The sequence below is a fragment of the Coloeus monedula genome, assembly GCF_965178545.1.
Source record: "Coloeus monedula genome assembly, chromosome: 5".
Classification (NCBI taxonomy): Eukaryota; Metazoa; Chordata; class Aves; order Passeriformes; family Corvidae; genus Coloeus; species Coloeus monedula.
The window spans coordinates 28,423,636-28,567,220 of NC_138785.1; the positions used below are offsets into that span (position 1 = coordinate 28,423,636).

The 143,585-nt window shown below is 43.6% G+C and overlaps 4 protein-coding genes across 6 annotated transcripts; 2 read left to right on the plus strand and 2 right to left on the minus strand.

Moving 5' to 3' along the window:
- Nucleotides 1–2,789: 2,789 nt before the first annotated feature.
- SH3D19 (SH3 domain containing 19) lies at nt 2,790–87,814 on the plus strand. Of its 3 annotated transcripts, XM_082281403.1 has the most exons (21): nt 3,016–3,033; nt 22,418–22,457; nt 43,988–44,028; nt 50,086–50,126; nt 51,030–51,072; nt 52,299–52,446; nt 52,683–52,884; nt 53,505–54,500; nt 65,811–65,918; nt 69,382–69,494; nt 71,667–71,725; nt 73,772–74,036; nt 75,280–75,348; nt 76,620–76,692; nt 77,006–77,136; nt 79,460–79,518; nt 81,105–81,292; nt 81,557–81,609; nt 82,106–82,292; nt 83,264–83,361; nt 84,659–87,814. In XM_082281403.1, exons 4-21 carry the CDS (start codon nt 50,111–50,113, stop codon nt 84,773–84,775), a joined length of 2,925 nt encoding a protein of 974 aa, XP_082137529.1. In that variant the 5' UTR covers nt 3,016–3,033; nt 22,418–22,457; nt 43,988–44,028; nt 50,086–50,110; the 3' UTR covers nt 84,776–87,814. The 3 variants fall into 3 exon arrangements, with proteins under 3 accessions (XP_082137527.1, XP_082137528.1, XP_082137529.1); XM_082281401.1 differs by lacking the exon at nt 50,086–50,126 and having other exon boundaries at nt 2,790–3,033; XM_082281402.1 differs by lacking the exon at nt 50,086–50,126 and having other exon boundaries at nt 2,790–3,033; nt 53,508–54,500.
- Nucleotides 87,815–89,806: 1,992 nt separating this feature from the next.
- Nucleotides 89,807–93,371, minus strand: RPS3A (ribosomal protein S3A). The gene is made up of 6 exons (XM_082282696.1): nt 93,275–93,371; nt 92,915–93,018; nt 91,599–91,786; nt 91,217–91,425; nt 90,551–90,660; nt 89,807–89,970 (listed from the first exon to the last, which is right to left on the minus strand). The coding sequence occupies exons 1-6, from the start codon at nt 93,334–93,336 to the stop codon at nt 89,849–89,851; spliced, it is 795 nt and encodes a 264-aa protein (XP_082138822.1). The 5' UTR covers nt 93,337–93,371; the 3' UTR covers nt 89,807–89,848.
- A 2,519-nt stretch (nt 93,372–95,890) lies between these two features.
- LOC309573588 (ribonuclease CL2-like) lies at nt 95,891–96,322 on the plus strand (the record flags this gene model as incomplete). Its single annotated transcript, XM_082282656.1, has 1 exon — nt 95,891–96,322. One exon carries the CDS (start codon nt 95,891–95,893, stop codon nt 96,320–96,322), a length of 432 nt encoding a protein of 143 aa, XP_082138782.1.
- Nucleotides 96,323–102,484: 6,162 nt separating this feature from the next.
- On the minus strand, nt 102,485–121,895 carry PRAG1 (PEAK1 related, kinase-activating pseudokinase 1; the record flags this gene model as incomplete). The annotated part of the gene is made up of 5 exons (XM_082281320.1): nt 102,485–103,522; nt 106,869–107,602; nt 110,903–111,060; nt 118,559–120,387; nt 121,539–121,895. 5 exons carry the CDS (start codon nt 121,893–121,895, stop codon nt 102,485–102,487), a joined length of 4,116 nt encoding a protein of 1,371 aa, XP_082137446.1.
- Between the last annotated feature and the right edge of the window lie 21,690 nt (nt 121,896–143,585).

Genomic DNA, 143,585 nt, shown 5'->3' on the forward strand with positions numbered 1-143,585 from the left:
CAACCCAAACTGTTCTTTGGTTCTATTACTGGTACACTGGCAATGTGAGCATGCCTACCCTTAAGAATTCTATACACTAATAATCAGCCTCCTTTTGGAGGGATTGAGTATTATTGAATATTTTTTGCAACAAAAATTTCAGAAATATGATTCAAGTATTTCATTGAATGCTGCCTTGCATTTTAATTTTGTTTAAATGTTGTGAAATTTTCTTGTTTCCAGTAGTATTGGTTGGAAATTATTTCCAGTACTGTTTACAGTAATATGTTGGTTATTGCTACCTGAATGTTGTATCCACATAGGAATTGTATCTTAGTTTGATCTCTTCCTTTCTGGTGAAATCCATCTTCAAGCAGTTACAGGCATTTATTGAATGGCTCCTCTAGCCCTAAATACAGTCACCGTCCCGTGTGCATTTCCAGCTGGCAGAGCTTGGTACATGGTCAAGCAGTTACTTCAGGGACTTCATCACTTTCTGTAATTTGGTTATTGCACTTCCATTTTTAAATTGGACTTCTCCGATGATCACTAAGGAACTCTTGATGATCATCAACATTAAACACCCATGATCGCTCTATACTGTATTATGTGATATCTGGGGAATGTTTTCTTAGTCATAGCTGGAGGTACTCTGTTCAGCATGATTTTCTTAGGCCTAAGATCTGTCCAAATGGATTTTTCAATTCTATATGCTTGGAAGCCTCTGTGTCAATTTCATCAACAGCAACAAAAGAAGGTTTAATCCAGTTTTTGAGGGCTCTTTGAATTTGTGTTATGTTCTATGGTTTATTTCTGGTTTTTCCTTCCTTAGTAATTTTACATGAGACCAAGTTTCCTTTCTTTCCTCCAAACAGCAGTGCAACACATAGCATAAAAAGGAGATATTCAGGAAGTGGAAAATGGATGGTCCTTGTCATTCTTTGTGGTTAGTGGAGTTTAGGAGCTGAATAGAGGTGCTGCATTTTGGCTTCACAGTAGAGAACCAGAATACAAACAACACATAGTTTGTTTAACACGGGAGAGTCTCTTTTGTCTCTCACACATGCACATACCAACAGCATGTACCTGTGACACCAGTGCTTCACTGAAGAGTTTTGTACCTGCTCTAGATCATGTGCAAGGCATGTTGATCTTACACTGAAATTTGTAAGGTGATTTCCTTGGACTACCACGAAATCTATCCATGCAGAGGTCATCCAAAGCATGAGGCCTTTGAGAACACATACCTGTAGTGGAAGGTTTCATTTGTCTGTTATACAGTACTGCTGTACATTCAGTTTTATTCCTGGCCTTACATCTTTTTACAGTATAAAGCCTTATGTCCTTCAAAGGATAACTATTATACCACTTGAACACTAAGAGCTCCAGTGGAAAAAAGCCTCTCTTAAGGAACAATGATTGTAAAGTCAACCACTGAAACACTAAGAAATGCACAAGCAATCATTTGTATTCATGTATTAGATATTTTTCAGTTTTGTGATGACTTTTTTTTCAACCTGTACAATATATTTTATTCACTGTGAGCATAGAAGGTGCTCAGTGTCAGCACAGATATTGCTCAACATTAGGATTACTCACTGTTTAGTTGTATCTTCCTGCTCTAATTTGTGGTCATATACTTTATTGATTTACTGTCCCTTATTCACTTGCTCTAAAGCTGAATTTATCTTCCTTATATCCTTTTTTAGTAGTACCTACAATGGAATAATATGTAAAAACATTTATGATTTAGTTTTACAGTTACCATATGAAGTGAAGAAGCAATATAATTTCTATTTAGATACAGGCAACTCGGGCCCAGGGAACAAAAACAAACAAAAAGAAAATTAGAGGTAAAACTACACAAGTGTCTGACTTGAAACGTGGCCATATTTTTCATAACGCTTCAGTGGTGTTAAGGGTGTACCTCACTGGTTTCAAGTAGGTCCTAAGATGACTTCTTAAGTAGTTCAAACCACAGTAATGAACTCAGGCCAAGACACACATCCTCCAAGCCATGAACCACAATGGCTGCCAGTCAAAAGCCTGCCTGCCCCCAGCCCTCAGCCAAAATCGGGGCCACAATCTGCTGAACCCAAAATTCCCTCAGCTCCCGGGGCTCCCGACTTTCTGGCCCCCCACAGTAACCGCCCTTCTCACCTCACAGAATCACATAATTGTTAGGAGGTCATCTGGTCCAACCCCCCTGCCAAGGCAGGGTCACCTACAGCAGGTGACACAGGACCGTGTCCAGGTGGGTTTTGAGTGTCTCCAGAGAGAGAGACTCCACGGCCTCCCTGGGCAGCCTGTTTCAGTGCTCTGCCACTCTCAACATAAAGAAGTTCTTCCTCATGCGGAGGTGGAACTTCTTGTGGTTTAGTTTATGGCCGTTGCTCCTTGTTCTGTCGCTGGGTACCACTGAAAAGAGTTCCGGCACCATCCTCCTCTTGGCATCTCCTTGCCCTCGTCATGAGGCGAGGCAGACCTCGCACCCTCTCGCCTCAAGCCCCTTCTCCCCTTTAGCAGGAGGCCGCCCGCACACCCCGCTTGCTGCCGGCGATGGCGGCCCCGGGCCTCGCTCGCCGGCCCATCCCCGCGCGGCGCCCGCGGCCGCGGAGCTGCTGCCCGGCGGAGCTGCCCGATGGAGCGCGGCTGCCCAGCGGCGGCAGCCAGGTACCTCCCCCCGCCGCCGCCTCCTCCGCCCCCTTTTGTGGCGGTGCCAGGCGGCCGCCGGGTTTCCTGCTGACGCCGGAGAGCCGCGGATGGGCAGGAAAGGCCGCCTCTCCTCCCGCCTCGCCCCGCCGGCAGGAGCGCGGAGCGGTCTCCGGGAGAAGCGCGGCGGAGAGGGCGCAGGTGCGGGGCGGGCCCGGCGGCCGCGAGGGCCGGGCGGCCGCGCCGAGAAGAGGGCGCCGGCCATGGCAGCCCCCGCTTCTTGAATGCTACAAGCCGCCCCTCCGCCGCCGATGGCCGAAGCCTGGAGGCTGGAGGAGGACGAGGAGGAGCTGCGGGAGCTCGGCAGGAGGCACCGGAGGGTCGCGCTGAGCTCGGCGGCAGGTGAGCGGTTAGGGCGCGGCGGACCGTGGCGTCGCTTCCTTTGGGCTGGCCCCGGCCCGCTCCCCGCGTCTGGATTCCTGTCGGGGGCAGGGCGGCGTTGGCGGTGCCGCCCCGAGGTGTGCCGGCCCCGACGGCCTCGCCCCGGGGCAGCTCGGTTCAGCTCAGGTGCATCCGAGCCGCAGGTGTGTGTCCGCGGGCCGCCCCCAGAGCCTGCTCGTGCTCCTAGCTGATCGTAGTCACCAGTGGTTTAAGTTAGAAGGGGACTTAAGGATCATCTGGTTCCAACCCCCCTGCCGTGGACAAGGACACCTTCAACTAGACCAGGTTGCTCGGTGTCCCGTCCAACCTGTCCTTGAGCACCTCCAGGGACAGGGCATCCACAACTTCTCTGGGCAACCTGTTCCAGTGTTTCACCACCCTGATGCTAACGTGGGCATGTGCTGACCCACCAAAGACATGTCCAGGTGTATAAGGTGACCTATGAGGAAGTTAAATGCCTGTTTTTCTTCAAAGTACCAAGGCAGAAGAACATCTGGATAGCAAGCTGTCCACATTTAGCCATTTCTGTGTAGGTATGGACAGCAGGCCCTGGTGAAGAGGCAAGAACCAGTGCATGTGAGAAGGAATGGAGGTTGGGAGTGAGCAGATTGATGTGTCTTTGTAGAGCGACCTGGATGTAACAACAAGCTTTTGTCTGAAATGATGAATTAAAGTGGACCCTGGCAGCAGTTGAAAGTATTTAATTCAGACATCATTGTTAATTGAGGGTCAACGTGTATGTCACTGTCCTGTAGTCACTGAGGTGTGAATGCAGCATTTCTTTTTCTGTCAGTGTAAAATCCCTTCCAAAATTAATCATTTTCCTAAGGTCTGTTTCCAGGTAAAATCTCAGCCATGCTGAAGTTGAATTCCAAATGTTCTGGCTTTTAATAATTATGATACAACTGTAACAATATAGCACCTTCTGCAATTCATGTGAGTTTACATCATTTCAGCAGCAAGAAATTGAGTGTCCCTTTGTAGTTGACAAAAACACAGCAACATAAGGGATCTTAGAGGAAAACTTGCAACAGGCAGGCCCTGTGGCCTTCAGTGACTCAAGTTATGTCAATGCCTATCTGGGCAGGTGCAGGTTTAGCAGGACCCTATTGAAACCACTGTGGTTTGGCATGTGTGCAGGGTTTTGCCTTGTCTTGGGTATAGTGCAAAAAACCAGTGTTGGTTCCTGTATGGTTTCCTCAGCAGTGAAATGTTCGTGCTGCTGGTTATGATGTCTGTTTTCTAAAGGCATTTCTTCTGGAGGTTTTTATTAGCGGAAAACGTAGAATTGGTTCTAGCATTTATATGTGTATATAACCTTTGCCTCCTTCTTGTGAAAAAAAGCTTGTTCCCAGAATTTGTCTTTGGTGTAATGCTACTAACCAGTAATAAAAGGTGTTTTTATTAGTAATTTTTCCTGACAGCCATCCTTTGAAATGGGCCCAGCACTGTTTGTTTACCTTACTGGTGTAAAGTATGTGTGAATGAATAGCATTCTGCTTGAGCTGTCTCACCTTCTTTCCATCTGTTTGCACGTCTCTATGGTGGAAAACAGAACAGCGCTAAGACTCCCAGCGGAGTATTAAGGCATCAGTGAAGAATATCATCCAAAGCAGATGAGTTTGCTGTTCTTCCCTTACTTGACCTTTACTTACATACTTTTATTTACAAACCTACTGAAAATGAGTGGGGTTTTTTTGCCTGTAATGTGCACTGCCAGAATGGTAATATAAATAGGTGTTAAATAAGCCTGCAAAATATTTTGTTGTAGGCTTTAAGAAATGTAGTGGCACCTTAGCAGACTGTCAATTTAAATATTTCAGTGTGTTAAACTAATTGTGAATGAAGCAACTTAAATTTCTGGTATGTTCAGCTTGTGCATGGAAGTGCCTAACGGGGTTGATCACCTTTGTCCTACTCATGCAAGGCATGTATGCAAAGTGGGAGCTGAAAGGTGAAAGTTCACAAATGCTTCTGACTCACTAAACACTCAGATGTAGTTAGCAGTGGTTTATTGGAGAAGCAGAGCACAGGAGGGTCTGGAATGAAGAAGTAGTATTTTCTCTTGAAGCCAGTCGCAGTTGTGCTGTGCCGTGTACTGCAGGATGAAGCCAGCTAAACTAAACTAACACCTTGCCGCTGCTCTAGAGGTGTGATCTCCTTTGTGGGTGTGCACTTCTGCTTTCTCTTGTGTGTCAGTTCTGCTGCTTGTCCAGCCTGTTGGTGAGTGAAGTCACTGGAGTTGTGGTTTGGTGGTAGCCTGGGCTGATGTACTGGGTGGCTGCCTCACTCAGAGCCCTTGTACTTGCTAGAACCTGCACCAACCTGTTTGGGTGCATTGTCCAAGCAGAGGGATATTTTTCTGGTTCTCTTCAGTGGGTGGGAGTCTTTTGATTCAGCTCACTGAAATGGTTTTGCACAGGTTTGGGTGAATGTTGGAGCTGGCACAAGGGAAAGAGTAGGAACATGCAGCCAGAGGGAGGTAAGAGCCTATGCCACCAGAAGTTAGTTTGGCTTAGATTGCTGTGAAACTGCAGCCTGAGATCTGTTAGACCTACTCATGGTTTTTTTTTTTTTTTAATTTGGTTCACTGAAGAGTTGATCTGTTTGGTTTTTTGCTGTGTTGGGTTGGGAGCTTTTTTGCTGGTTTAATGAGCTGAAGATGCTTGCTTTAAGCATTAGACTCCAGAGCAGATATTGAAACATGGAAACTTGGAGGACTGAGATAGGAAGAATCATCTGTGTCCAAGGGTAGTTGTAGACAGCTCAGGTGGCTTGTCTGACTGCCTGTGTCTACCACACTGCATGTCATGATTCCATGTCATGGCATTATTTTCTCTGAATTCAAGAAAGTTTTTATTTGGCATGTTCTGGAAAACCTGTGAGAAGATATTAAATAGAGCAATTTGAAACTCTTCTAGAGAAATTATTTTCCCTTTGAGAAAATGCTGATTGAATTTATATATATATATATTTTTTTATATATATATATATAGGTTTTTTAGGTTATAGGGAGGAGAGCTACAATACATTCTTTAAAAATTGAAAACAATGAAAGTAGCTGCATAGGTTCGTTAAAACTGAATCATCTGGTCACCTGCTCTGGGAAAGGAAGACACTTTTGTTGGAAAGTTTTAGGGTTTTTTACGGCAATATAAATAAGAACAATAATGTGATTGATTTTTACCTCCTTTGTTGCATATTTCTGTCACATACATTATTGTTCTGGGAAGTTATAGAGACCACAGGATCTTTACTGGATTTTTTTTGTTTAGAATGTTAGTATTTTTACTTAGTTTGTTTTTAATAAGGTGGAAACAAAAAAATTCCAAACAAACCAGAACAACCTCATTAAAATGCTATTTCTCCACAGGCTCTCTCCAGTCAGACTCTGGGCCTTAATCTGGTGTGCTTTCCTATTTTCACTACCTTTTTATTCTGTGTCTACTGACTGAAGTGGACTTGCAGGAAAGTTTATAGTAATATAGTGAATTTTAGTTATGAGCTGCATTGTTTGATTATCTGTCCTTGCTGTCACATTAGGTCTGTGTACCACAGTATTCTGATATTATCTAAAGTGCACAAGAAATTTTTAACATATTCACTATCTGCATTGTTTCACTTTGAGTTCTGGCCAGTGTTCCTTGAGAAAGAATAGCCCATTACAGATATGGTAGAACTGTCCTTACTTAAAAATAAAATGAAATTGCCAAATATGGAAGCCAATAATTAAATTATTTTGAGCTGATAATGAAGACCTATGTGATTTGTACTTGAATGTGTGGTTAAAAGTACAGGTGGTCAATAGTACAAGGGAAGGCTTTGGTTTAATTTAATACTACTCTGTTTTACTTATCACAAATGCTCGTCTGTGGTTTGTTGTCATACAATGGCTATAAATTTTGCACATGAGTTTTGCTGTGCTGACTGAAACATCTCTGGGTTGAGTTTTGTTGGGTTTTCTTCCCCCTTCCCGTATTTCTGTTTCTCCATAGTAGTTCAGATGTTTCCTGGAACTTTTTCAACTCTAGTGAGCAGTTTTAGATTTTGGGTGAAATAATCTACTTTTGATTGGTTGATTGACTGAGTGCTTTGAAGGGTTTTTTGCCAAAACAAGATTTAGTTCAGAGTTAGATCAATTCTTTACACTTCCACAACTCCCACATCAGACTGGCGCTGACTTGTTTTTGAAGCTGAGAACAATGAGCTGTGTCCAGTATAACAAATTAAGGTTGAATATTTCACTGCTCAACATGCTGAGAGGTTATAGGGGTACATTTCTGTAGTGTGTTTGATGAAGTTCGGTGAACATTAATTTGCAGGCATCATGGACTTTCTACAGATAAATGAAGAATTTCATACAACAATGCTCAGCAGTTGTTCCCATGTTAATGCAAAATTACATATTTGGCCTTAAGAAGTAAAGAATGAGATGGTCTGCAATTCTTCATTAAATTCTTGGGTCTGAGACTGTTTTGGTGGTGATGTCCTTTAGGGTTCACTGGATCATAACAAGAAGAGCTCAAGCTAAGTCCTCCCCAAGGGGTGCCAGCGACCTTGGAGCTGGGAGAAAGCATGATTAGGAAAAGGGTAATTCGAAGACTTAGCTGCTTAACTGTTCCTATATTTCAGAGCTGGAAAGATAGGCATCTTGCAGAAGAGAAGTCACCATTGTTCAGCTGGAAACTTCTCTGTCTGCATGCCTGTGTCCTTCAGTGCTGATCTGGAAATTGTTCTGCTTGTCCATACCAAGTGTAACAGTTTATCCTCTTTTATTCAGAGATAAGAAAAAAAGCCCCCATGAAGTAGATCACCTGTTTCAAATAAATTCATAAAGTGTACTATGATCCACTAGTCTGTCCGTGTGTACACAAGAAGCCCTTAAAAAGAGAACTAAGAGGAGCATTCAGGGTAGGGGAGTGTGTGCCACTATTTTATTTATTTCTTTGTTTAGTCAGTTAGCTCACAAATTCAAGAAGCAGTGGAGTTGATGGCCAGCTGAACATCGCTTCCCTCTTTTCCCTGGGATTCAGTCTGTTTTGTTTTGGTAGTCCCGATGCAGATTTAGTACCTTCAGTTTTAATAATTGCTTCAGGCACCCCAACAGTAAAACACTGAGGATCCAAAGAGCACAAATAATGTACTTTTCCTGTAATAATCTCTGACTGATGCTGGTTTGTTGTGTCTTGCAATTGTTAAGAAGGTGAGGTGATTAGGCATTTTTCATAGCCCATTGAAATTACTGCACACATTTCTACTATATTTCATAGTCTTTGTAGCTTGCTTGAGGTAAATATAAATACTAACTAAAGTTTTTTTGGAAGTTAAATAACATAGCCTATACATGGAAATTCTCCAACGTATCTTGAAATTCAAGTTAGTGGCAAGAAAAACCTGCTTGCGGTTACTTGGAGTGTACCAGGAGTGTAGACTGAACCCCAAAGAATGTTGTGCCTTCTGAAGAAACAAGGCTTCTAAAAATGAAGGCTGGTCTTAGGAAAAGAATTAAATAACTTCTGATAGTCAGTGGGGTGATTTCCTAGCCAAGGAAACTGTAGAAGGACAAATAATAATAAGTATCATTATTAAGTGATTAAATGGACCTTCTTCATTTAGGTTAGAGCCAAAGCAAGGCACAGAAGTATATAATTGCTTAGGGAGAGGTGAGTTTGTAGCCAGAGAATGACCCACAGAACTATGATTACCCAAAGACCTTGCTGTTACCGTGTTGTAAGCAGTCATTTCCTGTCAGGGCAACAAATGATAAGTCTGGGTTGTTGCATAAAGAATGGGGATAGACAGCAAAGGGTAAATGAATCATAACCTCATTGCAAGAAGCTTTTGCCGAAGTGGTTGTTGTTTACAGATGGAAAAAAGTGTAATATTTGTGAATAAATTTGTCAATATTTGCTTTTGAGAGTCTAGCCTTTGTTGTCCCGAAATGGGTTCTTTCACCCAGTGTGCAAGAGGCCAATCCACACAGAGTCAAGTTAATTGATTTATTTAGTTCAGCACAGAAAGGGGTTCTAGCTGGCAAATTCACAAAGCCAATACACCAATTATCAAAACTTTTCATAATTTATACATTTTGATAAGCAGAGGTATTAATGTTTATTTGCTATAATTTTTATAGTTCTCTTATTAATTAGTATTTTATTTGTTAGTTAAATTACTCTCTTGCTTCTTCTGCTAATCAGCCTACATGCTCAGACTTCCTTTGAGTATGTGGGTTTCTTGAGTTGGTGTCTGTGAGTCAGTAGTTGTGGTCTTCCCCTGCCAGAATTGTCTTTTACCTAGTTAGCACATTAGTTTGATGAGTTGGCTTTGTTTATTCCTCCTAATCTGGTTCCTGCTGGCCTTATCTTGGACATTCTGCCCAGTGTCCTTGCAGTCTATCAGTTCAGCATTCTGTTGTGATCCTGTTTCTCAAATTCTGTACTCTTGAAGTTGTCCCTTTTGTTTCTTTCTCTATAGCTGTAGTCACTGAGGCATGTTAAGCTGTGATTACTGAGCTGTTAAATATACTTTATCTATTTGGAAGCCATGCATCACCTTGATTTAAAATTTGGAAACTACAGAGTAGTGGTGTTGACACTCTCCATTAAAAGTTGATGTAGTTCTGTGTGTTTTGTTTCAGTAAGCATCTCATACAATATGTGCCATATGAAATTTTATTTTGATAGTGCGAAAGTAATTTGCCATGAACTTCTTTATGCTTATTGTCTATAGTTAAATACAATGCTTTAGCATGGTTCAGTTTCTTTGCTTTTATGACTTTGTGTTTGTGTTCATGGAAGTGTTGTCTGGAAGGGAGCTCTGGGGTCACCTAGTCCAACCTCCTTCTTGAAGCAGGCCTGTTGCCAAGGCTAGATCCATTTAGCTGTGTCTTGAAAAGTCTCCTGAAAGAAAGGGATTTACAGTCTCTTCAGGTAACCTATTTTAGTGCTTCACTTATTCCTAATGGAAGAACTTTTGCTAACATACAACCTGAACCTCCCAAGCTACATTTGTGACCATTGCCCCATTCAATGTTGTTCACTAACACCAAGAAGAGTTTACATCTGTGATCTTTGTTGCTACCCTGCAAGTAGCTGTGTGTTGTGGTTCAATAGCTTCTTTGCCTTCTCTTATCTGGGGTAAAGGAGTGTGGCCCCTTCAGCCTTCTCATTGCACAGTCCTGCCTTGCTTATTCAGGTTCTCAAACTGTACAAAATATGTAGTGGAAGTGTTGTTTTCATTGCTGGCCAAGGTTTTTTTACTCTGCACTTGAAAAACAGTATGCACAAAAGGCACTGAGGCATTCCAACAGCAGATTTGGGAACACAATATATCATCTGTTGATGTGTGGTTTATGCTTGGCAAGCATCCTTCCCTTTCGTGAAGGATGAAAATAAGTTTTGTGGGAAAGCATAGATTCTGGCTGATGGCACATACCAAGAAAACTTCCTGTTTTTCCCCTCAACGTTGTATAAATTTTGACAGACACAGGATCTTATGTATATCAATATTTTTTAATTGACCATGATGTAGTGCTGTTACACTAATTGCTTCAGGTGATGTTTTAAATCTGTAGAGATTTGTATGGATTTCATGTGTTTTTCTAAAAACATCAATTTGACAATTCTGACTTGAGAACTTAGAATCTTCTGACAAAAGTTAATGGTATGCTAAATAAGATGCTTCAAAGATGAACCTAATTGGTTTAGGAATTTTTGCATGTGTTATAAAACAAATCTATCCCTGTTTTCCTGCTGTCTATGGCTGTATTTGGATCCAGCCTGAAGGGCTGGATGGCAGCAAGGCTGAAAATGTTCACATTGAAGTAGAAGCTGAATGCAACAAATGTTACTGTTCATTTTTTTTCTTTTCCCTAAGCTTTTAAAGAGGTTGTAGCGTTTCTTTTGTGTGTGTGTTACTACCTCAGTCAGCTTGTTCAGGCTTTTGAAGAAGACGTGATTGGATCAGAATGTGCTAAAGATTTCAAATGATTGACGTTGTTACTCCTGTGACTGATAGTGGGCACACCATCAGCCTTTCAGAGCTGTGCTAGTAGCTCACGTGGCCCAGTGCACAAACTGAAAAAACAAATGTCTTCAGGAAAGTATGCAAGAAACACCTCCTAGGATTCAATTTTTACTTCCAAGAGAGATTCCTTGCCCTCTGCAGTCAATTTCTTAGCAACTTCTGGGAGGCTGCATATGAAAGGCCCTGCTAAATTGCTGCCAATGGATTTATCTTTCACGAATTCAATTCCTTTTTTGAACCCACTTAGACTTTTAGTCTTCAAATATTACATGATAGTAAGGAACACGATCATTCATCATATGAAATCAGTTAGTGCCTTTTACATAGTGGTTGGTATTTCTGCTTCGTTCTTGAATTATGGTGATAAAATTCTTATCTATATTCTGCGTTTTAATGTGATCTTGATTGTGGTGATTTACTTCCTTAAAAACTAAGGTAAATTTTCATGCACTGTGTTTCTACAAAAGGATTTTTGACCCATTCTCCTTCTGGACAGAATATTGTATGCATAAAAGAAGCAGTTCGACTTTTTTCTTTAGATTCTATTCATAAGAGATAAGATAAAATTAATATAATTTGTTTTCTCAAGGTGATAATTTTGTATTCATCATTAATTCCTTCTTGCATTAAAACCTGAGTGCTCAATGTCACAGATCTATACATGAAAATTGGTTCAGGTTGTGCACATCTGTGCTAAATCATTTACAAGAATTTTTGAGTGTACAGTGTGCTGTGATCTTACTGGTTATTAAAAAACTGTTGGTTCATCCTGTTGGAGAGATGGGACGTAAATGCCTGGAAACAAGCTCAGCATTTCAATAAGTTTCTCATAATTAATTCCTCTGTTGGTGTGCTGTATTCATTTTATAACTGTCTGTGCTGTAAATTTAGGGTACAAAGCTAATAGAAATGTGGGACTTGGGATCAAAATAGAAGTTTTATAAGAAGTTTCTCTGCTTCTACCAAGCACTTGAAGAACAGGTGCCACAGTTCAACAGATGGCAAATGCTGTACACTTTGTCATTTGTCTTAAGCTTGCCATTCCTTGCAAGTATGTCTGACACAATACTCAGTGAACTCCAAACTGGGATGATGAAGTTCACCTGAAAATGGAATTCTTGAGGCTGGGCACCTGTCATGTCCTACCTGACAGTCTACCATGTCCATTGTTTAAGCAGGTCAAGTCCATGCTTGGAAGAGCATCACTGCCAGTATGGAGCAGGTATCACTGAATGATGAGATGGGATAATGCTGCAGACCTCATGTATTCAGCACTTATAAGCCTAACTATGAAAAAACTGGGGTTTTTTTCTGTTCTAGTGTGCAAAGCTTGCTGAAGATTACCATTATCATGTCTGGGAAATGCATGGTAGCAGCTGCCATGACATCAGGCACATCTCATTTCTCTAATTGCTGCCCACTAGCTTGATGTTTGTGGATCCATTATCAAGAACTATTTGAAGTGTGTCATTATGGTATTCTGGCACCATAGCAATGCAGAGGTACTTATTAGTGTATTTACAGATGTTGAATGCCTCTGACAGGATCTGTAGGCCTTTTTTGGTGAGTGCACAGAATTGGGGAGGGGTCTAGGAGCACATGGGAGGGTAGTTATTTCCTCCAAGGTACCAAACAATTGGAACCATTTCTGCCAGCATTACCAGTGTCCAGAAAAGCTGTGTTTATCTGTGGTAAGCACACAGTTCTTTGTTTTGAGGGTTTCTGAATGCTTAATAGCTTTGCCATCCTTTTGCTTGGTCATTCTAAGTTGCCATATGATTTTTGAAGCCTTTCATTGAACTGTAAGCGAAACTGCTTTGTGTTACCATGAGTAGCAACTGAATGGATGAAATTTGCATTTAGAAGACTGAGAACAAGATACAGTAGCCTCATGTCAAGGGTAGAAGCAGTTAAACAATTACTTTTATAATAGCTGCTTTTTCTGCTGTGTATTTTTGAGGGACTGGGAGGAGAAGGAAGTATGATTGACAAATATTTGGAAAAAACAGGTGAGGAGGCTTTGTGAAATACTGTAATATTCTCAGAAATAAATACAGCAGTCAGCTTTGTCTATAGTACGAGGGCCACACATGAAAAATGAAAGCAGCGTGTATCTGAGTGGTTGTTCAGAAGGCATTTCTTAGAATTGTGACTTACAGCTTTCGTACACAGAGAGAACTCCAGTATTTTTATTATTATTTGTATGTTTTGTAAATTTAACCGTGTTTTCAAATTTTAAATAAAAAGTAATACACCAAACTCTGTGTTGTGGGCCATACTTACTTTTGTTGAGCATGCTTGAACTTGCTACCAAGTGGTATGAAAGCCCTGTGCTTTTATAAAACCCCAGGAAGGGTTGCCTACCTCTGTTTCGTCACAGCAGGTGGTCTTTCTATTCTGTGAGTTGCTATTTCCTTCCCTGTTTCCTGTCTTCCCTCTTTATAAAACATCATTATCATCCTCTGTTTTGGAGCTTGGGAGGGTATGTTTCACATTGGTTGGGCAAGGGAGCCTGTCTTAAGAAGGTAATGGCAGTGTCCAGCAACTGCATCTTTCTGTCCCTGTCAAAGACACTGAGCACCTGTGGGCTTCTTCAGTAATCCTCTCCTCTTTGGCACTCTTACCAATTAGTCAGGACTTCCAGTGTGTTCCCACTGTTGGAATTGATCTTCCATTTCGAATTCCTGTCTCAAGTTGTCGTAAGATCCTAATTTAGTGTTGCTCAGATAAGTCTACACACCTTCATTTTCCCATGGACACAAAAGACGTGGCTACAGAGGGATCAGTTGGACTGCATGCATGGGCCTTCTGCACAAGGTGACATCATGGTGCAAGGAATCCAGCTGTACATAGTGATTACTGGTCAGGATGGTCTTCCATCAACATGCATGCAGATTTACATGCACATGTTAGGCCAGTAATGAAGGCCTCTGAGGTACCTTAAAGGGGATTTAGTAGATATTTAACACTTACCTTGGAGCAGATGTGGAGAAATTCATTACACACCTCAGTAAAATGTCTTCAGAATGCCAGGTGACTCACTTTTTTAAAAATTGGGTGCTGATCATTTCATTATTAAATGATACGCATTAAAACATTACTTTTTTCAATAACAGCAAAGTGCTGGGCTTCCTGTTCTGTGGAATTCTGGCAGAGAGATGCACAACTTCTAAGCATGTGCTCAAAGCTGATGGACGAGGGTTATCTCAGGGTGCAACAATTTTTTCATATATGCCACCATCATTAAACAAATCCATTTTTTGCGCCTTCACATTAATCCTTTTTATGATGTGTCTAGGTCTTGTAATCTTTGTTTGATGATAAAAGTGCAAGAGACCTTTTTGGGAATAATCCGTGTAACGGTACTTCAGAAGAATCCAGTACACGTGAGAAGCAATTGTTAGATTCAGTTTCCCAGATATTTTTTATTTCTGTGTTGGGCAAAATTACCAATGTCACTGGAGGGAAAATATTTTGTTAATAGGCTAATTTCAAATGCACTTCCATAGAAAATTAGTACTTGTAACAAAATCATTGAGATTTAAGACTGTTCTCATTAGGTGAACTGGGTAAACAGCTTGGGGATTCTTTAATCATGAACAGTGACAAAGGACCACAAAATATTCCAAGAAGAAGCTATTGAGTATTTCAGTGGTATCTTAAGAGAAATAAATACTTTCATTTGCCTGGTACATTTATTATATTTTTAGAGATACTGCCTTTTTTTAATGGTTGAGTGTATTACAGTCCTTTCTTTTCATACATTATTTTCTTTCTCTCTGTGTCTTTTCATGTTCCCAGTCTCCAAATTCCTCCCACAGTGCAGACCTATGCACTTACTTGCATTCACTATCATGTCTGATATCTAAATTGGAAGCAGTGTCACCTTTATTCTGTCAGTGGCTTCACGGGATGAAATAGTCAATAAAGAAATTTTCTTGTTTGTTTTAAAGCCAAATTAGTTTTCCTAATATACAGAAGGGAGAATATCTTCTGAATTGCTATTCAGCACTTTATTGTGAGTCCATGTGTGGCCCACTTTGAATATGGCTTAGCTTCCCAGTGCTTAATGCATTACACTGGGGACTTTTGTTGCTGAGGTTTGCCATCTCAACAGTAAAAACATATTGTTTCAGATTAGCAAATTCAGAAAACTTTTAATTGTCCAATGAGACAGGGTTCTTAGTTTGGTGAGGGGGTGGGAAGGGTGAAATTTGCAGTTTTTTACATCCAAGAATAAATGATCTTACTATACAGCGTAATAGATGGAGAGTCCAGCTTTTATAACTAATAAAGATAGAGTGTGACTTCTCAAAAATTCTAAATGATTACCTGAAAAGTATACAACAAAGGCTCTTTCTACAACACCTGGTTTTGTACTGTGTAGATAAAGGGAAATCGTTTAAATGGTCAAAGTGATATCCCTTGCAGTACTAGACTTGAAGCGGCCAGAAATTTACATGTTTAGGAAATGGTTGTTCAACAGGAAAATAACCAAATCAAACAAGCTAAATGCCCTGTGGAAAACTTAAAGAAAATGGTTCCTTTTAGTATTTATAGAAAGACTTTTATCATTACCGTAGTCATTCCACAGCAGTATTTCTCTGTGCATATCTTAGGTCTCCTGGCACGGAAAGTGCCCCTAAGTTGTGTAGTAAGGAGCATGTTGTGACAGGTGAATGTACCTACACACAGGTGTTCAAAGCTGGAGGCTCTTTTGGTGCTGGATGTTCTGGTTCTCAAGCAGGGCAAACTCCTGAGGAGGAAAATAATTGAATAAACTTGGATCTTGCATATGGTGTTTGAATGTTTATAAGATGGTCTGTTAATAAAGTGTCAGAAGGACAAGTTTATCCACACGTCTAACTAGTCCATTTATTGCATGTTGTGTATCAGCACCCTGTGACAGGCAGACGTAGGTAAGACTGAGTGAGCGCTGTGGTCTAGCTGAGGAATACGCAGAACCTCTGCAGGCATGCTAAATCCCTGATTTGGAAAGAAAAAGGTAGTACAGTGCTCTTGAAAGATAATTTCCTTTTAATGGCAGTGCTAGCAACATCAGAGAATTATTTTTCAGAGATGTGGATTTAACATTTCTGAAATGCCTAGAGAGGAACATGTTTTGTGGTTATAAGTCTTCTGTTCTTTGGAATGTTGAGTCAATTGATACTTTCTGTATGAAAGTATAAAAAAAGTTCAATAGTGGGGCTCATCTAGAGTAGCTCCCGCTGTGATTCTGGTGGTGTAGTGATACCTGTCTCTAGTTGTACCTGAAGTACATAATCAGAGAATTACATTGCACTGATCAGCTGGGATGTCTTTTATGAAGATGTGGGGATTCGTACTTTCAGGAGTTGCTAATTTCTTGATAAAAGAGCTTTAGAAACAGCTGTATCCTAAATTTCCTTTATAAACAACTGTGGTAGAAGGCAAAAGTGTGGTAATATATGCATGTAATGGGTGTATTTGATTGCTTATATACTTTGTTTATCATTTATGGCTTAAGAACAAGCCCAGTTCCCAGTGCTGAGTTTGGTCTAGGTTCTTACAGCACAAACCTTTTAGAGAAATGGTGACAGCTTACAGAGTCTGTTTACTTTCTCTTTTGTTTTCTGTGTCAGCCCCCTCTTATGATGGCACATATGTTCACACTGAGGCATGCACACTTTTGCTGTTGCAGTGCAGGAGAAATTTAGGAGCAAGAATGAGGGGGTGGAGCTTCAGAGTCACAAAAACAAATCAACAGCAAATGTAGCACTGGCAAATGTAGCCTCTGCTGTCCAGTAAAATCCTTTTTTCTCTTATATGTTGTGCACTTATAAGTGCACTAAAGGCTTTAAAGGTGATTATAGTTTATTTTCAATCTTTTTAGCAAGCTAAAGATACTATAACTTAAAGTTATACTATATTAATTATAGTTTGGATAATTAATACGCTTTATGGTGGTCAGTGGGTTTCGAAGTTAAATACTTGACTGCAGAGGTTCAGTGTGTTCTCAGCTATGTGTTGGGGTCCACCCCCAGCCATCTAGAAGTCGTGTTTAAGAGTGGGGGGAAAAGCATTACTCCAGTATAAAAAACTGCAGGAATGCTTTATGCTTACAGACTCAGTAACTGTTCAGCACTAAAACTGACAGACTACTATAATTTCATTGTGGGGGGTGCTGTAATGTTGGTTTTTTCCTGGCAATGTACTGCTCTGGTTTTCAACAGCATACTGTAGAAGTTAAAGCAAGTATAAAAACTGTCTGCCTTTACAATTAAAAACTCTCAGCATGTCCTGATTTTGTGGCCTTTTGTAGTAAAGGGAAAGCTATACATCAAGTAAATTTAAGAAGTTTCTTCCAAGCCTCTCATTAATCTCTCCTTGAGCATTCTGCCTTTTAAACAACTGATAAGAGACTCTGCTGTTCAAATACTAAAATACATAAACAAATATTCAGTCTTATGGGTTTTGTTGTATAGCTGTTCCTAACAAAATTAACCAAAATTTACAGTAGATTCTACACAGTGGAATCAATTTGCGTTGTTCTGATTCCTTACCTGATGGAAGTGCTGGAAAGAAGGAAGAGTTGCTTTGAGCCACAATATGCCTTAACAGACAGAGGCAAAAAGGTGGCAGTATCAGTGGCAGTTAGTGCTTATCTCGGTGCAGATGAAGCAACTAGCATTGAAAATCCCGCACAAATGCAGATTTTTTTCCCAGAAAACGTGCATTTAGTTTGAGTGAGGGCCCCATCTACATTGACAGTTAGAAATGGAAATTTGGGGCTCTTGCTGCAGTTGGCTGATAGGGACTGCTGCACCATTTAGCTATGATCACCTAGGTCTAGATGCATGTGACTAAAATAGTGGCAGGAACCATCATATTTCTGCATGATGCCTTGTAAAGCTGCTGTATTGGTCTTAGAGTCTGGGTTTGTTAAGGCCTGGCAGCCTTCAAAGCTCGTTGGAGATTGATGCATTCAGATTAGGGCAAGTTGGATACAGCCTCTTTCAATAATTTGCCTATCTTGGAAACATACATTTTTGATGTGCCAGCACTGCTTAAAAGCCCACGGTTCCCACTGCTTGGTTTATCTGGAGGTTTGCCATTGTTGCAGGGGTGTGTCATGCTTGCTTTCCTTGTGAAACCACTGCTGGGCCATCAGGGGCTAAAAGCTATGGGGATGGAGACTGCTTAGTGCTCTAACTACGTGTCTTCCTGAAGAGTGTTGCAGTGTCCCGCCTCTTTTGCTGGCTGGTCAGTTTAACTGGCATAGTTAAGCTGGAAGATACAGTATTTCCCAGAAATGGGAATGGTATGTGCCCCCCTTTCCTCCCTTCAGCCAGTTAAACTTTTAAGAGATGAAGCTGTGGAATGGGGTTAAAAGTGGGAAGTTACCAGCCTCTGGTGATAATTCCATTGGAGGTTCCTCAGTAGCTTTGCAGTTTTGATGCGGCAAAATGTGTGTTAACTTTCCACTCATTTTTCAACAACATTTTATGTTTATACTTGAATTTTTTTCTAGTGAGAGCAAACTTTTCAGTTGAAGTCACTCTTAGCAACAAGATACTTTGAAGAAGCTTGCAAAACAAACAGAGGAAAATAATGGCTCTGCTTAGTGTGAGTTGCCTTTTTCCTTTTCTTTGCTTGTCTTCCAGAGACAAGAGTGATTGCCTTAAAAGATACTGTTTTCTGCATTGGTGTTCTTTTTGGCAAAAACTTAAGCTATTCAGGGTTTGTAGAGCCACTGAAATGATATTGACTCAGTTATTTTTCTCCTGATGGTTATGTTTATATTTTCCTTGAGAAGAAAAACTGTTCTATCATATTAAAAGCAAACAACAAAAGAAGCTAATTTTCCCATGGTTGAAGTGTAAGAGAATCACCAGTTAAAGAAACCTGACCCTTTCTGAAAGCAACTGGAACGTGGCATTTCTGTCTGCCACTCAACCTTTGAATGCTGAAAAAAAGCATAAGGTGCCCATGCTACTACTGAAATACACAGAGCACGGTCTGTAAATAAACACTAGATTTGCCAAACAGTTGTGGTATGAAGAGCAGATCTTTGTGCCCTTATGTCTTCCTTGTTTCTTCTGCTGTGCTCAGAACTGGCCAGCAGTCTTCCCAACTTCAGCCAGGAGTCTCTGACTTCTTCCATCTCCTCTTCTCCACCTGCTAGCTGCTTGGCTTCTTGCATTATATCCTGCTGCTGGATGAGGCTAATATATTTCTCCTGCATGGCTGTAATTTTTTGAGGGTAACAAAGGTTTTGTAAATAGTAGATGTGGATATGAAGTGGAGAAGATCTTAAAGTATGGTCTGCAGGAGGTTGGAACATGGTCAGTTCTTACGGATTGAGAGACTGCGGGTCTCTGGCTATGCAAACTGTGGTTTGGAGAACAGGCAGAAAGAACTTCCTTAGCTATAATATACTTAGAATCATATGGTCCACTTCTGTAGCTTGTGAGTACTAGATGCTTATGAATTCCTAGCATATTTTACTGCAGCTACATACACAGTAAGGAATTTTATTGCTTTTACCAACAGAAGGATAGGGAGGACAGTACTGGTGTCTCATGTCTGGAAGGTAGTATCTGTTACTAGAAGTGGCATTTTTTTTTGTACATTTCCCATGCCCCAGTGCAGACTGTCCTGTTTGTTCATTGTAAGTGCTAGTTCAGCAGCGTTCAACGTTTGCTCTAATCTGACACACAGTTTTGGTTTCCAGAGTTTAAAATTGAAGAATATACAGTTTTCTGCTAGAAAGATATCATGTCCTGTAATGTTTTATAGCAATTTATATCTTTGATATAGAGGAAAATCTGTAGTGCAGGATTTAATTTTCAGGTCTTTGCAACTATACGGTCTTCTTGCTTATTTCTGTTAGAAAAGATTACAAAGAGTTCTCTCTGCTGTTGAGGTAATGTGTAGAGAAAAGAGAATCAGTTGTGGGCATGCACTTTTGAGACTGAGCTTTTTTAAGCCAAGGATTTGCCTACAGAATGGAGAGATAAGATCTGTGTGTGTTTAAATGTAACATATGTGAGTGTAAATTGCCTGGGGTTTTTAGGCTTTCATATTCTAGTGTTTCTAGAGGTGTGTCATTCCTTGAATTGGTGCTTGTACCTATTGCCAAAACAGCATTTAGAATTGCAAAATTTACAGAATGACAGAATCAATTATGTTGGAAAAGACTTCTGAGATTGAGCCCACCCTATGAGCACCACCTTGTCAACCAGACCATGGCACCAAGTGCCACATGCAGTCTTTTCTTAGACACCTCCAGGGATGATGACTTCACCGCCTAATTGACTCCAAGCACCTAACTGAAAGATGGAGCTCTTTCATTACACTTAATATTCATTACACTTAATACTAAAACAAAATTAGAAGATTAAGTTCACAGCAAACTTTGAAGAGGTGCAGATTTTAGTTCTATTTTAAAATGCTGGCTCTTTACTTGTAGTATTACAATTCGTTCTTTTCAAGAAGACCAGTATGCGTGTGGATGGTGTGGTCTCAGTAAGTTTATCAGTAAATAAAATGTGCAAAACCAAATGTAATTTTGAAATATTGAAACAGGAATGAAAATAAAAGGGAAAAAGGAATCACACTGATTTCCTGAATGAGCAGGATGCAGCAGTGAGGGCGGGCTGTGGTGGATCTGTTCACTGGACATGGGCTATGTGGGAGAGCGCCCAGATGCTATGCTTACATAGGCTCTGACTTGGTTTCTTCCTTCTCACTGGTTTATTCACATGATCATTTTAGCAGTGGGAGGGCTTTGTCTGAATACTGTTAGATTGTGGCTGTGTACAGAGCAGGGGACACTGATAACAAGCAACAGATGGCAAGCAGATTTCCGTAGGAAGTCCGGTCTTGTTTTTTTCAGTGCTCACAGGTAAGGAGGAAGATACATGATAAGGATGGAAGGAGTGTGTGTTTGAAGTACTGTTGCTGCAACTCTGGTTTGAGCTATTCCAGAACTATACCATGCTGCTTCTGCTACTAGAGTTGCACACAGTGTGATGAAATGGAGATCTCTGTGAGTCAGGAAGACAATAAATTATAACTGTGTGGCTGTGACAGCTCAGTAGGAGCACCTATGGATGGAAAAAGCATTACATACTTTTAAGCACTGTTGACATGAGATAATTTTTTACCGCTTTAGTGAAAACATAATCAAATGAGCACATAAAGCTTGGAGAGCAAACTATTTCTTTTATACAGGAGATAAAACTGTGCAAACAAATGTCTGCTGTCAACAGAACAAATTTTGTTTAAAATGCAAAGCTTTAAGATTGAAAATACAATCTGTGAGTGTGAAAATTTTTTTAGGAAGACTCTTCTGTATAGACAACATTTTCAGTAAAGTGTTTATTAAGACACGAAAAATAGCTTTCTGTTTAAAATACACACAGATCAAATTAGAAGCAAAATTACCACAGTCAATGGAGATTATATGTAGCTCTAGGAATTATCTTCTGCTTGTATAGTGAATCCTTCTGCATTAAAAGATTAAACCCCCCCTCTAATTTTAGAATATATGTATTTTAGGTGGACAACAGTCTCAATTTTTCAGGTAGTTCAAAAGTCATGCAGTAAAAGCTATTCTGGACTTAAAATATGAATGATAATCCATGAATTCTAATATCATAGCACTGTGGTTATTTTGTAATGCTTGGGTGATAATCATAACTCTTGGGAGAAATATTTTATGCTTTCTTTGCATACTGGTGCTTTATGTGTAGATTTTTGTGAGTCAATTTCATTAGTCCAAATAAGCTACTTAAAATACTTACAAGATAAACAAAACCCTTTCTAAAAACACAGAAAGATTCAGTATCTGGAGCCCTCAGAAGCTGAAGAGTTAATGGTGGGACTGCACTGGATTCAGTGTATTTGCAGATGTTGCTGCAACCAACTGCTGATTTTTCTCCCATCCTGTCAGGGAACTCTGCCAGCCATGATTCATGGAATGATTTTTTTGCGCTGAGTAATCTGTGGTTTTTCTTTTTTCCTCTTCCCTCTCCCTTATTTTTACCATGAACTAAAGCCCTATTCATTTCAGCCAAAGGGAGGAGAAGCTTCCAAAGCATTAGTACAAAACATAAATACAGTCTGTTTTGAGTGGAGGAATTGTAACAAATGTTAAACTTGCAGTAATTTTACTTGGTCTTAGGCAGTCTAGTCCAGTGTGGGAAAACAGTTTTAGAAGAGAAACAGCTTTTGGTTTTGCTAGTCATATGGTTTCACAGTTCTCTTAAGACTTCTGTACTAGTATTGCTAAAGAACATCCAACTTCTGTGCTGATACTATGCCTCCTTTCTCACAGATCGCTCAGAAAGAAATAAACCAGACTGCCGCTCTTCAGGGTAAGAATTGTATTTCTCTATTTATTCTTCCCTTCTCTTTCTTTTTTTTGTCCCCTTAGTTTTTCCTTTTATTGGGTGAACTAGGAAATTGGCCAGAAAAATAAAAACGCCATTTTTCTACGCTCTGTTTTGGTAACAGTAATGTAATACCAAAATAATTTTGTTTTAAAAAGAATTGTTATTTCTTACAGGCAGAATTTTTTTCAATAAATTAATAGGACTTGCTACATTGTGATTGTGTACACTTAAACTCCAAAGGCTTGTTTATGTATCATGCACAGGGTTGTTTGGTAAAACTGTGGTTTAAAACAAGAAGCCTGTCATGACTTTTGCTGCTTTGAACTGTTTGCTTCTATAGCAAGGAAAATAATTCTTGGTTCAGTCAAAAATAGCAACGCTATTATTTATTTCATTAACTCTGATCCCATCATACATAATGTTTCACAAGATGCAAATGGAAGTGTGTTAAACAAAACATACACACACACACACGCCAGCACTTCATGTTTATTTAGAATTTCCAACAAGAGTTGTCATGAACTTCTAGGCTATTGATTTGCAAGGCCCTATTTTCCCTTAAGCTTCTGAATATTTTGTAGTTCTTCTTATCCTCTGATTTTTAAATAATCTCTTTCTCTATTGCCTCATTTCCAGACTCTCTCTCTTTCAATTCTCCCCTGGGGAATAGGATTTTGTCCCTATCACGTGGTGGATAATGGGATTTTAATGAACTAAAGTGATAGAGCAGACCAGCAAACACTGCTTCTCCCATTCCTTTGTGGAAAGTCTTTCCAAAAAATGCCCCTGGTGTTCAGTCTTTTGACATGACCTGACCTTTTCATTTGATTTTTACAGTCTACATTTTTCCTTTTTGGTACATTTTTACAGTACAGTGGACTAGCTTTTATAGTTGGAAGAACAGTGTAGCATTTTCTTACAGCACACTTGATGTGTTGTATCTATTGTGTGATGTGATGGAAGAAAGGATGTTTTTCCCTTCCCTCCCCTATCTGCCACAGCACTGTAGCTGATTCCAGCTGTGCATTTAAGTTGCAGGGGAGTATTGCCTTTGTCTTTGAGTACTTTTATCTACTTAAAAGCTCAATCACTGCATGTCCTGATTTCTTTTTATACTTAAAAATACTAAACTTTTTTTTTCTTAAAATGATGCAGTTACAGTCGTCATGTTAGAACTTTCATTAGATCATGTTGTATTATAATAATGTCAAATAAATCCAAATCATTATGAAAAAGAAAGCTAATTTTATCAAAATGTTTAGTTGAGGGTTGAAAGAGCTTCAGTCTCTTTCCCTTTCTTCTGTCTGGTCGTTCTCACCAGTATGTTTTTTTGCTCTGGAGTGTATTTTAGAAGTTTGAATTTGGAACCAAAAGCAAAGTAGAACTTCTGATTTTTTTCCATGGAATTGGAAAATCCAATTCCATTGACCAGCCTTGACAGTAAAATTCTGCCCTAAACTGTCTGGGCTACAGACTCCAAATTCTCATGTGGAAAGCACAGAGTAATTAACAGTATAATGTAGATTGCTCATAATGTTGAGAAAAATGTACCTTTCAGTAGCCTTTCATTCCTGTCAGTGGTGCATGTGCTTTCTGACCATATCTATGTCTCTTCTACGCCCTTCTTAATCTCACTGGCCATTGTGTCATGAGCTGTGAGGAAGAGAAGCCACCATTTAAAGGGTACTGTTGTTTTGTGCACGTCTCACTTTTGTTTCTAGACTGGAACAGGAGCAGCCTGCCTTACTTAAGTGATGTACTCTGCTAATTGATACTGCTACACTCAATGGTTCATCTCTCATTATAATTGGAAGCATAATTCTGTGGTGACAAATTGCTGGGCGAGATTCTTATCCTCAGTCTGGCCATACCATGCTTAGGAAAAGAGCCGCGGTTGCATCAAGGCCAGAGCCCCTTGATAGAAGACCTGAGGTAAAACTAAACAGTGAAGTATGCAAGGCTAAAATTGAAGTGCAGAGCACACTTCTCTTGTAACATGGGGAGCATTTCAGAGCTGTTTGAATTTCACTGGGGGTAGTTTTATGCCATTTTATGATGAGCTACTGTGCTTGTGACACTGCGCTCTCTGGGAGCAGTTTGTGACAAGGGAAGAAGAAAATACAGTGGTTCGGAGGCATCTTGGCTACTTATTCCTTAAACTGCTTATTGTGGGATGCATATCTTAAAAACCCAAGATACTATCTCTCTCATGATCTCAAGTGGAACAAAAATGATGGTGCAGGTCTTGGTACTTGAACTCAAGTTCTAGAAACAAGAATTTCTGCACTAGAATTACTATGAAATATTGGAGGTGGACATGGGGAGACCATCTGACAAGATGAAGGAATAAGCAGTGAGTCTTAAGAAAGGTAGATAACCTAAGATGAAATAGCAGATGTAGATGTTTCCAAGAGAGAGCCAGAGAAGTAGTTTATTGTTTTATATAAAACTCTGGTGAGATCTTGCCCAGAAGTCTGTCAAGTCTAAGTACAAATGTAGAACACTGGGATAAGAAGAGACCAGAAAAAGGCCCAGATATCCACCACCAACTCTTCCTCATGCATTGTAAGGTTAGGTTTTGGTCTGGAACATGATCATTGTATTAAAATATCACATAATATTTCTTGTGATTTCAAGGGTCTAAAGCTTGCCCTTTCCAACTTCCTATTCTTATATATTTCTCTGCCTGTGTATTTCTAGACGTATTTCAGGCTTGTGCTTGAGTCTTTGCAGTATTAGGGATGAAAAGTTTATATAGAGTGAGATAGGAACAGTTTTAAGACATAGCTTGAACATAATTCCTTTGCAATGGGAGACATATAAAAAAGCCTGTTCTAGGTAGAGCAGTATATAAATGGTCATTAATATAGTTACTTTATTATCAGGTGATGCCATTTAGAAGAATTTTTACAGCAGTATTGGGAACTCTGACAAATATTCTGGTTTGGTTATTAGCCTATTGAACGTTTAGACTGGGAGAAATGCTACAGAAGGGGGGAGCATTCTGAGGGGTGATAAGGGATCTAGCATAGCATGGGGAAGAAATCTGGAGAGTGCATGAACCAAAGACCATAGATAATGATTTAAAGGGAGGGAAACAGATATTAGGTAATGTTTACAAAATGTGCATTACATTATCTTTTGCCTCTTTTGGTAATTAGCAACCATCTGACACTCAGGAGAGTTCAGATAAAGCAAGGAGTAGCAGAACAGGGCCTGTGGGTATCTATTTCATGTACTGCTCTGCGCTGATTTTTTTGTTAAGTATAGCACATTAGTAAGATCAAAACAAATGTTCGCTGAATCCAAATAATACCTATTGCTGTGTTAAATTTTTATCAAAAGACATTTAGTTTCGTGCCTTAATAGCCATCCTTCAATTGTTACATTTCAGACAGTATTAAAATATATCTCTACTGGTAACAGTGGTCTGTAATTATAATTCTTGATTTTACTGTCAGGTCATGCTTGTACTGTTGTCTCTGATAGCTTCAGGTCATGCACTGCTGTAACACAGGTCAATTAGGTCAAAAGAAGTAGGTCTTTATTCCTCTAAATGTTTTCAAACTGAAAATTATGTGATAGTAATAGAATAGAAGATTTCAGGCATCTACGTATTTGCAGTTAATCCCTGAACATGTAAAGCTTGTAGAAGGACCTGGATTTTTTTTTTCTTCTTTTGGTTAAGGATTATGGATCAAAAAATCCTGAAACAGTCCTGTAATTTGATATAATTCATTGTAGTTGCCTTGACCTTGGAGATGAGAGCATGCAGGTAGGTAACAACTGCAACAATTTATTGAGAGATTTAGTAGGGTATCAATCAGTTGAAGTCAAGTAAGAAATCTTGATTTTTAGTGTATCAGTGTCTACTGTGAAAAATGGGGAGGGGGATTAAAATAATTAGTTCATTTCTAGAAACAGATCCTAGGTTTTACGGGCATATAGTCTGCCTGCTGATTGTAGTGTGCTTAAGTTCTTTTACAGCTGCTTGCCTTCATTTGATTGAACTAAATTGAGCTTTTTTTATTTAAAATGCATCAAGTCAACAGTACAAATAGACAAAAGTCATCTTTTGTTCCTTTATAAACAAGCACTTGAAGTGGCTGATCAAAGGGACTACTGATCCTTTTAGTGGGGCTCTGGTAAATCAAGCAATCATTTTTATGAATGGTATTTTGTATCCAACTTTGGTTTTAGTTGTTTGGGATTATTTCTAATGTAGCAGAATTCCATTAGTGAAAGCTTCCCTGTATTTCTGTTTCCTCTGCTATGTAATGTTGATTTTGTGGAATTGTGTTTAATAAATACTACAGTAACAGTCTGACTATAGCTTAAGAATGCGTTCTCCCAGATCCTCTGTGAAGCCTTAAAAGACACTCTTTAATGAAGATCTTAAGCATTTAACAGAGCATGAAGGGAATCTTAAGGCACTGGCCTGAGAATGTGGTGGAACTGTCCCCACTTTATAATTAATCTGAGGTGGTTTTACAAATCAATATGCTTTTGAGGTCTTGAGAAAACAGACAGTAACAGGTTTTTCTGTGTTGTACCCATTACAGTCAGTCATTTAATAGTATCATAGAATATCCTGAGTTGGAAGGGACCCACAAGGATCATTGAAATCCATCTCCTGGCCCTGCACAGGACACCCCAAGAGTCACATCATGTGCCTGAGAGCATTGTCCAAATGCTTCTTGAACTCTGTCAGGCTTGGTGCTGTGACCACTTCCCTGGGGAGCCTGTTCCAGTGCCCAGCCACCCTCCGGGGGAAGAACCTTTTCCTGATATCCAGCCTAAACCTCCCCTTACACAGCTTCAGGCCATTTCCTCAGGTCCTGTCACTGGGCACCACAGAGAAGAGATCAGTGCCTTCCCTCATGAGGAAGTTGTAACTGCAGTGAGGTCTCCCCTCAGTCTCCTCCAGGCTGAACAGACCAAGTGACCTCAGCTGCTCCTCACACAGCTTCCCCTCAGGGCCCTTCACCATTCTTATGGCCCTCCTCTGGACACTCTCTAACAACTTAATGTATTTTTATACTGTGGCACCCAGACCTGCCCCCAGCACTCGAGGGGAGGCTGCCCCAGAGCAGAGGAGAGCAGAGTGGGACAATCCCCTCCCCTGCCCGGCTGGCGATGCTGTGCCTGATGTCCCCCAGGGCACGCTTGGCCCTCCTGGCTGCTGGGGCACTGCTGGCTCATGTTCAGCTTGCCATGGACCAGGACCCCCAGGGCCCTTTCTGCAGCGCTGCTCTCCAGCCTCTCATTCCCCAGTCTGTATGTACATCCGAGGTTGCCCTGTCTGAGGTGTAGAATCTGGCATTTGTTTTTGTTAAACTTTGTATTGTTGGTGATTGCTCTGTCTTAGTCAGATGGGCAGTGTGGAGAGACTTCTGCTGCTTCTGTACTGAGAAATCACAGAATGGTGGGAAGGTCATGCAGGTCATGTAATCAAGCATTGTGCTCATAGTGGGAAGATGCTGGTGCTAGTTCAGGCCCATGATGTTTTTTTCTAGCCAAGATTTGAAAATCTCCCAGGAGAGGGAGATTGAGCCTACTTATTTTCAACCCACTCACAGGCTGCTTGACTGTCACTTACTAACTTTATTTCCAAGTGATACGGCTGTGGGAAACACTACCAAAAGAAGCAGTCTAAACACTGGACTACTTAATATCCAGAAGGACCAAATTCATTCACACAAACTTCCTGAAGTACAGTTTTTCATTACTGCTGTTTAAAACCCTTGTGTTGTCTACTAGCAATGTCTGGACAGCCTTGTCAATGCTTCTGTTTTACATAGGAAAATTTCGGGGTTTTCCCCGTCTAGCCAGTGTTACAGACTGTAATACAGATCTGAAGTTTGAGACTTTGAACCTTGCTGGCACTCCATCTGAATGGGAAGGGTTGCATGTAGAAGAAAGAATGAATGCTGGGGGATGTTTTACTGTGATATTCTTACTCGTTACATTTAGCTTTTGTAATTTTTATGGCTGGGGAGTTACTCAGATTACTCTTAGTCTAAGCATGCTTTTAGGCTGTGAAAATAGAAATGTCCTGCTTTTGTACATTCCCAGTAGGCCAGAAGTTGGGTTAATTCTAAAAATTATCTAGTCTCCTTCCCAAATCCTTGGGGTGCAGTTTCACAATTGCCCTGAGCTGAACTAAGCCTGTGTTGCTCCAAGAAGGAAAGGACTCATTCTCTCCTTTGGGCTGCTGTCAGTGCTCATGTGGTTAGTTGTATCAGAAGGCTGATCTCCAGGGAAAAAAATAGCTGTCTTCACAGATGAAGCAGGTTCAGCATAGGGGAGCAGAGTGATTTCTTGCAAGTTCCACAATCAGTCAATGGCAGAACTGGAAGCAGGGGCTCCGAGCTGTGGCTTTTCTTGTTATCTTAAAAGCAAGGTCACATGACTCCATATTTTTCATTCCAAGAGGTAAATTTTGGACTCATTCACTCAGTGCAATCCAACAGGTTAAATATAGATTGAAACGGGTGAAACTTGAGATTGGAATCTATTTATGTGTCTTTCTTTGTTTATCACGTGTTTCTCATCAGCATGTGCTTTCACATCAGAGCTTTTGCTTCTGGGAGTAGAATAAGCTGGAGCAATTTTGTGCAGCATGTTTCTTTGGTAGCTTCTTTGCCACAATAAATCATTATGCTTAACTTTTAATTTGCAATGTTAGTTTTCACCCTGCTCAGTTTATACTTATCTGTAAATGAGAAAAAAAAAGAATCACAGGTAGAGCAGAGGAATAAATGGCAGATGGGTTCAGTGTAGTTTTTGGCAGTTAGGGATCACAGGAGTATCTGGAGCCTGTTCCTGGGGGTGTTTGTTTTAATGTTGTCAATTCATCACTTTTGTGTTGGGTATTTTTGGCTATTCATCTCACAGATAGCAGTAAAGAGTTACTGTGAAGGGTGCATCCTAGCCAGTCTCCTAGATCCCTTATTCCTAAACAGAGAAGAGGGATTTGTTTTAATAAAAGAGTTCTCTGTGTTACTGGTTTCTGCAAAGGGAATTCTGAAGGTCTGTTTGCTCTGGTGCCCTGAACAACTCCTTCCGTTGTCTGGGCTGCTCTCCAGTGCTTATTCTAATTCATAATGGAAAATAACGCTGCAAATGAGATGGCTGTTGAAAGAATAAAGAGAAAAAGGCTCACCCTCTGTCTTCACTGAAAGAATTTCACTGCTTCTTTGGGTGTCTTGTGTACATGAGCAAGTTTCACCATCCCATCATCTTTCAGAATAGACTCCTATGGAAAGTACTGACGACCATCCAGACACATGGCCACACTCCTTGTGCGTTAGGAGAATTATCTGGGACATGAACAACCATGATAGACATTAGTTCTTAAAAAGGTGGTTTCAGGAAGGACACAATTGCACATCACTTTTTTAAAGTCAAACTAAATCAGTCATGGTTATAATTCTGCTTCTTTATGATTTTTTTTCCTCCCCTCTATGACGAACAGCAGATGATATTCATCTGGTAGCTGGGAAGGAGGGCTGGGAAAGAATTCTTTCCAAAGGTATTTGTAATACTCTCAAAGAAAACAGAAAAGGCGGAGGAGCTGCTAAGGGAAGCCTATAGGATATGTGTCAGGGCTGAGGAGGCAGACTCAGCAGGTTGTAAACTTACAATGCTGAAACAGTAATTGTTAGGTTCTCTCTGAAAGAATTTCATGTTGATATTTTAAGAGTGTTGGAGCTTTGGTTTATTTCCCTAAGGACTTATGTAGGTTTCTGTCTAGGCTCAGTATCTACATTTTCCTTTGCCTTTGGAATTTGAGTGGGAGAGCTCAGTTTGCAGTTACATTGTGTTCGTTTCCATGGCCTCTACTCTGATGTGCACAAAAGAGAAGAGGTTGTTATTTCGTTCTTTTTTTTTTTGTTCTCTTTTTCTGTACTGCTCACCTACTTTATAATTGCATTGTAAGTTATTCTTTGGTGTCTTTGTTATTTATTCTAGTATAGGGAATCAGTTACCTTAAGTAGCAGAATCTGATTTGGCAGGTTGAACATTGAAATGATTGATCAAGTACTCTTTTAAAACATGTTACAGTTGCATTCTTACTACATCACGGGGGTAAGGTATTCCTAGTGAGGCCTGTCACATTGAAAATTTCTTCCTCTTTACTGTATTTCAGTAGAAAGTACAGTATAATGTGCAGTTTGCACAGCTGTACTTCAGACTCTGATCCTGTCATTTGTGAAAGATTGCATTTCTGATTTTGCTACAAAATTTCTCTTTTCAAAAGTGGTATTTTGCTCAATGCAGGCATCACCATTTGAATTTAAGCCATGTTTACATACTGAGTTTGTCCTAGTTTTGGCCATCTGTGACAAATCACAGGCTCAACTGAGCTAGTATTAGCCCTTAGTGTAGACAAGGATGAGCTGCTTTTTCATCTGTTGCAGCTGCTTCAGCTTCAAGAAGAGAACTAATATTCAGTGACATGAAAAGTCATGTTGCCTGTTCCCTTGGAGGCTACAGCCAAGGCAGGTCACCAGCAGGTCTCTTCATACCATAGGAGGGTCCCTTGCTACAGAGGACTGAAATTAGACCATGCACCCCTAGATGTGGAAAGTATTCATAGAAGTATGGTCTTTATAAGTATGCATAGCTGCATCTTAATCTTGGGAGCATTGTTACAAGAGGCTTGTCATCTGAGTATGGTGAACTTTGCCATCTCCTGAGGCTTGAGGCAAAGGTTGACTTCTAATTAAAGAGAAGGTCCAAATCTAATCAGGGTATTCCAACCACAAGCAATAATTACTTTGTTAAATCTCTCTTTTAATCTATAGCATAATATCTGGTTGAAGCAAAAGAAGTACCTCAGTGATGTCACGTTTTTATTAGGCAATACTTTTGCTTGGAATAAATGCTTAGTAAAAAGAAACAGCTTTAGTTTTACTATTATAATTCTTCTATTTCATGTCATTGGACTTCTTCTTCCCCAATACCTCACACACCAGTATCTGGTACCTAGTATTAGAACCTGGAAGGAGGTTGTAGAAGTGAGAGGACTACAGGAAGTAGCCTTAAGCTGAGACAGGGGAGATTCAGATTAGATATTATAAAAAAAATTTTGCTGTTATGGTGGTCAGGCATTGGAATAGGTTGCCCGAGGAGCTGATAGAGTCACCATCCCTGGAGGTGGTCAAGAGATGGATCTGATGCTGGGTGATACAGTTTAATGTTTTAGTGGTTCAGGGGTTACAATGGTAGTGCTGGGTTGACAGTTGAATTTGATGATCTTAAAGGTCTTTTCCAACCTTGACGATTTTATGGTTCTATGAATACAGTATTAGTTCAAACAGTACTGATACCATTTTGTGGTTGGACCGGGTCAGGAACTTTCTTTCCTCTTCCAAAAGCACATTTTCTTTGGGCAACTGTTTTTAAAACTATTGTGTTTTATTGCCTTGTTACCACGGCCCCTTCTAAAATAACAGGTCCATGAATAGCTAAAAGCATGTAGTGCTCCTGACGGGTGAAGGTCAGACAACTAGGAAGAAAGAGAACAGTATCGTGGGACAAGTACGTTAATGACAGCTGCAGGAGAGGCTTTCTCACCACACCTTACTGGTGTATAGGACAAAAGATTATTTGCTTTACTGTTCAATCTGTCTTCTTCCTTCTAAGGCTGTTGACAAGGAAATGAGTTCTGTTAAATGAACTTTTTACAGTGTGAACTAGAAATGCTTTCTGTTAATAACAGTATTTATTTTTTCCATCAAAGACAGATCTGAAATGACAACACAGTTCTCTGGTGCAACTTGAAGCCATATTTTCTTGTCCTTTTGCTTGTTATTTGGCAGAAGAGGCAGAGCCCCACCTTGATACAACCTATTTTCATGTGGTTGTAGAGAGGAATAAGGTCTCTCATGAGCTTCTTTTTCTCCAGGCTAAACACTCCCAGCTCCCTCAGCTGCTTGTTACAAGACTTGTGCACCAGGCCCTTCACCAGTTTCGTTGCCCTTCTCTTGACACTCTCCAGCACCTCAGTGTCCATAGTGAGATGCCCAAAACTAAACACAGGATTTGAGGTGTGGCCTTACCAGTGCCATGTACAGGGGACAATTGCTGCCCTGGTCCTGCTGGCCACACTGTTTTTGGTACAAGCCAGGATGCCATTGGCCTTTTTGGCCACCTGGACGTATGCTGGCTCATGTTCAGACACTACCAACCAGCATCCCCAGGCCCTTTTCAACCAGTTTTCCAATCACTCTTGCCTCGGACTGTAGCAATGGCTGGAGTTGTTGTGACCCAGGTGAAGGACCCTGCTCAAGCAGGGCCATCCTAGAGCACATCGTGTGGATTGTGTCCAGATGGTTCTTGAGTATATCCAGCGAGGGAGACTCCACAACCTCTCTGGATAATTTGGCAAAGTCACCTGCACAGTAAAAAAGTTCTTTTTCATGTTCAGGTGGAACTTCCTGTGCATCACTTTATGCCCCTTCCCTCCTGACCCATTGCCTGGCACCACTGAGCAGTTTGGCTCCATCCTGTTGTCACCCTCCTCTCAGACACTTACTGACATTGATGAGGTCCCCACTCAGTTTTCTCGAGGCTGAACAGGCCCAACTCTCTCAGCCTGTTATTTTAAGGGAGATGCTCCAGTCTTACTATCTTCGTTGTCCTCCTCTGGACCTGCTTCTGGAGCTCCATGTCTCTCCTGTGCTAAGGAGCCCAGAACTGGACACAGCAGTCCAGCTGTGGCTGTACCAGGGCTGAGCAGAGGGGTAGGATCACCTCCCTTGCCCTGCTGGCAGTGCTCTCTGAGAGAAGTGATACTTTGTATTTACTAGCCAACAGTGGGTTTTTATTAGTTTTTATTTTAATTCATGTAGAGTTTTAGCACCTACAGTGTGTTGTGGCAAGCAGTGCCAAAGCTTAACCTCACATTGCGCGTTGAAAAGTCTCTTTGGCTCTTTTGAGCTTGGTGTTAGCTAGTTTTATATAATGTTTTCTACATTCTGTAGTGTAAGAGACTGAGCTGTCATTCCCTATAGCTTTGCTGCTTCTTGAGAAAGTTAAAATGTTGTTTTCTGCTTTTAAATAGATCATGTCAATCAATTAGGTGGTTTTAAAGAAAAGGTCACTATTACTTTTGGAGGCCCAGAGGCATGTCAGCAAGGGGAGAGAAGGTTGACTGATACGAGAAAAAGGACGGGAATGATTTACTGCCTTTGGAATTAAGGGCATCACTGAGAGTGGAGATTAGATAAATTACCTGCTTATGTTATCTGAATCCACGGCCTTTAAGTTGCACTGGAGTCCGAAAAAAAAGTACTATTTATTTTCTGTGCCTGTCCTTGTAAAGATTATAGATCATTTTCAGGTGGAACTTGAACTTTTAAAGGGTTAGAGGTCAGAGATGAAGTGGTTGTTACAAGAGAAGGGTAACCCCACTGGTTCCTGTTTTTTCCGGGTTTTTTTTTGGTTGCTGGAATAAGCTCTTCTTTGTGGCTGTTTAATTTCCTCTGCCTAATTTACCTGATGACATATGGTGCATTGGTTGAAGTGCATGGAGGAACATGTGATAGAGCTATGTGTTTGGGGGACACTTACAGGCGAGGGAAGGGCATTAATATCTGTGGCTGTGAAATGTTTTGGAGAGGTATTTCTTATGGCTGTTGCTCTGACAAGGTCCGGTTCAATCTGTTCCACAAGGTGTTTGTTTCTGAAGCTAAATTTAGTTGAGTGGCAAAAAGTGATGATAGTGATTATTTCTTCCAAGTTGTAATCATTCATTAGAGACTGCAGTATTTACTGACTTGCCATATAATTTGAGGTTTGTGATGTTGTAAGACAGCCAGGATATATGATTGAGGGTGGAGGAAGTTCTTTTTGTCTTATAGTATGTTTGCATGGTGACTTGCTCAAAGATGAGATCTCTGGAGAAATGTCCCCAGAGGTTAAAGGCCTTCTCTCGGTTGCTGAGGTAGGTATTTTGTTCTTACAGCAAATTCAGTGCTGTTCCTGCCTATCAGGATTTTGCAGTGGGATAGATGCAGGTTTTGTAGGCATCGGAATGATCTAAAAAATTTCTTTGGCTCTGTTGGTCGATGCTTCTATTTCACTCTTGGAAAATAACTTGAGTATGTGTAAACTTGAATGCTTTTCCCCAGCTTGGGCTGGCAAAGGTATTAACTTTACCTATACACTATACCTTACCAACAGTCTTGTAGATTCAGAATTAAAAGACTTGAAAAATAATCTTTGATGCATATCTTTTTGGAATGGTTGACCTTAATCTCAGAGTTCCTGGATCTCTGTGAATGTATAAAAAGGACTGAAGTTTAAGATCATGTTTAAACTCAGAGGTATAACATTGCAGACCTACAGATATGTGAATGTTTGGTTTGTTGTTGTGTAGTGCAAATTTCTAGTGAATCATTTTCTGTATTTTGTAACCAAAAGCTCTGTCAATATCTGTGGCATAGAAGAAAAGGAAGCATTTCAGTAAAGGCAAGGGAAAAGTGTTCAGGAAAATATGCCATTTTTCTGACTGAGCTGCATGCAGGGCACCTTCTGGAAAGACAGGTCCAATGAAGGGTGTGGTTATGAGATTTTATTTGACAATTTCTGTGCACTGTGCATTCTGTAAGGGCCACTGTTACAAGTTCATGGATCTCACATATTGTAGGGTGTAACTGGGTGAGTCAGCAGTACATTGCAACAAGATGTGATCATGCATGAAGATAGTTTTACTTCTGTGAGATTTTAATGTAAGAGGGTTGAAAATTAGTGTCTCTGCTGTTTGTTAAATGATTTATTTTGTTTATAAGTACAAACGGCCTGTTTGAAGCCAGTATGTTTCTTTATATGGATGACCTTGTAGTATTCTTAAACACATCTTTTGGCTGTTGGTTCACATTTGTGTTGTAGACAGGGTTTTGGGTTTTTTGTTTCTCATTTTTAAGTGCTGAGTTAAAGCTTCACTATGTTTGGTGCATATGTATTAATATTTCTGTCTTGTAGGCTGTCCCTTCACAACAAATACCTTTGCTCTCAACACACATCTATAATTAAAACAATAAGGAAATTCCCTTTGTTTCCTCACTCAGCTAAAGGTTAAACTCCAGCACATTTCTTGCTGCTTATTTGACTCGGCTGGCCTATGAAGAAGTTGAATTCAGCTGAAGGAGCACAGAAATCCTATGGCATGGGACTTGTCTAATACCTTAGCACTGGCAATTGTCATACTTTGAAATTCTCAAAGGCACTCAAGTGATTTTTTGGCACTGAGGTCACACCAGTACTGAACACTTCTCATAATCCCAGTTCTGTGGGTTAGGTTGAACTTTACATTTTAGATTCCAAACATCTGTCTTTTGTATTACAGCGCTGGAATTGGGCTGCTAATCTTTGACTAAGCAGGATCCAGATACTCTTTCAACTGCTGAGTGTAGAACCCATTTGGTAGTGTTCCTGGGCAGTGAGACTCAGTAATTCACCTGTCGGAGGCCTTAGTTGCCTCAAGATTCCCTAGGAACTCCTTCATTACACTCTAATTTCCTCTCAAAGGATGCACAGTAGTTGAAGCAAATGAGCGTATATTTTACAGATTATTTTTACAGAGGAAACAAACATATCTAGGCAAAATAAGAAACATCTGTACCTTGTTCCCTTGGTCTGATTACTGCTGTGATGTCTTTGAAGTCTGTATACTTGCAAGCACCTGAGCTTTCTCCACTGGATTTCTCACCTCCAGCATATGAATCATCTGGATGCTGCTGAGTTCTTGCCCTTGCAGTCAACATCCTTTTGTTCCTGCTTGTTCTTCTCTGGAGCAGTGCTCTTTTGTGTTTCTATTCTGAAGCTTCTCTATTTTCAAAAGTCCAGCTGAAATATACCCATCTTTTATTTTCTTTGGGTGATTTCCCCGCCCATTCTCTATTGTTTTCTCTTTGCTGATCTGCAGATAACTGATTTAGTAGGGATTTCACATACTCACTGCTATAAAAGAAGTGTTATCTATTTTGTTATAGTCATTATTAATGTTTCTAGTCAGATGAGAGCATACCCCTTTTTCCCTTTACAAAGCTTTAAAGATAACCTTACCACTATACTCGTGTGTTCTATGAAATATAGAAACTATTTGAAGAAAATCTAATATTCATACTTTATAATAGTTAAAGCCCTGTAAAGATATCTTGAATCCTGTGGATCCAGATTTACTGGTTTATTTTATGCCTTTGTCCTGCTCATCCTTCATGATTAAACCAGATTTTATTCATCTGTGATGTCAATTACAAAGGTTGTGGAGCTCATTTAGCCTCCAGGTTATATTTGATGTACGGAGATGTATGAAGCAAGCAGAATGTCCTGTCAGTGTCTAGAGAAGGCTTTGATTTACTGACTGAAATGCAACTGCAAATAGTTGAATCAAAAAACCATTCTTCAGAAATAGGCTTTGTTTTGTACTCTTTGACTGTAAAAGTAGGCCACTGTCATCTTTCCCCATGTGCAAATGCAGAAACTCTATAGACTTTAATGGTAAAGTATTTCCATCAGCAGAAGCTGCACTTTACTAAATTGTTCTGTTTGAAAGTGCTGGTTTTTCCCTTCTGTTTTTTAACTGTTACTTTTGTGTCTGAATATAATGCTGGCTGGGCCCAAGTATCCTGTCCTTATCACTGTAACAATTCAGTGATACTTTCATTTACATTTACAGTGCTACATTGCTATTATGCTATTATTAAAATTATAGGTGTTTTCTACTCCTGGAATTATTTACCACCAAGATTAAATTGCCATTAATCATAAATACTATTTACTGATTTTAATCAAAACATACTAGCAGGCTTATCATTACAGTGAGTGTGATATGTTGATAGATGGCATACCGGGGAGTCTTTTTAGCTGTTACAGGAGGGTCAAAGTCTTCTTGTAGCATACATTTTATTGGGAGCTGAAATCAGTCAATGTACAATGAAGAGTTGAGAATGACTTGAGAATGACTTGAATCATGCTCTAAGGATTTGCCTTTCTGGAATGGCTGTGTTTATACACTCATCTTGAGGTTAGGGGCAGTTCAGCTCAGGTTGCTATAGGAAATCTAGCTAGTAAGTCTGTAGCTCAGGATCAGGAAAGAATTAGTTCAGAGCGCACACAAGCCAAGTGACTCAGATTCACAAAAAATGTGGGAGTTGTTTCAGCCTCAAGGTCTAAGCTGGACATTATTAAATGTGGAAGCTTTTGTAACCTCATGACTTGTAGGCTGCTGTGAGAATTGAAGTGTGAAATGTTATCATCTGCTGCCATGATTTGCTTTGACTTCCTGCCTGTGTTCTGCCTTAAAATTGAAGGTTTAGTTGCTAAAATACAATCCCAAAGTATGACAGTGACAAGCACATGAATATGTAACAAGTGATTGAAGAAACAGCTAGAGAGCAATTCCTGAAAGGATTTCCCTATGCTGATCAACGTGAGCTGTTTCAATTAGTGGAGCAGCTGGATTTTAGCTGCTGCTTAACTACATCCTCACTCGTCCAGACAGTGGGAAGTCGTGGTTGTGGCATTCATTAAGTGATGCAGAAGTAGACATCCTCAGCATATTGATGAGGATTGAATTGTCACTGGACTTAATTACTGGTTCAGGATTTCTTGCTTTTGGAGCTGGACCCAAGAGAGAAGTAAAGTTGTGTGGGGATAAGTCTTAATTTCTAGATGATCTTATCTATACTATTGAGCATGTGATTTCTTAGATGACTAGATCTTTTTTAGCCTCCTGTCCCCGCAGGCCAGGACAATACTCCATGATCTAGCAGAGAACATGCAAGTGTTCATTTACAGAAAGACTGTGGGGACAGGCTGCTGCCAACCGTATTTTTTCTGGTGCTTGTCCGTTCTCCTAGTGAGCCAATATGGATGACCAGCACTAACAGGAAAAAAAAAAAAAAAGAAAGAGTGGATCACCTGATACTGAAGGATGAGAAGAACAGCTGATGTGAGGTATAGCCAGCATTTGGTGATTTACTGCCAGATTAGTGGCAGAGTCATGGACTTAAGGTTTGTTTTCGTGAGTGGAGGCTGAGCTGCTTACCCCAAGGACTCCTGCTGGCCTCCCCGTCTGTCTGCTCCCATCGCTTCTCTGGTGCCATCCTGAGGCTTGTGTGGCTCTGCAGCCAGCTGGAGCAGTTGGCCTGTCTGGCTGAAAATTAATCAGGGTATTTGGGATGGGATTCTTTGTTGTTAACAAAATCACATGGCTGATCCAGCAGACTTGTGGCCATGCCAGCACCAACACAAGAGAGCTGGTGGAAATGGTGAGTGTGAGGAAGGCGGGTATCTGCTTCTCTGACACTGATGGGGAAAGTGCACCTGGGTTCTACGTGATGTGTCAGCTCATTTACACTATCAGCTGGAGGACTGAGGCTCCTCAGCAATGGAGGCATTGAAGAGGCTGACCACTGTGGGTGCATTTTCTGTGTAAATTCACTTCCACAGGATTAATACAATTCTGTCCACTGCACCCACATCATGAATTTGGGATAGTTGTGAATCTTCTGTTTTAGCTTTAGGAGCTTTTTGGTAGAACAAGTAAGTCTGTCTTTGGCCTGCAGGTGGTGGTAAGTCTGATCTTTTGCACCACCCTAAATTTAGCTATAAAATTATTGACATCTTTCTGTAATTTGGTCTGCAGTGAAATAATTTAGGTGACATTTAAAACATTTAGTGCTTGGAATAGTGTCTTTTAATAAGTTTTTAGAATGTTGCACTGTAGTACACTGTTACAAAGAAGGCATGATTTCTAAAGTAACTGAGAGGAATATATGATTTTTTTAATTAAACTAGTGTTTTGCCTTACAGTAATTTCAGCATGAGCTATTTTTAAATTCTTAGTTCACATTCCAAGAAGTCAGAAGACATTAAAAATAGCAACATTTTAATTATTTTTATTCTGTGTGTGAGTATAAGGCAGGGTCAATAACCATCACAATTAGATATGCATTTAACTTTTACACAGGTATGCGAACCTAAGGACTGATACTTTATGAAAAGCTTCATATAACGTGACATAAAGGATAAATGTTGAGACTTTGGAATAGATGCTTCAGAATATTAACTTTTTAGAACAAGTGATCATTCTTTTTCATTATTTTTGTTGGTTCCTTTTTCCGTCTAGACTTTTATGTATGTCTAGAGTGATGTGTGAAAGAAGTGCAGTCAGTTTTCCTGTAGAATATTCATTGTTATGTCAGTTTAGATAAATAAACTAAAGATCCTGGTTCTGATAAAGGGAACAGGCAACGTGGAGGGCTGCTCAATTCCTGCTGAGAATTCCATGCAAGCCAGTAGGAGGGTGTAAAAGTAGATGAAGAAGAGATGCTGAGACAGGCTAGTAGCTTGGGATGTCTTTTGTATCCCAAGCAGTATCACAACCTGTAGAGCAGAAGACTGTAGATAGCTGGGGGAGACCATCCCTAGATGGCTCACAGGCAGGAGGGGGACTGTCACAAGACCGTCCTGCCTGTGATCTCCAGAGGCAGGTAAAATCCATCAATGGCTGTTTGCACTCAGCAACCAAGCTGTCTCACCGTCAGCTGACTTGTGGGAATGTGTCTGTGAGGTGCCCTCCCAGGCTGGAGGCTCTGCTGCTCCTATACCAGCTAAAGGATCAGGTGGGTGAAAAGATAGCCCAGAACCTCCAGGCCTCTTGGGTTAGGAAGCTGTCCTGCTCTGGGCAGACACAACTCCCTGCCTGCTCGTTCAGAGATGGCTGTGTGATTTGAGCTTTATTCCACTTAAACGGCACCTTCCCTCCTCTGCTCTGTGGGGACTGTCAAGGTGAGTGACGCTCACACAGGCGCTGTGTTGGGTCAGGAGTCACCCTGCAGGAGCAACCTTTTGAGAAACCTGGTAGATAGACTGAAGTTGTGCTTGAAGAGAGACAGTGCTCAGTCAAGGAAGTGTCAAAGCAGAGCCCCTAATGCGGGAGAAACCATGGTTTATGCACAGCAAGTGCACTTATTCCACGGCACAGTTTATAGCTCTTTGCCTGGTCTACCTTGTGGCAGTTTTATTTCCCTAGTGCACAGATATGCTTTTGAAGCATTTTCCTCAAGTATTTATATTTAGAAAACCTGTCCTTGAAACCCAGAGTAGAGCCTGCCAGAAAGAGTGAGTAGGTGTTTAACAACTTCAAACACACCACTCCAGGTTCTTTATCTTTCAGAAATGGTGACCCATGGGACCCTTTTCATATTGCTGCCGACTTGAAGTACCCAACTGCTTTCAGCATAGCAGGCACAGCAACTTACAGATCCCCTCTGAACTTATTGAGTGGGTTTTTCTGGGTGCAAAGAGGACCAGACAGAAGTGGGTTTTGAGGGGCTGGTAGGGGAAGCTCATCAAAGCTATTGCCTTAGCTGGAAATGAAACAAAGTTTGTGCTTTAAATTAACAGTTAGCAAGGTCTTCTAGGATAAATGTGCAGATGTCAGAGGAGTTGCTCTGGTTGTCCACTCCTGCATGCTAAATTGGGGGGGGATGGATGAATAGTTTCCATCTTTACTTACTCCATATTAGATATTACTGTGGTGTTGTTGCTAATGTTTATAAGATTCTTTAATACTTTGAAACTTCCTGCTGTCTGCACTGTTTTCTTCCAGCAGTATGAGTTTGGACTTTGCTTGTGTACATTGCAGGGCGGCACAGGAGCTGCTGTCTCCCATCCCCGCAGCTACTTATTGTCACACTGTCCCCTCGGGTGTTCTCATGTAACTGTGGGAGGAGTTCATTTTGGATGGATTAATTTTTCCTTGGCATGTGCATTTGTGAGCATTTTCTCTGACTTCTGGTTCATTGCTGTGCCTTATGAACAGGAGGAGGAGGTGGGAAAGAGGCAAGGACCATGCAGTACAGTAATTGCTGCAGCTCCTACCTCATCAAATAGTAGAATTAAATTTGATTTGGTTATGTTAATTATTTGGATGGCTTGAGAGAAAACATGTCATTAACTGTGGAGCAGAGGAGGTTATTAGTAACCTTATCACTTCTCTCCTTGCAAGACAGAATAAAAGACCAGAAATTGCTTCCTGTGGAGGAGGGAGGGGCAGGCTCAGTATAAAGTATGGGTAAAATCACCAGCTGCCCCAAGAACAGCATCTTATTTAAATTACTGGGGTTTAGTAAAAAATAAAGTTATGAAGTTTGCCGTTCATTTACAGGGCTTCATGGGAAAAAAAAATAATGTGTCCACTCTCACTTCCATGTTTTTAAAGGGCTTAAATAATTGTAAGCTAGATGTGAATCAAACTCTCCTGGGGGTAGGAAATGTGGTGCTTGCCAAAAGGTTGTTGATGAGTGACCTGTTAAAGGAAAGTGGAAAAGAAAAACTGTCTTCTAACAGTTTGTTTTGCCTGTAAGCTCATAAATTTTCGGATAGAACCATGTTATCCTGCGTTCAAGATTACAGATAGTTGTATATTTGAGCTGCCTTGCTGCCCTTGATATAGCCATACTTCAACTTCACTCGGATGGTTTCATGAGAGGTTTTACTTTTTGTTCTTTGCATTTTGATTTTAAAAATGTTTTTTATATATCCTTTTGGTTCTCATGCCATATGGAAAGTTTGTGTCTACATGATGACTCCTATGATTTCTAGCCAAAAATACTTGCTTTTATGTGGAAGTGCTTCTCAGATTCTGAGGCAAATTGCAATGGGTCAAAGGGCTTTTGCCAGTGGAAGAAAGAAATTGTTCATTTTTGTTCTTACTGATACTTGAATATGCATACTTCATGGATTTCCTAATTTCTGCCTATAAAACTTAAGTAAATCCTGAATTCTTGGTATAGAAAGTTATGGCTGCTCCAGAAGATTTCAGATTCATGTTCCTAGACTTCGGTCTCCTTCCTGTCTGATAATAAATATGATTAAAACCCTAAAGATTGTAGTTATTCACAGAAATGAGAGCGAAAGAATAAAGTTTCAAAAGTGAAAATCCAAAAGAAAGAGACTTGAGATACAAGGAACTAAGAAAAGAGTCTGGAGTACATCTGTGAGGAACACACAACTAGAATTGTTTCTTAAAGATAAGGCTGTATTATGATGGGACACTTTGAAGGAAAATTAGAACCCTTTTCTGCTAAAAATGCACAGTGAAATATGACTGATAGAAATGTTTTCTAAAGCAGCTTTGCAAGCAGTGTGGATTGGGGCCAAGCCACGTTTGAACTGTTTCTGAAACCAGACAAATAGGCATTGTTTATCCTAGACTAGCCAGACTGTTTCAGATAACAGTTCCGTCAGAGCAACATTCATTTCTAGTCTTAATTAGTTTCCAGAATGATTGTAGAGAGAGGACGTTTTTCATCCACATCCTTTCTGACTCTCTCTTTCTTCTCTCCTCCGAATCCCCCTACTCTTCATCACACTGGAGTAATTGCAGCCATCATGTGCATGTGGAGCTAAACTGAGCCCTGGAAGAGTTGGTGTGCTGCACACCAGCAGAGCAAGGGCAGACTTAAAATGCTAATGCACTCCCTGTACTAACACTCCTGCTGTTCTACTGCTGATGAAGTCTGGTGCTGGAAGGTTTCTGGAAAAGGCTTGATAGTATACCTTTGTCTTGTTGTTAAGATACCGTATTAATTTGAACCAGATACAGTTTATTTCGGCCTTTAAAATGTCTATTCAGCACTTCCAGAGGCTTCTCACCAATAGATATTCTTTATTTCTGGCGTTTAAAGGAGAAAAAAGAGAAAAACCCCTTCTTATCTGAACTGATTGGTTGTTTTGTTTGTTTGTGTTGTCTTAATTCCTCTGTATCTTAGCACAAAGTGGAAGATTATTAATACCATGTTTTTCAAGTTGCAGCATTTCTAAAAGTGATAATCCCAAATTAGATTTGATTTTTACCTGCAAAAATAGTAGGGGCTGCTGTATGTGTTAAATAAGGCATTCAGAAGAGAGGCATCAGAAACCTTAGTCTTACTAAGAAAACAGATGAGTTGGCAAAAAGAAACATTTTTCTGTCCTGTGTATCAACAAATATTTGGTCATGTTGTCTTCCTAACCCCACCCACCAAGTTATTACTGAAAAATGTTATCTCAACTGGAAGGGAAGACAAGTTGTTAAGTAATTGTTAACAATATTTAGCAAAAGGGTTGTAAGTTTTTACTTCACTGTGTTAAGTTTTATTTATTTACGAGAATGTTAAGTCTTTAAATGCTTATAATCTGCAAATATGCACACCCACATGAGACAGAATGTGAACTTCAAGACAGGATTGAGAGAAATAATGAATTTAATAATTGGTTTTCTATCTTTGCAGAGTCTTGAAGCCAAGCTGTAGCCTGGTTTTCATTAGAAGGGGTTGGGTATGGTTGTATAGTCCAGGAGTTTTGCACAAATTTCTGTACGATAACAACGTAAGGGAAAAAACTGGGCTTGGCAAACCCTTTACAATATATGGGGAATTTTTGCATTATGTTACTTAATTGTTTTCTCTTTGAGACATTAACCACGTTTTAATATTTTTTTCTTCAATAAGCCAAGGACCGTTGTCATCCATAAGAGCAGCAATCAAGAGATGTAAGTTTACTTTTCCTTTTTGAGAACTGTAATATTGTAATATTGCTACATCTTTATTTTTAGTAACTGTTTAACTTGGTATGTGAAAACAAAGTAGCTGTAAGTAAGCAGAAAGCGGAGGGGCTGTAATTTCTCTCTTTTCGTTTTAGACCAGCTTTTTGTTCCTTCTGTCCAGTTACTAACACTTTCTTACTTATGCATTAATGCATCTGTGCACAGATGTGATCCACCTCTGAAGAGCTTGGGTTAGACATGCCCAATTTTTAGTTCATTTGACAAAATAGAAGATTGTTTTATTTTAGTAGAAATCTGCAGCAACTGGTTTTTCACTGTACTGGGAACAGAATTAGACTCATATACTGGGCTTGTTTTGGGAAATAAAAGATTGTTTATTAATCTTGAATGAAAGTCCAAACTCTTCTTCCCTGATTTCAGCTTTCAAGCCCTTTTCCCCTTTCCCTGCTCATGATGTTTCCAGGCAGAGAATTTCTTCAGATGCATCTTTCAAAGTATTTTATGCTGTCACTTTCTTCCATTTTTCAGTTTTATTTCCTTTCTGCCCATGACTTTAATTTCATATTAATGAAACAACCCTCAGGATTCTGCTATGGGGAAAAATAAATTAGTGTGTGTAGTACTGATTTGTTTTTCCTGGACCTATTAGTCAGGGACTCATTAGTGTGGATTAGATTGGAGGTAGTGAAAGGGCGTCATGAAAGCTTTACTCAGAGCAAGTCTGCATGATACAGTAGTTAAAATGCAACACTTCATTTGTGCTGTTGCTGCCACAGATGGAAACTGGAAAACAGAGAGCACCAGATCACAGAGGGCCTTTTGTGGTGGAGTCAGAATTGATTTACACTGCCTAAGCCTCAGTACCTTGCCAAACTGAGAAATCATCTAAGAGATCACTAAGCATTCAACATCTGTTTTTGAAAATGTAGTAGCAAGTGATTCTTTGTTTTGAGGCATAATCATGTAAAAATCTAGTCAAGAAGCTATGGCTTATGTTATTTACTTACTAGTATTAACATGTGAATAACTATGATGAAATATAAGTACCATGTGAATTATTCAGATAATAAGCTAGCAAAATAATATCCATGTACATAGCAAGGCACTGTATATGAAACTGTAGTTCTTTGTATGCCAGTACCCAGTGCTGTTAGGATCGACCTATATTAAGATGGATGCTGAATATTCCTAACTCCCCTTGCCATTAACCTGGAAAAAGTATGGTATTCTCTGGACAAGTGTATTTCCCTAACAGAGTTAGAAACTTGTCTTTCTTAATCCCAGATTCTCTGGGCTCTTATTCTCAAATTTCCATGAAACATGGTAAGTATGTACAGGGTTTCAACTTACCCACCTGAGGACAATGCTATGTATCACTTTGTTTTGATAAGTTTCACCCTGTCTTGTGGCCAAAGAGGGTTTATTTTCCTTTGTCACCCTGACCACAACTCCGGATAGAAAGACGGTGTCATTTTCAGTTGTTTGACTGCTCCATAGGGTTCAGAAAAGTGAGCCCAATGTAACTTGAAGGAAGCAAGCATGTGAACATGAGATCTGCTCAGGAGTAATATTTTGATCTCAACTCTTAAAAAGTTACCCCAGGATCTTTAATGATGGTCTCAGGCCTGGACACATCACTCTTAGCCAGCTCCCACTGAAATCAGTGAAACTATTTCCATTGATGCCAGCACAGCAACATGCAGAAGAATGCCAAAGAAAGTAGAAAGAGGCAAGCCAGATGCTGCACCAGTGAGACAAAAGGGAACAATGTTTTTGCTCACTCCTCCACTCTTCCAGACCAGGGTATTGTTAGGGAGCGGGGCTACAGAAGCAAGTGTCTTACCCTAAAATGTTGGAAGAATGTGTGGGCTTGCTCTGTTTTCCTTCTGTCCTAAGCAAATACATGGCTGAAGGAAGGATGTGTAACAGCTTGTATACACTCTGAGGCTGTGGCTTTCCATTTGGCAGTTTTGCAGCCATTTTTGGCTGGGGGTTTTGTTTGTTTTTAATTTTGTTTGTTTTGCTTGGGGACTTCCTAGGTTCTTTTGGCTCCCACTTTTTCCCAACCAGATCAATTCCATGACCTCATTCTCTTCCCCATCTGCACAAACATTTGGGCTGGCATAATGCAGGGAATGGTGCAGAGGCAGGAACATACAGCCCAAGGAAAGGTGTAGGAAGGAGTGAAGTGCCTTCATAAATCATGATTGTCAAATTTGGTTAAAACTACAGGCTTACTCTAAGGGTGTAGTTATGAAGATCTTATTCAGCAGCAATGGCAGCCTCTGTGGTGCCTAACAGATCAGCTGTGAAAAGGGTGTAAAGGACTACCCTGGGGGTGGGAAGAGGAATCCCTGTTACCGCTCGAGGTTATTTTTTTATCAGTTCTCTCCCTGAAGTTGTACGAAGAAGCACTGGAGCCAGGAAACAGAGGCAGGAAAGAGACTGCTGTTGGGGGTGGCATGTTCCTTCCCCTGTGCTGCTGGTGGTCTGAGCCCAAGGTGAGCAGGTTCAGGGAGGTAAACTGAGACAAAAACTGTACAGACAGTGGTTATTTTTTTATCACTGTGAACTCGCTGTGGGGTCACATGAGTGCTAACGTTCATTCAAGGGGAGTCAAAAATCCATGTTTGGAAGGGGAATTGGGCATCACCATCTCTTTAGCTACATTCAAGCGTTAAATCAGCCCAGCTGTAATGTCAGACAACCTAATATTTCCCTGAAGTGCCTGGTAACAGAACCAGAAAAGGAGCAAGACCTCCCCCTTGTGCCAAGAAACAGTTTGGGAGAAAACTCTCTTACTTCAGAGATACATAAAAATTCCGAGTTAGTTTGAACCTCCACATCTACAGAAATAGTCTAATCAGATGTTGGGTGAAATCAAGGCTCTTTTTTCTGATGTTGGTTTGAGGATTATCTGATTATTTTAGTGTTCCTTGAAGAAGGACCTGTCATGTAGCACCTTTGATATTGCAAAGACCGCAATCGTGGCCTCTTTCATGGGAGCGTTCTGTCAGTTCTTCAAACTGCATCACTTTGTAGGTAAGGGAGGGAGTGTTTGCCCACCCTTGAGGCTTTTCTTGAGAACTGTAATGAATAACCTGTATTCCTAGGCATCTATATAGTGAAACAAATAACTTCTCAGTCTTAATAGTCTCCATATTTCATAGGTTTTGTAGAGTGTCTAGCCTGGTTTTAGAAAGCATTGAAAGAAGGTGTGTTTTTAAATATTAGCACATGTCCTTGTTGTAGAAAGGCTTGGCCTATTAGAGGCTATCTTTCCAATCTTTAATGCAAAATTAAACTTGCTTTTTAAACACTCTGCAACAACAAAACTGTTCAATATTTCTTACAGATTTGCTAATGGAAGCATGGAAATAGTTACGCAGTTTGTACATTGTGGAGGCCCTCAGTGCTCACAACAGAACCTTATTTATCTCTGAGCAGATCCTTGAATTATCTTCAGTTGTCTTTGTATTGCCTTAAAAGGTTGCCTGAAAGACTGTAATTTCTATCCCAGCTCTCTTCCAAAGGCTCAAATCTGTGTGTCGGACTTCTGTTGCCACCAGCTTGTCTGTAGCATCAAAGTTTATGGGTTTGTGATATAATAGTGGTTGTACTTACACAGGCATTTTGATCCCATAGCTTAAAATGCCCCCTGCACCGTAAACTGTATGTATTTCAAATACAAATAACGTATTAAGTACACTTGAAAAGTAGGACCCAGAGAAGGAACAGTAGCAGAAAAAAATTTAAACATAAGTATGCAGCACAAATAGAGTACCCTGGGCCTGTGCACATTTAAAAATAATTGGAAAAAGCCCACTAAATGATTCTTCTGAGAAATCTGTACAAAAGAGGAATCTGTAAGTCGCTGAGCTGCCTTCTAATTACAGTATTACCATTAATCCTTTATGCTATACTAGGTTAAACACATTTAGATGCCTCATTGACACTAACAGAAATAAATAGCGACAATTGTAGGAGTTGATTTGATTCCCCCCCCCCTGCCCCTCACAAGACCAATAAAGTTATAAGATTAAAAAGTGAGGGGTTTGTGCACTGAGTTTCTTCTCCTACCCCTTCTGAAGCTACTTTGCTTGTTTTACTTGAATACCCCTAAGCATAAGCTTCTGGAAATGTTAGTGATTCTCACCCTGAGCATTTCTTGTTGAAGTTGAGAAACCAACTGTTTTCAGCTGTTAGTGTATAAACTAGCACTGAAATACATTTCCATTTACTCCCATGATGGAAGACGGGTTTTTTAAATCTTAAAACTGTCATAATTTGAAATCTGAGGGAAAAATTAATAGTATGCTTTTTCAAGGCAGTCTACAAAGGGAATGAAGAATGGACTTAAAGGATCGAAAGACCACAAGGCCAGAAAAATGGCTGCAGATTTTTTTTCTTGTGTTTTTTTTTTAAGTCAGGTGTGTACTATATTTTAACAAATCATGTCTTTTTTCATGTACTTTTTAATTTAAACTCATTTATTTGAAATGGTGAAGGAATAAAAGCTGTGCAAGTCTGGGGACAAGGATTATTTAGAAAGTTTATATTCTCTTTTCCTTAGCATTTGTGGAATACCTGAGAGCAGAAGATGCAGTAGCTTTCACCTCTGTTTCTACTGTGCTCTTAAGAGCTTCCAAAACAAAATATGTTCTAAAAGTGTGGTTGTAAAAAAATGTGACAGCAAAAATAGAGGAGATGTTGACAGAAGAAGGGCAGACCTTTGTCAGTGTCATTAAAAAATAAATGTTTATATTAAATGTTTATACACATGGAAGTAACTTGATTCCATAAATGCCTGAGAGATTTTTTTTTTTTCCAGAAAAATGAGTACATCCTGAAATGTACTCATTTCATTCTGAAATGGCTTGGACATTAGTCCTTTTAAAGAGACATGTTTATATATATATCGACTGGTAAAGTTAGTTTTATATAAATACTTTAAATGTGTTGTTTTCAAGAGAGCTTATTTGTTTACTTAAACTTTGGAGCTTGATGGATTACATAGATACCTCGCTGGGGTTTTTTTTGCCTATGTTAAGAAAGGAAAAAGGTCTTTCAGGCTTTTTTTAGGTTTTTCCTGTTTGTTTTAATAACTTTGATAAATAGAAGCACATTTAGAGTCTCACAGGAGGAAATAGCTTGTAGAATTTATCTAAAAATGAAGAAATAGTGAAGTAAGGCAACAGGTTTATCGATCCAGTTTTACGTGCCTCATTAATTAGCTTTTGTTTCTCCTGCCTTTATCATTGGTATTTGGCTATAACCCAAGCAGTTGTGTTGAATACATTTACCAAGAGAACACCTTCTTCCATCGTCTTTGCAAAAGTCATCTTGGTTTTGATTGGTTTGACTCAGTTTGGGGTTTTTCTCCTCTAGCGCGTGTGTTAGATCAGTGCTGTGGTGCGATCTCTGGAGAAGAAAGTGAAGGCAAGGTGTTTATTTACTTAGTCAAACAATTTTTATGGAACTGATTTAGATGTGAAATCATGCCCAAAGCTTTGAGGTGTGCCTATTACTGGGATCAACCTGCCTGCCCATACCTCTGTGGTAGGTGAGGGTATAAATTATGGGATCCCAACTTCTTTGCACCTATATCAAGTTCTCAATGTAACTCATTATTTTTGGAAGGGAGAAAAGGCAGACCCAAATGAACCCAAATTTTAAACTAGAAAAAGCATTCAAAGAGATTTGATTTCCCTCTCCTCATTCCCATGGTGGTTCCTTGTTGAGCCATACAGTGGACACTTCCATGTTCAGTTATATTCTTCATGGTTAATTTATTGCAAGGAAGACTTCTGAACAGCCACTGTTAAAATCAGCATGTGACTGGAAATAAAATGTACTTTTATTTTAATATTTTAAGACGCTATATTGTGAATAGACATTACAGTTTTCTCCTTACAACACTGGCACATGCACTATCCTTGCATGACTAACCCATTTGATCATGGCTTCTGGCACTCTGAAGCCTTGGTTTGTTCTCCTTCACCTCCTCTTTGTCTTCTGTAACCCCTTCTTTTTTTCCTCTAGCACTCATGAATAGTGCACATCCAAAATGCCCTGTCGAAGAGGTATGTCTGACACAACACTCTGCGACTCTTCAATCAAGTATGCTTTGCTGATTTCGGCTAATGATGCTGTGATGTTGCACAATTAGATGCTACCACTTCCTTAAATTGCACTTGCTATGCAAAAAATTTTTTCCCTTGGATAATTTGTTTTTCTCTCTAAAGAAATCCAAATGGAAATACAATGTGGCCATTGAAAAAAATTATTTGAATGTAAATATGACAAAATCAGAAAAGTGAAGAGGTCAGGATTTGCTTATTTTATGTACCTTGAAACACATGGTTTGAAAAAAAAAGAAAAGAAATGTTTCTGACTCTTAATCCACAAAAGATTTAAACTTTAGCAAATATCTAGCTGGGAACATTTAATATTTTCTTTTTCCATGAAGGAGGGTGAAATATCTTTTTAGGTTCTGTGCCTTAGTACCTTTCCCTTCTATAAAACAAACAGAAAGAGACATTAAATAAGATTAAAGAGCACATCTCAGAAATCATTCATCAAAAGGAAAAGCCAGATATGTTTAACGCTTCTTTTTGTTTAATTCCTGTATCGTTTTAATGAAAGGAGAAGTAGTTTCAACTCTAGGGTCCCCACAATGCAGAATATAGGAAGGTGTGGAAACAAAGAAGACAGGGGACAGGACCATCTCTCTTGGTGGTAACTTGGACACAGAGAGACTTAAAATTATTATGAAATTGCACTCTGAATATTTTTAAAACTTCTCATATTTAATACAAATAATTTTTTTTAAACTTGGCCAGTCTTAAAATCTGGGATTAAGATCAGATACTCTATGTTCTCCATTTCATTGATAGTGGATTGGTAAGGGCTCTGCTATTATCCTCATATTGGTGTGACAGTATATTTTAACCTCTTCAAAACTTTTGTTTCTTTTCTTCAAATAGCTTCTCGGACCTCTAGCCATAGTGATCAACAGAGGGATAGAAGGTATGATGCTGCTATTTATATTGCAATTAGATGTTACTGTAAAACTTGTTGGATTGTTTCACAGTATTACTTTTTATGTCTTTCTCCTCTAATTTCTTTTTTTTCCTTCTCTCTATCCTTTGTATGTTTAAAGTAGACTTGGAAAAAAATAGAAATACTTTGATTTTTAAAGTGCAATAGGTTAAGAGTTTGAGGAATTCTCTCATCAACTTTTGTATGTGTCCTCAAAAAGGGAATGCAACCAACCATCAAACCTCTGCAGAACTGTTTTATTTTCCTGACATCTATGTACGGGATCACTTCACAATGAAAATAAGCACACTTTCAAGCCTCCTTTCAGTTTCTCAAAGGATATTGAGAAAGGAGGTCACCGACCTGGATGGCTGGTGAACTGAGTCTGCCATTATTTTAGATGTGAAGGAACTGTACCCCTCTTTTTTTAAATTGTTTTTTAAATCATTTTAGAAATTATGCTTCTGCAGCTCTATTTCTGTCAGCAGACAGAAGATTCTGTAAGCAAATGCTTTATCTACTCACAAAAGTCCCTTTTCAAAGTGTTGTGTGAGATTCTGGATGGATCTGTGGTGCTCCAGGGACCACGGCCTGGGAGCATGGGCCAGCCCTGCAGCTGATGCTCTGAAATAGCTGGCACAGTAATAAACCAGGAGTGCTACCTATGGGTCCTTCACTGTCACAGAAGTCCCTGTAGTACTGGATGATGGAAGCAAATAGGCCCTGTCCCAAAGACTTTGTGAGGCTTGTTCTGCCCCACTTTAGCACCCTGGAAGGTTTCTCATGAGGTCTGAGGATACACAGATTTTTAGGTATCCAGCCAAGAAGCAGTTTTAATTACCCTACTGCTTTCAGATTGTAGCAGGGCAAGGGCAAACACATGATTAGTTCTGTTTATCCTGTGAAGACTGACTTCTGCCATCTAATTGAGTTACACTTGTGTTTAACTACTTTAAACATGTAAATTATTTCACTGAAGACAATAAACCTACTTTTTGGCTGAGGCATTTAATTAGGTGCTTTGAATGGAAGCCTAAGTGTTTGTTAGAAAGGTCAGGTAAGTTCCTTTGAAATCATGAAAAGACACCTTTGGTTAAATCAAAAAGACCTGATCTATTTTGATTTCCCATTCTGGGAAAATCTTGAACTGTTATACTTAAAAGAACTATTTTAAAATGTTTTAGGTAATTATTCCCCTTTGCCTTCATTTCCAGGCGTCCTGAAATTACAATAGTTGCTGCTGAACCCCTCCGGCCATCCTCCTGGTTTCCAGGTGCAAGTCCTGTCACTCCTCAAGGATTAGGATTCCCTTCTGCTTCATCTCATGCTCAGTGGAGGAGAAATGAGCATCTTCCAGCTGAGGTGAGCATGAATTTACATGAGGCGTGTTTGATTTACAAAGGTAAAAAGCTCATTAGGTTAGAAAGGAACAGTTTTGGCTTGCTCAGACTTTCATCACATTGAATAGAAGGCTATGACGGTGTTCTCTTCCTTGGTATATGTTAGTTTAGTATTTCTTAATTTATATGCCACTTTTTTTTTTTTTTTTAAGTATCGTATCTGGATGTACCTGAATATTTATCTCTCTTATTTTGTAGCTTCCGCCATCGTACGAGCAGGTGATAAAAGAAATCAATCAAGTGCAAGTCAATACAACAAATAACAATAATGCTGCTGCTCCTAGACATACCACTACTTCTGCAACACAAACTGACTTTCCAGAGGAACTAATCAACGCTTTGCCAGGAAGTAATGTAAAAACTAGTGTGCCTACACACTGGGTAGCTGCAGGCTGTCGAGGTGAGGCTGTTTTGGATTTCTCCTTGATGAAAACCTTACTCTGTCTCCTGAAGATGTACTTTATTGTTGGTCTGTGCAGCATTTAATATGAATAACAGTTAAATTTCTGTGAATCACTACTACTGTAAATTTCTGTGAAAATCCTTTCTTCTGAAAAGCTATCATTGCATTCAGACTGTAAGTAAATCTTGAAAGTTTTGTTCAATTCAGCCATAATGATAATCAGAACTTTGGGGCCAGAGGAGTTCAGATATCTTACCAAAATAGCAGCATATCATACATTCAGACTGAAAAGTGTACAAACCGAGCTGGGGATGCTACTGTACTCTTCTTTGGTATGGATTCTGTTTGCATGCCCCTCAATGCTGCAAGTTAACAGAAAGCTTTGAACTCAGCTTGTAGATACCATGCATTTCAGCAATCTTCAGCTTATTCCTGAAGTTTGTATATTTTTCCATTCATCTTTTTAGATGTTCTTTTTAGGAACGGAAGTGTATTTTTACAGCCACCAGGAGAGTTCTCAATGAAAGCCATCATGTTTACCATCCTGATGGCTGTCAAAAAATAACACAAATTAAATGTTCTGGAATAGATAAGTAAAACCTTTTCTTTTCTGTTAGCAGGGCAGAGTCCTCTTAAACCTCCTAGGCCTCCTTCATCTCTTCTGAGTAAGTCTCCTGCAGAAAATGAGAATCCTTTAATAGTCTTTGAAAATCCTGAAGGTCAGAGGTGCCAAGAAAATCCCAATGCTGTGATATGTCCCGTGCCAAAGCCAAGATCAAGAAGCAATCTCAGACCTGTGGTCAAAAGTACTGAAAGTAAGATAGACAGTGAAGAAGAAGCGAACCAGTCTAGTGCAAAACAGCAACAACTTTCAATTCAGCAGTCACCTCTTCTAGATGACAGCTTACTAGACAATCACTTGGTGATGGACAGCATGAGTACAGAAAGGAGCCAAAATAGTATTGTTTCAATGATCAAAGTTTTTGAACCCCAAGGAACTAATGATACCTCAGGATTATCAAAAAAGCCAGAAATTGCCCCTCGTTCATTCGTCCCAAGATCTGTTGCTACAAAGAAGCCAATAGTTGCTCCGAAGCCAGGGGTAGGCAGAATTTCAGAAGACTGGGATGCATGGACTGAAAGCAAATCAACACCTTCCAAGGAATTGCAGCCTCAGCCTGATTTAGTTGGGAGCAATGTTGTAACCAAACCTGAACTGCCAAAGAAGCCAAAACCAGGCCTTGTTAAAAGTAGCAGTAGTGATTTTCTTGATGCAAGGAGCGGATCAGTTGCAGAAAACAGTGATGGACAAAAGAGATTTCCTGTTCCTGCTCCAAGGCCTCTTGTTCCTAAAAAGTCATGTTACCCAGAAAATCCTGCCCTTTCTTTGGCCTCACTAAAACCGGTTGTTGCTCCTCCACGGCCTTCTGTATCTGCCCAAGAAAAAGTTTTAAAGTCTCTGGGGGAATTGTCGCCTGCAACCAACTCGTCAGCACCTGCTTTGCAAAATAAACTAGATGTGGAAGGAGATCTGATCAGTTTTGATGATGATGTTTTGCCCCTAAGTCCAGCTTGTGCAGTTAAAGATAGCATCAGTTCTGAAGCAGCAACAGGTAAGAAGAAAATTTTTTAAACTGTCACTATGGTTATTCTTTGCAGGTGTATCCTGTGTAAGTTATGCCTACCTGTCTTGTCAGGGTTTATGTGTGTGTAAGAAACTTTCGGTTTTCTATTATGTCAAGATCACTGGGAAATTACATGGATTTTGAGATTCAGGAGGTTTCAAGGCTATATAAATCTCAGACCTTGTCTGCTGGATATATTACATGATTACTAAAATAATGATAAAAGACTTGATGTTATATGCTAGATGTCACCTCCAGAATGTGTTGCAGTTCTCTCTGGGGAACTCGGGACAGCTTGTGTCTCACCATATAATGTGACTAATTTATTTATAGAGTGCCTTAAGTTCTGTAGTGGAAACCTAGTCATCTGAAGAAGGAGCAGTGCTTGTGGCATGTAGGAGCACTCCTGGTCAAACATACTGGGGTAGTCTGTCCATCTCACCAATGCCTACTTATTTTCTTTGTCCCATCTTTCTGTCTTGTCTTGTCACGTGAGTGCGTGCTTGTAACACAACTTCAGCTTCAGAGTTTTTTTAATAAATGAAAATAATTATGTCGTGTGGATAGATCAATTACTAAAGCTACGTTCCTTTCATAAACCTTGCTTGAAACTATTAGGCACTTGGTGTCAGGTTTTTTTAGTACTGTTTTAAGTAGTCTAAGACACAGGTGGGTATTGGGCTGTCATTACATTTTATAGCAATCGGTTTTGGCCTCTTAATATTCAAGTATGTCCTGGTTTAGCCCCATTGGAATCCAGGGAGTGTTCTGTTTTAAAGCAGAGGGTGTGTCAAACAAAATGCTTGTTTAAGGAACTAGCTTTCATTTTTAATTTTTATTACTTTTAATTTTTTTTTTTAACCTCATCTACTGGGTTTGCATGGTTTTGGTACTGGGGGGCCTACAGGGGTGGCTTTTCTGAGAAGCTGGCAGAAGCTTCCCCCATATCTGACAGGTGGGAGGGGTCCCATGCTGAAATAGGGGAAGAGTGTGGGAAGTCCTGATGCCTTAGGTTTTAACTTTTTTATTTTTCAAATCCTGTACTGCCTAGTGTGTAACTCTGAAGTTTCGTGTGGCCTGTTAGTTGCTGTTCTCTCATGCTGCTTAGACATAACAAAGTCTGTCTAGGTTTGCTCTTCAAGGACACCTCAATTGTCCCAGGCCCCAAAATGTGTAAACTAAAAGCCTCTGAAGAGGAGGGACAAACTTGGGGTAATTACATCATTAACTGATGTAATAATTGGAGAATTGACCCTGGTATGCAAATGGACCAAACTTATAAAAGTGTGAAGAACCTGTGACCCAGGGTCCATCTTGGGTGTAGCCTTTTGACTGCCCAGGGTGTACACCTCAAGTTTGTACCCCCCCTTCTAGGCTTTAGTTTACACATTTTGGGGCCTGGTGTCCTTGAAGTGCAAACCTAGAGAGGTTTGTTATGTCTGACCAGCATGAGAGAGCAGCAGCTAACAGGCCACACGAAACTTCAGAGCTACACACTAGGCAGTACAGGATTTGAAAAATATAAGAGTCAAACCTTAAGGCATCAGTCATCCCTGGATGAGGAAGGAGCAGCAGAGACAACATGTGATGAACTGACCACAGCCCCCATTTTCATCCCCCTGTGCTGCTTCAGCGAGGAGGTGAGAAAATGGCAAGTGGAGACTGGAAAGAAGGGAGGGGTGGGAGTAAGTGTTTTAAAGATTTGGATTTATTTCTCATTACCCTTCTCTGATTTGATTGGTAATAAAGTCAAATAATGTTTCCCCAAGTCAGGTCTGTTTTGCCATGACGACAGCTGGTGAGTGATCTCTCCCTGCTCTTATCTCGAGGACCAAGAGCATTTTGTTACATTTTCTCTCCTTCTTCATTGGAGGAGTGGAGTGATAGAGTAGCTTTGGGGGGCACCTGACATCCAGCCAGGGTTAACCCGCCACACATCATTTATCATCTTAACTTTCAGAAAGGAGAAGTGTAGATGCTGTGTAGTTGTCACAGTAAATCAATATTAATGATTGTCAACAAATGCAATTTCTTCACAGTTCATGAATTACACTGTTAGATGAGGTTCCAATTTGTTATTGTTTCTCCTCTGTATTGTCATAAAAGCCCCAAGGCAGACGTAGAAAGTTCTCTTAAAGTTTTAAATTGTTAAGATTGGTACGTATAGACATGCAGTTCTCAGGGAAGCTTATAAAAGCGGTGAAAATAAGGCAACAAAAGATCCTGCAGTAGAGGTGGTTATCTCCACATGGATACAAGTCCATTTTTTCTTGGGCTGACGGATTCCAGAAACACTGCAAAAATATTACCAAGACTGAAAGGAGGCAGGAGTACAGGGTGACTGGAGAGGTGTTTTGTACTTATGTCAAGGAAATGTATGGCCGATGGTGTCGAGGTGGGAACAGAGGCATAATCATTGTGTCTGGGGACTGGAGTCATGGAACAGACACTGTACATGTGGATGGTTTTAGAAGAAAAGCCATATAGAGTAAAACTTTTGTAGTTTCAGCCATTTTATTTTGATTAATTGATGTAACAAAGAGAAGGAAAATGTACCTGTTCTAAGTAGCAGGCAAGAAAAGAGAATATTTACATTTTGAAAATGCATAAAAAGGAGAATCGTATTTTGGCTATGTACACTAAAAGACAGACTTGCCCCCAGCCTGGAAAAATTAAATAACATTAATTCTTCCATTAAATCAGAGGTTGAATGATCACAAATTAAAATCACCTGAGAAAAACAATTTCCATGCTGAAGTGAGAAGAATGTCATTCTTACTCTTTCTGGTTGGTGCCCTAGGTGTTACTCTTCATTTAATTAAGAAGAAAATGCTTTCCATTCTCATGGTTAACAGAGGAATTATTCAGATAGCAGCTTCCTGACTTCTTAAGTCACTTGTCCGTCATTTTATTCGTTCAATAAAATGTCATCTTTGCTGCCATCACTTCTTGCCTACTAAAGAGAAAAAGGTATGGCAGCATTACCACTTTATTACACTGTAAAATTAGGATTAATTCCAGATTTTTGCTGGCATTTTTAAGCTCAAGATCATATTCTGTACCCTGGATAACTAATACTGTGCAATGTCTTGACGGAGCTTCCACAAGAACAACACTGGCTCTCTGAAAATGAGGCAACACAGAGCACTAACACTAGCTATTTCTCATGTTCCCGTAGGAACAGCTTAGGATTTACAAGATGAATCCATGGTAAAATGTTTTGTGAAGGCAGGAAGAGAAGCTCTAATCTTGCTCCCAGTTCCACAGAGCTTTGCATTTCTTAAATATTTGTCATTGTCATTACTTAGCAAAATGACAGTGCTCTGCTTGTTGTTATGGCAACCCTAGGAAAGGGAGAAGGCTTTATGCAGTGGCATTGGAAACCAAGCACCAACACCTTGTTTGTCAGAGAGCAGTGTTACATCGCATATTGCAGCATTGCCAGGGCTTCCTTTTGTCTGATACGGCACCAGTGTGTTAGGCCAATGTAAACAGAACTGGGGATCAATCCCTGCTCCTGCTGACTCCTGCTGTGAAAGGAAGAAGGGAAAGTTTTCAGTGGATGATGAGGAGGGCACAGAAGGCAGAAGTTGAAGTGAGCATATGAATGAAAAGGTGAAACAGGCAAAACGAAGTTCAGAGTCTCCACAGCAATTTAATTGACTGATGAAGGACATCAGCTTCCTCTAACAGAAGGCTACGACCTCCACAGTGAAAGATATTTGAATACTGTATATATGCTGAGGTCAACAGTGATGGCAACAAACCAGTTTCGTTTCACCAGTTTAAATGTCAGTGTTTAACTGGTAGTTTAACTACCAAAACTATCTGAATGATTCTCTTTCAAGTTTACCTCAAGCAATCCCATGAGTTTTGTCAGTGTTTGACAGCATCTCCAACAGCACAGCCATTACCTAAGTGAATTTGCCCTTAGCCAAACATCAATGATTTTATCCTTGTCCAGCCTGTATGAAGAGGGGAATTGTTCTCATGCAAATAGAGACTCTGGATACTGAGATTTCTTTTAAAGCTTTCAACATCCAGTCAGAGAGTTGAAGTCTATGAGAGCTTTGGAAGCTCAACAGCTGCAAAATTCAGAGGTGAACTGTGACAGAATCTTGCAGCCAACTCATGATGCTAGCCCAAGGGAAGTGCCAGGAAGGAGAAGTCAGGAATGACAAATCTCTAGAACTGCTATGTCATCAGCCAAAACTGATGCCAGTTTTAAGCGCCATAATTTTGGACTCAAAGGCTAATGTTCAAAGCTGTTTGTATACTAATGAAATTGCTTCTATTTAAGTCAGTCATTTAGAACATGAAGGCATCTGTTTGGGACTCTACACCTTGAGGTTCTAATGCTTTGATGATTGTTGTGATATTTTGGATCATCTGGGATACTTCTGCATTTCTTTCATGATAACAGGGATTTGTGCAGTTCCTGAAGGTTAAAAGTTTTGGTAATCTATCAGGTGGGCTCAATTCTCTATTACCCATTTTTACAATGGCTTGGAAATTAAATCCTAGTGCAAGTTTGTGTAAATATCACAGCTTCAGAACACCCATGGTTTTACCTGTGACTTGTATTAGTTGCTATGTCAAAGCATGTAGTGTGCCTGTTTGCTAAATGTTGTGAGAATGTATGTTTTGGACAAAGAAAATCAGGTAATGGTGCATTCACAGCACACATTTAAATTAAAACTTGGGGGTGATCTTGCTACAGTGTTTGTATTCCTTTTTGCATGTGGGGAGCTCTTCTTCCTTCTCTCTTCTTCCTTCTCTCTGAAACAGCATATAATTCACTGCTCTGTGCCTGACATAGTAGAGCTCAATTTAAACCAGATGCTTTGAAAAGTAGTTCAGAGATTGCCTTACCTTACCAGCAGGAGACAGCTCACATTTCAATATCTTCATTACGTTCAGGTTGAACAGTAGTACGACTACTGCACTTCTTAATTGTCTTATCTATCTGTCTGTCTGTCAGACTACTTTGTCATAGTATAAAGGTTCATTTCTGTCTGTCCGCTGGGAAAAAACCCAACCAAACCAGTGCTGCTATCCATTTATGTGTATTGTTGCTTCTTATGGCGTGAATGGTGGCATTTGTGTGACATTATAGACAATTCAGAAAAACTGCTGCTTGAGTAACTGCAGATTTGTCTGCAGTGGGCATATTGCCCAGCTGCTTGATTTTAATTGCTTCCTCAGAAAAGAAAAGAAAAGGAAAAGGAGAAGAAAAAAAGAAAAGAAAAAAGGGAAGGAAAAGAGAAAAGACAGAAATACTTCTAACTGGTAGATTAGTCCAGACATATCTTCAAAATAATGCAGCTTTTCTTAAGGTTCAGCTGTGTTTCTGATGACTCTTTTTGTGGTTATTTTCAAGACACCAGTCTCCTCTTTTACCTACTGACAAATTATCACCCCCAGAAAAGAATGAGCTGTCTCATCCATTTTAATCTCCTCATTGGCATAAACCCCTGTAAAAACAGTTTTACCTGAAGACATGCTCTTGTGGAGTTTTGGAGGTTGGGGGCTGTGCTGTGTCCTGTTGTTTCTGCTGCCAGGTCGGCAGTCTCCAGCAAAAGTGATAACAAGCATCCATCCATCCAACTCTTCAGTCACTACAGATGCTTGCTTAGTGAGTATAAATTGGAGCCTTCAAGGACCTTGAAAGTTGGCCCAGGAGAGGGTCTTATACCTAGGCTCAGGAAACAAATAAGGTTTTTAAATCATAGCTACATAATAGATGAGTAGTCCTTTAGGCTGTCAAATGCAAATTAGTTTGGTTTTGAATTCCAGGTCTATAGATGCTGTGAAGTAACACACAAGTAATAATGTTCTTAATAAGATCTGTCGTCTCTGATGATTAAATCTGTTTATCTTGCAATACTTAAAACACAGATATCCTTTGTTCAGAAAGTTTGTCAAATAACAACAAAATGCTTATTTAAAAGAAAATCTTTATAGAAAAACCTTTTTTTTTCCTTTGCTGAAAGCATGTGAGATTCTTGAAAGGGAGCAGATGGTATTTTAAACAACATTATAAATTACCTTGTCCTTCATATTTTCAATTTAAAAAAAAAAGATTTTGTATATCCAACTGCTTTCCATTACCTGCTTTGGAAATTTCCAGCTTGCCTGTTTTGGGGCACTTGAATCTCTTGGCAATAAAAAGTCATTCATTCACCTGGCAAGAATGGACAAAGCCATGTTTCTTAATCTTCAGGGTAATTTGGGGGTATATTTTCTTTGTCACCCATTCTGTGTCCAAATACCCTCCGGCATCCAATTTTTGAAGTCAGACCAGGTTACACAACCAATTTCTAGCAACGTGCCCTCACAGCTGACCTGGTCTGGGCAGGAGGTTTGATTAGAGATCTCCTGAAGGCTCTTGCAATTTGGACTATCCCAGTCTTACTTCAGCTAACAAACTAGATTGGTGGTAGAGGAGTAGCCTCCAAAATCTCCCATAATAGCTCATGCTGCTGTGTGCCAACAGCAGTGTAATTTCCATCACCCTTACTAGTACAGATGAACTATGAACCAAATGGTTATGCTTTTAGATACACACAGGTACAAAGTGTGGGCATTCCCACACTTTGAGAGAGAAGTGCTGAAAGCTCGGAAAAGGTCCATCTATATCTCTCTATATGTGCAAGTTGTATGCCTGTAGTTTTCAACAAGTACATTTAAGTCAAGTCTTCTGTGGCATGTCTTGGCAAATTTTTTTCTATACCTTCCAGAGAATAAAAAACTCTATATATAAATTCTTTGTGCACTTTGGTGGCACTGATGGCTAGGGTCTTTCTGCAAAGCAGATTTGCTTGCCTCTCCTCCAGCTTTAAGTCTGAAGCAGTACTAAGTCTCCTTGCAAATAATACTGCATTCCTTTTATTTGAATGAGCTGGTCTAGTCTCCTAGCATTAAGAGAATAGTGAGAAGCCTGAGTGTCACCTGAACTTACTTTCAGGTTATGCACAGATCAGACGCTGAAAGAACCTGCGTCTCATTCTCTCTTTTTTAAAATTATTTTTATTTTTTTATTTTCCAGTCTGTTAAAGGTTACAGTCAAGATGAGATCATGGCAACGTTCCATGCAGAGGGAGCTGTAAATTGCGTATTTTGTGAAAGGTGGTGTAGTCCATATTATTCTCTCTGTGTCAGAAATCCATTTCTGAATACAGTGAACTGTTAATTTTCTTGATGAAAAATACGGTGGAAAGCAGATTGGTAAAATCACTGATGCTGGAATTTAGATACGATACCTGTCTAATACATCTCTTTATAGTTGTAAATAGGTTGAGATTTAAAATGTCTGAGTGAACATCAGACTTTCGATTGTGGCATTTCACAGTGTTTCTTGATCATGAACCTCATTCTTTGGAGTGTTATCTGTCAGGTTTCCATTGAATCTCTGGCTATATTACTAGGAGGGGCCTATTGTTGAGAATGTTCCCCCAAGTGTGCATTGATTATGCTTCCATAAACACCAGAGTGCTTTCACAGGGCTAGGTTTTAATAAAACCATTTGTTGATGAGGTCTGTTCCTGTTCTCAGTTCCTGGAAGACTGTGGTAACAATACTATTCTGTGTGAAGAGAATGTGTGAGTGTTGCCTTTAACAGCTGATTTAGGCTTTTAAATTAAACTTCGAAAGTAGACACAGTTGCATACTTCTGTAGTGACAAGTGTCATAATATCAGCATCCACACCTTTGTACTCCATTGTTCTCCTGTGTACTGAGTACTTCTTGCAGGACTGAGCATCTTCACAACAGATAGTACTAGTCTGGGCTTTTAGCTTTCCACTTACTATTTGTTTGGAGATTCCCATTACTGCTGCTGAGGTATCTCTTACCACTTAAAGACTACCAATAAATATTTCAGGAAGATACCCATTTGTCCTTCTTGCATGGGCAAAACCTACTGCTTCTTCTGTAACGTCCTCATTTTTAAGCAAGGGTGGTGTATGAGAATGGGGGGGGCTGAAAGGTTGTTTCTCCAAAACTGTTACAAGAAAGGAGATTATGTATGGTTTATTTGAATATGCGGCTTTCATTTGTCTTTCCTGCAAACAAGCACACTAATATATGTTATCACATAAACCTTTGAAACAGAAGCTCTAGAAAAATGAGACTAAGGAAGACAGAGACTTTAAGCATCACTGTAAAACTTCAATAAAAAAAAATCAGTAGAAGTCTGATATGTGTTATGAAAAATTACTTGCAGATTAATTTCCTTGAGCTGAGAAGCTTTAAATGAGTATATTAACAATTCTGTTTTCACACCTCCATGAATTATGCTCAAACGATGCCCAATTGTTGTTAAACAACATAAAAATTTGATATGTTGTCAGTCCCACTGCACAAAGCAGCACAGTCGTTTTCTCAGCCAATTTCTGCTGCAAGCCCAGCACTGGGGAATGGAATAACACAAACAAGGTAATGAGTTTTAAACTAATTATGAGGTGACAACAGTATAATTGAACATAAGATAATGAGTGGAAAACTAACATTCATCAAATGGTTTTCTCGGCCTTAGAAATTGCTTTTCTCAGACTTAAAAATTGTCAGACGTATTGATGTAGAGACCTCTGCCAGCTGCTGAATGGTCAAGAAAACTGTTTCTATGCATAGCAGTGATTAACAGCTGACAAACAGCAATTTTTTACAGTTTTAAATCTCCTTTAAATTTACGAGAGTACAGAACTGTGATTGTTTTTGAGTGTTCAGAGCATTTCCACTTGGTCTCACAATGTCTATATTTTCATAAGATGGAGGCTTTGGAAAATTGTTTCCTCGTTTTTCATGCAGAACTTCCTTCACCTCTTCAGAACCTTACCCTGAGAGGTGCTCTGTGTGCCAGAGTGTTCCTTATGGTCATGCTGTGTCAAGGAGCCCATGACTTAGCCCTGCTCACCTTTCCTCTGCTCATCCTGTGTCTCCCGCTTCCCAACAGGCCAATGCAGCTTTGAGGCCTTGCTGCCTCACCAGGGTCACTCCTCAAAACTGATGTAGAGTTGCCAGATGACTAAAAGAGAGAACTAAGCCCAGTTTGAGGGGTTTTTTTTTCAGCTGCACTTAAAGTCACTCTGAACACCAGCACAAAATTAAGATTTGATAAATCCTCAAGTTTTTTTAATGCAGTTCAAGTGTTAGCATTGTGGCTAGCAGATGGAGGTATAAAAGAGTAAAAGAATATTGCAGGCTTGCTCCAGTGGTGGGGTTTTGGTTTCTTGTGATGTCTGTACTTCCAGAATGCCTCCACCCCACTTGTGGTCTGTGTTTTGAAGTCCTCTACAAAAACTCCTGCTGTGATGCAGCTTTCATTGAAGAGACCTAAACCCTCTAGCCACTAGTACTAATCCATAACTTGAACAAAGTATTAAGTTTCACCCTTATGTTCTAAAGCATTGTGGGTTGCCTGTACCTAATTTCCGGATGCATTGGAAATCTTTGGGCACAATGTGATGGAGCCATCTTTTGTCTAGATGCTAACAGAGTTTATTTTTAACTGTAGCCTGTATACCTTTATCTGTAGATAAATTGTTGACCTGCCATGATCCTTTGTACCTGAAGTGTATGCTCGCAGCTGTTGTATGAGCAGCCTGACAGAAGGAATTGATTTGCTTGATTCCTGATTAAAATGTGATCTGAAGGTACCCGGGTGGGTTTCTGGGGAGCCTGTAGGCAGGTTGGCTATAAGAGAGGCCATGGCACAAATCCACACAGCACACATCCGTATGGGATGGATCTGCCCGTGGAGAAAGCCTTAAGCAAGGGACTAGTGGGAGGTGGACATCTGAGCAGGGTGAACATGCATGGGCCCTGTGGCATGTTGTCCCTGTTGTTGTGACAGCTGCACGCTGGCAGCAGGAGCTGGGGGCACTGCCAGAAGGGGCTGATGGCAGAAGCACCGGCATGGGGGAGCTGTGGCCACTGAGTCATGTGCATGCAGGAGGGCATGAGGTTGTTCATAAATAAATACTGCATTTCTGGATTTTCTTAAATTTTATGTGAATTGCCAGGCACAGATTTGTAGTGTCTTGCCTGGATTGGATTGGATTGGATTGTTCAAAATTGTCCATAAGAAATCATGACTTCCTATGACATAACTGTTTTTTCTAAGTGTTGAAGATAAAACTTTATCAAATACAGATTTTTCTGACTTTGTCAGGAAGTGTGGTAGTAGTTTGGGGAAAGGGTATGCTTTTATAATAGTCATGAAGAATTCAAAGAGATGCCCTGCATACTTCCTCTTTAGACTGTGGCACTCCATAAATAACATCTCATTGAGCTACGTATCTGAAAAGGCCAGCAGAGGAGATCAGACTCGGTTGTTGTGGCTATGAATATGTGTCATGGAGAATTTATCATCCAGAGTCCTTCTCCAGTTTCTACTGTACACTTTTATGATACTGTTAAGCATTGCCATTCTACTGCAGAATTTGATAATGTCAGAGAAAGAAGTAGCAGTTGTTAACAAGAGAGAAGTATTGCTCTTCGACGCGGAGGTGTACTTGAGAAAGAACACGTTAATTTAGTTTTTATTTATGTACAAGTATTTTTACAGCTGCCTTCTACATGCACCGATGTTCCCATGCCTGTTAATAAGAGACCAGTGTTTAAGGTAATGAAGCACAGGAAACATTGCTCCTGTCTTAGCAGTGGAATGATGGGGCAGGCTGGTAGAGGAATGAGTGATACAGGCAGGGACAGAGCTCAGGCACAACTTCCAGACCTTGGTCTGAACCAGTTCCCTTCATGTCACCATGTTTATAACAAAATGAGGCAGAATCTTCAAGAGAATTAGTTGTTCTACAGCAAAGATATTTTGTAATCAGTAGTATTTAAATGTATGTTTCAGTAGGTGTTTTATCTGCTGCAGTGATGGTTGTTTAGCTTTGGCAAGATTGTATTGATTTAAACTTTTCAGTGAATGTGTTCACAGCTATGTCAGTGCATTAGATCAACTGCTTTGTAAACATTTTCCTAAAGCCATTCTGATTTCAGGTACCTATTATCAAGTGTCAATGCAGTTCCTCTTGTTCAGTGGCTCTTATAATCCCAGAAGGTAGCTGGAGCATGTTTATGTTAAGGCACCTGTGAATGCAGGTGTACAAAGAAGACCTGTTATTTACAAAGAGTTGGGTATACTAGTTGCATCAGCCTAATCCCTCTTTTTTTTTTTTATTGCTGTATTGGGTGTGAAACATAAATGTCCTTAAAAATGAAAGCAATACTTGGTAAGATTTGTGTTCAACAAATAAGTATTAAAGATGTTGGGTTTTTTCCTCCTTTTAGATCCCTTTCAGTTCCTTACCAAAAATGAACCTGCCAAGGAACAGACGGCTCAACCAGCTTTAGCTCGGAAACCCACTGTGATCCGAATCCCAGCTAAACCCGGGAAATGTAAGCTCTTCTCCTAAACGTCTGAAGAATGTGTTAGAAAACCATTTCAATTGGCACCTAATATTTAATAATTGATATGCTGTTTACTAGCTAATATTAGCTGCCAAAGGAATCCCGTGGTACAGTTTGACAAGACAGAGGAGCCACCCTAAGGGCTGTGGTGGGAGGGAGAGGTAGGTGAGCGTCATATTCCCCTCTGCCTGCTGCCCAGCTGCCTCACTGGGCTCCCTCCCTTGAGTTTGATGTCTCTCAAACCTGATGGAGCTGATGCATAGCAGAGGTGAAACTATGTATGAGGCAGATCTAAAGGCTGGAAAGGAAGACTTGGAGGAGAGAGACCCTTGCAGCAGAAGCAAGCTTGTTTTTTCTGCTAAACTGTATCCTGGAGCTGTACCTTTTGCCAAATTGACTTCGGTGCTGACCTCAGCTGAGGTTATTTTAGTGCTGCTCCCAAGCTTCCCTGTCAAAGGAACAACATTGGTGCATTAAACTTTCCTTCAAACACAGCTTGGTTGAGATGTTTAGCATAGTTTTCACAGTTTAAATCAACTTCCCTTGATCCTTTTTAGTTTAGGAATCTGTGGCCATTTAAGCAAGAATGTTTAGGTAGCAGTTTGAGGGAATAAAAAAAGGCATGTGAGAACTGGGATGCAAAAACCTGATGTGTTCAATTTTATGTCAAGGTCTTGACTACAGTTTTCTGAGAGTTACTGTATTCCTACAGCCTTCCACCTCTAATCCTTTACAGCTTTACAAATGACACTGACTGTGTCTTCAGAGTGGAAATTTATCAGAAAGCCACAAGGTCTTTGTGTTGGTCTTTGTATGCTGGAGTGCATGCTTACAGAATTCTGTTTGGCCTTATCTTTGATCCTCAAAGCTTAGAGAAAAATGTCACAAGATAGCTCTTAAAACTCATGTTTCAAAATCGTGTTTTGCCACACTTAGTGGGTATATAGTCAACTTGTAGTAACTCTATGTCCAGGTGGCATTTCTCCGAGGAGTTTCACTCATTATTTCCAATCTCCCCCTGTCACCAACCCAGTGTTAAAATACTGCATTTTCTTTTCCCCTGCATATGTCACAAATGCAGTGGAAATGATTAAAAGTGCAGAGAAGACTGAAGATAAAGCTGTGAGAAAAGGTCTTTCTGTTAATACCTGATTATAAATAAAAGGTTTTTTCAGTTGGAAGAATATGTTTATGAGCTACTGTAAAGAAACCATGACATAGTTCTTCTCTATAAAGGAAATTTTAATTACAGTTAAAAGTAAAATGAAACAAAAAAACCAACCAACTACCTGACATTTTTTCTTTTCCTTTTTTTTTTTTCCTGAGGTGGATTCCCTTTTGAACTTGCAGCTAACTGGTCCCTTGCTGCTCTCTAGTGGTAATTGAACTTTCCACAAAGGACTGCCGGTCCTGTACTTAGCTACCAGCAGCAGGAGGTTCTGAAGGACTGCCTGCCTTATGGGAATCAGTGGTTGGAAGATTAATGGGATAGCGAGGAGCAGAAGCAGATTCCAAGAAAGCCGAGTAGCCTTTTGTCAAATAGGAGCTGCTGCAGAAATGTAACCTGTTAAAAGTTAAAAGAGAAGTACAACTGGGCCAAGGTGTAAATGGATATAGTAGGATTTACATTGTAAAGGGGCCACATAATCTCAGAAAGACCAGGGGTCTTTCACCATCTTGTTTATGGAGGGAGATAAATTCTGTCAGGAACCAGCAAAAGCTAAAAAGAAAAACCACAATGAACAAACAAAAAAAAGTAACACAAATTTAAAAACCCAAAAACACACAAAAAAAGCCCCAAAACCAGCCCAGACAGCAGTACCAAAAAGGGGACAGAACTGGATGCTTAAGAATTTAAACTCCAGTGAAGTTTTCAATTGGGACTAGCACTTTTGTTGAGATGCAACAGAAAGGAAGCATTAAACTTCCACTTTAGTTAGTACACTTAGAAATCACTGAAAATAACACCTGCCTTCTAGTTTTTGGGGATTTTTTTGTTGTTGTTGTTCCTCTAGTTCCTTTAATTTTGACCTTAAAAAGACTAAGGGAGAGGAAATTAGGCCATCTGTGTAGCAAGATTTAAAGTGGTAAATAAGTGTCTCATACTTTTTATAAGATGTGATAAGAGAAGATTTCTTTTGGAATTACTGCCAGGTATTGTTTTTACTTTTCATCCATCACAGATGCTTAGAAAAGTGATGAACTTCCTAACTTCTTTCCCCCATGCCTGGTCACTGCAAGCAAAACTGTGACCTTCTCCTAAGAATTGAACTGATCCAGTGTACTGATCCATTTTTAAACATCACAGCAGTGTTTTACATAATAGTAATGCAACAAAGGTGTTTAAAATAAACAACACTTCTCCTTCCTATGTTTAAAATAAAAAACACTTCTCCTGTTGTTTCTTTGTTGAGAGTAGTTTTCATTAAATGAGCAACTGAAAGTTCTGTTTTGGATAGCATCTCTCCTCTTCTTTTTGTTATCAGTCTATAAATGTCCAGGCTGTCTACACATATTTTTATGTAATTCCAAGTTCAGATGGAAGTCAGAGGAGCTTAAGTGTCTGTAGTTCTCTCTGTGAAATGAATTTTCTTGATATACAAACAGGTTGTAAAGTAGATGACAAGGTTCCAATATATAAAGACAAAGTATTTGGTAAATATGCTGGCAAAACCTGTCCAAGTGCTTGCCAGGTTTCAAAGGCAGAGATATTGAAAGCAAATGTCATACATTTACAAGGGTTTTCTAGTCTTTATTGAATGTGGGGACATCATCACTCTTCCTTAGTCAGATCTGTACTGTTTCCTCTTCCATGTCCTAAACTTGCTTAGCTCCCTAAAGACTACCTGGGAACTTCCATCTCTGTTTTCTGTCATCCTGAAGTTTGTAGCAGGCAATAATTTATTTTCTTGCCTTTACCTTTCTGGAGATTCTTCCATCCAAGTCTCCTGATCTTTCAGGGTTACTTGAAATAACCCTCAGCTGTTTTCCAGCCTGAAGGATATTCCAGGAGCTGACAGCTGAAAAAAAAAGTGAGCTAGTTTAGAAATGTGGTGATGGTGTTTCAGGGTATCCAGTAATGAATCTGACATTCCCAGGGGGAGAAAGTCTTCTACTCATCTAATATTTTATCACCAAGTATTGCAGCTGAAACCCTGAAACTCTGAAATGACTTGCTGGTGTCCTGAGAGTAAAAAGTGAAGATCCGTTATGCAGGATGGGAAGTACTCCTAACTCAGCCTCAGAGTTAACCATGTTCCCTTCATGTCCCTTTTCTCCTTGCTGTTCTTTAAGTGGTTATTCCCTTTGGCTGCTCTGGCTTTGAGGAAGGAAATTGCATTCACACAAAAAATGCCCCAAACCGAGGTGGATTCCTTTACCTATTGTTGATCCACATAAGGAAGGTATTAATTAAACTTTAATTTGGATTTTTTTTTTTTGGATTTTACAGCTTTAAATGACACCCCACATAGCCCTCCACCACTTCCTGCTGAAAAGCCTATTGGGAACACATCCAGTACCACAGTGGGAAAACTTAGCAGTGGTGACCTCGTGAAAAAAGGGGTAAGTTAGAACTGTTTTCCTATATTACAGCTTTGTCTGTTTTGGTTAAAAGATCTCTTGTGATCCTCAAGCATTTTTTAAAGTAAGTTATTTGAAGGACCAGAAGATGAAAATGACTACTCAAAAATACAAGGCTTTTTTTCTTTTAATTCTGTTCTCTAATTAATTAGGTAATGTAGACTGCTGTCAGTTTTGGAAAGCACTCTGGTGATGCTTTACTAAACTTTGATCACATCTATCTTAAATTTTCTGTATTCATCATCTGGAATCAGGATATTCTACGACTTAGTTGCAAAAACATTGCAAAGTGGCTCAAAGTCCAGTGGGATTTACATGGTGAAATGTTGTCAAAGTGCCTTAGAAATGTAATTTTTTACCTTTGTGCACACAATACCTCTCAGTGTCTGTGCTAATTTGCAGGCAGAGGAAACTTTTCCATAGAAGAATGAAGCTTGTTTTTTTCACCTCTTTCCTTTTAGTTGTTTCTACTGAGTAGAACCACCTATTTTGGGAAGTGAGGCTCTGCTCCGGAGCATGTACATAGTTATGGTAGGCATCGTAGCTATACAACATTTGACACCAATTTTCGAAAGGGAATTAAAATAAACTAGAAAATGACAGCAAAATTTCGAAATACTGAGTTTTCTGATGGCAAGAATGGCAGAGAATCTTGAGAAAGCCACAGGCAGTAAAAAGGTCAAATCAAATTAAAAGCCCTCAATAGATGGATGCTGCCAACAAATGCCTTTGTAGCTACCTCTGCTATTAAGATAAAGGGTATTAAAAGGTCATGATTGAAAAGGCTGTTCAGAGAGGTCCTACCTTTTCTAGGTAAGGCTGAAAAAGTAATTTATGAAACAAGACAGTAAATGACATTTTATGCAGTGGAACTCCAGAACTTTTACAATGTCATCTAGGTTATTGTGACAGGCATATATGAGCTTCAGAAGATGTTTTTTAAAAAAAGATTGCATTGAATCCACTGGAACATTTAAATCCTATCTTTGGAAAGGTAGGAACTGTGCTTCTAAAATTAGTGTTGTTTGTCAGTGGAAGTGATTAAACAGCAACAGCAAAAATTTTTGACCATAAGTAGCAGTTGACATAGAGTTCTTCCTTTTCACACAGAAGAGGAAAATTTTTGATATGAGGATGACATCCTCATCTGAAAGTGGCAGGTTGTTTTCTTTCTTATAGGGTCATTTAATCAGAACATTAATTTGGGGACTCAATCAAGGGTCAAATTTTGTCACAAAATATATCTAGGTATTTTCTAGGTAGGAAAAATCACAGGAATTGTTTATGAGTTTCAAGCACATTCAAGCACCTAATTAAGTAAACAAGACTGTTCAGACCTATTTAAAACTACCGGTTCAGAAAGGGTTCTTTTGAACACAGATTCAGCACTCTGATTTACCATGCTGTTCCAGAAGCAGCTGTGCTTGTTCAGCAGAGCTGGCAGAACTTTCTGGCACTGCAATGAGAACGAACAGCAGGAGGCAGTAAGGATGGTCACTTGCTAATCCATCACTGTGGTCCAAGCCCTTCAGGCATGGCAAATGTCCTCCTCTCCTGACTGCTGTAGGGTGGTAATCTCCGGCAGGGCGAGCATGGGCAGCTGGGAGGAGTGAAGCCTTAATCTGCCAGAGCAAGATTCACTGGGATTTGTCTGTTAGCTCTCTAGAAAACATATTTAGATGCCTTCTTTAATGGGAGCTAATATTTGCAAGAGATGCTGTCCTGTGTGAGTTGCATTAATGTCGTGTTTTCTGCTTTAACATGTTCAACATGGTCCACGTGTCAAAGTTAAATCAAAGTTGATAATGCGAAATCCTGTGGGCAATGTAATTGTACATTTCTCTGACTCTCCTGAAATTGGCTCTTAACTCCTTACTGCCATATAGAAGGAAAAGAGGGGCTGGGTCATACGTAATGCACACTTTAAGCTGTGTTTCAGGTAGTAAATCGGGTTATTTACCCTCCGTATTTCCCTCCATCTTTAAAATCGCAGAATCACACCGTAATACTTACTACTTTACTCCCAGACCTCCAGAAACTCTTGTTTTTCATGTCCATACGATATAATTTGATATAAGAATAATATAATTTAAACAAAATCTTTTATTTTTCTTAGGCTTAAAGAAATGTCTTTTTTCTTTTGAATGGTTGTAGGAGTTGGATCACTCAGAACAGGGTGGAGTGCCTCAGCTAGAACCTCTACTACCCCCAAGGTGAGTGTGGTTTTTCAGACTCACTTAATAGTGGTGTTTCTGAATTAATTTGCATAGTTAGTCTCAGTGTAGACACTACTGCCTCCAGCCATGGCTCAATAGGCTTGGCTGGGCACTATGCTCACTAATAAATAGGCAGGACCAAGTTGGTAGCTGTTGAATACTTGTTTGTACATTATGGTATGAGCAGAGAGATTATAGGAGAGCAGCTGTTTGACTTTTCAGCTAATGTACAGTGGCTGCTGACAGTCATTCCTTTCTGAATCTTTAACCTTTTCACCTACAGCACTTACACTTGTGGTGGGGTTTGAGTGGTGAAGGAATGGAGGTGGCAGATGTTCCCACCCTGAAAAGGGCAGATGCTGGGTCAGCAGCTTCCCAGAAGCTCTGGCTAGTTTATATACTTCAGACCTAAAATGCAGGTGCAAGATTAATGATAACCTTGGGGGTTTTTTATTCTTGTGAACCAAAAAGAAAGAACATCTGCAAGGGCAAAAGTTGCTGGACCAGCCTTAAATTCATGTCCATCAATGCCAGAGGCACAGTGGAGGGAGATCTGGCATTGACTAGCCAGCCCACTGTGGGTATCTCAGCATTTGCATTCTAAATCTGTGAGTTTTAACACAAGACTTTGCTCTGTTGCATCAGGACAAGAGAATCTTTCTGTTATTGAACTGAGTCTATCAATAAGTATTAATTAACAGAAAAGAATGTGGATGTACCACAAGGAAGCACCTCATTATTGCTCCATATGGGCTTGTTCCTTCCCTACATTCAGTTTAGCATAACATTCCTCAATCTTATGAGGGTGCCTGGGACAGCAGTAAATATTTTGTCCTTTCACTCTTCTGCTCAAATGGATTTTTTAATTTTTTTTTTTTTTGTAAGTAAGTAGTAATAATTGACTGAATTGCTTGTTAGGGTCTTCTTGTTTAGTTGAGTTGCTTTAAAAATGTGTGGGTTGGTCTGTTTACAGATTTAAGGCAGTCTAACTTGGAATTTCCCCTTTTGTCAGTATTAAAAATGCTTAGTTCAAGATGAGGACAAGAAAAGGGAGAGATGGATGTTGAACAGAAGTGGAAAATTTTTTTGAAATTTAAAAATTATTCCATACTCAAATAGTAATAGAGGACTCTTATCAGGAGCATTAGTAGTGCACTAGTATCTTCTCAAGTGGTGGATGACACTCAGAAAATGTATTAGAATGATACTTCAAAGATCCACTAATGCACATTTGTTGGAGTTGATAATTTTTGCAGACCCATGAGGAATGCACATGAGCAAATAATTATGCTGAGTTACATTATATGAAAAAAAGGAGAAACATTTGTAGCAGAAACTTGCAGTAACTGGTTGAAGATATCCCAATAAAAATCAAACTGTACTGTATTTTTGGGATATTACTACTAATATTAATTACTAGTAAACATTACTACTGTCACTTGCTAGTCTCTGGTTTTGGTTTATAAACTGCTGGTCCACTAATGAGAGTGTGGTACCTCCAGCATAGCCAGAGAACTTGAGTATTTTCACCAGTGTTTTCTTTCTGCAGTAGACATCTGTTGCACAAAAATGGTAAATTCTGCTATTGATGGCAATGTGCAAAGTGGTGTGATGTGTCATGAGCTGCATCATAGTCACTTCAGGTAAGTGACATCCCAAGGAATGAGCTAGGCTGATTCCTGAAGACCAACTTTCACAAAAGCTCTCCAATAGCAGAACTTCATCTTGAAGCAGCTTCAAAGAAAGCTCTTTCTAGAGGTAGATTGCTGAAACAAATCCTGCTTATTTAGTGGGCTCCCCAGAAAGCTGGCAGGCTGTTGGTGAGCAGACTAGGAAATACGTAGTCAAAGGATCTGTCTAAGCAAGTGATCATCTGGTCCCAGTATCTGAAGAGTTCACGTATTCCTGGAAAGGTTCAGATGCTACACACTGTACAGCCCAGGTCATCACAAATCTTGTTTCCTCACAGCACACTCTATAGCTAGGATGAGGTGGCATGCTTATTAATATACATATTTCTCTGATGGTTTGCACAATTTTTAGGCCTGTGGATGGAAAAATTGTACCTGCTCGACCTCCCCCACCTAAAAGTGTTCCTGGAAGGCCACCTCCACCAAAACTCTCTGCAGCCAAGACCTCCTCCCAGAAGGATGTTCTTTCGCGATCTAGTTCTGACATCGCTTCTGATAAAAAAACCAATAAGTTCAGGTTGGGACCCAAGAGAGCAAAAAGTGCAGTCTTTAAAAATCCAGATCCAGCATTACCTCCTAGACCTAAACCGGGTCATCCTCTCTACAATAAATACATGGTAAGAGTTGAGATATTCTATCTGAGCACATTGTTTTTATAAAGCAGTGCTGGTTAAAATAGTAGAGAAAAAGGTAGTTAAACCTACTGAAGTAGGTTAGGATTACGTGGTTTCAAAGTGTATCTATGAGCATAATCTTCCTTAGAAAATGCTAGTAGCTAAATAGTAGTAAGTCCTGTAAGGCAATACTGGAGAAAGCAATAAATACATGTAAAGTATAGATCTATGTGGAGTATTTTTGTGTATATATGTAATTATATAGATATATATACACACATGTATCTATATATCTGTATCTTTAATGCATTGCTCTTGGGGTTTGGGAGTTCTTTTTCCAGTTACCAGTTCTGAATTCTCTTTCAGTAAAATGATGCTGAATAATTGCATTTATATATTGTTTACCCATACATATCAAAATGCTTAGGAAAATTGGGGGAACACTGGAACTTACAAAGTAGTTGGCCTTACTTAATCAAGCTTGCAAAGAGTGAGGAATGTAACATTGCTAATCTTACATTTTCATCCTATTGATGCCATCCCTTTTCATTACAAAAATGTTTTTGTCACTGTATATGTTCTTAGGGAATTTTAGATACTAATGGATCAGCATTACAGATAAAAACAAGGAAGTCTTTCCCCAGAAACTTGAAACTGGTCAGTGATAGAGCTGGTGACTGCTTGAACCAGGGCTGTTGTCAAAAAAAGCAGCCACAAAGCCATAGCATGAACAGCATCAACATTCCATCAGCATGAAGTGGAAACTTTCTGTTCCCTTCTTTTTGATCTTTCACTTTTGCATTTAGAGTTTTGTATATGAGATTTTTTTTGTGTGTGGTAATTTTTTTCTGTAGTAATCAGTAATTGCCCCAAAGTCTTACTGGCAATGAAAATTTCCTCCCAGGTTGGTTTTTTTAGTGTCCTCCATGGCAAATGAATATATTTCTGCATCAGAGTGTCTTTCTGAATTTCTTGTAGTATATGGTGTGATACCAGTTAGGTGTCTAAGACACTATTAAAAGGGGGTGACACCACCTGAGTTTCTCAAAGTGGCAGTTCATATCACCAGCAGTCTGTTCTGAATGCCTTCCAAAGGAACTTGTCCCCTTCCACTGGACTCTTAAATTACTTACTTGTAGCAGGTGGTTTGAAAAATTTCATCATCTGACCATTTTCACTTGCGGTGAAACTTTGAGGTGCTTAGAAATGAAAAAAACTTTTCCACTTGCCTCTGTTTCTGTTCAAGCTACCTGTGCCTCATGGAGTTGCCAAGGAAGATTGTCTTCCCAGGAGCACTGGAGAACTGTCCTGTAAGGTAAGGTGCTTTTTTCTGCTGGCTTAAATATTCAGTGAGCAAGACTCCTGTTGCAGTAAAGTGTCAAGTGTTTTAGTCTTCAAAGGTTACACTGAGAAATGTAGTAGTGATTTATTAAATCCTTGTGTTTCTGTAATCAAAACAAAACAACTGCCAAAACAAAACCCAATAATGGTGATTTGCCTCATAGCACAGGGACATTCTGCTTATAGAACAGAGCAAGAGTAATTACTTGGAGTGCCAGAAGGGAGAGGAAACTGGTTAAGTTCCTCCATCTCACAGGGAAATAATCACTCCCTTGGCTGAGTATCTGAGAATTGAGCAAAAGATAAGCGAGTACTTTATGAAGTGCTGTACATGATACATCAGTGAATTGGCTTTGACATACGGACTTGAAAGTATTTTCCTCTCTCTGCTTCTACAGATCCTGACTTGGTTTTAGGGCATGACTCTATTAATATTAAATAGCTAGTGGAAATTATAGCAGTGAGCAGCCTTTTTGACTATTTATCAGAAACCTACATAGCTGAAGTAGATTTCTGTGCAGTATGTTGTTTGTTGTAATTCATGTTACTCTGGCCTTAGCTGGGCTTTTTTGGTTGTGGGTTTTTTTGTGCACAATTAATTACTTTGAATGTAATTCATTCACCATGATTGTCATCAGTACAGCCTAAAAATTCCTAGTGGGTGGAGTAGAGAAGCTCAGCATTTTTAATATAATTTCCCTTTATGGAGATGCCACAACAAAAGTGTCAGCTCCCCTCAGTGTTACCTTTGTGTAAGCAAAGGCATAGTGGCTTCCTTGCTCCTCTTGGAATGTTTGTTAGTTGGCAGATGTGCTGTCCCTGAGTGTGCTGGGGAGAGTTAGGTTGGGTGTTCCCTCAAGCAAGAAAGAGTGGCTGGTGGCACACAGGACCAAGCACCAGTGCAAAATTTGTCCACAGCCCTTGCAATGAGTGTTGTTATCAGTGCTACAGATTTCTGGCGCACTGAGATAGCTGAGGCTTTTTCTATACTTGGAAAAGTTGCATGCTTTCCCTTCCTTTCACTGGCTCAAAAGTAGATTTTGGTGAAATGTATTCTTGTTTACACTGGCAAAAGGCAAACAGAATTCACACCCATAGTTGTGTGACCAGTAACCATTTCCTTCTGCAATACCAGAACAACTCTGTGCCCAAAGTCAGAAAATTAATTAAGGAGTACGTAACAGAGAATCTGTGTTAGTATCTTCCATGATGTATAAACTATTTGGATTTATTTGTCATTGTCAGGATTCAAACCACCCTCCAAAAGTTTCTGACACAAGTGCACCTCATGCTGTAGTCCTGCATGATTTTCCTGCAGGTAAGTAAACGTGAATATTCTGGACACTTGTTTTACTCCAAGACATTCAAATGAAAATTTTCTTAGAAATTAGAGCTTAAAAATGGTATGGAAGCTCTGTCTGCAAGGTCTGCACATAGAGGTGTTCAAATCAATGGGTTTAGCTGTAGATGGGCGAGTCTTTCAGTTAAAGCTGGTTGATTTATAAAGTAAAAATAAGACTTTTTAAAAACTGATTCTGGTTTTGTCTGTGGTATTTGTATTAAGAAGGTTTGCTTAGAGAAAATCAGTGAGTGTGACAAGTACAGTTAACTGAAATGATGTTATCTTACAGAGCATGCTGAGGACTTGGACCTTCATTCTGGAGACACTGTTTGTCTTCTGGAGAAAATTGATACCGAGTGGTACAGAGGAAAATGTGGGAATCGCACAGGGATATTTCCTGCCAACTTTGTTAAAGTAGTTGTATGTAGGCTTTGTATACCTTGCTACATAAGATCCTATTGTATTTGTTTTCTGGTTCTGTTTTACTAAGGCTCCTGTGTATTTAACTCCATTCTGTATTTAGATAATCTCTTATCCCACTGGCAGCACAGAAGACATATCAACTTGTTTGTGTGGTATTAGAAAGATGTTTGGTTTGGCACAACCAGCTTGTGTTATGGGGAATAATTTGCTGTTAATTTAAAGCCAAGTGAGAAAATCATTGCCCTTACCAGATTCTCTTTGGAAACATGGGTAGTTTCTCAGGGTCTACAGAGCAGATTATTTTTTGACAGCTGCATGTAAGAATCAAGACTCAGTAAAAGATGGTTGATTTTTGTGCCTCCCCCCAGCTCCCCACCTTCTGTCATGTTCTTGTCCCTTGAGCTTTGATGGAATCACCACTTTTTCAGCCGTGTAGTGAACTAGGTCAGGGTAGCAATTTGGCCCAAAAAAACATGTTGGGTTTTTTTCTTCCCAGAATATTGTTTTTCCAACAGGATCAATTTGCCTAAATGGCTTTCTAAGTGGCTGCACAAATGGTTGTGCTGGCACAGTGCAAGGAGATTGTGTTGTTGCAAATGAGCAGCTTAAAGCAATCCTGTTACTGAATGTGACACTTGACAGTAAGCGGAAGGCAAGAGACAGGTGCTCTTTTGGTGCCCAAGGATAATGAATTTAAAGGGATACAATGTGGTTCCCTGTGGTCAAATGCTGGGTCAAACCTATTGCAAGCCTGAGTCTGAGACTGAAGTCCATTTTGTGACAGTGGGAAGGGCTTTGGGCTGTCCACACCAGCCATATGGACATGGAGGAATGCCAGAGTGACACCAAGAAGCGGGGAAGGTACCTGGCTTGGCATTAAAGACAGGAAGTGCCTGTGTGAACACTTCCTGGGCCGGGACAGCTGGCACAGTGAGCACTGCTGCTGCATGGGCAATACCAAGGATTTGGTAGACATCAGAGAGGGTGGGGTGTCTGTTTAGTTTGTAATGGTGGTATGAGAGAAAAAATTTAAGAGCTGAGAAGTGCTGAAGAATAAAAACTAAACTCGTAGTTAGTAGTAATGGAACCATGCTTGATTCACTTTCACAAGAAAGATTTGTTAGCTAAATTGATTGGCTGTTTCTGTACAGACCAACAATTCCATTTAAAAGCTCTTGCTTCTACTGATAGCTAATGAAGAAAAGATTTTATGTTAAAGCGGTGGAGTGAGTGTTTGGGGTCAAATTCAGCATTGATACAGACAGATACAACTTCATAAAAGCTAGGGAAGATGCATTTCTGTTTTAGTTGTAAAAGATGGTTACCCTTTTAGGGCAAAAATCTTTTGTTTCAGAAATATATTTTTTTAAGAAAAGGAAAAAGAGGCTAATTTACTTGAGTGAATTCTCCTGTTAATTCATGTCAGGTTTCATATTGATACAAGGTCTCTATACAGTACACTATAATGTGTTTTACAGTATTGAGCTGGGTAGTAGCTTAGATCTGGACACCTAACAAGGATACATAGTTATGACTTCCCATAGAACCTTCAGAGCATCACAGATACCAGCTCCTTCAGCAAGTGCAATGCAAAGATTATTTGTCCTAAAAGGCATTGTGATTTCCTCCAGTGCTTCACATAAGCTAATGGAACATTCTTGTTCTTTTTATGGGAACTGGCTGATGTAATAGTGAGCTGTAACCCAAAGCTCCTCACCAGGGCCTCTAGGCTTGTAGTCTTGTACATCTCACAGATCATCCTTCATGTCACACCAAAAATCCAGTTGAAATCCTCCTATGGTAAAGGACTTGAATGTTGTCTGTTTGATATATCTGTATATTGATTTTCTAAGTTGTATTTCTCCAATTCAAGTGAGAGTTGTGAGATGTGTTTTTGTTTGGAGAGCAGCTGGCTACCTACCAAAGCACAAAAGGGATAAGTGTAAACAGTAGTTTTGTCTATTGTGGTATACTGTGCTAGTAAATAATTGAGAGCAATTACCAGTTGGGAATTGGGATCTAAGTGCAACAACATGTAGTAGCATCTAGTCACGTATTCTGTCGATCAGTCATGCCACAAGTAGAAACAATAAACCAGCTTCATAAAACAAAACATTAAATATTGCTCCTTGTTTGCATAAGATTAAAAAATGAGAAAACAGGCATAAATTTACATTAATGTGGTCATATATCGGAGCATGCCAACAATTACAGAGTGACACATCTGAAAAACTGGTAATTCTAACCAGTTTCAAGTTTATTGTGGTTAGTTGCCATGAGATTGAAATGGAAGATTTAACTTATTTTATTGTCTTATTAGATTGATGTTCCAGAAGAAGCCACCAGGAAAAAAATACCCTCTTCATCACGATGTATTAAGTGAGTCAGTTAAATCTTTTTTTTTTCTCATGCTGATTTACAAGGAATTTAAAAGAAAGATTAACTTTGAAGCAGGGGCTCTCTGCACTGAGGTTGATAGGGTTAACAATTTATTCACCAAAATATATTGTAAAGATTAAAATATATGTTTTAAAAACCTGAATGCTTATTATGTTTTATTAAGACTCATATTTAGGTAAAAAAAGCCTACTTTTATGAAAACTGGTTCCAGAAACCATGAACCAATCTGATTAACTTCAGCAGCATTGTACACTCCTCTCTTTGCTCCTGACCTTGCTGCTTTCTTCCAGTGTCCTCACAAGATGGAACATGGTAGGGCTCCTACTCATTTGAAAGAACAAGATACAATGGGACAGAATATAGAGGTACTTTAAGGAAAGAAATCTGTCTGCCCTGAAAGTGTGCAGCTGTATGGGTAAATCTAAAGTTCCCCAGTTTGAATTATGAAATCAATTGCCACCACTTTCATTTTCAAACAACTTGTACTAATATTTGTGGGCAAGAAATTATTTTTCATGCTATTTATTTCACAGTGGTGCTTATTGGATTTTGTTATCATTTATTCCAGGAATTAAAGTAAATTCAGGCAGAGGCAGGAGCAACTAGTGTCAGTTGTTCATTCAGTTGTTCTTTAGATGAATCTTGGTTTGTTAGGAACAAAACTTTATTTTAAAAAGCTGCTTCTGCAGCTAAGAAAGAAACAGAAAGTTCTAGCTCTGTCCTGAAAGACGCATCTTTGCAAAGATACTGAGTGGGGGACAGGGGTGGGAATCAAACTTCTTACTTTGGTTGTGTGCTATGCATATATAAAAAGAATTAAATCCTATTACTGCTTTTTTCTAGCATGGAATTTCTGAGAAACAAAAAAATTTCTTAATTTCTTAAATTAAATGTATTAGGTTCCTAAATAATGAAATCTATTTTAAGTTGGGGGAAAAATAATTAGGTTTTTTTCAGTACTGTACCAAAGTATATAAAATCTTATCAGATGCATTGATGTTTCTTTCTTTGATAGATAAACTATTTCCTCTATATATAATCTTATAGGGATGGATTTTACAGAATAAAGTATGCTAAAGCAGATAAAAACTAGCTTCTTCCTATGAAACCTCCATGTATTTGGGACAAACATACAATATCCACCCCCACCCATGTTTGATTGAATCTAAGTGGGATGCTAGCTCGAAAAACAATCAAACTGTTAACAAAAGTGTATCAGGACACTTGCTTGGATAAAGGTAAAGATGTTAAATTGGACAGGCAAGCCAGAAACAAGGGGCTTTATTGTTGCTTGGAAGGGAAATAGAGTTTTTTGCAAAATATTCTAACAGCCAGGAATTGGGATGCAGGAACTGCATCTGGCTCCTCCAGGCTCTGTACTCATTCTCCTCAGAAAGCAGAGAGGAGAACCAGGGCTGGCCCCCAGTTTTCCACCTGTTCTATCTTCAGTGCATCCTTTTATCATTTTAATTAATATATCAATCCATATATTACACACAATGCTGTCTTATTATTAAGTGGACAGTAATAAAGAAGCAAAGTAATTTTCTCTTTTGTTTGTGCAGAGGTCCAAGATGTGTAGCACGATTTGAATACATTGGAGATCAGAAAGATGAGCTCAGTTTTTCAGAAGGTGAAACTATTATCCTGAAAAAATATGTAAATGAAGAGTGGGCCAAAGGAGAGCTCAGAGGCACATCTGGAATTTTCCCCTTGAACTTTGTGGAAGTAATTGAAGATCTGCCTGGAACAGGTATGAATATGTTTGCAAAAATCTTCAAGAGCATAGTTATGTACTTAACATAAATCGGCAGCATATAGGAGAAAATTCCAAAAGGACAATGAATGCAGAAAGGAGGTAAAAAGAGAGGGAAGACCAATCAAAAAAAAAAAAATTAACAGTAGGACTTCTTAAAAGATATTCTTAATAATGACTTCAAATATCTAAAATCTCTGTCATTAGTAACATTCTGAATAGGACACTGCTCCTATTCTAAGTTGTGCTTTACTTATGTAGGTACAGAAACAGCACTGAAGAATAAGGTGGAGATTTCGTCTTCCCTTCCTCAGGTAATAAAACTTTTTAGGTGATGGCCAGAATTTCTGTATAGATTTATTTGAGACTATTATAATGTGAGAGTAACTGCAGAACAAGACACAGCTCCCACAGCACACAATGCTGCATGGTCACAGCCTCAATTCTGACACTTGGCCTAAGCTGATTGAATTCAGAGCTTCTGACAAATTAACATTAGTAAATTGTTATCCTTTGTGCTGAAGGAAATTCTTGTTAGCTCTATTTTAAGTACTGCTGCAGTGATCTAATTTTGAATTTATTAATCCTTTCCCCTGCCACCAGAGATAAAAAGGAATGTGGCCGAGCCTAGATGAAATTCTGTGGTGGTAATTGCTGAAATGCCATTCTAGTCTACATCTGCAGCAGCACTATTGTATGGGAGAGTGTCAGGACACCCATGTGCTGTACAGCTGCTTTCAGCAGCACCCATCAGTTTGTGGGCTCCATTCACACTTCTAAAATTAATGCATCTTCTGTTCACTTGAATAGAACAACAGGCGCTCAGTAGAGTGGTGTGAAGCGCTTCATGATTTTACAGCAGAAACCAAAGATGATCTATCCTTCAAAAAGGGAGACTACATCCACATACTGGAACAAGTAGATTTGGAGTGGTATAGAGGAAGACTGAATGGAAAGGAAGGGATTTTCCCAGCAGTTTTTGTTCAGACCTGCTCAGGTACAGTGCTCCTACCAGATGGCAATTCTTTATTCCTTGTGTTGTGCCAGTCATGACAGAGTTGTGGGAGAACACAACTATTCCACTTCTGGAGAAAAGGAGACTCAGAGGTGACCTTACCACTCTCTACAACTACCTGAAAGGTGGCTATAGTCAGATGGGGGTTGGTCTCTTTCTCCAGGCAGCAACTGACAGAACAAGAGGACACAGCCTCAAGCTGCGCCAAGGGAAATTTAGATTGGATGTTAGGAAGAGGTTTTTTACTGAAAGAGTGATAAAGTTCTGGAACTGTCTGCCCGGGGAGGTGGTGGAGTCACTGCCCCTGGATGTGTTTAAAAAAAGATTGGATGTGGCACCCAGTGCCATGGTTTAGTTGAGGTGGCATTAGGGCATGGGTTGGACTCGGTGATCTTGAAGGTCTCTTCCAGCCCGGTGATTCTGTGATCAACAAGTCACACACCACCACAGTCTTTAATATTCTAAACCTAAACTTAAGTTTTGAACCGACTTCTCTAATAATGGCAATATAATGTTCTAGTCAGTAAGTAATCTCTGAGGTGACACAGATTCTGGGATGTTTTCAAGGGTGGTTTGGGCACAGGTGAAACAGGGCAATTGAGCCACCTTTAGGAATAATTCAGGGGTACTGATGCTGCTTCATCTTCGAGCAGAAAGAGGAAAAGTCAGCTTTTATTATGTATCACCATTGGGAAGTTCAAGTTAATGAGGTTTAAATTTAGTGCTCTTACAAGCAGATCTGTGAGACTGTGTTTAATACAATAAAATGAACTGGTGGCAGTGGAGTTTTTTATTCCAGCAGGACAGTGAATTTGTTAGAGCAGTAGCAATAACGTTTGGACAACTTGTAGCGCAATAGTGGGGAGAAAACATGACAATGACAGGAAACTTCTCCAGAAACAGAAATTTATTTCACTCCAATGCAAGTAATTTCTCTTGTCCATGTTCTGTAGCCAGGGTAGAGCAGTCACAGCCTGGAGGAGGGAAGAAAGGAAAAGCCAAAGCTCTTTATGATTTTCATGGAGAAAATGAAGATGAGCTTTCTTTCAAAGTAAGTACACCTCTCTTAGACCAATTTCCAAGAGGCCTTGTGTTCCTAATGAGTGCTAAAAAATAAGATTCATCCACTGTGAAAACAGGCTTTAGACAAGAAGAATGAAGCACATAGAATATGCATAGATATTAACATATTTGATAAGTGGTCTCTCTAAAAAACATTTTTGCCCTTACCACTCCTGTTTCCTATCAGCAAAAATTGTCATTAAGGACACTGAGAAGAGGTCAGGAGTTGCAGAATTCTTGACTTCTCTGATCCCGTAAACATGGCAAGATAAGCAAACCTCATTTTGCAGTACATTCAGTTGTTGATTGGCTGATATGGTGAAGGGAGCCTCTTTTTGTACTAGAAGGACAGCACTGAGCAGGAGGTAGTAGTGAGAGAGCCAGTGCTACAGCAGCCAGGCCTCTAAGGGAAACCTGGTACAGCAACATCTTGAACTGGCAACACAATACAGAGTTGCCATGGGAACAAGGGGAAAATTAAATACGTGCTGGATGCCCAGATCATCTTAAGCATGAACAAGAAACAGAGTGCCCTTGATACTCAAAGTCATGATTTAGGTAACCATGTTCTCAAAAGCAAATTTCTGAGAAACAGTAGACTTTCACAGGAGGTGAAACACACAGTGTTTCTCTTCTAAAACTAGCAAAATAGTTTCAGCATTAGCAGTTTGCAATGCTGAAAGGACAGACGATTCTTTAAAGCAGAAAAGGGGAATAGAGGTACTGGAAGAAAGGCCAGTACTTCAGATGAAGGGTGTGGCATGGGACTGTGAAAAAAAAAAACAGGACCAAACACAGGAGCTGCAGTTTAAACAGCCACACTGAGCTCTTACATTGCTTTTCCTTTTTCTGGGAAACTTTCCAGGTGTTAGAAAATACTGGGACTAAATTTTAAAAAAAGAAAAATAATTCTTACCAGTGTTTTAAGAAAACAAACCCTCAAAACACTCACAAATAAGCAGTAAAGCAGGGGGCCCATGAGCCAGCTCTTAACATACCTGGAGAGCCAAAGCAATGTGAGAAGTTATCCAGCAGTGCTCTTTTGTCCCTCCAAAGGTAGTGATTTTTCAACATAGACAAGTATTTGGCCTAGAAGAGGCTTCAGCTGGTTTTGGCAAACAATCTCCAAGAGGTGTAACCAACAGAAGAGACTGGCCACGTCTTACTTCTTTTCTCTTTGATTGATAATAATTGCTTCTAAATAAGATGAGCTCTGCATGCATTAACATTGCTCAGTAACATTTTACAGTAAGCTGTACTGACTCACAGTACTCCTTCTCTTACAGGCAGGTGACATGATAACAGAGCTGGAATCTGTAGACAAGGACTGGATGAGTGGAGAGATACTAGGAAAGTCTGGGATATTTCCCAAGAACTTTGTTCAGATTTTAAAAACACCATGAAGTGTTGCCTTTGTACTACTCCCTGTGTGTGGGAGAGAATGTTTTCTACCCTAAAGGCACAGCAAAGACATCAACATGTGTTGATTATCAATGTTTTGCACTACTTTTTCTAGACAGTCATAGTAGTATCTTGAAGTCAAATAAGAAAATTTGAGTCTTTGGTGACAGTGTATGTAGTCATGTTTCATGAATGCTCAGAGAGCAAAACAAGCAGGCTTTTTAGCCATTTCCAACTAGGGAAATACTGTGGTGCGACACCATTTTAACTTATATAGCATTCTAGTATGTTTACTCTCTGGTATTACGTTTATCATGCACAAAGTCTGCATAACATAAGCTGCTTTGGCCTTCTTTGAAAACTTCTTAAGATCCAAACTTTAAAAATTGTTTTAATATATAACTACAGCACTCAGTATGTAGATGAAGTTTGATATTCAGGTTTCATTACTGCTTGAGTTCCACATTAGCAGTAGAATCCACTTGTTTTATGACTTAGAGGGTAAGAAAAATAACTGGTATTTCATAGTAGAAAGGTATCAAATCTAATACTGGTAAGAGGGAAAATGGAGAAATAAATCCTTGTGTAGTATCCTTCTATTCTTAGCCCAAGCTGCTCATACAGCAAGATCACAGAAGTAAAATGTTGCCTTTTAATGAATTCTGTTTAAATTCATCTGAATCGTATCTTAGACCTTCCTCGCTTTCCCCAAATACTTTGCAAATACAGGTTTAGATTTTTCCTACTGCCCACTGTTCTCCGAGCACCATCATACCCTTCTTTCCCAGCTGAAGTTAGCGACAGACAGTGTTTACTGAGCTTTCTCAGATCCCAGCCATGCAGTAGCTGTACTATTCCAACTATTTGCCCCTCCACTCCCCTCATGGAAGTGGAAAGCCAGTGTTCACTCAGTCTGCGTTTTATTTGTCACTCAAGCACTGGAACATACTTCAGTAACACTATTCCTATCCTTAACATGAAGGATATTATACAGCCTCGGGTTTAGCTTTCAGCAGAAGTGGGATTAGTTTCCAGTTTGTTGCCACATACCAAATATACTGAGCACCCTCATAAATGGTCTGTCAAGGCCTTAAGGAAAACATGCTGGCAAGAGGTTCCTCCAAGCAGCTCTAACCAAGGCCCTTGGTAAAAAGCAGCAGGGTAGCTTGACTGACAAACTAAGATGGACATGATCGAGGTAGTTTCACATTACAGGAACTTCTAGTAGTCAATTCTTTTTTGTAACACTTGGCTTCTGACAAAACAGTTAACTAGCATCCTGAGTAACTGCTAATTCCACCAGACTGGAATAGAAAAAATTATGCTGCAGTTTGTTCTTTCACTGCTGCCAGTATTCCACCCCTTCTGCCCTGTATCACCAAAAGGAACCAGTAGGCTGAGGAGTCACTACTCCAGAGAGCTGCAGGTCATTGGATATCAAGATACCCTCAACAAGACTTTCCTTCATGGGTGTGGCAGTTCAGGTTGCAGAAGGGCCAACAGTTGGAGGTGGATGGAGACTGGAAACCAGAGCCATCGTGACGGACCTTGAGATAGTTTTGACTTAGTCATGTCCCTGCCAACTTGACTGGTGTGAGCTCTGAGCACCACAGCAACAAGTACCTGCTGCCACGAGGGATTGGGGTGCACCTGAACTGGGGCCTAAGAAGGCTGGGGAGGGTGGCCCTGCCCTCCCCCTGCACTGTGCCCTGGTGACCATCACAGCAGGCAGAAACAGGCATAGCCAGAACTGCAGGCCTCTCCCCAGCAAGGAATGGGCATCCAGTCCCAGTGGCAGACTGGAGCTCACCTGTAGCAAGTGTGAGGAACCTGCAGTGCAGACATGAGGGCCTTGGCACCACTCACTCAGCAGTCACTGCTAGGCTGGAGAACTGGCACAGACAGACACAGCCCCCCCGGCTTTGTGGTCTGTTGTGTATTTAAGCTACACCAGTACCATTCACACAACTGGGGATGAAGACTACACAGTGTTAATGAGTTGAGAACTGGACTTCTACTTCCATTAAGGGATTAACATGATAACAATTCTGAATTATGTGCCGTTCTAGAAGGATGGAAATGGAACAGTGTGTACAGCTGTTACTTGGTTTTAGCATCCCAAGCAAGCCTGTCCGGAACTCCCGTGGAATCACATGAAGTCCACAGCCAAGGACAATCCTTCCCACTCTCCAAGTTTTCCTGTTAAGAGATTCTAAAGCTTCTTGTTTATTCCAAAAAACCAGTGATCTCCAAGAGAAATCCAAGGAATAGCCAGGTCCTTCAAAGACATACCGCACACGTTGTAGGGGTAGATGAGGCTGAAGTGTATGATGTTTACTTCCTGTTCGTCTGGCAGTTTTCTAAGGTTTTGATACAAGTCTCAGAAGTAGAACTGATCTTTTTATAATTTTTTTTCAATTTCCTCTTCCCCATTTTTATAACTGTGTATTGACCAGTTGTTTTTGTAACTTCACTGAATGTTTGAAGTCAGTGCCTGTCCATAGACAAGACCACTCTGCTGTAGGTAATCTCCTCCTCCCTGTGCGGCAGGGCAGGAGTAGCAGCAAGGCCTTTTACTCAGAGCACCGAGTGCCATCTAAGGGCTGCTCACAGGGCTGCAGGCAGCTGCAACGGCGTCTGTAAAAACGCTGAAGCAAGGGAGAACGGCTCGGCTTTTACAGGACAGGATTTTCCTAAGATAAGGCCCTACACCACCATGAGACCGCATACAGATCACAGCATGAAATTCCTAAGACGTACAAAAAGCCGAGAATGAGGTGGAGTGCAAATCTTAACTGCAATGTAGTAGCAAATTTCAGCTGTAACCTTGAAATCCAGCTAGATCTCCATGCATTAGAATAAAAGCCTCACTTACCAAAATATTTTGTTTAACCCATCCTCTGGAAGTATCTTCAGGAAGATGTCTTTGTTCTGTGTATAATTAACAGTGTCCTAAATAAACCTTTGTTAAGTCCAGTAAGTTTGTTATGGTACCTCTGTAAATTAAGAATGTATTTAACCAATAAAATTTTTATAATTAAGTCATGAGGGCATTTTAATTGTCTTGTGCTGTGGAAAGCTGAGCTTTCCACTTGACAGTCTTATGGATCTCATTCTGCTTATATATTTAAGCCAGCTGCAAAGTAACACCCCACCCCCAGACAAATACAAATAATAACCAAATAAATAGTGCACCCTTTTACAAGTAGTCCAAACCCCTCAGAGAATCCGGATGACTTTAACGTGGTTTATTCAAGCCTTTGGATGTGGGTATGCTTCACACTCACCACCTACAGAATGTATGGCCTTGGCTACCTGCAGCAACAAGCTGTCACGGCAGGGTATCACACACACTGTGGTTCTCACTGTAACAACATTTTGGCAAGACATGGGCTGATCCTGCACTAACTTAGGTGTGCTCTGCTGACTGCTGCTTTCACACACCATCATTTTTCAGCTGGTATTTGTTGAGAGAATACAGAGGCTACACAGTATTTTCCTTCCTGCTTTTCTCCCATCTGCAATCACATTACAAACCCTACATTTACCCAGAACCCCTGCACGGCAATTCACTGTTCCAAATGACACATTTAAAAGCCTGAAAAAAACCCCAAGTTCTTGTTCTTTCCCCAAGTCCTCTTGGACTAACCTTTTTGCAACATACAGTCCTCAGACGTAAGTAACAAGGTAAAACTTAGAGCTTCAAAAATGTGGCTCTGTGGGATTCCTGGAGGCAGATAACACCTGCCTCAGCAGCACAGATGGAAAGAGCAAAGCAACCCGATTCCTTCCCCCTCTTCCAAGGTTCTGAGTGTTGAGCACTCACTACACTTCCTTCACTACACAAACTGGAAAAAGCAGAACATATTAAAATTTTAACTTGGAATCACAACACAAAATCGCATCACCTGGAGTGTTCTGAAGTAAGTTCAAAACCATTCTTCTCATTTTGCCTGTTACTTGGTCCAAACCAGAATTATCAACTAGGAAAATGTGAAAGTCCCCAACAGGGAACAGTACAGCCCTCATGGGCAGCAGGGCCCCTCTCCTTTTCTCCAGTAGCTTTGTTGGAAGAGTAACATTTCAGTACTTTCCTTTATTTCTTGTCCTAAGCTCTGTGACAACCAACTCCAAGAGCCACGACTCTCAGTGAGCTCCCCATTTTGTTCTCAGGTTTTAAATCACTAACTCATCAACAATTTAATAGGACTAAGCTTAGGTTTGTTGCCATATTCTAAACACATCGATAGCACAGAAAACTCATTTTAACCAGAAAAAACACTCTTCTATTTTTAAGCCAACGTAAGTTGAACAAGAAGCAAAAATGCTGTTAGATAATGGAAAACAAGTCTTAAAATTACTCAGCAAAACATTTAAGTGTGCTTTGTTTTCAGAACACAGACCATTGCCTTTTTACAGAACTTTCCCCCCCCTGAAGTTTCACAGGTTCTCCATGATTATTGTCACCCCTCAGTTCTGACAGCTTAAAATCCAACACCCAATTCCACTGCTCGAGCACATTCTGCATTTCTGCACTGCTCAAAACCAATGCTGCTTCCATCATTGTAATTACACCACCTCTAAACACCTTCTGACCAGCAGAGACCACACCTGTCCCATTAGAGGTTGTATTACATTACCACCAAGAAATTTAAACATAGACACATAATTCTGAAGTAAGTAGTCTGGATAAATCCCTAAGACTTCGCAATAATACCAAATTCTGACACAGGTTTCCCTGTGCAATTTCTGCCTTCCCTGTACTCTCTGAGGCACCTCTCAGCAATACAACCTCTGCACACATACACAGGGTTTGTTTGGTGAAGGTAAAATTACTGGAAAAAACCAACATAGAGAATCCACAAAAAGCACAACCCACCTCCTTCCTCCACCCATCCCCACAACACAAGTGAAGTACACAAGTACTTCTTTTTTTTTTTTTTAACCAAGACCATAGGTTTACCTTATTAAAAACCCATCCACACATCCAGTACCAATATTGTCCAGTAGCAATACAGGCAACCAAGCATTAGTTCTGTATATTAAAACCTTTTATTTTCCACCAATTCTTAGTTTCACACAGACTCTTGCACAGGCGGCTCATATCCATCAGCTCGCTCTACCTTAGTGCCTGCCTCGTCCCCAGAGGGCTTTCCAGCACCACCACCTTCGCCATGCAGCTCCATCAGCTTGCCCACTAAAAAGAAGCAGTGATGGAAAGAGTGAGACATGGACCTGTTTAAACAGTTTTAAATTACTCAATTACTCATCATACACAAATGAAACCACCAGAACATCTTCTGTATGTAGGAGCAAGTCCACTGCAGACAGCTCATGCACAGAGATGTCGCTGCAGTGACAGTCAGCTAGAAACAAGCAGTGAAATAAGGCTACATAATGAAACTGCAAAATACACTTTTTTCTAAGAAGATCTGGACTCAAGAACCTACTGCTGCACGGGAATGTCAGAAAAAGGGGAAATGGAATCATTCCACATCATCTGGGACCGAAACATTTTGTCATCATTCATTCCCAAAGCAAAGTTTTTACATATTCAACAGCAGTTCCAGGTGAGAATTCAAGAAGCTCCCAACTGAACACTCACTGCTTGGGTTTCTATCCTGGAAGTCACACAGCAGGACAAGGACACACTGTTTCCCTTCTACAAATACTTAGGGTCATTGATGCTGCTGTAACATCTTTATCCAAAAGCAAACATATTTGAAGTATGTATCCTTTCCACACCCTCCTCCAAGTGTCTGCAGTAAGTGACTTACATTCAAACTTGGGCTTCTTGAGCATCTTCACCTTGCGGACATAGACATCGTGCAGAGGGTAAATGGACTGACAGGCCTTCTCAATGTCCTTGCCAATGCTGTCTGGGATCCTGAGACATCACAGAGCACCACAATGTTAGAAACTCTGCCTGCTTCTTCAGCAGCAACACAGCAAAATATTCTACAAAAGTTTACATCATCACTTTGACAGTTTTCCTCAAGTACATTTAGATTCTAAGCCACTTCCCTTGTGAAGTTAGAAGGGACAAAGCACAAGTGTGCCCATTTTGAGAGCAAATCTGCAAACTTATGGAAGCAATCAGCACCCTTTGGTAAACTCTTCTACCGGAAGAGCTCAGAGCATTCACAGCCCCAACCAATCAGAATTACAACTTTAGTCTGTAGGAATGGGAACCACAAATTCTCTGGAGAGTGACTTTACATTTATGCAAACATGACATAGGATTCAGGTCAGACAGGATGCAGACACTAAGAGAAGCCATTTGCAGAAAAGGGCGATTGCCTTTTCCACACGAGGGGCTCCTTGCCTGGTCTCTGACAAACAGCTGGTGATGCACCAGCACTCCTCAAGCACTCAGCAACAACCAACCCCGAAACAACGACTTAAACTGCAGGAGAGAAAAAGAGAACACAGCCAAAGCTTACAGCTTATTGACAACTTCCTTCAGGTCATTGGTCTGCACCTCCCGGGTCATGATTTCCATCATTTTCTTGCGGATCTGCCGGACCTGCTGGTGCTGGGCATAGGAGGTCTTGCGGATTTGGTTATTGCGCTTCTTGGTGAAGCCCACACAGAAGAGGCGCAGCAGGTACCCATCTGTGGTTTTGACATCCACGTGGGCTTCAATCATTGTCTGAAAGAGCAAGCACTGAACATTTACCACCCACCCAGCAGTCAGGCTGCCCAACCCCATGCACCCGACGCTGTTGATGTCTGATGCAGCTTCAAACACGGCTTTGCCAGGCACCAGCGGCTCCCTCCCTCCCTGAAGGCACCGGCAGCAGGCAGACCTTGTTCCTGACACACCTGCCATTTTTTGACCATGGAGCACATTTTGTCCCGTGTCAGGTCCATCCCATGGAAGTTGGTCAGACAATTTTTGCCCTGAACGTCCTCAGTGATCAGTTTAAATTTGCGGAAGGCGACCTCATCGTTCTGCAGATCAGCCAGGCTCACTTCAAACACACGGCCCTTCAGCCCATCAGAAGCAATTTCTGTGTGATGGAACAGAACAGAACACCTTTTATGAACATTAGAAGCACATTCTTCAAATCAGATCCTGAATTCCTGCTGGAATCCTGTTTTCTGATGCTTTCTAATGGCGATCACAGAGCCAGCAAGGCTGGGAATGCCTCCCTTTGGGAGGAAACTTTTTAAGGTAATAGTATCAGGTATGGGATATGGAACAGCAGCATACAGCACATTCTACCACGTGTAATAATTTGGTTTGTTTCAAGCATAAAGGGGTTGTAGAGTATTTGGAAATTATGAGCAGTAATGAAAAAACTAAACATAAAAAGCCACAAGTGCTCAGCAGAGATGAAGCAGCAGTGAACACCCCAGTACAAACACTTCACAGCTCCTCCTCCAACAAGGAACCATTTTAACAACACTGGCTGGTTCACACTTCGTTTTGCAGTGCTCCTCATTTTATTTGTTTCACATGTTGAGTTCAAAATAACAATCATCGTCCTAACTGAGTGCAACCAGCACAGTATCATAAAACTATTTAGCCATTCTGCACAGCTAAGCTTCCAAAAACAGGGTTACCTCTATCCAGACACCCCTGCATTCCTAACAGACATTTCCTCTTCCTAAAGTGTGCCAGATCATATTAAACTGAATTAACCCACCAGTGATACATCAGTGCTCACATTAAATCAGCAATTCCGGCTCTAATCATTACCCAAAATCTTTAAGAAATTTCAGTGTTTTGATGTGCTGGTCGTTATCACCCTATCAGGACTAAGGTCTCCTGTGGCACTCTCCCACATCTCCCCCTGTGACAATTAGAACTACTGCTTAATCAACTTTTCTCTACTCGCCAGGTACCACAAGAGGAGCTCATTAGAAACTTCAGGCCCTTCCTTCCATGGTTTGGCATTTTTGTACAAACAAGGGTCCAATGTATGAACTTCCCTGCAGCTCATTTATTTAAGCAACTCAGGTCAACTCAAAAAAACCCCACTCAAATCATCCAACTTTTTTAGTTTCCAGGTTCGTAACAGTACAAGCAAAACCCATTTGTCAGCAGCTTTTCACCCAAGAAGTTCTTTAACCGCTTGGAGCTAGCACATGGAGCAAACACAACACCCTCTACTGCACCAACCCCAACTACTCACTAGTTCCTTGAGTCCTGGTGACAAGCGTCTTCCCGATGTTTCGGATATTGAACATCGCCGGAGCTTTGACATCGTACCAGTCCTTCTTGGAGAAAGGGTCGACCCTTAAACCAAATGAAGAAGATTTTTTTACCGACTTTCCCAGGCCAAACCGGGCTGCAGAAAGACCTTCCTCTCCCAATGCCCGCCGCTGCTCCCGCCCCGCCAGGCCCACGCCCGCACGGCTGACGCCATGACAGCATCGGCCCTGCTCCGGCCGGGCCGCCGCCGCCATCCGCCCCTCATCCCCGGCATCCCGCCGCCGCGGCGCCCCGCCCGGCGCCCCCGGGCACCGCCCGCCCGTGCCCCGGCGGCCCTCACACTTTCTTCTTGGCGCCCTTCTTGCCGCCCTTGGTGAGGCGCTTGTTCTTCCCGACCGCCATCGTCCGGCCCGCGCCGCGGAAAGGGCGGGGCGCGCCCGCTCCCGCGAGAATATACGAGACCGGCGCTCGCGCGAGACCTGCGAGAACGGGGCCGCCCCCAGCGCCGGGAGCGGGGGCGGCCCGCCCGGGACGTACCACGGCTGGACGGAACCAACGACACGGGGGGCGGGGGGAGCGCTCGGCACAGCCCGTGCCCGTGAGCGCCCCCGGCTGGAGCCGTGCGGAGCGCAGCGCTGGGAATGCGGATGGACGAGGGGGCCGCTGGCCGGGCCGGCACAGCCGCAGGGACGGGGTTCGCTGCACCAGCTGTGCCCGGGAGAAAGGCACGTGCCACCTCCTGCCCTTTCTGATGTCTTCAAGTCGAATTATCTGTCCCCAGGCTGAATCTTGTCACTTCTGGTAAACGTAACTGATGTCGTCTGCTTTCTTCTACAATGGAAGTTGCTTCATAAAGAAAGGAACTTTGTACTTCGAGCATCGCGTAAGAGTATGTCATACAAATAAATATGCATCGATGGGCGGGGAATGTGCATTAGACAGGCGGGCTGATGTAAATTTTACTGTATAAAAGATGTCACTTTTTACCCCATGGTGTGTTTGATTTGTCAAACCTCCACCTTGCATCCCACGCAGAATAAACAGTCTCCTTTCTAAACTATGCTCTGTGTTTAGAGAGCTCCTAAAATCGGCACCTTTCCCAGGCCATGGGGCACCGAGGGGACAGCCAGAAGCTGTTGGTCTTGGCTGCCCCAAATGCCTCAGCCGATGGCTCCTGTCCCCACCGCACAGGGCAGGAGGAGGCTCTGCTCAGGCCCCCTGCGTGGGCAGGGATGGGACATGGAGAAGCAGTGCCCAGGACAGCACCAGGCAGCTGGGACTCCCCAGGGACAAGAGGTGACCACAGGCTGTGGCTCACCAGTGAACCTCACACCCACCTCTGGCAAGGGTATGCCTGAGGCTCTGCCAGGTGGGATGGGATCCAGCACAGGTACCTGTACTATGCCAGCTAGAGACAGCCCATTGCCACGAATCCGGGCTTGTTCCCCATCCTGTGGACACCATCCTGTTTCCACCCACACCAGGACAGTGGAAAGCAGAGTGTGTCCAAGGGGTCATGATGAGAGTCCCCATTCTCCTTCCATGGCCAGCATGAGCAGGGGGTCAGCAAGGGGGCTGTGCTAACCTTCCATGTCTGCAAGGTTTTGGCTAGGTGCCTGAGCTGTTCCCACTGTATGGGCTGTGCACCTTTGAGGAGGATTTTTTCAGAGGCTGTAGAAATGCCACCAGAGCCCAGGGCAGGACCTTCTGCACCTTCACCATGACCAATCTTGGAATTGTTACAGCTCTTTCGGGAAAGGTGCTGCCCAAGACCTCATTCTCTGTTTGCCACTTCCCATCACAGTCTCTCTGATGTCTTTGAAGAGGAGGATGGACACCACTTGCAGCCACTCGTGACAGCCTCTCCTGGGCACTGCATGCCTCTCCCTCTGGAGGGGACATGCTTTCCTTGGGGCTCCATTATGGTGGCCATGAGACAGGAGTATTTGATGGGCTCAGGCTGGTTCCTGGCTCTTTGCTTGTCTCTGCATCAGTGGAGTAGCTGGGAGCATGGGAGGTAGCAGCAAAGAAAAATGCATCCTGGCACTTCCCAGGGGTATGAATTTGCCTGCAAGGGGACACAGGGAAAAGGAACACATAGGTCCCTTAGCACTGCAGGACAACCACGGGCATGCCACATCTTCCAAGAGTTGCAGGAACATCTGTCAGCTGTCCCAGAGGTGATGGTGACATCCTGCTCCCCACCAGGGAACCAGGTATCTTGCCCTGCCACCCAAAGGGACCCAAGTATCCTGCCTTTCATGGGACAGGTGGCCAAGGCCAGAGTGGGCAGGGGCCACCCAAGGGGATGCACACAGACAGTCACGTGGTTCATTAATGACTACCTAATGACCTTGAGGGGCCATGAGGGTGAGTGGGGCCTCCTGGACAACTGGCTCCCCCCAGACATCCACTGGACCTTGCTCTTTACCCTGCCCCTCCTCCTGGATCCTTGCCCATTGGGCACAGCTGGGGCCAGTATAAAAGAAGTGCAGAGGAGTGGGAGGGATCCTGGAGACTCTGAGGCCATAAGGGAAACTGAGGCGCACGCACAGGTGCGGGTGAGGGGTGCATAGGGGACCAGAATGTTTGTGGGAGGGGTCTGTGAGGAACCCAAGCATCCGGTGGGGGAGGGAGGCTGTGTATGGCACCTGGGTGTCAGGGTACGGGGTGGATCTATAGGGGAGCCATGGGACTGGTGAGCAGGTATGGGGGGTTCCATAGGGGACTGAGGATTCTGGGGAGTGCATGACTGCAGGGGACCCATGCATCCAGGTGAGATCCACAGACAGCCCAGTTGTCCAGAGATGAGCCCCCACGCACTGGGAGGGGATTTGTATGGGACCCAGGTGTTTGGGAGGTGGAATTTGTAGAATAACCAAGCATCCAGGGTGGGATTTCCGGTCGGGGGCCCAGAAGTCCAGATGGCCCTAACCCCACGTTTCCCCAGGTGTCCATGGCGGGCTGGGTGCTGTGCATGACCCTGGTGCTGGCAGCACTGGCAGGGGCGGCGGGCGAGACCCGCTACGAGAAGTTCCTGCGGCAGCACGTGGACAACCCCCGGACATCCACGCTGGCGGCGCATCGCTACTGCGAGACCATGCTGGCGCGGCGGCGGGTGACGGCCCCGGGCAGGCCCTGCAAGCCCTCCAACACCTTCGTGCACGCCCCGGCCGCCGTCCTGGTGGCCGCCTGCTCCCAGGCGCCCGATGCCACGGGGTTCCAGAGCACCCCGAGCGCCGTGAGCCTCACGGCCTGCCGCCTGCGCGGCGGGGACACGCGGCCGCCCTGCGCCTACCGGGCCCGCCAGCTGCAGCAGCACGTGCGCGTGGCCTGCCAGGCCGGGCTGCCCGTGCACCTCGCGGGCACCTACGCGGCGCCGCAGTGAGGCCCGGCCGGGCGGCCTTACGGAGCCGCGGCGCGGGGGCGGGTTCTCCCTCCCGTCAAGGGCTCTCTTAGTGCTGGCAATAAAGGAGGTGGCAGAGGCCTGGGCTCCAGCATCAGCTTCTGGGGGGACCCTGCAATCATACCCCTCTCTGGGTGCCCCTGAGCCCCTTGGGTGACCCCAACCAAGTGCACCTTGATCTGTTCAAGGTGGACTTGGCCCCCATGTGCTTTATAAATCCCTGGGTTTTCCCAGCCTCCTGGGTGTTCCATAGCCCCCTAGGGTGTCTCTGACTTCTCCTGCGCCCTCTCCCCTTTCTTGGGTGTCCCACAGCTCCCATGGGTGCCCCAAAACCGCCACCACCCTCCCACCCAAGGCCCCCTGATCTCCCGGATGTGCACCCAGCCCTCTCTCCAGTATCCTGACCCTTTGGGTGTCACATTGCTTTCCTGGATGCCCTGTAACTCCCACAGGGTTTCCCAACATCCCACATGCCTCATAACCCCCTGGGTACCCCCAAATTCCCCCATGTCTGCCCCATAAACTGTCAGATGCCCTGTCTCCCACATGCCTCTGACCCCATCTGTGACCTCTCTGGGGATGAAGCTGCTCCCCCTTGGGACCCCCACAGGACTGAGCCCTGGCTGGGGCCACACAGAGCCCTGAACCACCATCCCACAGACACTGAGCACAACACACACACACACACAGAGTGCACAAAACATGTAGCCACACTCACAATACAAAACATACAACACTCACATGCCTGCTCCTAGCACAGCACACAGCACGAGCACACACAGGACACGTACACAAGCACGTACATGCAATATGCACACACATACAGAAGTTATGGTCCTGAGTCTCGAGGGGATTTTACATATTTCAGCTTGTGTTCATCACCTCTTGTCCTTCATTCTCCCCATCATTACTTATCAGTGTACTTGTAAGCTCCCCCTGTCTGAGCCTTCTCTTCTCCAGGCTGAATAGTCCCTGCTCTCTCAGCTTCTCCTCTGATCAGACATGCTCCAGTCCCTTCATCATCATCTACTCCTTGTGGGACTCTCTCCAGTATGTCCATGTCTCTCATGTACTGGGGAGTCCACCACTGGACCCAGCACACCAGGTGTGTCTCAGTGCTGAGCAGAGGAGCAGGATCACCTCCCTCCACGTGCTGGCAGCATTCTGCCTAATGCAGCCCAGTAGGCTGGGGGACCCCTTTGCTCTGGTCCTATTGCTGTGGGAGCCCATAGAAGTCCCATGGGACTGCTGACAGCCAGGTGCTGTGCTGCTGCAAAAAGGCAGCCCAAGTGCATCCAGAAATTGTAGCTGAGAGGAAAAGGAGTGCAGAAAGTGGTCTTCCTGATCCTTTTCCTCCCTCTCCAAGATACCTCCTGCTCGTGTGCCTTAAGTAACTCAGGCGCTCCTTTTCTGAAATTCACGTGAAAGGCATTTTGAGGGCCATCCATGGACTGGTGAGCTCCACCTCTCAGTACTGGCCTAGTGCACTACTCTCTGTGCACTGTGGGGGAATTAGGGTATTTCAAAGGTATTTGGGGCATTCCTGGCCCGGCAACTTACAGCAGACTCACTTCTCCACCCTGCTCACTCCTGGCCATGGGAGAAGCTGACTGGCTCAGGAGGGAATACCTGGGGTCTCTGCAAGTACAAGGGTTTGATCTCTGCTTCTTGCTACCTTCATTCTTCAGGGCTTGGAGGAGGATTCCATCTCTCCACTTGTTCTCTGGTAGCTGAGATCATCCTGGCAGTGACAGAGAAAAATACTATCACTGATTTACCCCACAAGCTTTGCACTACAGGCTCTGAAGTGCATGGGTAGAGGTAGCACCCATCCTGGGGAGACAGCTCTGAGCTGCAGTCCCAGGGCAGCAATACCATTTCTGGGATGCCCAGCATGCTGTGGCTACCTGAGTCTGCTGGAAAGTCTGGATGATTCTTGGCATCTCCCATTGGATGGCAGGGCAGCTCAACCCCTTCAGCACATCCCATCCCATGACTGCACTGTTGGTTCACTCCTCTGCTGTGTTTTCCCCTAAGAAGCAGGTCTGTTTCTTCAGCATATGTTTGTGTCTGTTCTTTGTGAAGGCTAAAGGGAAAAAACTCAGCCACAAAGGAATCGCGATCATCCAGAGGGTGTTGTGGCCTTTGCCACAAGCAGCAGTGGGCCATTTACAGGCAGTGCTCAGCAAATTTGTAATGGCAGCAAGTAGCAAAAAGGCAGGGAGGGACTGGTGCCTGAAAATAAAGGAAGGAATTTTGCAATATTATGTTTTAATAAATCACTGCATTTATTTCTTAATTTATTCCTCATTTAGATACTTTCATGTCCTGCCTAACACAGTCAAATGGAAAGTTGTGAGGTTCGTGGTTGATTCTGCTTTGTAACAGAGAAAGTGATCATCTCTGCTTTGTGGGTAGGAGTTAAGCAGCTTTCCTAGGGTCACAGAAAAGTCTTGAGACAGGAGCTCAGTTCAGACCTCAGCCTTATTTAATAGCCTCCCTTCCCATTTATGTCCTTTCTTTTTCTGAAGAAGACAAAAAGATGCAACCAAAAATGTTTCCAGAACAGTACTATATGCCTAAAGCTTGTATCTGAGTCATATTTGCTTGACTTTCATGCCCAGAGTTTGCTCTGACAGTGGTCAGCCTGCTCTGCTCGCCCGCTCTATTGTCAAACAATTCATTCCTTCGCCAGGAACTGGCTGTTGCTTGTTTAGCACAGGGAAATGAAACAAATAATGCCGACTCACATGCTTCATGATGGCTCGCAAGCTTCCACGGCCCAGCCTTTGATGGTATGAAATGAGAGGCATGAGCAGTGTGTCAATATTTCCAGCCCTGCTGTGGAAATTTGTTCCTGCTCCTTGAAAAGCAAGGGCATTTTTTCAGAACCATAGCAGAGAATTGCTTAAACAGGTACTGCAAAGGCCTTCAGAAATATTTACTCAGCAAAGTCAAATATCGAGCCCCATGGATTTGGCAGAATGAGTCCTGTGAAACCAAGCTGTTGCTGCATGTCATGCATGCCAAAATTGACATGAAAAAAACTTCTTTCCAGTGTATCGCCTGCTCTTAAAATACACCCTGCAAAAATACAGCAAAATACAAGACAGTTTCTGTGCAGCACATCCACCTTTCTTGTTCACTTGGACCACTGGGAAAGGGGCTGCCAGGCTGCCTGGGGGCAGCACAAGACAAGAAAACACCCCCTTCCCCATCCAGCAGCATCAGTGAGATGCTGGGGTCTGTGGTGCTCCTCCAGTCACTGCTCCTCAGCACTGTCCCTAGGGCATACAGACCTCAAGCTGTGTTCCCAGTCAGATATGTCCTGCAATCCTCCTTCCCCCTGAGCAGGTGACACACTTGGTCCCCAGGGTGCAGGGTCACCTGTAACCCCTGCCACACAGGGAATGATTCATCCCCTCCACCATTCTTGCAGAGGTTCCTGGGCATGGGGACAAGACTGCCTGCTAGGAAAAGGGGAGCTGCTGCCCGTGGCATGGTGGGGACAGCACAGACAAGGGGGGCATAAGACAGCAAAGTCCTCAAACTCAGCTGTGGCACTCAGCTGAGGCTTAGGTGTCACTTTCCCCACAACAGCTACACATCAGAAATCCTAATGCGCTTCTCCAGTTCAAGCATTGACCCGAAGACCCAAAACCTAGGACTGCTCAGGCTGGAAAAGAAGCATGAGCTACCACAGGGGAAAGTACCAGGAAAGCCTTGAGCTAAGAATTTCTGTCCATATGAGACCAAGAGGCCACCCACCCAATCTAAAAAATATATAGGTGAAAAAGACTACTGTTGGCCTCTGGTCTGCTGAGAATGCTGCTGCAAGGTGCCAAGATCAACAACAGAATCAGACTCAAGTGCCCAAACTCAAGAGAAAGAGTTTTGATCAAGTTAACATCCTATGCTATGCAGGCCCTGTGCCAATACCTCTAACAGTGTTTGTCACCAAATTGAAACTCACCATGCAAAATGGATCCAACTTTGTGTTATGTGGGCTGGTTGAATGTTTGGCTACCTCCTGAGTCCCACTGAGTACCCAGCTAAAGCTTTGCAAGCCACTTGATTTGCAAATTATCTCCCTGTTTTTAGCACAACTTGGATGTCATGGCCAGTCCCTTCCTCCTTCAGTGCTCTCCTGCAGAGCTGCCACCAACCTCTTCCCTACATTCATGCTTGGAAACTGAGTCATCTCTTCATCTTATCTCAGAAAAACATGCTGGGCTCCTTCAGACAGGTTCTCCAGCTCTTACATCACTCTGCTGGCCCATGTGAGACCACATGCAGCAAGTCAGAGCCAGACCTTCCAGAGTGTTGTGTCCAGGATGATCCCTGGGGTGGACAGTGGTTCCCAAGCCAGAAAGCTCCTGCTAACTTCACTGAAGGGAAGTGAACCCAAAAGTCAGATGCAAGAAAGCCAGTGTATAAAAAACTCCCAGTGGTCACAGTTGGAGCCATCCCACATTCTTCCAGCAGGTAGGGACCTGCACAGCCTCCTCCCTACGGGGATCAGGGGAAATTCATTGCAAATGGGTACCCAGCCAAGGAACTATCCCCTCCCATCAGCTGCAACCATAGCCAAACAGGTAAAAAAAAAAAAAAAAAAAGAAAGAAAAATCCAGGTGAGAAGCCTGGAAAAGATTCATAGAAAGTACACAAAGTGTTAAGAAAACCTGGGAATTAAAATTCCCCAAAAGAGCAGGCTGTGTCTGGAGGTGAATCAAGGCTGGAGGAAGGGCTCATGAATTTCTCCCTGTTAGAGCTGGGAAGTGGGTAGCTCAGCTAGTGACATCCTGTCTCAGATAAGCTGATGCTAGGCTCTCTCCAAATGTCCCAAACTTACCACTTCTCCAAGGGCTGCAGAACTGGTGTCAGGAGCAGGGCAGCTCATCCCTGCCTCATGTTGGGGTGCAAGAGTAAAAGAAGCCCACAACCTCTTGAAAAATCTTTTTTTTTTCTCAGCAGCATCACCTCTCTCCCAATCTGAGTGGCTGCTCTATGTCTGGATGGAGGGAAAGGTGTTGAAGGGAGCCAGGCCAGTTTCTCTACCTTCATTTTGCTGCTTCTGTATCCCATCTGTTGGAGAAATGCGTTTGCAGCGCACCCAGCCCTACGCATCTCTAATTCAAACACCAGCAGCAATAACACCCTGCCGGCCTGCAGTGGTCCCAGCCTTTCACGTGCCAGCTCATCTCTCGATAAAGGAGTTAAATAAATGTTAGACACAAGGTACAAGTGAATTACCAGGCAAAGGGAGGGAGCTGGAGGGATGGGGAAAGCCAAGCAACCTGGCCCTGGCTTCCCCTGCCAAGGCCTTGGAGGTGAATTGGGGATTTTCCATTTCATTAGCTTTACACGGGGTAATTCCCAGCGCGCAGCATCATCCTCATGAACAGACCCACCCCGAGCTCTCTCTCACCCCTTCACATCCAACAGTGGTGCTCCACTACGGCTGCACCACCAGACAGGAAAGCCAGGCTGTATTAGTATCTAATGAAGGTAACAGGCAGCTGATATTGAACTGCCCATAGAGAAAATTAGAACTGATACACAGAAACAAGCAGGGATTTTTGTTTTGAAAGTGAGAAGCAAAATGGATGCCAAAACCCACAAAAGAAGTGAACTTGAAAGCCCCGGGTTCTCCCTTGAAAAGGAGCATTATGTGAAGTGCCCTTGCTCCTGAGGAGAAGCAGCCACCTGTTCACCCCTGCTGCCCAGGGATGATCCATGGGATGGACAGTGGTTCTAGAGTGTGGTGGTGTTCCTGAGCAAAAAGGCTCCAATGCTTTGGGAGAAGTGGGGATCAGAGCATTGTCCCACAGGTGCAGAAATCAACTTGGTACAGTGAGTTCATTAGAAACATGCACACACGCAGGCAGGAGTTTATTAGTCCACATTTACCATACCAAAAAACAAAAATCCCCCAAAATAGGGGTAGGTTCCCAGTTTTGCCTGCTCGCAAATTAACAGTGCTGAGGATACTAAACATGCCTTGTGCACTCTGACTGGAGTGCGGGGCAGGAGCTGAATGTGCATTCACAGCTGAGACTCAAACCTCTCACATATAAAAGGGCTGTGTACCTTTAGCCACAAGGCAACTAGGAGCCCTCAGCTGCCTCCAAGACACATCCAAGGTCAGAGCAGCTGCAGCAGTCTTAATGTGTGCAAGAGGGAGGCTGGCTCAGCAGATGCTAAGTACTGGCAGCACAGCCAGTCCTCCAGTTCAACACTCCGCTCTGTGTCCACGGCCCTCTCTGCGAACTTCATCATGAGCAGAGCACGCTTCATGTCCACCCAATTCTGCAGCACCTGGCGCAGGGTTTCCTCCTGGCTGAGGGGCTGCTCCATGAGGTCTTTTCGGGGCCCCCAAAGCAGACACTGCAGCATTCGCTTGGCCTCGGTGATCCGCACACGCTTGATGGGATCTGCTTCCAGTAGTAGGTGTGCCAGCTGCTGGAGTCCCCGGGAGTAGATGGACAGGCTGGGTAGAGCAGGGAGGTCCTCAGGGCTGTACTCCTGCTCCCTGAGGTGCACCTTCTCCTCGAAGGGGTTGGGCTGGTGCAGCAGTTCATAGATGAGAATACCAGTCTGAAACTCATCAAACTTCTTGTACTGAGAAGCCGACACAATCTCCGGGGCCAGCCGGGCCTGACTCTTCTTCAGCTTGGAGTCTCCAGTTCCAGTCTTCTGTTTAGCTTTCAAAAAATTGCTGATGATGAGGCGGGGTAAGTGTTTGTCATCTTTGGCTTTCACACAACTCATGGGGGGCTTGCAGGGGACAAGCAGGAGGTTCTCCAGGCACAGGTCACGATGGATGATGCCATGCTCTTTCAGATGCTCCAGGCCATTGCAGAGCTGGAGGAGCAGGAAGCAAACACGACGTTCATACAGCTCCGGCTTGGCTTGGTGCAGTGTCACCGAGTCCCTCACGAAGTCAGCGGTTGTCTGGCTCGGCACCTCGCGGGTGATGACCACCACACAGTCGTGCTCACTGGCAGTGCGGGAGGGATGGAAGCCATCTCCAGGCATGCTTTTCCCCACATCTGAGGCCAGCAGCATGCTGGAGGGGACAGAGGCCACAAAATGCCCACAGTCCTGCTGGATGTTGAAGTGAACTGGCACTGCAGGGCTGCAGTACGAAGCAGCTACCTTGGACTCCTGGGTTTTACAAATCTGTGAGGAGAGACCGAAAGAACAGACCATCAGCCAGTGACAGACACAGGGCAGTGACCAGAAGTTGAGGTGGAATCCTAAGCTGTGATTTGCAGATGCTACAGAAGACAACAGTAGAAGCAGGATGAGCATTGGTGCCTTAAGTACTTTAAATAATCTCCTGGCTTGAGGATTGTTTTTGTCCTGCAACAGCCCAACCGCAGCAACCAGATGTCTGGGTTGCATTTCTGGGCACACTTCCTTTGCCAGGCAATGCCCAGTAATTGGAGGAAAGGAGGACGGTAGTCCCACTGTAAATAACTTCTGAAGATTTTGTTTCATTGCCAACAGAAGCAACATATTTTTTACATCACAGATGTCATTGAGATAAACTCCTGCAACCCAAGAGACATTCCTGAAGGGAGAAAAGCAAAGCTTGTGGCAGAAGACATGCTGTCTCCATCTCTGGAGATAGTTAACACTCCTGGATGACGCCCCATGCGATGTGAGGTGACAGCGAGCAATAGTGCTGTTCGTGGTGAGGGGTGAACACAGGCACCCAGCACTTTCTTCCCACCTGATCCTTCTCTGGTCCTAAGCCCTGGAGCCACTCTCACATCCTCCTCAACCATTCCACTTCCTTGCACCAGCAACTACTCTCAAACCCCTGATCAATGGCTAAGGGAAACCAGCAACAAGCTGTACTCCTCAGCACAGACAAAAAAACACCAAAGAGAAAATAGGAGCTTACAACAGGCCTAGAAAGAAGTGAGAGTGCAGCAAACTCTAGGGAGAAAAAAGCATTTTATAACCTGGATTCTCTTTAACCCACATGATTTCTATCTTCATTTTCTTCTGTATTTTAGCTTCATACTGCATTAGAGACTCAAACCCAGGTTTATTATAGGAATATCCATTAGCTTATGGGGCCTTCTGGCATTTCTATTGTACTTTTCCTTTATTTAGCAATGTGTTTATATGCCATCCACAGGAATAAGCAACAGGCTGAAACTCAGCATAAAAGGTTTCAAACCCTGGAGCGTGCCACTGCCAGTCACAGCATGCGTGCAAAATCGTACGAGAAATCAATTTTGCCTCCGAGTTAAAATATACACAAGAATAGAGAGGAGCTGAAGAAGAGGGCTGCTTTTGTATTCCTCTAGCAAGGGTTTGAATCGAGGCATTTGCAGGTAATTCACTCAGATGAGACAATACTGTGAAGACGGGGCATTTCAAATCCCTATTGTCCTCTCTTTTCTAAACAAAAATACCCTGCCGTGGCTTATTTGTGGAAAGACAAGCTTTGGACAGCTAGGCAGAATGCAGATGAATGCAGCGGGACCCAGGATGACGCAGGAGGTCCCCAAATGCAGAACAGCCCTTCCAGCCCTCTGGCTAACAAACCTGCTTGTTCCTCCCTACAAAGGAAAGACATGTAAGGCATAGGAAATGGGGGGAAATTCCTGGCAAGAGAGGAGTCTCTGGAAGAACAACTACAGCCAAACGAATGCAGGGAAATCTTCCCTGTCCAGCCATTCTTCTTCACTTTGGCTGCACCAGAGGCATCCTCCATGCTGAAAGCTCCAAGTAGGAGCCTGGGGCTGCCTTAGTCACATACCTCTAAGAGGAGAAAGAAGCGGACACATGGAGCATATCTTGGCTTAATTCCTCTAAAGCCATTTCATGTAACCCTGGCTCCTTCCAACTCTTTTATACGTAGCCATGTCTATCTGTGCACAGCTCAGACTCTGGCTCCTGCTCCTCCATAGACTCCTTGGCTCAAGTCAGATCCTCTGCCCATTTTGAGCTCTCTAAGTCTAATTTTAACTACAGGTCTTTGATCTCTTTCATGTCAAAAAATCTATACCAGAAGCCAGGAGAGGCAGATAGGGGTCAGCCAATTGTAATGTTTCACAATTATTCATTCCCTACCAAAGGGATGGTGGCACTCAGGAACCGTATCCATGCACATGGATAAACACATACACAACATCACTATGCTGGCTCAGAGTAAGGCCTTGTTGCAGTGGTTTTGACTTTGTTAGGTTGCTCTGCAGTGTACCAAGGGCACAGAGTAAGCTCACTTCACACACAGGGACACAAGTGCAGTCCTGTCTAGAGGCTGAAATGTGCTGTTTCTGCCTTGGCAAGAATTCATGCACTACAGCCACAGAGCTGAGCTACTGAACCCCACCTAACACGGCAGGCAAAAGCAAAGGCGTAGGTGTGCCACAGGGAACTGCAGATTGAAAAGGAGCACAACAGTTCACTACACAGTTTTTAGGGTTCAGGAGGAAAGTTGTGATGGATTGAGGTGTAATGCACAAGAAAAGCTGAGGCTCTGAGTGCTGGACTAAGGGTACTGGTGCAAGATCTCATCTAATTCCATTCTGGTTATTTACAGCCCCCCTGTTGGGTTGACTGTACTTCCTTTAGGATATGAACTGGCTTTTAAGCTATCACTTAACTAGAACATCCCTTAGGGATGTTTTAAAACATCCTAAAACAACCCTTAGAGTTGATAATGGTGGAAACTATTCAGCAGAGAGATTTTTTTTCTTTTTGTCCCCCGTTCTTTAATGCATCTCTGACAGTGCTTTTTTGGGAATTACTTTAGGCTTTGAAAACAATGTGAGGAATAAGGAGCAGTGAGACGTCCCTAGTGTTAATGTCAGAATGGAAATTAAGATCTCTGTATTCAAGTAGTACCATGGATCAAGAGCCCCAAATCCACAGGATGTCCATGGAACGGGTTGGATAAGCTTACTTATCCAGGTTTCAAAGAGCTGAACTATTGCACCTCAAGTTTCCATTTCAAAACATGTATTCCATGGAGTTACAGGAAAATATTTCAGACCTGACCTTACACAGCATGTCTGGGTCAGCTTCTCATTGTTTAATTGGGATCTGCAATATCTTACTGTCTGTAGTTTCAAGATCATATAAGCATTCACATAGTATCTGGGTCAGACCTTCCACTTAAAAGGCAGGCAGAGGCAAAAATGCTGTCTTTTGAGCAGCCTTTCATCAGCTTGTATCATCAGAGGCAAATGCCTCTGAGTTTACAACAGAGTATTTGCACAAAGATGCTTTCAGAGAGAGAAAATGGTTGGGTTTCAGACCCCTTTAGCAATAAGCTAAACCTGACTGTCATTTGTTACAATGAAAACTCCTTCTCCAAATTAACCTTTGCAAGCAAGTAGGGGAAAAGTGGCAATTTTGGAAGGGGTTTTGCTTGCCAAACTTCACCAGTGAGAAATACAAGCAGAGAAAACGAGACATTGTATGGGACACGTGTGCTCATAGTGCACACATCTCCATCTAGAAGATGGAGATCAGCCTGGATGCCTGCTGGCTGTGGACTTACCTTCACAGCATAGGTAGTAGAAGGGTCCTTGGAGCAAGTGGCACAGTAATAGATTGCGTCCCCCGAGTCGCAGCAGGGCTTGTTGCACGTCAGCTTGAAGAGCGACCAGTTGTTCTCGCTGAAGTGCAGCTCGTTCTTCTGCTCCCGCATGAAGCAGTCCTCGCACTTGGCAACCAGGCGGCGCAGGGACTCGGCGTACAGGGCCCCCAGCTTGCTGTACACCCCCTCCTTGCTGTCGATGTTGCTCAGGAGGTTGTGGAGGCTGGAGGCCGATGACACCTGGCTGGACACACTGAGCTGCGAGGAGGACAGGGACTGGAGGTTTCTGCCGGGGCCGCAAGCCCCTGTGCTCTTACCAGTGCTCGAGCCCCAGTAGCTGTTTCCTTTGGAGCTTTTCTCCAGGGACTCGGAGGAGGAGAAGGCACCGGGACGGCCCCCCAGGCTGGCTGGGTGGATGAAGGGAGGCTCCTCTCGGAGGCAGACATTGCTCTCAGAGTGGCTGACATTCAGCCTGGGGATGGCAGCACTGGCTGCTTTGCCTGAAGATGCCTGTCCCCCAAAAAAGCCATCTGGAGAAGACACAGTTCTGATCACGGTCTTCTTCTGAGGCAGAGGGGGTGGGCAGCTGGGGGCAGAAGAGGGGCCATCCTCAGTGGAGACAGGAAGGAAAGGGACAGGGGGAAACAACTGGCTCCCAGCTGGAGGGGGTGAGTGGTTCGGTTCAGACGAGTGTCCTAGGGGATAGCAACACACAAGAAGATGCCATGAGTGGCCCTTACAGGCTGAGGGTGCAGGTCCTTCTCCATATCCCTGCCACCCCCAGGGCCCTGGCTGGGAAGAAAGCAACATCCAAACCCAGCACAGAGTCTTCAGCTATTCACAACTGCAAAGTTTCACTGGAGGGGTTAGGAATTTAATCCAGTTTAACAGAGCAGGTTTGCAAAGCAGGCTGCAACCAGCCATGTAGAGAAATGCACTTCTCCACCCTTGAAACCATTCCCCTATGAACTGCATATACAGTAGTAAAAAGGTAGTAGAGGGTAAATATTTAAGCTGTGATGTCATCCACAGGAAGGTAAGAATGAAGCACTTGATATAAGGACAATCCTTTAAACTCAGCCTCTCTCTCCTGGGAGCTGCCACCCAGTGCTTCAGCAGAAGGGCATGATAAGCAGAGTGACTCACGGCACACGGCTCCAGCCCTCTGGCTGTACTAGAGCACCCCAAGTATACTGAACCTTTCTGCTTCACACTGGGGAAGGGTCGCTGAGCAAGCCTGGAATTTTGGCAATTTCCATCTTGCTGAAAAAGAATCTGGCCTTCCCCCCCACTGCCTGTTTCCCAGCTTATTGCCAGACTTATTTGCTCAGAGGGCAGGCTGGCCCCACTACATACCACTAAACCCTAAGCAGCTCCACATGTCTACTACACATGGATTGGATGGCTCATTTTGGGCAGCCATAGCAGCTGCTTTCCTATCTGGGCCAGACTGGAGACAGGTAATACAGTTAACATGCCATGAAAGAAGTGGGACGTTAAAAAAAAAGGACAAAAAGGTGATCTAACATTGAAATAAAGAACAATAATTTCAGGTCATAAAGAAAGAACAAGTGAGGAGTGGAGTGGAAATTAAAAGAAGAGAGACAACAATTTAAGGGAATTTATCCATGCCACTTGAATGACAAACAGGACTCCGCTAACAACTTGCATGCAAGTGTAAACCTTTAAAGGTGAAAGGTGAGGTTTTGCTCCAAGCAAATAGCAAATAGTTTAGCAGATAGCAGGATCTATTGCTTTCTTTAAATCTATTTTCCAAAGCTGCAGAGTGGTAGAAAACGATCCTTCCTCCTCACAAAGCAGCTGCTGAGGGTTCAGCTGCCAGCAGGCACTTCCTCACAGCGGCTTTCTGCCTGCTCCAGAGGAATGCCCTGGGGCAGTTTCCTGTCAGCCTGCAGCAGGCACTTGTCTCCGTCACAGTCACAGCCCAAGTGACTCACCAGCAATCACGTACAACCTCCAAGTGTAGGGGCTCAGGTCTCTGAGCTCCCAGCCTGTCCTGACGTGTCACTTGCAGGTTTGCACCAGCTGAGCCAGAGCAGCAATCCCTGTTAGCTGCTCCACCACCTAAGCCCACATGAGGTGAGGGCACGTCTCCTGGCTCTCAGCAACCGGAGTGGATGCTGCCACCATCTGGCCCTATCCCTCCTTACCAGATTTTGGTAGCACTGGTCAATTTTCATTTGTGTCCTCCACTGCCAAGGCTCTCTGTATGCACCTCCTGTAATGTACCCCATCACAGCAACATCACTGAGAGACAGCTCAGGAATGAGCAGCACTGATTTCAGCTTCTGCAGAAGGTATGTCTCCCATGCAAGGCTGTTTCAGCAGCCATTTTCTGACAATATGCTCAGAAACAGCTCTGTAGGAAATGTGAATCAACACGTGTTTTGCCCCAGTGCTTGGGTGCTGAGCTATCTGACTCCTGTTGGACCCTTGCCCCAGGTAGGTGTGTGCCTGCATTGTACACCCAGTCGCCCAGCAAGTGACTACTCTCCAGTTTCAGCTGAGAAACATCTGCCTTAACAGCTGAGATTCATGCCCCAAGCTTTAATGAAAAGCCAGACATCTGCATCATACCCTGATGGGTCCACAGGAAAGATTCTCTCCATTAAAACCCTGTCAAAAGCCACAGGCAGGGATCATTCAGCATGGCACCTCTTGCCACTTCCATCCAAGGGGCTTTGACAGAGGACAGAGCCCAAAGAAATTCTTCAGTGTGCAGTCCCTGAGTACCTCACCAGAGGCATCTCTGCCAGGACATGCAGCTGAATCCCTGCTTCAGGAGACAAGATTTACTTGAGAGAGTCTTAGGAAACAAACATCAGCACTGGAATGTTTGGCAACCGGTCCGCAAGCCTAGCCCACAAATGCCAAACTGCTCTTAGCTTTTTTTATATGCTGCTGGGCTCTGCCCCAAGCAGAAGGTAATGAATTAAACTCTTTCACAACTCTCCTAACAGTGCTCTGCACCTTCAGCATAGAGTCCTTCTGCGTGTCAAGGGCTTAAAAGCTCCCCTCCACTTCATATTTTAACATATGACAGCATAGCCAATTAATTTGAGCTCACCTCACTCAGTGGCTGACTGCACAGCTTCTTGCTTGCATCAGCAAAAAAAACTGCATCTGAGTATTCATTTAAAAACTCATCTTTCCCACGATGAGTTTAAACAGTTGCTTCTGTTAGTGGAGGCAGAGAAATCCTCTTGTCCCTATCATTTTTGACAGCAAATTGCTTCTGTGCCTAGCAAGTAAAGATCTAACATATGTGAGTTTTTCTTACCCCTGTACAATTTCCTGGCAAGGTCTCACTCTCAGACTCCAAGTTAGTGGTGGAAAAATGGAGTTTCCAGAGCTCTGGCTCTTAATTTTATTGCTGCACATTGTTGCTCTTGGAAAGCCAGAACTTCCACTACATGAAGGTTGCTCTTGCTAAGGAAATATTTTCTGAGCTGCTGAACACGTTAGTGCATGTCTAAGTTACACACTGATGAAAAAAGTGACTTCATAGTAAGTATTTTTTAATCTCAGTTAAACGAGTGCAGGCAGATTTTTTCCCCCTTAAGAAATAACAGGGAACACAATGAGAGGGAGGGATCACCTCTAGCACAAAACTCCTTCTGGTACTCCTCAAATCTATGGAGGACTTTCTACAGCACTGCTACTTGTGACATCGTGAAATGCATGAAGCACAAGCAGGATTGTTTCTATATGGAGATTTTATCCAGACCAGAGGAGATCTACAGGGTGAATGATATTGGCACGTGCTGACTGAAAGAGGAAAAAGTCTATGATGCTGGTCTGACTCTGCCACATTCATCTAAAGTGCATCGAGAGGCAGAAGGGTAGAAGTGGAAAGATGAAGGGTCACTGGGGGAGCTGGGGATTGAACCCTCGTGACCCCTGCTCTGAGGATGCTGTCCCAGCACTGGGCCTCAGGTACAATGGTACCTCTCCCATACCCAGTGGTCACTTACTGCCATCGCTGCCTGTCTGTGTGTCTGAGTCGAGGCTGTCGCTGGAGCCAGCCGTGAAGGTGACATGGGCACTCCTGAAGGGTGGGCTGAGGCTCTCTGCAGAGCTGTTGCTGACTCTCTCCAGCTCAGTGTTATTTGGGTTCATTTTCAGAGCATGCCTAGAGAGAGTGAAAGAGAAGTCAGGAGACAGATGGCAAAAGGATGCCCTGCACACACTTTTGCATGGACACTCGACCTGAGAGCAGCTTTAGCTTGCTCTCTGCCTATCCATACACTGCATGACCTTTTATCACACCAGACCACCTCATTCCTGCACTTTTCTTCTTTCTCCAGCACCTGGGGAATTGCATCCCATAGACTCTGAGCAGGTTATAGGCTTGCAGTCCTCATGCCAAACTAGCTGTGCTTGAGCAGAGAGTGAAAGCCAGGGAGCCAAGAGCATTCAGCCCCAGTCTGCACCATCTTTGCATAGAACATGTGAGGTGCTGCACCACATACCATTTTGGCCACTGCCACTGGGAAGTGGGGACCCACCAGTGTTTGCCTTCAACAAAGTTCTCAAAGGAAAGGAGTAGCACCACTCCTCCCATTTTACAGAAGGCAGGTCGAGGCTGGGTGTGTGAACCCCATTCCTTCATAACAGAGGCATAGGTACCAGAAGAGTCCATCATCTCCAACTGTGCACCACAGTAACAACCAACACTTTGCAAAAGAAGAAGCATCTCTGCAGAAAACATGTGTCTGCCAAACTCAGAACCTATCATGCAGTTTTTAATGTAAGACCTACAGTTTTCCATGCAGCTTCCACCTAAAAAAAAATTAATAAACCAACCATAAACTGGGCTTATAACCTGCTAGGTCATGGTTTAAGTGACCAGTTTAGACAAGCAGGACTTTTTGCTAAGATAAAGAATTTCTCCTGCATTTTCTTCATTTTTCTGCCTTGGAAAACAGAAACTGTTGAAATCAGGCAGCACAGAAGAGCATAAACACTCCTAGCATTGGCATAGTTCTGACTCCGTCAGCCAGCAAACAAAAGTTATCGGTCCACATATTTTAAGTAAAACTGCCAATCTGCTGATAAAATTCAACACATTGATTAAGAATGTAAAATGGTTAGTGGCAGACTTGTACAGAAGTAAAAGGACTTCCACCAGCTAGCTTGCTGGAAGGTATCCGGCGTTTCCTAATCAGACGGCTGAATGGCTGCTGAGAAAGACAAACAAAAGACATGCACGGCCGTTTGCTTGTGGCACCCTGGTCACACACACGGGACCCCTCCTCGTCCAAAACTCCCAAGCACAGCAAGACACTACAAGAGATTTTTATTTGAGGATTGAGAAATGTTTAATTCCCAATCCAGACAAAGCACTTACTCTCATGTCCACACCACCACATGGAGAGCAGAGTGTATGAGAAGCCCGGAAGAAACTTCTGCCAGACTTCCTCATTTGCCTGAGCAGCCTTGGTCTAAAAATACTCAAGGGCTGATGAAAATAAGGCTCTAACAACCAGTTCAGGTATACTTCAGCAGAGACACTGGTCTTGCACCAGTGATGAATTTATCACAGCAAGCCTCTTGGGGATGATTTACAAAACTTCACAATTCACCACACGAGCCACAGTTTAAAAAATGAGAGAGAGAGAGAGAGACAGAGAGTTTGAGGGGCTTAGGTCTGTTATGACTAATGCTGTTGAAAGCAACCAACTGCACTCTCTTTTTTTTTTTTTTTCTTTTTACTATAAAGATATAACTTTATCCTACAACTTTCTCAGATGTTTAACATTTAGTAATTTGGGTGGAAAAAACACAAGGGTGCACACCCATGCCGGTACACTGTCTGACCTGGCAAGAATCAAAGAAGGATTTGAATCCATAAGAGAAGAAGATTTAGCAAGATATCCAGTCTTGATTTACACAGATAAGATGTTTTCTAACACATTCCTTCCCCCAGCCCCCCCGAAAAGTTGGTGCGTTTCTGTTTCTTTCCCATCACTGAACACAAACTCACGGAGCTGCCTTACCATTCCCGCACTCAGAGAGAGATGAGACTTTGCTCGGCGCGGTCCAAGGTCCGCTGTGCGCAGCCACACCTATTCCTCCAGGCAACCTGGGCGCAGCGCGGCACCGGCCAGAGCCCTGCTGACTGCTGCCCTTGCTGCCTCAGCGTCGGTGCAGTCAGATGCAGAGAGAGCCCCGTTTCCTCCCCGCACCGCCGTGACTGATGTAAAGTGCAGTTCCTGAATAGGCGCACCGAAATAGAAATTGTTTGCCGCTTAAACGACATCCTGCTCTTGTTTCAGATGTTACAGCCAGGCCAGCTAATACCTCCTGGAAATACCTCTGCCTCACATCTCCCTCCTTTCCTATGAGCTGCTTGAAGCCCAGGCTGCAGCCTGCACAGATCAAAATACCGCCCACTCTACCAAAGAATTACTACTGAAAATTTGCTAGGGTCAAACTCTCCCATTTCAGTAAAATTCCACGCCAAGAGCTGAACAGCTCATCACTGCAACAGCCTGTGGGACCCTGATTTACAGCTCACCCAAACATCCCCTGCTTTTCTAGTGTTCCTTCCACCTCACCCGAGTACAAGGGCACACAGGTGGCTATTCTCCATCTTGCCCTTTACACCAAAGGATACTGGAAATCACCAAAGGAAGTTGGAAATAAAGAGCACCAACCCATCTTAAATCTAAAGAAAACACTGGGTTTGTGCCCTGCACCACTGACTTGCAAACACCTGTGGGCTACGCTCCACTTCAGAAAGATGTAACAGTAGTTAATTTACATCAATTTAAAAATGCCTGCTCAGCACCTAAAACATAACCAACAACTTCAAGAGCAGCACCAGAGCCTTCATCATGTACCTGTGCATAAAGAACAGGTCACCAGAGTCAGCTCTCCCAATCTAATAACCTAAACCCACAGGATTTCACAGATTTTCAGCTCTCCAATTATTCTGGTAGCTTTAAAAACACTTCAGCTACTCAATATCCTCCATGCAACAGCCTGGCATATTCAGGCAACCCTTCCAGTTCCCTATTTCAAAGTTTTCCCATCATAAACAATTTCATCCAGCTGACTTTCCACATGATTCTCACAGTCCTGCCTAAAACAAGTCAAGACTGAAAAGAGTGGTTTTGTAAAAAAGCACACCAAAACATAACAACGCCACCCCCCCCACACATACACAGTTTGGAGTTCTCTTAACATTGAAAAGGGAGCCAGCTCATTTCCCTTCTCTCATGTTGCATCTCTGGCCAGGGCCTGCTTCATCTTTCCTGCATCTCAATTTGACCAGTAGCCATGTGTTTAATTTCACATTTTTTCACAGATAGGGGTCCCACCTAATGCTGCTGTGGGACTCCAGCACTGCCAACTGCATGCCTTGCACTTCTCAGAGAGACAGTGGAGATGGGCACCAAAGCCTGGCTCCCCTAACTGCAGCAGACACACATGCCTTGGGATATTGCTCCAGGAATCCCTGGACTTTGGACATACCTTCAGCTTGAATTTCCTGTCTGAGATTTGACAAGGAGATCTGATTACTTTCACCAAGTGCAAGGGGCAGGTTTTGAGAGCAGGAGGCCACTCAGACAAAAAAGCTGCCAGGCTCCCGCTTGCTTCTTTCCAGCAGCTGTCCCCACGGGCAGCCTGCTGGCAGCCCTGGAGGATGTGCAAGGCACCTCTGCCCCGCACAGAGACATGGTCACTCTGCAGTGCCACCATGGGGGTCTCCCAGCCTTGCTGTGCCAGCAGGAGGGGGACACTCCTTCTCAGCACAGATGACAGGACTGAACAGATAACAGAGATGCCGAGCTTTATAAATCATGTGACAGCGGAGCGAGGAGAGGAGAACAGAGAACACACAAAAATCACCACACAGCAAACTGCACTGCAGGAGGTGTTTGGTGATAATGTCAACAAGACACCCCCTCCCAGAATAAAATAATGGAACTAATGCACAGAAGAGAGAATGGCCAGACTGCATTACAGCATCAAACATAACATATGGCTAGGCATAATTATTACACAAGAGGAAGCACCATTGTACCATATGCTTGTCTATCATGAAACAGGAATAATTGTATCTTCCTCCTCTTGCCACTTGCTGTTTCTTCCAGCATCTTCCCCTGGTTGCAGAGGGAAATTAAAACCCAGCATACAGGAGTTTACAACATTTGAAGCTTAGATTTGTACTGACCCTTCTGCTATCATCTGGCAAATGTGGAGAAACCAAAACTGAGGTAAGGGAGAGAAAGGATTTTGAAGAACTCCTAGCTCTGTTCAGAGGAGCACACCGCTCCTTCCTCTATCAGAGGGGTTTTATGTAGCACAGGTTAAGTTGAAACAAGGGTTTGGAGTCTGGAGATGCACAGGAAAATTCAGATAGGGTACAGAATTAAGATGGTAGGTGGGTCAAAAATTACATCACTGCATACTCTGATGTGGTGAAGAAGGTAAAAAACCTCATTTCAATTTCCAGCTCTGTGCTTTTTTAAAATGGTAAGACACACACAGAAGAGTGAATTACTTTAAATTTAAAAGAAACAAACTCTCCTAAAAGATTGGCTGATAAATCACAACCTTTTAAGCCAGTCTGTTTTGTCACTGGGGTACACCCTGACACTGAGCTCCGTGGAGAAACAGCTGCCCCAGGAATGGTAAGAAAAGAGGACTATTCTGCCTCAGGTACAGTGCTGCTCCATCACAGACTGATTCCTTTTAAGGAACACACAGCACAGCCCCACCAGCCAGCACCACCTCCCCAGCGAGGAACAAACCTGGCTCTTTTCCTGGCGATCCAGTTCCCAACACCTGGCTCTTCTCCTGGTGAGCCAATTCCCAGCATTGCAGTTTTTCTGCAACGCTCCTGTGCTCTGTTCCCTCTGGCAGCAAGTGGTGGCAGCAGCACCGGAACAGGCAATCCTGGCACTCCTCAGGCTCTTTCTCCCTGGCTGCGTTCAGCGATGACAGGTGTGGGGAAGTGCTGTGCTGCACCTTTGGTACCCCACGCCAGCACACTCTGCAAATTTCAGAAGCTTTTTTCAGCACTGCTTTTTGAAGGTGGCACTAATTGTAATGAAAACAGCTCAAGATGCAAAACAGCATCACTGTTTTCTTTCTTTAGGAGGCACACGAAATAAATTAGCCATCAAGGTTTTGGAGGCTAGAAGAAACAACGAGGATTATTTAAGCCTGATCCTCTGTATAAGAGAGACATAAATTTCAGCAAAGATTCATTCCTTGTGCCAAGAAACTGAAGGCCATACTAGAGCATTTTACACCAAAGAGCCTTTAAATCATCATTGCACATGCATGTCCTGGGGATCCTAGTTTCCCTGGTGAGCTCCTTCCTTAGCCAACTACCTTCCCAGCTTTTGGAAGAAGAACCAGCCCCCATCTTCCCTTTCCAGCTTCTTTCCCCTTGTAATTATACTTATTTGCCATTCTGTTTCAGACCAAGCAAACATTAAATATCTATAACCTTTCAAACAAGCACAAAGAGAGGATTGTCTGAAGAAACAGTTGCAAGAGATCCAGAGTAGCTTTATATAGGACAAAACAGGCACAAATTCATTATCTCCCCTTTTTTGTGACAACTTTTAAACCCCGCTGAAATCGCTCCTTCCGCCATCCTAAGAGAGAGCTTACTTCAAAACCAGAGCTTCCTCAGTGTCTGGAAGGAATTTACCCTGTAAAAATTTTTTTCCCCTTTAATTGTTAAAGCCAAGATGAACAAAACAAAATCTACAGGCTCACTTTTTCCTTCTCTGCTTTATAACTAGCTCAAACAGACATGCAAGTTTTCTTTAAAATAAGCAATTAAATTTCATTAGGAAAGTCAAACAGGCAGACTTCATTTTGCAGCATGAAATCAAACGCCTTGCTGCAGCTTGAGATCAAGAAGGAAAAACGATGGTTATATGCCTTTCTTGCAGCTGAGATGAACCCTGATCTGCTAAGCCCCCAGCCCCAAGCCTGTGCCACAACCATGTTCACACTGGCTTCACCTTCATCTGCCAAAGGAGCCTTTGCAGCTGTGCCACCACGGAATGTCCTGGGCTGAGGTGCTCTGTCCATGTGAGGAACTACGTAAGCCTAAGAGCAGGATCAGTGGTTCTTCCATTAGGGACAAGCACGTGTCCACAGGCTGCCTGGCACTAGGAGAGTATGGATGTGCCTCAGAGTCATCTTTGTGATTCTTCTTCTTCAGGTATTTGGCTGCAGCCCAGGATGAACAGAGGGCATGTTCCTCCAGCACCAGGCCACGGCCTGAAGCTGCAACGCCTGCCCAGGGTAACACAATGCCACTGTGGTGATTTTACTGGCTGTGCATGCAGCTATCCCTCCCACTGCCCCGGTTCCTGCGTTGACATGCTTGGAACAGCCACAGCTTTGCTTGAGACAAAAACAAAAGCACCCTCAGAGCAAACAAACAAAGCAGGGCTTGCAAAACCTGAGTCTGATCAGATCACTCCTTACTGCTCCTCAGCCAGCTGAGCTTCGGTAGCTGGAGGCAGGACTAAGCTCTTTCTTTTGAGTAAGGTGCCCCACGGCTCTGCTACAGGTATCAAGGCCCTTGGGAGACAAATACCTGTAGCACAACCTGCCCTACAGCCACAGAGGGTAACCAGCACCTACCTCAACCACCTGGCAGGGTTTACAGTTCTGCCAGAGATCCCAGTCATGGATGCCACGCGTTCCCTGACCTCAGTTTGCCTGCCTGCTTTCACACAGGCTTTCTAGCACACAGATGCTTCCAGGATGACTCAAAAGCAACTGTTAGACCTGTCACAAATTTTCTTCCCCTATTTGACCTCCTTTTTTTATTTATTTTTTCCCTTTTTTTTTTTTTTTTGGTGATACACACAGCTGCAGATACTGAATGCACATAAAGTATTGTAAGCCTGAGGGGTTTTTTAATTGCTTAGCAGAGCTATTTCCTTCCCAGATGGACAGCTCTCCCTCACTCACTTATGTTTTCTGGGGCCTGCTGTTGCCCTGCCTGCAAACCTGACTTCCAGGAGAGCGGTGAGCAGAAGGTTGCCTGAAGCCGGGTGGCTCCCACACATAACAAGCCCATGTCAGGCAAGCTCCAATTACCTGCTTGCAGGCAAAGAGCCCTCCCTGGGAAATTGCAGCTTTGAGAGTTCACCTCGAAAGCAAAAAGTCATTAGAGCCAAACTGAAAATGTTGATTTTGGAGGCCCTTCTTATTAGCATCAAGAAAAGTTGCCCAGTTCCACCTACAAGAGAAGATTGCAACCCCAGATTTTCTATGCTATTCAACACTGAGGAACTGCCAAGACAGAATGAAGCTGACCTGGGAAACAGCAGCCATCCCGGGCATGGACCTTATTCTCACTTGAATATTGGGACTTAAGGCTATATCTTGCAGCCCTGAAGGGCTTTTACAAGTGCTCATGACATTCAAACCAAGACTTGCAAAGATCAGACAGCTTTTCAGAGTAAAAAGACAAATAGCTTTTCAGCTGTGCAGTCACCTCCCACGCTCCTGAAAGCCCACCTTTGGACAGAAAAGGCAGAAAACAAGAATGGGAAGTATCTCCTAGTCAATGAACTCCCGCAGCAAGCATCCCAATTGCAAAGGGTTAACAGACCACCATGCACACATTCACAGGGCTGTACCTGGACTGCTTTTTTGGCGGTGGTGGTGGTGGTGGTGCAAACTCCATAGCATTGCTCTTGTCGTTAGGGAAATCAAAGGAGAAAGAAGAAGACTTGGTGATTCCAGCCTGGCTCTCCAGTATCGGGCCGTCATCCACGAAGTCGGCACCAGCTCTTCCACTCTCAGCTCCTACTGTCCATGGGTGGTTTAAGACCTCCTGCTCCTCCTCCTGCTCCTCCTCCTCCTCTATTCGGCACTGCTTCGTCCATGTTGGGTTATAGTATTTCTGCCTCCTGTCATAGGACGAGCCTCTGCTGGACTCCTCCACAGAGACCCCATTCACATGAGCACAGGGAGAAGGGGACGCCCCAAAGGCACCTGTATCAGTGCAGCTCCTCGGCACCAGCTGAGCACCAGCTCCATCATGGCTGTTGTCATCACCAAACATTCCCACATGGGAGCTGACTGGGGGCACACGGCTCCCCTCACTGCCTGGCTGGCTGTTTTTGGACATCTTTGGGGGGATGGCTGGACTCTCAGTAAGTGAGGTCTTGACAGGAGCTGCCAGATGAAATCTTGTGCTGTTTTCACTTCCAGATGCTTGAAAAATCTGTCCAGCCTCAATAGCAGGTGATGAAGTCCCAAAATCAGGGTGGGAAGTGGGGCTCATACATGGCCACTGAACTCCTACCGCTGAGTCAGGGCTGCTGAGGAATATTGTCTTGTGATCATCCTCAGTGTGTGCTGTCATTATAGTTATCTTTGCTGCCACCTGGCCAGTGGAGTCCTGGTACTCCTTCTCACCTCCCAAAGCCCAGCCACCATCCTTCCACAACCCATCACCTTTCTCCTTGGCAGTTCCACAGGCCAGCTTCTCTGCTTTTGCCTGGCTGCCAACAGCCTTCAGCTGTGCCTTCCTCCTCTTGGTGCTCTCGGCATAGATGGGATCACCACGGGCTGGCTCGGTGAGGCGAGGGTGCTGTGGCTCCACCAGAGCCTGCTGAGGGGTGCTTGAACCCTCAGTGCAGGGGCCTCCTGTGACAGAGGGCTCCCCAGGGAGAGGCAAGTCCTCATCCACCCGGGACAAAGCAAGGGCAGCCACCTTGCTGCTCCCTGTGCTCTCAGGGAGGCTGGCAGGCTCAGTGTGGAGAGCCAGGTTTTTCCTGTCTGAACATAGGGCATAGGAAAGAGGATCACTCTGGTCTTTTGTGATGCAGAAGGCCACGTTCACAGCTCTGCGCTCCTCTTCGCTGAACTTGACTGTCCAGCCACTTGGCCTGGGAGTCTCAGGAGCATCCCGCTGCCTCCATCCACTGGGAGTGTGACTCTCCTTCTGGCACTGCGCAGCCTTTTCCTCTGTGCAACACAGCTCCCACGGGACGGGGTGCTCTTTGTGGCAGTTCGTGATTGAACAGTATTCGCCCCCTTCACTTTCAAAGATGGAGGAGATGTGACCACAGTCACCCCCTGAAGGGAGCACTGCTCCTTCTCTGGCTTGGGAAGAAGGGTTTCTGCTGGAGTTAGTGGTGCTTCTGTCCCCCAGGGCAGATGGATTAGGGCAGGGGACCTGATGAGGCAGGGCAAACTTGTCTTTAACTCTGTCCTCCTGCTTGCCCACCTCACCCACAAGTACCAGGCTATGGATGGAGACATTTCTCTCCACTCGACCCTCCAGGCTGCGCAGACCCACCATGGAGTAGCTGGGAGGGCAGCAAGACAAGCAGTCGCTGGGCTGGTTGTGAAGGAAGGGCTTTCTCACACCACCATTGCCAAAATTGTCAGGGCAGATGCGCTGCGCATCTCCTGATTTCAGGAGGAGTTGTTTGCCAGAAATCACACCCCAGCTGACCTGAATGGGTCAAAGAGACAAGTGCCCTGTCAGAATGTGCATATGCAAAATGAAAGACAAATAAAATTTAAACAAACCCACAAACTGCAAAACAAAAGCCCAGCTCTGCAGAACAGTACTCTGGAATTCACTATCTATTTTGCTGTGCTCACCCCACCTCTAATTCCCACAAACCTTTCCTGCTAAAACTACTCTTGTCGTATTTCCTGGGCCATTTGTAATCCTTGCATTACCAACAATGGCAATGCACCGGAATAAGACATTCTCCTTTCTCTTCCTATGGGTTTGCTGCCAGAAACATGTCCAACCTGTCATCCTGTCTGTGAATCACTGTGCAATTAAAGATTCAGAGAGCGAAGGAATATTTGCACCACTCTCTGCTTATTTTCATTTAATTTCACACTGCTCCAGAGTGTGTGACTCCAGAACACAGACACAGACTATCATGGGTTATCCTGGGATAGCAGCTTGGCCATGCTCAGAAGCAGGGATTGGGGAGCGGGCATGCCAAATCCGCACGCACAGATCAAACGCCACCAACGGTGGCAGCTTGTGCTCATGTGCCCTTCATCCCTTAGAAGAGAAGAAAGGGACAGCAGTGGGAGGCTAAGGGATCTGGTGAGCCCTGACTCTCCTCTGGGGCACGGGGAAATAGGAGCACACCTATGCCGTGAACAGCAGGGCAGCAGCCTGTGCGTCACTCTGCTGAGGCACTGCTGGTATCGACTGGTCAGGGCGAGGAGCTGCACCCACAGGGCATTACTGCTCTGGCAAAGATTGGTAGGAAGAAGCAGGGAGGCAGGGCACCTTCTTCCTCACCCACAAAGACCACGGATCCAGGCAGCACTGACTGCAAGCAGACAAGACATCTTTTCAGTCAAACTTCCCAGGAAAATAACCCGCATCCTCATTTATAAAACGGAAGTTCCTAAACAAACAGTGTATTTTTAAGCTACTCTGGATATGGCTTGTGAGCAACAGCTCATTCAGCTTCATCCAAAGGTACATTGGGAAATCAATATGTGGCTTAAAAACCTGAGTCAAGACCAGAAGGAAAAACAAAGGGAAGGAAACAGTTGTAACAGATATTCCTAGCACTCTGAGGATAGGTAAGTAACGGGAAGTCATGCTTTGACTGGATTAATCATTACCTGTGACAGATCTGCATTCATATTCACATCCGCCCACGCGTCAGAAACATCTGAGTTTATCATTGTTGGCTTCACAGCAATTGTTGGCTTTGAGAAGGGGGAAGTATTTACACCTTCGTCTTCCAACACGAGGCTCTCAGGCTTGGTCCTAGCTCCATCCGGGAGCACACCACAAGCTCCCACGTCTGGGGGTGTTTGCAGCCGATGGGAACTCTTCGGGTTGAAGCAGTTTTTGCAGGAGCCGGGCTTCCAAATGTGTTCCACAAAGTCACTGCACGCAGACATCTTCAAATCCTCGTGGGTCAGACTGAGAGCCCACTGCGTCTTCTGCACTGCCCTCCACTGCTCATTTTGCATTTGCTCCCGAGCCACTCGTAAGGATCACCTAGTCATCTGGAAAAGCACAACACTGTCTGATTAGTTTGATTATGCCCCCAAATGGGAAAGATTTTTAATAAGACAGGTGATAATTACACTTACTCTGCCTTCATCACAAAGGCATATTGTTTACAAGACTTTTTTCACAGCTTAGCTAAAGCCCACACAATCACTTGAAAAGCCTCAACTTCTAAGCATAGCTCTGTAATAGAGAAGACATCAAGCGAGCAGCATTCCTATGTGATTTAATTCCCTGCTTAATGAGCATGTATAACCAGCCTCATGCAAGGTTTAGATCAAGGGTAAAGAAAAGGGGTCTTGGAAATAGCTGTTCACAGCCCCACAAGCAGAGACAGGCAGGAAAAATTTCTTCTCCAAAGTGGCATCCTCTCTCTGGAAAATAAAAAGGCCTGGAGACACAAGGACCAGAATCAGTGACTGGGTAACCAAGGGGACCAGCAACAACCTTCCTTCACCCAGAAGCACTACTGTGATTACTGCCGTGGTACACAAAGACTTCTCTCCCACCCAGTGAAAGGCAATCAGCAAGGCTGGGGCTGGCACTGATTTGAGCAAGTGTCTGGCAGAATGCTCTTATCTGGCTTGCCAAGAGCCACAAATAACAGTGTCAGCTCGCTGAAACGATTCATTGTCTGCAAGGGGAGAAACGTTTTGCTCTTGGATTACTTACAGACAAGGATTCCTTCCCATCTTCCTTCCCCAGGAGGGAAATGCCCCAGGAACAAGACATTCCTGCATTCCTGTGCAACACCCCCCCCCCCCCCCCCCCCCCCCGGCCTCCTGGCCAGGTCTGATTGCACTCTAGCCAGTAGCTAGATACCTGGAACTAAAAACTTTGGAGATACTTCCGAGGAGGACTCCCACAAAGCTCAGGGGATTAGGAAAGAGAAGATCACAGAATGCAGCCGGCTGCTATGGGTGTCAGGGCACACAATTCCCCCACGTGGCTCCGTAGAGTCCTTCCTCATCTAACCAACTTCAGGTCATCATCCCCTAGCCAGCTGATCCCCAGGCAAACTGAGGCCCTTTCCCTGAGGCTCTCCAACTGAACAGGCACCTTTTACACTCCAATCCTGGAGGCACGTGAACAAAATTTACCAGCCTGACCCTTAAGCACTTCCTTCACGAAGGCATACTGGAACACCACCAGAGCTATGAACACTTTTGCAGTTGCATGCACCCCTAAACCAGCTTGCATTGCAGTAAAGATTCTTGCCTCTGGGCTCAGAGATGCCCTGACCAGCCTCTCCAACACCCACCCACACTGCATGGCACAAAGAAAGACAGCTAATAAGAGCCTGGGTGGGACAAAGTGAAGCGGAAGAGAGCCACTGACCCACAAGCATCACCGAATTCAAGTGCCACCTACGGGAAGGGTGTCTCTGATCGGCTAAACCATTAGCACCTGCACACTCCTTCTGTCTGGCAGGCTAATAAATTAAGATCTGCTTCTTGAAAAAGCAGGGGAAAAGGGGAATATCGGCGGGATTCACCAACCAGATTGCTGAATGTCTCTTTTTAGGGAAGACACTGTTTTAGACAGGCTTTTTCATGGACTTCATGGAGTCCGAATTAACCAAAGAGCAGTGAATCACTCTCAGGCATATTCCAACACCTTCAACGAGGTTAACAGTATTTGCAGGAGACACAGCTTTAAAAATATTCTAGCCTTTGTTTCCTTTTAGATCTAGAATGCAGTGTCCAGCATTACCCAAAGCTGAAAAAGGGTCCTGATGAGAGACAGCAAATTTAAAAGAAAAATCAAAGGGAGGGAAGCAGGCACCGGAGCCAGAAAAAACTCTTCACTTCTGGTTTAATATTCGGCACTGCCAAATGCCTCTTAAAGACCAGCGTTTCCCTGTCTCCATCCCTCATTTCTCGCCGCCCAGATCCCGGGGTGGGCCCGCGTCCGCACGCCGGCTGCGCACCGGGGATCCACCCGCGCCAACCCACGCGGCGCCGCGCGGGGAAACAGGCCGGGAGCGGCGGGGGATAAGGGACCGAAAGCCGGGACCTGGCTCTGCCGCCGGGCAAGCCGAAAGCCACGACCTGGGTCTGAGGCATCCCCGGAGCCCCCGCGCGTCCCGGGGCACCGGCGAGAACCCGATGTAACGGCTACCTGTTCCCAGGGATAGAGATTCCAGGCTGCGGCACAAGGATGCTCCGGCGCAAAAAAAAAGCCCCAAACCCCCAGCCCAAGTAGCTCTGGTTGCCAGACGGTCCCTCCGGGGCGCCGGGCGCCCACCAGGACCGGAAAAAGTTTACCGGGCAGAGCCCACCGGGGTTCCCGGGGCGGGCGGCGGTACCGGTCCGGACCGGAGCGCGCCCCGAGCCGGCTTCAGATCCCCGCCCCAGCCCTCCGCCCGCATACTCGGTGGGCAGCGGCACAGCCCCGCCGCCCCGGCCCCCGGGCAGCCCCGCCCCGGCCCCGAGTGGCGGCACAGGGGTCCCTCCCAGCCCGGCTTTGTCCCGGGAGGCGGAGGCCCGGTGCCCGCCCGGGCGGCAGCTCCCCGCTCACCAGGCTCCCGCGGCGGCGGCGGGCTCCGCTCGGCTCCGCGCTGCGCCCGCCACGGCCGCCGCCGCCACCGGGCGAGTGGCGAGCGGGGCCCCGCGTGGGCCGGGGGGCAGCGGCCGCCCCGCCCCGTCCCGCCCCCGTCCCGCCCCTCGGGCACGGCGTGGGCACGGCCCGGGCGGGAGCGGCGCCCCCCGCGCGTCCCCGCTGCGCACAAAGCGCTCTGCCCGCGCCCTGCGAGGCGTACGCGGCTCGCAGCCACATCCCCACGGCCCCCCCGCCCCAGCAGCGCTCACGCAGACAGGCACTGCCTCAGGGACATCCCGGCGGGTATCGGCCCCCCGGGCATGCAGACACCCACGTACCCGGCAGCCCCGCACAGATCCCATAGGGTCCTACACACGCACCCACCCCGCACCCCGACACCAGCCTTGAAGACGGTAGTGATACAGCTGGAAGGGACTGGGAGCCAGAGGGTTCGCTCATCTTCGTCAAGCTTGCCGGACAACGGCATGGTGAAGTTCGTCTCGAAGGGATGCTGTGGAAGGGAGAGAAGTTTGCTGCAACTGAAATCAGGATTTGACCCCACTGTGCAAAAACTGCAGACAGCATCTCAGGAAAATCTCCAATCTCAGCCGGTGTGGGAGGCTGGGCTTCACTAAAAGGAAACAGGATGAGATTTTGTTCACTGTAGTGTCTGAGCTATGCTTTAGGGCACGTTGGAAAAGGAGTGGTCTTCACTTACCCTGGTACTTGTTCTGTGGTGTGTAGTTTTGAGCATCTAAATTCTTTAAAACTAGGAAAAACCAAAACAGTTCTCCCCCTGCCCTGGCCAGGGCCTTCAGTTCCTTGCTTAAGTCACTGCTCCTTTAGTGCAACAAAGAATTCCTAGTCTCATACATAATAGTGGATTAAAAAGGCAAACAGGCTTGCATAATGGAGAATCCAAGCCCCAAATAAAAAAAACCCAGAAACTGGAGATATGCACAGCACTTATAGAAAAAAAATCCTTCTCAGGAACCAATCATTCCCGTAAATTCTTCTCCTTCAGGGAATTTTGGCAGTAGCACAGTTTGCAAACATCCCGGCTGGCTGGTCTTGTGCAGTTGTGGCTGTCTGCTCATGTTCTCTCTTCTTTTTTGATCAGTTATTAAAACAATCCAGAGACCCCACAACTCTTCCACTTAATTTGCTGTATTGCCATGAAGACATCTGCCCAACAATCTCCTGCTTCTTCTTTCAAGCAAACCACTCACAATCAATTTGCTGTGTCTTTTTATATGCAGGATCCCAGTGCCAGAGCACCCAGTCATACAAGTAAATAATCTCTCAGAAGTGCCTTCATCATGACAGAAACCTCTCTCCTAGCACAGATCAGCTCATCTGTGGGATGGAAAAATGAGCTGGGAAAATGAATGGGCCAAATTTCTGACATTTTCTCTATTTTAGAAGGTTTGAATGAAAGAACCCAGCTCTAACCAGTCCAAATGAGGTTGTGGCTGCACGGCTGGCTAATCCTGAAGGGTGGTAAACGTCTCCAAATTCAAGTATCTGAATTTCATACCTGAAACTTTAAAAGAGCCTCCACTCTTTTCAATAAGAGCCTATAATTTTCTCAGTAAGCCTTCTTAGTGGAGAGTCAGGGACAGCTTTGAGAAGAAGAACCAGATTTAAAATTCATGCTATGTTCACACTGGAACAGCACTGAACTGAGTGAATTGTCCTGAGACATTTACCCCAAGTAGGAAAATGTTTCCCATGCCAGAGGCCTAGGGATTACAGGATAATTAAAGTTTCTTTTTTCTAATGAAGTCAGCCTGTTAATGCCCAGAGATTTCAGTAGAAAATTGAACAACCTCTAGTTTTTATAAAACAAATATTCTGTAGGATCTGAGACCAAGCATGATAGATTTTACATGTCTGTAAAGTCTCATGGTTTCTCCAGTACAGCATTCATCATTGTCCATTTTCGGTATTTTCTCAATGTCCAAGAAAACTTGCAGAAAAGAAGCCCTCTCAAGTGGAAAGCAGTACACAATACCTGCTAAGACATGACTACATATCCTAGCCTGCCATGTGTCTCCCAGTGTATTGTTTTTCAGAACACTGTCACAGCAACAAGGCACATGGCTCAGAGCAACCCTGACAGCACAAAGGGAAACTTTAGGATGTCTGGAGCTTCAAGCACCAGGCCTCACTGGCAGAAGGGAGACCATCACTGAGTCTTGTTTTCAAAGTGTCATCTGAAAGAGTAATTCCTTGAGAACAGGCAGACAAGCAGGCATAAACCCACAGTGAATGTCACTGTAGGCAGACAAAAGAAGCAAAGCTCTCTGGAGATGGGTTCAGCATCACTCATGACCAGCAAAGACACCCAGTTACCAAGATTGCTGGTGCCAACAGTGCTTTTTACTCCAAGAGACTTAAAAATACCCAGCTACAGGAAAAAATGTGATACCTTTCATCAGTTATGGTCTACACTGTGTGGTTGAGCAAATCTGAGTTTCCACTTGCGGTGCACAGGTCTCCTCCTGGCCATGGTCCCTGATGTGCTGGGGTGTCTGCCTATCCCTACCAGGACTCCAGCGTTGCCCATGGTGTCACAGCTGGTAGGTCTTGTGTGTGGAAGTGGGGTGGCACTGTCTGTGCTGCCACCAGTTTGCCTGTTCATATGCAGTAAGAAAAATGCACCTGTGATGGAGCCCGGAGCAACCAGTGCTTTGGGGCCTGTGGAGTGAAAGAGCAAAGGGGCATCCTCCAGCACCTGGTGCCAGTCATGAGTTGCTTGTGTCAATGTGCACATCCCTGGAAACTGCCTCTCCATGCACTACAGACCCTTTGCCTGCTCCAGAGGTTGGTGGCTTTGTTTCTGTGCCCCTTTTCTCCTTCAGCCCAGGAAGAGCAGATTAAAAGCATCAGCCATAAAGAAGGAAGGATGTGGTCTCTTAACAACCCTTCATGGGAGTTACCCTTGCTGCTAACATCTGGAGGCCAAAAGTATGCACTCTGTAGTACATAGGACTGGAGTGAAGGCCTAAATTGCTAGCACAACCCCATGTGGAGGCAGCAGCCCCCCATCCCAGCCTGGCTGCCATGACAATCTGCAGATCAGTATGCCAACCAGCGACAGGCACCGCTATTCCTTTGCTCGGGGCACTGTGTCAAAGGGGGAGCTTGGTTCCCCATACCCAAGAGCAACAGTGACTGTTAAGAAATCGTGGGATAATAGCCCTTTTGATGGATGCTCGGCTCGCGCTGTTGGGATGCAGCGGTTGTGGTGGAGCTGGGAAGGGGGAGGGGCCAGAGAGGCATATGACAGTGCTGATAACAAGTGGGCTTTGTATGCTGTGGCCAGGGGCTCCCACAGCTGCTCCAGTCCCCGCTCTCTCTTGAGGTAGTTTGGGTGGGAGAAGAGGCTACAAGAGCTCAAGCAAACGAGCACGACATAGATAAGATTTCAATGACTTAGTCCCTGCTTCTCTTTAAAAGATGAAACTGTAGCAGAGCACCTCCTCTTTCCATTCAAGCAAGGTCTCTAGAGGAGGGGCTTCTTTGGGCTGGTGGTCTGTCTGCTGCGGTTCCTCCTGGACAGGGAATGCCCTCAAGTGGGTCCCTCCAGTTTGTTTCCTTTCCCTGTGTAGCTGGTGAATACTTGGAGGCCATGCTGGCCAAGGTCCTCATCTTCTTCTTGCTATGACTCGAAGGGTCTTGGTGATGCTGATGTAGTCTGGTGGTAACCGGGAGCACCCCCTTGGGAAAGGGCAGGGCAGGTCATTGCCTCCAAATTAGCCTGTCCCAGTGATCGATGCAAGAAAAGGAACAAACCTGAGGCTGGGCACCATGGCAGAGGGTGAACCATGGGAGCACACAGCATCTAACTGATATTAACCCTGATTTTACATCACCTGTCATCACTTGATGACAGTGTCTTTTTTCTTGTGATGCATACTCTCTATGGAGTGGGAGATAGTGATTATGGCAGTTGGCTACAGATTATCAAGGAAAAACAACTCCCCCCACCCCAGAAAAAAAAAAAAAAACAAACAGAAAAACCCCACTCCAAAACTACACACACTTTGTTACAGTAATCCCTGTCCCAACAGGAGACAAGCACAAACTCCCAGCCGGCGTGCGTGGTTGCTCTTAGTAAGCTGTGGACAGCTGGGGGATTTGGGGATGGGATTAGCTAATACAATTCAGGCTCAATTAGCAAAGGAAACATGGAGATTCCAGCTCCCATTGGGACAGATCCAGGAAAGATCCCTCCAGAGGGTTAATCGCAGAGCAACTCGTGTTTCATTCACAAATAATCAAGCTGCCTATGTGTGCCATCCCACCTACAGCTGGGCTGCCATTGGAGTGGGAATGCTTGTCATTGCCAAATACTCCCTTACCTCTTGGACCCAGCTGAAACCCGCTTTCCTGCCCATGGGCTGGGAGAGGGAAGGACTAACCACAGTGGGGAGGGAGAGCAGGCATGCACGCAGGTGCAGAGAGCTGGCAGCCAAACAAAGGGAGATCGCAGGAGCAGATACGGGCACTTGCAGGATACAGTCACGGCTTTCTATGAGCAAGACCAAAGGCAAGGGGAGGGGGGCAAAGGAGATGGTTCTCATTGATGAGAAGATGCCGAGATGCACCAGCAATCGGATGCCAGAGCTATGCTTAAAACTGGGCAGGGCTTTTGTTGTCACAAATGCTCTTTACTTGGCCAGCTGGAAAAAGCAGCAGGCTCACCAGGCTGCTGGGACATTTATCAGGACAGATTTCCAACCACTCCCAGGAAACCCGCGATGAAGCAGGGCCCATATCTCTAAACAGCTTAGTGAGCACCAGCTTCCAAACTTCCCCTAACATGACTCTCCTTGAAAAGCTGAACCAAATCCTCATGGATGCCTGCTGAGCATCCCCAGCCTCAGCTGATTCCTCATTTCCAAAAGGTGCCCTCAAATCTCTTGTCTCTTGGAGTGTTTGGAAGACACATGGCTCCTCAAGAGTTGAGACACAGACTCCCTCACCAGGCAGGCCTCTGCTTGCAGAGCTGGTGAACCGGTTCCCAGGGTGCGAGTTGCATGGGCACGCTCTCCCACACATGGATGGGTTTCGCACAGCCCTGTTGGAGACTGGCTGCTAAACACTGGCGTTCTGTGGAAAGCACATGGACTTGGAAGGGATGGGGGGAGGCCCCAAAGCACTTGGTGCTCTGGAAAAGGTTGCTCCTGAAGACTGGGCTGATGACTGGCAAAAGGCAAGATGTTAATTGATTTTTCAGATCAGTTTTCAGTCAATTCTCGACAGGAGTCAGGGATCAGATGAAAGAAAGGTGGTGAGGGACAGAGCTTGAGCCAGGAAAAGCAACTGACCTGGGAGATGGAGTGAACCATGCTTGCTTTCCCAGCCTTCCTTGGATAGAGTAGCAAAAGTCTTGCAGAGCAAGATAATGGTCTTTGGCCAGTGCCAGGCAAACACAAAAAAAACATCAAGCAGCTCCCCAGGTGTCAGCTTGGGAAACAAACCCACCAGCCTCTTGCCGGTTCAGTAGCTGGGACCCTCAGAGAAGAAGCAGCAGCCTCCGGCACCATGGAACAGCTTTGTGGGGGACAGCAAACACCACCTGTCCTCATGTCACAGCACTCCAGGGTCTGACGCTCCCTGCCACAACCAGAAAACACAGCTAGGCCTGGAAAAGCCATTGGCAGGGAAGGAGCAGACACACAGGCACAAGGCACTGCGGGAGTGCACACCACTGATTTCTGCCTCTCTCCAATAGACTGGCTTTTTTCCTTGCTCCTCAGCAGTGTTCGGTGTTTACAGGCACTGGGAAACATTTGCTCCTTGCACTCCTTCCAATGGAGCGTGGGAAAAGCTCTCACCCGAAGCAAAAAAACATGGGAATTTGCTTTCAAGTCTATTCTTCTCACTCTCTTTCTCTCCAAGTGAAAAGCCCTGAGCTGGCTTTTTTTCTTTGCAATGCAAGTTTTCTGGCCAAGGCAAACTGGTGTTTGTCTCTTATGCTGTCAGCAGAGTGACAGGCGTCAGTATGACAAGGGGTAGTGGCAAATCAACCAGGACAGAGGGAGTGGCACTAGGCCTGTGTGCATCTTCTTCCCCTTGCTGCTTTTAGATAAGGGAGACAGCATATTTCAGCTTCAGTAGAAAGAAATAAGGGCTTGTTTTCAGGGGCATTTTACTCCCAGAGGATATATAGAGCCCTTGGTGTGGTGCTTGGCTTACTGAGGCAGGCAAAGAAGAATGGAAAATTAGCATTGAAAAAATAACAGAGGTTTCCCCCTCTGCTTCCTGGTTCTGAGCAGAAACAGAAAGGCATCCTCCCCTGTCAGGAGCAGCACCAGGGTTTCTCCCATCCTTGATCCAGCTGCTGTGTGATGGATCTGCCCAGTGAAAGCAGACCTGTGCCAGCACCTGACACACACAGGCATCAGGTGCTGTTAGCCCTGTGTGCTGAAATCTCCAGAGGGCTGGGATGGAAACACACACTAGTCCAGCTGCTCACTCCTTGCCAGCACCTCAACCTCCTGAGCTGGAAGGAGGTGCTTCCCACCCCACCACTAAGTGTCTGACTCCCCTCCTGGCCTCTCCACCTGCCCAGGAGGCCTTGCTATGTGAGTCTGCAGGAGGGCAAGTGGCTTTGGGCAGCCTATTTGCCACGAGGCTGGGATGGTGCAGGGAGTCAGGGAATTTTCAAGCAAGAAGACGAGGCAAAGACATGCACTTCCTTGCCTTGGGGACTGGAACACTCCTCCAGAAAACAAGGCTGAAGGACCCAGCAGGCATCTGCAGAACTCATGAGACCATGACAAACCTGAAGAAAACAAAGTCCTGATTGCTCTCCCATGGCAGGCCATCACTGCAGGAAATGTGCTCCCTGTGCCCAAGGATGCTGCTGGGAGGGGAATAAAGGCACCCCGCCCTCTTGCCTCCCCACACAGCCCTCTCTCCAGTATTACAGGGCAACCTCGGGGAACACCAAAAGGACAACCGTAAACCCTGATACGACCCAAGAGACTCACTCTATGCCCGTGTAAAAGAGTGAGGAATACCCTTTATACCCTGAGGTTCGAGGCAGATCTCTTAGGCTTTCAAACGCCATCCTGAAAGTAACCTGATGCCCCCAGCCATTTTTCTTGTGTGAAACTCCCTCTGCAAGAGGTCTTAGGTGAGCAGCTGCAGAGACAGCCAGATCCCAGAGGAGGTGTTTGCTTTCTCCATCTTCCACACTCACACACCCTCTTTTTAATTGTTTGCACATCAAGAAACGACTTGCCGTATTGCAGCCTCCCAAAGGGAGGCAGGCATTGAACTCGTAACCTGAAACTGCCTCTCAGGGAGACAGCCAGCACCCACCTCCCTCTGTTCCCACGTCCTCTCCCCTGCTCATCCCCGCCTGAGAAGCAGCCATGTCCTCCCCTCGCTCTGTTCAGCTCTTCAGCAGCTACACCCTTCACTGATAATGAGCACAGAGAAAGAAAGCACAGAGCTGCCATTCAGGGCCTTTCTCAGACACCAAAACATCTCTGTGCGTTAATAATCCCTTTCAAAAGCCCCTTCCTTGCACACATCCCACCCTCCCCCTCTAGCCCCCGATGCTTTTCAGGATCAACTGTGATTCATCTGAGGTGCGAAACAGCACGGTAAAATTTTAATACAGCCTGAAAATGATGTGAGAGTGCTCAAGTGCCTTTTAAGCAGCCTGCCTGTTTCCAGCAACTGCTTTGAAGGCAAGATTGCTTCAGTGCTGTGTGAAGAGCTTCAAAGAGAATATTTGGGACTGATTTTGACATGACTCAGAGAAGTCAGGAAGCCTCCTAACACAGTTCCCTCAAAGGATGAGCACCAGCAGAAGAACATGCAGGCTCTCACCGTCCCTCCCTGCTGGGGGTTGGCCCAGCTGGACCATGTGGGAAGGCCTGGGAGGACCAGAGCTGCATGTACCTATAGGATACTCACCGAGTGCTGTGACCATGTCCCCATCTCCACAGACTGCTGTGGGAGAAACTTCCCTGACAATTGGTTATATGGCATGCTAATAGCCCTGGGACCAGTGGTCTGCCCCCAGCTGTGACTCCAAGAATTGGAAAGCAGGGGAGATTTCTCCATGCCCCTGGGTACACGTGATGATAGGAAAAGTATGAAAATAAGGCAAAACACTTTTAATTAGTCCAAACAGAAAGAGATGCTGATAATACCCAAGGACTTCTCTACAGCCAGTAAACAAAAGGGAAACAAAACCAGTGTGCCAGAAAGTGGGGATAGAAGGTGAGTGAACACAAGGCAACAGCAGAGGCAGAGGAGGGTAATTCCCAGGAGAGGCTTTGGAAACTTCCATGACCGAGCAAACATCTCTTAGCTTTGCTGCTTTTCAGTGTTCCTTGGGTCCCTGGGCCTCTCCAGACCTGCAAACAGCAAAGTACTGCCCTCCAGCAAGGAAATGCTCTGGCCCTGTAGACTGTCATACTCAGCCTAGGAACACCAAGGCCAAAGCCAGAGGCTGAGCTCCACATCTCCAGGTGTCCTGCCAGAGGGCAGCTGGCAGCTCCTGGTGATCTGGCATTGTGTCTGCCTCCACACCACAAGCAGAACGTCAACTAAAACCACCTTGTCCCAAGTAGGGGGGATCTGTGTTGGTACTGAAGAGCTCTTACAGCTCCTTCCCAGACCATCCATTCCCATTTACCTGACAAACTGGCCCCAGTAGTACATGTCACCCAGGGCTGCTGGAAGGACATTGGTGAAGTGCAGGCTGCAACCTTGCATATCCTGTGCCATCAGGAAAAGGAGGGTGAAGCCAGGGAGAAGAAGGTAGAGTGGTTTGAGTTGGTAAAACCCCTGGGGGTACTGCCTTGTTTGGCTTTTCTCTGCAAGTACATGATGCACCAAAGTGGGCATCTCCTGGGCCACTGTAAAGAAAGGCAGGAATGTCTTCCTTGAAAAGTTAACAGCAAATCACAGCAACAGTCCCTCTCCTTAGCATGGATGTAGTAGTCACCATGGGCAGTGTCTGCACAAAGGACTGGCAGGGAGCAAGGCCCAAGACCTGGCCTCCAAAACAGAGTGGCCTGACTCAGGTGAGGGGGGAAAAAAGGAGGAGAGCCAAACCCAGGGTGTGGGGAGCACTGCTGTAGGCACACGTGCTCACACACAGGCTGGAAAGTGTATGGGCAGGAATGATGTGGAGGAACGGGGACAGCAGCCCTCACAATTTGAAGGAAAGGAAGCTTTTGACATTGGTGTAATGGCGCAAGGGGGATGTCTGGGTGATCTCTACAGCCCTGCAGAGACAAGCCTGAGAGGTGCCACAGACCTGCACAGGATTGAAAGGAACACAACCACTTCAGCCCCAGTTTTACATGAAGGTGGTGCAATTTTTGAAGGTCATTTGGAGTCTGGAGCTACTGATGGAGAGGGATCAACCTGGCATCAACCTCAGGATCACTTCTGCCTCCAAAAGAGACTGTTCCCCTTCTTAGGGATACATTCAGAATCAGGTTTCCATGCAGAAACATCTTCACTTAGCAGAACTAGCATCTGTGCTGACATATGCTAAGTGTTTGTGGTTACTGAGAGAAGAACAGCTGGAGCACTTGGCCTGGCTGTCAGGGAGTATATGCAGAGAACATCCCACCCTAGGCTGTACCTAGCCTGGGAAGTCCCCAAAGGTGGCTTTTTTAGAGGAAAATCAGTGGATTTCAGAGCTAAACTGTACTTGTGAGAGATTTGTCAGCCATGCCTCCTAAGACATTTTCAAAATGAGAGCTCTCCAAGTCAACTGGGAAGTGACTAAGGCATGTATATCAACCTTTGACCAGAGTTTGCTCTGAGAGCGAACCATCTCACTTGCAGCAGGTGAGATTAATGCAGTCATCAACCACTTAGCCTTCAGCAGGACTGGGCCAGCCCTAGAAACACATCAGCAAAGTGCCTGAGCTGAGGATGAATCTTCTTGTGCCCAGTTTGTGCTCTCACAGCTGCAGGAAGATGCAAGGCAGAGAACTATCAGCTTTCTGTAAGTCTGCTGCTTCTAAAAGATTGCAGTCTGTAGTTCCTCACAGGAGAACAGAGACAATGGAATGTGAACTGTCTTCAGTGCAATTTAAGAAAACAGCGAAACTCAATTAGCTCAATTAGCTAATGGACACACTGAGTGTCGGCTGACACACCCCATGAACATGGGCACGCCTGCAAGGATACGTCAGAGCTTCTGTGTGCTCAAAGCCACCGTCTGAACTAGGAACGACAGGGGGAGATAAAGTAGTCAGCAGTCCTGTGAGGGAGTGGCACATGGGGTGGCTGAGCAAAGGGTGCTGCGACAGGAGGGGATCGCAAAAGCACCAACTGGGCTTAAGCAAGGAACTGTGGCACCACTGTGGAGAAATCCCCCAAAGCCTCTCCAGGAACTCTCTAACATGTCTGTACACTAATGCATGCAGTATGGAGAATCAGAGATCTGTGTGCAGCTGCAGGGCTGCAGTCTTGTGGTAGGATAAATCCCATGACTAGAGTGTGGCAACAGAGGGACACAGGCTTTTAGGAAGGACAGAATGGACAGATGAGGAGGGGGAGTTGCTCTTTATGTGCGTGAGCATATGCATGGAGCTCTGCCTGGGGACGGATAAGGGGCCAGCTCTATGGACTAGGACTATAGGAAGAACAGGCAAAGGTGATGTTATCACAGTGGGTGTCTGCTAGGGGCCACCTGACCAGGAGGAACAACTGGATGAGGCCCTCTACAGAATGGAATGTCATGTTCACAGGTCCTGGTGTCCTTATGGAGGACTTCAACCACCCTGATATATGCTGGAGGGACAACACACCAGGACATGAGCAATCCACGAGGTTCACAGAATTCCTCTTCCAAGTGACAAAGGAGCCACAAGGAGAGTTGCAGTGCTGGACTTCCTACTCATCAACAAGGAGGGGCTCAGAAGTGAAGTTCAAAAGCAGCCTTCGCTTCAGTGACCATGAGATGGTGGAGTTGAGGATCCCGGGGCGAGGGGGAGGAGGGTGAGAAGCAAGCTTCAGGAGAACAGACTTTGGCCTCTTCCAAGATCTGCTTGCATGAGTCCCATGAGATAAGGCCCTGGACGGAAGAGGTGGGGAGGTGAGGGAAAGGGCAGGCAAAAAATCTGGTTAATAGTCCAAGTTCATGAGACCTCCATTTCAACAAATGTATAGCCAGGTAAAATTTCCAGGAGGCCTATGTGGATGAATAAGGAGCTTCTGGTCAAACCCAGACATAGAAAGGGAGCCCACAGAGGGTGGAAACCTCGGGGAGAATACAGAAATATTGTCTGAACAATTCAATTCCAGTTGGACTTTAGCTTTCCTAACTCCAGAGGGCGAGGTGGACTGAAAACAGGATGAATGGCCTGACCCAGAAGGTGTCACTCGAGGGTCAGAAGTCTTGTTGGATGCCATTGACTAGTGGTGTACCCCAGTGTCAAGACTGGGTCTGATCCTGTCCAGTATCTTCGTCTATGATACGGATGACGGGGCAGACTGTGTCCTCTGCAAGTTTACTGATGACACAGAACTGGGAGGAGTGGCTGCTGTTCAGAGGGGCAGGATGGGGAAGTGGGCTGACAGCAAATGAACTTCAATGACTTCATGAAGTTCAACAGAGAAGTGGAAAGTAAATGCTCCTGGAAGGAAACAATGCCAGGCATCAGTACATCCTGTGGACCACCCATTTGGAAAGCAGCTTGTCAGAAGAGGACCTCAGGGACCTGGTGGACACCAAGTTGAACATGAGCCAGCAGTGCACCCTTGCAGAAAAGGCTAACAGTGTCCTGGGCTGCACTGGGAGAAATGCTGCCAGCAGGTGGAGGGAGGTAATCTTTCCCTCTGCTCAGCAGTGGTGAGGCCACTCTGGGTGTACTGTGTCTGCTCTGGGCTCCACAGTACAAGAGAGACATGGGCATGAAGATGATGAAGGGACAGGAACATCTTCCCTGTGAGGAAAGGCTGTGAGAGATGGGGTTGTTCAGACTGGAGAAGGGAAGACTCAGAAGGGATCTTATTCATGTATATACATACCTGAAGGGAGGGGACAAAGAAGGTGAAGCCAAGCTCCTTTTAGTGGTGCCCAGTGACAGGACTGGAGGCAATGGGCACAAACTGAGGAGGTTCCGTCTGAACATCAGGAAATACTTTTTTAATGTGAGAATGACTGGTCACCGGCACGGATTGCCCAGAGAAGTTGCACAGTCTCCATCTAAATTCTCATACATGACAGAGGCTGACCATCTGGAAGGCAGCTTTGTTATAAGGTGACTGAACACTGGCACAGTTGTCCAGAGAGGCTGTGGCATCTCCATCCTTGAAGATATTCCAAAGCTGACTGGACATTGCCCTGGACAGCCTACTCTAAGTGGCTGTGCTTTACAAAGGTAATTGGACTAGATGACCTCCAGAGGTCCCTTCCAACCCCAGCCATTCTATGAGGGAGTGAAGCAATAACCCCTTGCAGGAGGACACACTTATGCCACAGGACTGTCCTGAGCCAGTTGATGCTGCTGGACAGCCACAAAGGGGAGGGACAGTACCCCACATGAGGTGGCAGAGTGAACTGGTTGAATGTTGTAGTCCACCTACAAAAAAGCCACTTGAGACCTGAGGTCTCTAACACCTTACAGGCTTTCTGGCACAGAGGGTGTGATGGCTAAGGATACAGTCCAAGGGAATATAGAGGTACAAGAAGGCACAGCAATACCGAACAGATCTTCCCCCTGAAATCCACACAGGATTCCTAAATGTTTATGCCACAAACCCAAGATGATGAAATCTTCCTATTTCTTGGAACAGAACCATTTGATAGTACTGTTGTGCCTCATCCAGGGCCCACAGTAACATTCCTACCTAAGAACACCCAAGGTGCACAAAGACCGTAGAATCATAGAATTGTTTAGGTTGAAAGAGACCTTTAAGATCATCAAGTCCCAGGGGCTGTTTCTACTAAGATAAAATCTGACTTCTCAAGATTAGCATCAGACAAACCCAGCCCCCCTTGGTATTTTATCACTGGACAATGATTTATGAAGCAGTCTAGGAACCAATCCAGCCAAGGTAAAAAAAAAAGCAGGATCAGAACTGGATCCTGTTTGCCTTTGCAGATGTAGCTGACATCAAGTTGAACATCTCTCTGAAAGGTCAGCCCTGTTAAGACAAGCCTGCTGACATATTATTGGGCTAGAGTCACCAGCCACCAAGTGGAATTCTCTATCTGGTGTTATAGCAGAAAAACTCAGAACCAAAGGGAAACCCTACCATTGAAAAAAAAAAAAAAGAATTTCTAAGAACAAGCATCAGTCTCTTCCTGAGTGGAAGGGAAAATCCTTGGTCCCTCTGTGAGGTTTGCAGCTGCTGACCTTGTCTTCTAGCTATGTGGTCTTGTGTCCCTCACAGAGACGGCAAAAATGTGACCGGGAGCGGCTGCATATATTGTGGGTAAAAAATTTTCAGAGCAGCTGAGAGTTGGAATTTGTGCTATGAGTAAGACGAGCTCCTACAGAATGAGTTAGCGGATGTTTTAGGTGATTCATTGTCTTCTGATAACTGCCCAGCTCCTGAGGCATTGCTGGTATGTGAAAACAAGGTAGGTCTGGGTGAATCAGAGGGCTGAGGGAAGAGTACTGGTGGTAGTTAGCAAAAACATGCACAAGCTTATTCAGGGACCAAGCCGTAAACTGCCATATTTTCCAAGGTCTGCAATGAACTTCCTGGGAAAAAAATGGGTCTTCTTTGCTGCCAGATTTGGGGTGTGCCTCAGGAGCAAGCCCATTACTCCATCCTCCAAAGGCAGGCACTGGTATGAAAGGCTAGGAGAGCCAAGCTGAACCATCTTTGTATGATACCTTCTGCCCACCCTCCAAAGACATGTCCAGTGAGTCCTCTGTGCCAGGTATCACTGGTGCTGCCTGGATGATCCTGGGTGTCTCCGAAAGATGGGAGTACCTTTTCTTTCATCTCCTGCTGACCTCCAGGACACATCTCCAGATTTTTTGGCCGTGATTTCTCCATCAAGCATCTAAGCTACAATAATTTGTTTGCGTCTACAGTTGCCATGTTTGACATCTGTAACCCACAGGTTACTTTGGAGAGGACAGATGAAGGGTCTGTAGGATGAAGAAGGGAGCATGGAACTTAGTGCCAGCTCATACCTACATCACCACTCCACTAGCTTCCCACTTTAAACCAAAGAGTCTGCATTTGTCACAGAACTAAAGGAGCAGAAAATACAGAGGACTTTGCAATGCAGCTCAGAGGCCTTGCATATGTCCCAGAGCAAACTTTGTAATTATACCTTATCCTAATTACTGCTGCAGTAGCAAAGACAGTAAAACAATGGAACAGGCACCAGCTCCCAGGGCATGCAGGCAGTCCAGGCCATGGGAAAAGATGGAAGCATTCCCAGCCCTACTATTAAATCCCAAATTCTGGTGCTCAGGAAGCTCAGCAACAAGCTTGCAAGTTCAGACATTTCAGTAAGGCTATTCCAAATGCAGTGACAGGCCTGAGGGAGCAATGCAAGGTCAGCTCTCCATGCACTGCATTGCCATTGTACCTATGAGTAACATGGGGCCACCTTGCAAAAAGAGAGGGCTGCTGTGTCCAAGTGCAGTGCAGATGTGCTCCTGATGTGGCAGAATAACCTGGCTTTGGTATGTACTGAATATTTTCTTTTGCAGACCTATGGCAGCATTGTTTGGAAGAGCCTCCACTGTCTCTGGTCCAGTGTTCCTCTTGGAGCAAGACTGTTGCCAACGCTGGTGCAAGCCAGGTGGTTTTGTCTATCCAACACTACCCAGCCTCCAAGGGTGACAAGCCCTCTCTGCTCTGAGGAGCTGTACTAGGGCTGCCTCTCCTCTTAGGGGAGATTTTTTCCCTAAAATCCCTGTGCTGCAGCAGTAATTCCTTGCAACCAGCTTTTTGTCAAAGGGAGGGAGAGAGGAAAATCAGAGCAGAGGAAAGATCTGAGAATTAGCAAAGCTCAAATGTTTGCAGTTAGCTCTGTACCCAGTGTTTGCCTTACCAGTGATGGCTTCCAGTGAGGAGACAGCTTATGTGCTGGAAAGATAGTGATGGACATGAGAAGGAACACTGGGAGAGTGAAGAGGAAGGACCAAGAGGTGGATAAGAACATTGCTCCTATTCATTTGAGGAAAGCACATGGAAGAAACTGATGGCTCTGCTGCCTTTTGTGCATTTAGCTTCCACATAAAAGTTGAATCTAGAGGTAAATATTTCACTGAAGAGATCCATTACTCTCCACAAAGCACCAAGATAGAAAGATAACTAGCTGACACTGCAGTCTCTCTCTTAGGCACCTACAACCAAACTCTTGCCCCAGCATTCAGCCTTAATGATGAACAGAAAAGGGTCAGGAAACGAGCCAGGATTGTGAAAGAAGAGGTTCACGAACTTTCAGCCAGGTGAAGCATGTATGAGCTACAGCAACTCTCATTATCAGACGAGGCGCTGTCTCCAGTTCCCAAGCCACGCTCTCCAAGAACTGCTGGAGTGGAACCAAGGAAATGGCACAGAATGAGCACAGCATCCTGTTTAAAAGGCTTGAAGTCAAGTTACAGATCCATAATTCAGTGTCTAGAAAATCGACCTGTGCAAAGGATTAATTCAGAGGCACCAAGGGGCTAATATGGGGAACATGAAGCAAACAACTGTGATTTCTTAAGAACTGTTTTATACCAAACCATTTAAATTTTCTCTCTCAAAGATCTGGCAGATAAAGGGGAAGCAGCAGATGTGAAAATTTTGACCTCCATAAAGGACTTTTTGTTATCCCATTCAGACTTCTTGTCAGAAAGGGAAATACCATCTAGATGAAAGATGGATGTAAAATTAGAACAAATAAAGCACCTTGATCTGGTGACAAGAGCTATTCATGGCTTACAGTCAGACTAGAAAGACATATACAGAAAGGAACAGCAGGAAAATGGTCCTGGCTTTCATACTATTCACTGCTTCCATACTGTGGGTTAGAAGTCACGGTACACTGTCATAGAAATATTGTGGATAATGTTAAAGAAAACAAGACCAGAGGAATGCCAGAAAGTAAATTCATCAGGTGACCTTAAAGGCCTGGCAAAGACAGGATTTGACATCATCCAGATGAAATTCAATTCAAGTCAGGTATAAAACACTTTGAAATTCTATCAATCCACCCCAAGGAGAGAGGTGGGATCTGCTGGTAGGAAGGTTCTGGATTGAGGGGCTGAAGTATGCCAAGGCCAAATACTGGGTCCTACACGTCGGCCACAACAGATTTTGGTCTCTTCAGGGATCTGCTTCGTAGAGGCCTGGAGGGAAGAGGGGCAGAAAGCTGGCTACTATTCAAGGATCACCTCCTACAAGCTCCAGAGCAATGCATCCCAATGAAGAGGAAGACTGGCAAAAATGCCAGGAAGCCCACATGAATGAACAAGGAGCTCCTGGACAAACTCAAATTCAAACCCTCCTGTAGGGAGGCTACAAAGGGTGGCAGCAAGGCCAGGTAGCCTGGGAGGAATACGAATAAATTGCAGCCAGGGATCAGGTTAGGAACTGTGCACCCTGACAGAATTAAACCTGACCAGGGCATCAAGGGCAACAAGAAGAACTTCTATAGTACATCAGTAATAAAAGGGAGAATGGGAGACTTGATTATCCAGGACATAAAGAAGGTTGAGGTACTCAATGACTTTTCTGCCTCATTCTTCACTGCCAAGTGATCCAGCCACACCAACCAACTTGCAAAAGGCAAAGGCAGGGACTGGGAGAAGAGGAACTACATGCTGTAGGAGAAACATTTTGAGACTATCTCAGAAACCTGAAGTTGCACAAGTCCACGGGACCTGATGAGATACATCTGTAGGTCCAGAAGGAACTGGCAGAAGAAGTGGCTAAGCCTCTATCCATCATATTTGAGAAGTCATGGCAGTCTGGTGAAGAACCCTCTGACTGGGAATGTGGAAGCATTTCTTAAAAAGGGAAATAAGAAAGACACAGGCAACTACAAACCTCTCAGTGTCACCTTGGTGCCTGGCAAGCTCATGAAGCGGGTCCTCCTGGAAACTATGCTAAGGCACATGGAAAATAGGTAATTGGTGACAGTCAACATGGCTTCAGTAAGGGCAAATTGTGCCTGACAAATTTGGTGGCCTTCTATGAGAGTTACAGTGTTGGTGGCTAAGGGAAGAGTAACTGACATCGTCTACTCAGACTTGTGCAAAGCATTTGACACTGTCCCACAAGACATCACTGTCTCTAAACTGGAGAGACATGGATTTGGCAGATGGACAACTGAGTGGACAAGGAATTGGCTGGATGGTGGCACTAAAAGAGCTGTGGTTAACAGTTCAATGTCCAGGTGGAGACCAGTGATGAGTGGTGTTCAGGGGTTGCTGTTGGGACTGGAGCCGTTTGATATCTTTGTCAGTGACAGGGACAGTGGGATCAGGTGCATTCTCAGCAAGTCCACAGATGACAACAAGCTGTGTGGTGTGGTCAGCATGCTGGAGGGCAGGGATGCAATCCAGAGCGATCTGGACAGGCCTGAGATGTTCAACAAGGCTAAGTGCAAGATCCTGCAGTTGGGTTGGGGCAATCCCAACCACAAATACAGGCTGGGCAGAGAATGGATTGAGAGCAGCCCTGAGGAGAAAGAGTTGGGGGTTTTGGTGGACAAAAAGCTGAACATGACCCATCAATGTGCCCTTGCAGCCCAGAAAGCCAACTTGTCCTAGGCTGCATTCAAAGAAGTGTGGGCAGCAGGGCAAGGGAGGGGATTCTGTGCCTCTGATCTGCTTTGGTGAGACCCTACCTGGAGTGCTGATCCAGCTCTGGGACCTCCAGCATAAGAGGGACATGGACCTGTTGGAGCAAGTCCAGAGGAGGGTCACAAAGATGATCAGAGAGGTGGAGCATATCTCTTATGAAGACAGGTTGAGAAAGCTGGGGTTGCTCAGCCTGGAGAAGAGAAGGCTCTGGGGAGACTTTACAGCAGCTTCCAGTATCTAAAGGGTCCTACAAGAGAGCTGCAGAGGAACATTTTAAAAGAGAATATAGTGGTAGAACAAGGGTTAATGACTTTACACTGAAAGAGTGTAGGTTTAGATTAGATATTAGGAAGAAATTCTTTACAGGGAAAGGGTCACAGCACCAAGCCTGCCAGAGTTCAAGAAGTGATGGGACAATGCTCTCAGGCACATGGTGGAATTCTTGGGGTTCTGTGCAGGGGCAGTAGCTGCACTGGATAATCCTTGTGGTTGCCTTTCAGCTCAGGGTATTTTGTGATTCTATACTGCAAGGGTGGTGAGTCACTGGAGCAGTTTGCCCAGAGAATTTGTGAATGTCTCATCCCTGAAAATATTGAAGGCTAGATTGGATGGGGTTTTGGGCAACCAAGTCTAGTGTAAAAGGTCCCTGCCCACGGTGGGGGAGATTGAAAGTAGATGATCTTTAAGGTTTCTTCCAACCCAAAACATTCTGTAACTCAATGAAACAACATGGGAGCAAGATGCAGCTATCTTTCCATCCACAACTATTAGAATAAATTCCCATAGACTAGAAGTTTCACAATTTCTCAGCCTCCAAAACAGGCATGGGGCACAGCTGTCTCCCACCCAGGGCTTTCTAAAGGGGAAGGTTTAAGCAGGTCTTTTCTACTGTGGCCTTGGCCGTATGTCCAGTGGTTTGGCCTGCAAAGCTGACCAAACTCCCAGTAAATACATGAAGGCACATTCATAAGCCATCTGTGCTTTGGTTTCAGGCGTTTCAGCCCAATGGTAGATCAAAGTCCATGCAGATGAGTCACGTTTACAGCATAACGAGATGAACCTCCATCATGGAGCACTGCTTTTGCCTTGCCAGTTGCAACATGCTGTGCACCCACGAGCATTAGCTTTGCCCTTTAGCTTGCAAGATCTGTGGCCCAGGAACTGGACAAACATGCAGTTTCCACAGCCAGACACAGCTTTAACTGCTCTCTTATTCCTGTCTGAAATGGGCTGCACCTCCAAAACCCAGAGCAAGAGCTTCATGTCCAAACTACTCTCAACCATGTCAGGACTGAGTCAGACAAAAATAGATATAGCTGCAAAAATGCTTTTTGTATAATTCTC

Coding starts and splice junctions, on each gene's coding strand:
- SH3D19 (XM_082281401.1), top strand. CDS start 2,916: ATGCTACAAGCCGCCCCTCCGCCGCCGATGGCCGAAGCCTGGAGGCTG. Junction 3,034..22,417: donor CGCGCTGAGCTCGGCGGCAG/GTGAGCGGTTAG, acceptor CCTTTCTCACAG/ATCGCTCAGAAAGAAATAAA. Junction 77,137..79,459: donor CCAACTTTGTTAAAGTAGTT/GTATGTAGGCTT, acceptor TTGTCTTATTAG/ATTGATGTTCCAGAAGAAGC.
- RPS3A (XM_082282696.1), bottom strand. CDS start 93,336: ATGGCGGTCGGGAAGAACAAGCGCCTCACCAAGGGCGGCAAGAAGGGC. Junction 91,426..91,598: donor CCATGGTCAAAAAATGGCAG/GTGTGTCAGGAA, acceptor TTGCTCTTTCAG/ACAATGATTGAAGCCCACGT. Junction 89,971..90,550: donor CAAGAAGCCCAAGTTTGAAT/GTAAGTCACTTA, acceptor GCTTCTTTTTAG/TGGGCAAGCTGATGGAGCTG.